We start from the raw sequence: 144,179 nt of genomic DNA on the forward strand, positions 1-144,179 counted from the left end.
TCTTAAAAATTTAACTAAAATCTGAAGCCCTTGGTGCTCATTATAATAATCATTTTCATATTTTGTATTTGCATTTGTTTATCGAATGATTGGTTGGTTAATTTTGATTTTAAGGATTTAAATAATGAAAAGTTTGGACTAGAGTTGTTGGGGGTAATTTCCCTGTGTACAATTGCACAAAAGCAATTGGTGGAAGGAAATGTATCTGGTTTAGAACTCCACCATAGGGAGTCTGGAAATGACCAAAGAGTGACCGAGGGGATCCGGTAACCACTATCCCACAGGTGGTCAACACTCTTAACCTCAAGCCTGGGCTTTGTTTCTAGTGCCCCGTGGAATAACCAGTCTTTTGTTCATAAGCAGGAAGATGGGTGAGTGTCTTGTTTGTAGGACTAAGTCTTAGTTGACTGACTTCATGAAACCTAGTCTGGCTTTTTAAAAAATTTGCAAGAATTCACAAGCTGAAGAGGTGTGCCCATTTTGGGGTGTCTCAGGCTAGCCAAGCACATCTTCTCCTGGTTCCTTGTTGGCAGGTAGCATGTAGGGTATGGTGTTGGAGGGAGAACAGAGGGGGCAAAGAAAGATGGTAGTCTCCTTGAGGTCAGGGATATTGTCTCCATCTTTGTATGTCAAACACCTTGTATAGTACATGTGTTGAATGAGTGATGGCTGGTTGGGTCAGGGGCATTTTGTTTCCCATTATCTTATCACACATAATGTGCTATTGACAGCCAGGTTTTTATTGAGACACTCACTCATCTCCCTCTTTCCTCCTGTTGCTTCCTACCTATTGTTGATGCAACTCATGTAAGTCTATTCAAAGTACATGGATTATTTACTTTGATGCCCAACATGATGCTGGATAAAGAGAGCATAGATGTCAAAGCTACTAAGCTGTACCTTCACAGACTGAGACAGTCAGGGGATTGGTTGTTTTGAAGATGAAAACTTTATTTACCCTTCTGTCTGCATCCTGATGCTATATTATACAGTCTTAGCTCCTCATTTAAAATCCACAGTTTATTCTTACATGCATGTAGGATATAAAATAGTACATGTTTGAGAGTCCATATCCTCTGCGGTTCCAATTTGTACCAATGCAGAGCATATAAATACCCACACTGCATACACATATGTAGGTTTCTCTCTGTACTCTGTACAATAGGTTTGTGAACACTTGTGCTTATCTATATGAGGGTGTGTCTGCATCAGTTTGGGCCATCATGCTGTATTTTTTATTCTTGAGATCCTTAGCTCCTACAAAAGATATGATGTGCCTGGCACATAGTACAAACCCAATGAAATAATCAATGAGTTAATGAATAAATATGTATGTTCAGAGAATGGTAATGGGTTCTACTTGGAATCTTCTACTCAAGATTTAATTGGAGAAGCTATGTCTATATGCATGAAATGAAGTCTATTACAAAGTAACATACAAATAAAGCTTATAGATGAAATAAATTAGTAACAGCAATTATAATTAGCATCACAGCTAATGTTAACAGAGGTCTTACTATATTCCAGGTGCTTTCCTATGTACATTACCTCATTCACCATTTTTACAGCTCTGAGGTATTACTGTTATTTTCCTCATTTTGCATGTGAGAAACCCAATGGGCTGAGAGGTTAGGTGACTTGCCTGGAGTCACACAGCTAAAAAGCATAAGATCACATACTTAGCACAAAGTGGAACCGGGTGTAGCCACAAAATCTTTCTGAAAGAGGCTATTTGAGATGAGGGCTGCCTGGTCACCCACAGCCACACTTGTGGCCAGGGGCCATATGCACAGACCTTTCGGCCATCCCTCAGTGAGGGCTGTGGACCGAGGGGCAGGCAGCTCATACGACAATGTATGATCTGGCTGGCAGACAGCTCCGTGGCCTTCCCAGAGTATGCGCCAGATGGATTCTAAAAACCCTTTGCTTTAAGTACTCAGAATGAGACAGACCTAAGTCTTTGAGGGAAAAATCTCCCTCTCTCCCAACAAACTCAACATGGAACTGACCATCTTCATGATACCCAGTACTCACCTGTAACTTTTGAGAATGACCAATGGACTACCTTTGAAAAAAGTAACTGTGTTGTGGTAGATACGAAGCAACTCAGCCATAAGTAACCAAACTAAATGTGTCCACTCAGCGCTGAGTGTGGACTCTGTACCAAGAATCGTCCTTGGGGAGGACTCAGCAGTGAGCAAGGCAGACAGAAATCCCAGCCCTCGTGGAGCTAACATTCTAATGGAGGAGATGGGTCATAAACGAGTCCATAAGTAAGAGGTCACATGTGTTAGATGGTGATGAGTGTGATATGAGTAGACATAAAGCAAGAGAGAGAAGGAGCTTGGGGTGGGGGTACTAAAGTATGAATGTATGAGAACCATCAGTTCTGATGATCTTCTCTTTCATTTTCTCACTTCCTCTCAAATTATCTGCCAGGGAATCTTCTAACCCTGGGCCGGGGGGAGTGTGGAACCTGGTGAGTGGGGGTAAGGGAGACTCAGTTCAGGTCCTATGTGGACATACCTGTATTTTTGTGTTTTATTTTATAGTGGTTCCCAGATCATGCATTTTTTTACAAACTGGAGCTTTGTGGCAACCTTGCATCGAACAAGTCTATCGGCAGGCACCATTTTCCAACAGCATTTGCTCACTTGGTGTCTCTGTCACATTTTGGTAATTCTCACAACAGTTCAAACTTTTTCATTATAACTGTATTTGTTATGGTGATCTGTGATCAGTGATATTTGATGTTATTCTTATAATTATAAGACAGCAAACTTGACCAGTAAATGTGTGTGCTCTGACTGCCCCCCCCCCAACCAGATGTTCCCCAATCTCTCTCCCTCTCTTCAGGGCTTCCTGTTCCCTAATATATAACAATACTGAAATTAGGCCAACTAAAAATTCAACAATGGCCTCTACGTGTTCAAGTAACAGGAAGAGCCATGGGTCTCTTACTTTAAATCAAAATCTAGAAATGAGTAAGCTTAGGAGGAAAGTATTTCAAAAGCCAGCATTGGGCCTGGGATGCCCAATAATTAGCCAAGCTGTGAATGCAAAGGGAAAGTTCTTGAAGGAAATGAAAAGTGCTCCTCCATTGAACACAAAAATGATAAGGAAGTGAAACAACCTTGCTGATACAGAGAAACTTTTAGTGGTCTGGATAGAAGATCAAACCAGCCACACATTCCCTGAATCCAAAGCCTAATCCAGAGCTAGGCCCTCATTCTCTCCAATTCTGTGAAGGCTCAGAGAGAGGAGAAAGCTGTGGATAGAAAGTTTGATGCTTGCCGAAGTTGGTTCATGAGGTTTAAGGAAGAAAGCTGTCTCCATAACATAAAAGTGCAAGGTGAAACAGCAAGTGCTGATGTAGAAGCTTCCACAAGTTCTCCAGGAGATCTAGCTGAGATGATGAAGGTGAATACACCTAACAACAGAATTTCAGTGTAGATGAACCAGCCTGCTCTTGGAAGAAGATGCCATTCAAGATTTTCAGAGCTAGAGAGAAGTCACTGCCTGGCTTCAAAGCTTCAAAAAACAGGCCAACTCTTTTTAGGGGCTAATGCAGCTGGTGACTTTAACTTGAAGTCAGTGCTCACTTGCTATTTTGAAAATCCTAGGACCCTTAAGAATGAAGCTGAATCTACTCATCCTGCCCTCAATAAAGGGAACAACAAAGCCTGGATGACAGCACATCTGTTTACAACATGATTTACTGACTATTTTTAAGCCTACTGTTGACATTAGTGGCTTAGTAAAAAGATTCCTTTCAAAATATGACTGCTTACTGACAATGCACCTGGTTACCCAAGAGCTCTGATGGAGGTGTACAGTGAGATTAATGTTGTTTTCCTGCCTGTTAACACAACATCCATTCTGCAGCCAATGGATCAAAGGGTCATTTCAAGTTGCAAGTCTTGTTGTGTAAGAACTACATTTCATAAGGCTACAGCTGCCATAGATGGTGATTCCTCTACTGGATCTGGGCAAAGTCAACTGCAAACCTTCCAGAAAGGATTCATCTTTCCACATGCCTTCTAGAACATTTGTGATTCATGGAAAGAGGTCAACATATCAACATGAACAAGAGTTTGGAACAAGTTGATTCCAGCCCTCGTTGGTGACTTCGAGGGTTCAAGACCTCAGAGGGGTAAAGGACTGAGGATGTGGTGGAAACAGCAAGAGAAGTAGATTAGAAGTGGAATCTGAAGATGGGACTGAATTGCTGCTATCTCCTTTTTTTTTTAAGTTTATTTATTTTGAGAGAAAGAGATAGCGAGTGGGGGAAGGGTAAGGAGAGAGAGAGAGAGAGAGAGAGAGAGACAGAATCCCAAGCAGCCTCTGCACTGTCAGCACAGAACCTGATGCAGGGCTTGAATCCATGAACCGTGAGATCATGCCCTGAGCTGAAACCAAGAGTCAGACAATTCACTGACTGAGCTGCCCAGGAGCCCCTGCCATCTTGTGACCAAACATAAATGGATGAAGAGTTGCTTCTTAAGGATAAGCAAAGAAAGTGCTTTTTTTGAGATGGAATCTACTCCTGGTGAGGATGCTGTGAAGATTTTTGAAATGACAACAAAGGTTTTCAAATATTACATCAACTTAGTTAGTCAAGCGACGGCAGGGTTTGAGAGGATTGACTCCAATTTTGAAAGAAGTTCTACTGTGAGTAAAATGCTATCAAACAGCATCGCAAGCTACAGAGAAAATTTCATGAAAAGAAGTGTCAATTGATGCAACAAACTTCACTGTCGTCTCATTTTAAGAAATTGCCCCCAGCCACCCTGTCCTTTAGCCACCTCCACCCTGATCAGCCAGCAGCCATCAACATCGAGGCAAGACCCTAAAAGATTAGGACTGGTTGAAAGCTCAGGTGATACTATATTTTTAGCAAGAAAGCATTGGAATTAAGACATATACATTTTTTAGATATAATGCTATCATACATTTACTAAACTACAGTATAGTGTAAAGGTAACTTTTATATGCACTGGGAAGCCAAAAAATTTCCTCGACTAGTTTTATTGAGATGTTCACTTTATTGCAGTGGTCAGGAAGCCAAACTTGCAATATTTCTGAGGTGTGTCTGTAATCCATAGTCCATTGTGGGGATTTAGGCACATTATCCAGGGAACTTTTTACGTCAAGAAGACAAGTGTTCAAATTGAGTTGGTGTAGGTATTGCTCTAGGCATTTGTGAAGATATCGTCTTGTTCCATAGGAGTTTTCCCATGAACCTATTTAAAGAATACAGTTTGGTAGCATTTTGACTTAACACATCTGTCTATCAGAAAAAAAAACCTTTGCATTTGGAAAGTCTGTGAAAATGATAAGATGAAACATTACAAGGAAATAGTGTTTCTGTTCCTAAAAGCCCAGAAAATTGGACTGGTTAGGTTAAGACCAGTATGGCCCAAACTGTACTCCTTAAGTTTCTTGGAAGCGTTTCTCTCCTTCGAGGTAAAAGCAGGTCACTTCTATCAAACTTCCATTTCCTTCTCTAGAAAATTGGGCTCAGAACTGGTTTGCAATGTGACATGCAATTTAAATATCAGAAGTTGCCCCACATCCCTTTCATCTATGTCTATATCCCGTGCACCCTCTGCTCCTGGCTAGCAGAGATTTGGACACAATTTCTAGTTCTGTGCTTTCCTGCTGCGGCCCAGAGCCCATTTTCCTGTGTCCTGCTTAATGCTATGTTTTTCTTGCAAGTTCCTATGTGGCCCTTCAGAATCCTGACTGGGTTTACCTGGGGTCTTCATGGCTCTTATCTTATCCCCCTCTCCTATTTTGCTCTTTGAAATATACCCTATTTTGCTCTTTGAAATATACCCAGTAGGTGTTTTACACACGTACTTGCTTCAGTACCGATGAGTAACAAGCTTGCTCTGCGTGTAAAAAACCCATCCATTTTGGAATGCAGCCCCTGGCTGCTCCCCATGAAACCTTGCCCACTAATACCAGGCTTAACTGACCACGTTTAATTGTCAGAGGTGTGAGATTCACTTTTAAAAAGTGAATCATTAAGATTTAATAAACAACATCTGTTTATGAGGATTTTGAAATGTACAACAGATTTAATGTTTTAACTGGCTTCTCAACTTTTCTCATAAAATGAGACAGTTAAGTGTTACCCGGGGAAGTGACTCCCACACACGCCTCTTGCTCCATCATGCTTCTTGGGGTTCTCTCTCTTCTGTTAGCAGCGAACTGATGCATTTATCATGAGGCCCAAGGGAGGAAGGGAAAAGGAAAGGCATTACCTCAGGAGTCTTTGAAAGAACCATACTTGTATTTATTTGTCTTCCTCAGAGGAGTCATGCAAAGACACACTAGGCTTATGTATACGTACACGGCTCCTCCCAAGTCACAACTCACAAACATCAGAATCCCCCACTTCAGTCCCTCTGGAGGCAACCCGTTGCATAGATTGTGCAAAGGGCTAGATTTTACCTTTGTTCCTGAAGGAAGAAGGGACTACACCTTGACAGCGATTCAGTACAGCGTATGATAATGGGATTCTTTGGATTATGGAGGAGATAGTGAGCTACAGCACTTGCAACCAGGAACCAGGCTGTCACCCATGCTAAGAAAGCTTCTAGGGAGAAGGTAGCTGGTAGAACAGAAGGGAAGAGAGGCAGGATAAAGAAAGTTAAATTAGGAACATGAGCTTAGTGGCAGTTGGAGAATGATGGACTAGAAAGGGACAGTAGTCTGAGGTCAGGAAGAACTGGCAATTCTACCGAGTCACCTAGCAAGACGTGACCAGGATCTGAACCACAACCTGCTGCACTTAGTGACCACTCTGCTGGGAGCTCAGCCCCCCTGCCAGGTGAGCTTTAAAATTCCTGAATCCTGTAATAACCCAAAGAAAGTCTGGGAAGAGGGGCGCCTGGGTGACTCAGTTGGTTGAGTGTTTGACTTCAGCTCAGGTCATGATCTCACAGTTTGTGGTTCGAGCCCCACTTCAGGCTCTGTGTTGACAGCTCAGAGCCTGGAGCCTGCTTCAGGTTCTGTGTCTCCCTCTCTCTCTGCCCCTCCCCCATTTGTGCGTGTTCTCTCTCTCTCTCTAAAAGAAATAAACATCAAAAATTTTTTCTTAGAAAAGTCTGGGAAGAGAAAAACAGGGCAGGAAGAATTCACTGAATGAGGGTCCAGTGAAAGGGCCTTTACCAATCCTCCATCTCTGAACTGAATTTCATTACTGAAACTCGAGAAACTGTGGAGTCTAAAACTGGCCTTTCCCCTTCTCTGTCTCTAGTTAATTTTTAATTTGCTGTCATTGATTAGTTGACAGGAGAGGAAAGGTGTCTCTCAGCAGCTGAAGTCAGCCAATGGGAAGGACCTTGAATCAGGCCCTCAGAGTAGGCGGCGTTCCCCACACCACCCAGGAGGTGAGGTTTGGCTAGAAGGGGGTACAAGTACCAACTTGTGGAGCTTCCTTACTCGTCATAGCACCTTTAAATAATCCACGCCCAGAATTGTTTCATCTTCAGGCAAGAGAAAGTGAAAACGGCCCCAAAAGGTCTAACATCTCAAATAAACACCGTACATGTAGGCACACTTGACTTTGAAATTGGAGCGCCTCAAGCAGACAGACAGCCTTTGTATCCTGCTACTAACAGGTTTGTCTTTCATTATTTCATTTTATTCATTTACACGAATAAAAACAAAGTGAATTACCTCTGACTTTCTGAAAGGAAGGGTGGCCAGACTTTTATTTTTTGGTTATTACGTGGTTCTAAAAAAGTGATATTTTCCCCCGAGTTGCGAGGAAACAGGCAGAGAAGTAGTTGCCTTTCTGTGGATGGATGGCATGCTGGTGGTGGTTGTGGTGGAGATTTAGTTAGCCCAAAGCTCCCAGACTTCTAGAAAGTGATATAGCTGCTGTCAGACGCACTTGGGGAATAGTGTAGGGTTGTCAACACTGTTTCAGCCTTCTCTCGGTCACATAAACCCCTTCCTTTTCACGCAAACAGCAAGACCATCTCGTTCAGTAGTTGGCCAATGACAGTGAGCACCAAAACCAACAACAATGAGGCAATCCTGCATTTGTCATCCCATGTCTGACTGAGTTCCAGTCCTCTCCTCTCCCAAGTGGTGAAACAGGAAGCATCCTCCCGTCAGGAAGAAGCTGAAGGTGCCATCCAGTAGCTCTGTCTCACGTCACTGATCGCCCTCAGTCAGAAATCTTGACTTGCAACTTTAGAGGGTGGGTCCCTGAAAGAATTTCAGAGCTTACACAGAGATGGGGTGTGTTGCTCTCTGATGAGAACGAAGCTGACTGGAACGCTGGAAATCTGCCTCTGTTCCTCACCGGCAAGGGGCAGCTTTTGTGGGCCGAGGTTTCAGAAAAGGTAGGCACCATTTTGCTGATGCTGTAGCCATTTGAGAACTTTCAAACCGCGTTGGCCTTGACTGTGTGTGTGTGTGTGTGTGAGAGAGAGAGACAGAGAGAGAGAGGGAGAGAGGGAGAGAGAGAGAGATGATCAAAATGCTCATTTTTGGCCCGGCGATTTGAAGCCCATTGCTTGATCAGTTTTACTTCAGAAATATTCAGTAATGGAGAGCAAATGTTGAGTCCAGACTCCTCCTCATGACCTGTATCACTTGCTCTCTGGCAAGTGTAAACAGATTCATTGTAAGGATAGGAAGAATCATTCAGGGAGTGGAATCACATGAGGCTGAGCCCTCAGTCAGCACAGCTTGGGGTACTCGGAAGGAGAAATGGAAAGGGTGACCACGGACCTCCAGGTGACATGGCCAAAGCCATCTCAGACCATTTTGGCATGTTGTAAGTTGAACAAGGCAGGATTTGCTCACCTCACAGCAGCAAACTTCTCTAAGCTAATGCTGTCTTGGACAAGACAGACTCCATGCCGTGTGTGCCCAGAGGGCATTAGCTGATCAGTTCCAAAACTGCCAGCCTTGGTTAGAGAAACATAATAAAATTTTCCTTTTTTCTAACTCAAGTACATGTTTAGTGAGGATATTCTTTTTTTTCTTTTAGAATTCTGTGAAATTTTTCCTTAACGTTTATTTATTTTTGAGACAAAGAGAGACAGAGCATGAGCTGGGGAGGGTCAGAGAGACAGGGAGACACAGAATCTGAAACAGGCTCTGAGCTGTCAGCACAGAGCCCGACACGGGGCTCGAACCCACAACCGTGAGATCACGACCTGAGCCGAAGTCAGCTGCTTAACCGACTGAGTCACCCAGGCACCCCATAGTGAGGATATTCTTTTAAACATTTTTGTTTCCTGAAAAGCCTTACACAGAGCATGGGAAAGAAACCTTTGGGACTCACCAGATGGTGAATATTAATTTATGTGTTAATCTGCAATATTCAAGTGCCTTCTCAATCACAAGTGAGGGTTCTGACTTTAAACAGCACCTTTTCATGCCTTTTCCCCTATATGCTTTTTTTTCTTAAGGGGTTGCCACTTAAAAATTTCATCAGATTTTGCTGGTCAAAGGGGCAAATTCTTTAAGGGGGGAAAATAGACAATAGTTACATAATCTTCCCTTTAAAAATACTTCTGCTTATTCCAAAAGCAATCAAATTAATTGACGTACTTTGGAGATAATTCTGGGTCAGTAAACCTACTTAATTCTGGGTTAGTAAGAGTGCCTGTGTGGCTCAGTCAGTTGAGCAGCTGACTTCGACTCAGGTCATGATCTCAGTCCGTGGGTTCAAACCCCGCATCGTGCTCTGTGCTGACAGCTCAGAGCCTGGAGCCTGCTTCAGAGCCTGTGTCTCCCTCTCTCTCTGTTCCTCCCCCGCTCATGCTGTCTTTCTCAAAAATGAATAAACTTTAAAAAAAAATTCTGGGTTAGTAATAAACTACATTTATTGAATCCTTGCTGTGCATAAATGTATTGCTCATTTAATTCAGTGAGATAGAACTCATGTTCTGCAGTTTTCCAATGAGGACATTTCAGCTTAGTGAGAGGTATAGTAGCAGAGCAGGGAAGTGAGAAAGCCCAAACTCTGTTGCTTACAGAAATATGTGGTTGGAGCCTTCTCTATTCCTATCCTGTTCCGTCAGCCCATGGAGGGGTTACTGAAGCCATGATAATATGTAAATGTGCTAACCTGGTTATCTGATAGCAAAAGACCTATACTTTGTTTCTGCTGGGAAAAAGAACATGGGCTAGAAAGGCAGACAGATCTAGATTTGAATCCCTGCTTTATGCTTACTATGGATGTGACCTAGGCAAGCCTGTGAAATCCTTCAAACCTCAGTTTCCTTATTTATATGATAATTATTATAATGTCCATTCCACAAGGTTATTTGTTATAAGAGGTAGAAAGATGAGGTATGCAAAGTGCCTTTTACGCGACTGACAATGATAGGCCTTCAATAAATAGTATTCCTTTCTGCAGTTATTTGCTGATGTTTACAGCATGCTGGATCTTGCTCTGGGCTCAGGGGTATTGGCAGTGACCAACAGAGACAAGACTCTGCCCTCACGGAGCTGACTGGTGGTGTTTACATTGTGTCACTGACTTTCTTTGAAAATTGGATGGTGGTTATGGAGATCTTCCACGATGGAGTTGGTCTGGCTTTGACACAGCCTATGAGGCATAATAGTAAACATCCTGTGCTAAGAGTCCCCCGCAGCATAGTAAAATCAGGCAAAAAGCAAAAGCATCTGATACCTCTTTTGCAAGTTTGGGTTTGTTGTGCTAATCATTGCAGAGTTAAAGGAAAAATATATTTTTATGCACACCTTCACACACACACACACACACGCACACGCACACGCACACAATTCATCTAAGTTTTCTTAGGCCCCCAAGACATTGCCCACAGGCTGTGCATGGGAGGAGGGTCTGGCTCCAAGGTCTCATAAAACACAGAGTGTAGTGTGGAACCATTCATTTCCCTTGGGCTCCAGTCCATCCGTACAATAGCGTTGGGCTTTCTAAGGCCTCCCCAATGTGAATTTAGGGATGTAGTCCAAAGACTAAACTGGAGATAATATACCTTTATAAAGATGAATTTGAACAAGAGTGTTTGACTTATTTACTGGCTAAATGCCTATAGTCACGTTCACCAAATGGGCTAGTTGGCATCAAGAGTAATGTTTTGGCAATCTCTCCCTACAGAGAGATAGAGGAACACGGGGGAGCTCCCTTTGGAGTCAAATGCAGGTCTCCCTTCTCTTAGAAACACCTGCACAACAGGGGCGCCTGGGTGGCTTAGTCGGTTGAGCGTCCGACTTTCGCTTAGGTCATGATCTCGCGGTTCGTGGGTTCGGGCCCTGCGTCGGGCTCTGTGCTGACTGCCAGCTCAGAGCCTGGAGCCTGTTTCAGTCTGTGACTCCCTCTCTCTCTGACCCTCCCCTGCTCATGCTGTCTCTCTCTCTCTCTCTGTCTCCTAGAAATAAAAAAAAAAAAAAAAAAGAGTCCTCAAAAAAAAAAAAAAAAGAAACACCTGCACAACAAATACACTAACTTGATTGGTCCTACACAGCCCAAGTTTGTTGTTTTGTTTATTTGGTAGATGCAGAATGATTGAAGAAATGTTTTGTGACAGACCTAGACAGTCCAGACCATTGTCACTATGAAAGAAGACATTCTAAAGTAGTAAGACTTATTTTTATTTTCCTAAGTCCTATGCAGCCATCCATCTCTTCATTTTATGGGTCATATTATATACATTGCCTTAAGATGGCATCTTACAGTGGGTTTTTTTTAATGATGAAAACAGAAACCAAGCTAAAAACCTAATTAAAATAAATTAAGACTTAGGTAAAAGCCCTAAAATGGCAAGTAAATGGAGATATTAAGAATTTTTGACCTTGTACAACACTGTGACAGCCAAAATTCTTCACAGGATTTTCTGTTGATGGAAGACAGATGTTTGCTTATAAGTAGACATTAGTAATCACTGTGTTTTAAAGACAGTTATTTTCAAATTTCATTATTATTATACCTTAAAGTCTGAGAAAGCCCACCAACAAATAGATGGTGGCTCTAAAGAGAAGGGGATTTAACTTAGGTGACCTTGACACAAACTTCACCTTTCCTAAGTATGAGAATTTAAAAGTTCCTAAGCTGTGAGTGTCTATATTCCTCTCAATTGTAAATAAATGTAAAGTCAAAGGGGTTTGATTCATTTTAATAACCATTTATTTTCATTTTTTTCTCTTTTTTTATTTTCTTTTTGCCATCCTGGTCACTAAATTTTGTGAAGAGGGTTCATACTGCATTCTTAAGGAGAGTAAACTGAAATGACCAGAGGCCTAACATATAGCTGGTATTTGGTTTATGGAGGTTTCAATTCAGTGGAAAACATCCTTTTTATTTATCTTTAGGAAATAGCAAGAAATGGAGATATTTAATGAAAATCTCCAAATCTCTCTGTTTAAGATTGGCACACACGTGCGCACGCACACACACACATACACACACACACACACACACCACAGTTTCTCTCTTGCACACATACGTTCACATGCAGGTGCATAATATAAAAATAAAACCAAAAGATACATACATATTGTGTGTTTGTGCAACCATGGATTACTTCCCCTCCTGTCATAGATGGTTCTCCCATCTCTGTAGCTGGGCCTTCTGAAACATGTGACATGTGGTCACTATGACTGGAGAAGTGAGAAATGAAAACAGGTCTCCAGCTTCTTAATTTTCTTGAGGTCTAATTGATATAGAACACGGTAGTAGTTTCAGGCATATGGCATAATAATTCAACATTTGTATCTCTTGTGAAATGACCACCAAATATATCCTTCCTTTCTCTTTTAATGGGAAACTTGTGAAATTCACAGCTAAGGCATGTATTTAGGTTATATGAAGAGATAAAATATTACATTAAGGGGCTTGAAAAGATTTTTATTTACTATATCCATATTCTAAAATGAAGTATTTAGGGAAAATCATATGCCACAATCTGTTTGTTCTCTACAGAGTACTTGTATGCAAGAACAAAGCCTTTTTCTCTTATTTTGATTCCTTTGCCAGACATATTTTAGTGGATGGTCAATAAATAGTTCTTGATTAGATTGATCCTGACACAAGCTGAACAATAAAATAATCCTTTCAAGATTCAAGCAAAAATTCTATGAGCATTTTCTTCAATAACAAAGGTTTCTTAACATCATTTAATAGCTAAATTGGCTTCAATTTTTTCCCCTCAAATTTTGTTTTCTTGTTTGACATCCAATTAAAACTTGAAAACCATAAAATATGCTAATGCTGAACAAATCTCAAATTGTGCAGATTAGCAATTTTCATTTGTAATGTTCACATCACGGACTCATTATCTTATTCCACTTTGGGTCAAAGTTGCAGGGTTTTATAATGAGCTCCTCCCTTTCTCTGATTTGTTTCTAATGGAAATCTGCTTTGTGTAGAATTCTGGTCTATAACCAATGGTATAAGAGTAAAACTTCAGAGCATTTCTACATGATGACTACAAGATAACATGCAAGCTGGATTTTCCCAAGTTATTGCTTCACAGATTACATTATTGTAGTGGATTTCAAACCTTTTTTTTTTTTTTTTGGACCATCACTGATGGTAAGAAATGCTTTTAGATCTCAATTTAAACACACACACACACACACACACACACACACACACTAACTGAAATAAAAATTTCACAAAACAATACTTGGTACATATTGATGTTTTCTCTTCTATTCCATTCCATTCCACTCTATGAAATTTCTGGTCATAGCTGCTAATAAATTTTGTGACCTACTTATAGTGATTCGCAAAACTGTGGAATATAAGAATCAACTAGGGAACTTAAAAAAATGAAAAAAACTAAAGCCAAAGGCACAGTAGACTGATGAAATCTACTAGAGATTCTAGAAGTAAGCCTCCATTCTTTGGACCCTTGATTTATGATAATGTTGATACTATGCAGAAGAGATAGTTGTTTGAATATACAGATAGGGGAAAAAACCTAGAATCCTGATTCTAGCCTCAAAATTTATACACATCTGAGTGTTAATTTAGATGTGGCAGGTAAAACTATAATTTCTAGATCTGTGTTATTCTGGTATGATAGCTGCTAGCCACTTATTGCTGTTGAGTCCCTGAAACATGGCTCATCCAATAGAGATAGGTTCTAAGTGCAAAATGCACATCAGATTTCAAAAATTTACTGTAGATAAAAAATTTATGATGTCTTATTAATAATTTTTATATTGTTTATATGTTGAAATGATAGTATTTGGGATATATTGGGTTAAATAAAATACAATATTACAATTAATTTCACTTTTTTTCTTATTTTCTTAAATGTGACTAGGAGAAAACTTTAAATTACATATTTGGCTCCCACTATTTTTCTATTGGACAGCATCATTCTCGATGACAAAATAGAATATATTAATGACCTCGGGATAGGCAGTAATTTTTTTAAACAAGACACAAAAAGTACTAGCACAACAAAAAAAGATCTATAAATTGGACTCTCCTAAAACTAATAACTTCTTTCTATCAAAGCTTACCATTAAAAGAGTAGAAGACAAGCTGCACAGGGGAAGGAGATGTTTGCCATACATATAAACAATACAGAGTCAAGTTCAGAATCAATAAACAAGTCCATTAAAAAAGGTAAACTAAAACAATAGAAAATAGGGCAAGAGGTAGTTTTAATGTTTATTTTTGAGAGAGACAGAGAGAGTGAGAGAGAGGGCAGGAGAGGGATAGAGAGAGAGACAAAGATAGAATCCCAAACAGGCTCTGCGCAGTCAGCGCAGAGCCCAACGTGGGGCTCAGACTCACGAACCATGAGATCATGACCTGAGCCAAAATCAGGAGTCAGATGTTTAACCAACTGAGCCAACCAGGGGTACCTGAGCAAGAGATTTGAACAGGTACTTTACAAAAGAGCATATCCAAATGGCCAAGAAACATGAAACATGCTTAAAAGTACAGAAAAGGGTACTTCACCTTATTAACCATTAGGGGAATGCAAATTAAAACCACAGTAAAGTACCACTACACACCCACCAGAGAGGCTCAAATTTAAAAGACAGACAACAGAGGTGTTGGTGAGAATGTGGGGCAGCTAGAACTCTCATACACACATGTGGGAGTATAAATTGGCACAACAGCTTTCAAAAACTATGTAATGATATGCCCTACAGAAATGCATATATGTTTACCAAAGGTATGTTTGAGAATGTTCACAAATAGTAGCATTATTCATTACAGCCCCTGAAACAACCCACATTTCCTTCAACAGGAGAATAAAAAAAAATAGATTGTGATATAGTCATATCATGGAATACTAAACACCAGTGAAAATGAGTCAATCACTGTTACATGCATCAGCCTGGATGTATCTTGGTCATAAATGTTGAGGGAGACTCTAGATGCAGAAGAATGCATTCAGTGGGATTCTGTTCATGTAAGTTCAAGAATAGGCAACATTAATCCATGCTATTAGAAGTTAGGCTAGGATAGTTGGGGAGAGTGGGGTCGTGACTGGGAAGGGACACAAATGAGGGGTCTGGGATGCTGGTAACATCCTGTTTCTTGGTCTGGCTGCTGGTTCTAACACAGGTGTGTTTACTTTTGTGATTTGTTACTTTACCACCAGTACACTGTGGTTTAATAAATCTGTTTGTTGAGCAACAATAACAATAATCCGGATGACATGATGGCACCTTCAGAGATCCTGATTTATGTGCTCTGACTAAGGGGAGTGCATGACTTAAAAATATGTTCCAGATAATTCCCATAGAGAGCCATAGTTGAGAGCCAGTATGCTAATGGGTCAAAACTGGCTCTTTCAAAAACCATGCGCTGATACAACTATAATCATTAAACAAGGCTGTGCTAGGCCATATTATCTTTACTTAGCCTGCACTGACATTGAAGACATAATTCACATTGATAAATCTTAGAGACGTAAGGAATCACAAAGTTAAATGCCTTAGAAAGCCAGGCAGGTAACTGAAATAAGCAGTGGGCCTGGTGATTAAGCTTGTGCCTCCCTTAAGGCCTGCAGCTCCTGTGATTATTTCCAGATCTTCTGGTCTTTTCAAATGAAGCTGGAGATCTGGAGTTTTATGTGAAAATTCCTAAATTTGAAACGTTGGCTCAAATTGTTTTAAAGCACTATGGAGGTCAAACAAAACTGATTGGGAGGTCCAATTCGGCCTATACCAATATCTGCCACTGGTTTGTAATTCTGACTTAAAGTGTTAGAGCTAGAAGCAAACTTATGGGTATAATTGTATAGACTGTTAATTATATTTCCCTTTTCTGCTTCTGCAGGGATGCTGTGAAAGTGAAGGTGAAGCTTTTATATATATATACAAACACACGCATACACACATAGGACGTGAATTCCTTCGCAGAAAGCTCTCATATATACTCAAGGTAATTACTGTTCATTTTATTTTTACATTTGATGTTTAATTTATTTTCCGTCTTGTTTTATTTTATCTCTGCTGTGTTTTCTTAGCTGTGATCTTGAAAAACTACATCTGTGACCCAAAGCTTTATTATTATATGATATTGCTTTATGTGTTCTGGGAAGGAGAGATGTCTGGGCAAGGCAAGTGCCATGTTCTTCTCTATGAAATACTGTAGATCCATATTCTGTTCTCTTTGAGAGGAGAGAGGTGGAAAGTTTCCTTTGACAGTACCAGGCAGTGAAGGGCTCCACAAGCTTAGAAGGATGTGCCGTCTGTGCTCTGCTCTGGCCCCCACCCTCTCCTTCCCATTTCCCCAAGCCCCCCTTCTAATCGGAAGGAAGGGTTAGCTCTGTCTTTCCTGCACTTTCCAGCTTCCAGTCTCTCCCCTGTGAGAGAAGGACTTTCAAAAGCACATTTCTTCAAAGTCATCTCAAGTGACAATCAGAACTGATGATTCGTATGGGGAAGAGTTATTCACAGGGCAGGTTCCCAGATATTGACTGGAAGAAAGGTAAAGCCAAGAGAAATAGTCTTTTCACCCTCTGAGTTTAACTCTGACTCTGGGTCACACTGAGCAAGTCACTTTATCCCCGTAACCTTCACTTTGCATCTGTAAATTGAGGGCATTAGTAACTGTTGTTTTCTGTGGATACAACAAGTGGAATGCTGAGGTTCAAGGAACTTTTGCAAATTGTGATGTGTGTTATGGTCGTTATAATTGTGATTATCTCACTGACCTTTTTTTTTTAATGTTTATTCATTTTTGAGAGAGAGAAAGAAAGGAGGGGCAGAGAGAGAGAAGGGAACAGAGGATCCCAAGCAGTCTCTGAGCTGACAGCATGGAGCTTGATGCAAGGCTCGATCTCAAGTGGCAAGATCATGACCTGAGCTGAAGTTGGACCCTCAGCCAACTGAGCCCTCCAGGTGCCCCTCATTGAACTTCTGTAACGGTCCATGAAAAGATAATGGTGCTATTCCCAGTTTATAGGTGCAAAAGCAGATATCAGAGCCACTGGGCATCTAAATCATATCTCTCACCCTGTCGCCTGAGCCCACAGACCTCAGCTGCAGGGACCTTCACCCCACATCCCACCTAACCAATTCCCAGTAGGTCAGTAGAGAATGCAGAAGGGATTCATGACTGAGACACACCCCCACCCCTGCCTTTTAGCCTATACTTTTCTACACCTTCTTACCAAAAGTTTTACTAAACACAGACCCCATTGATCACGAATGTGTTTCCCCTGCCTCCCTTCTAGTGTGGGGACAGTCAATAGTGAAGTGGTAACTTGCTGGTGGGGAAGCCAGGGATGCATGGGGAAGCTGGGGTGAATAAACTACTTTCTGTTTTCTCTGGGGAGGAGTGGTTCAGCTGACAGAAATTACATGAGGATTTCTGTCTCCTCTGGTGACCACACAGTCTGGGTAGATCTTTGGTTTCCAGAATTCCTGGGACTTTCTAGAGTTGCAGACCTATCCTGAGGCCCTGTGGACAGGCCCACCCCTAACATTGGAGGGGCCCACGGCAAGAGTGCGTGTGGAATTAGGTGGCCCTCAGCCTGGTCCTATACACCTTCCCATCCCCAGGTCCTGCTGGGCTAGAAGCCCAGGACACATAAGTGTAGATGCCCCAGTATTATGCATCCAAGTGTGAGCTCCTTGTCTCCTCCCCAAGTCTCCTTCTGGCCATCCCTAGGCCTAGGGGTATAGTGTGCTGTCACTTTTTTGAAGGATACGCCTGGAGAAGGGTCCATGAAGGCCTTTGAAGTGGACTTAGAAGTGTTTAGACATGGAATTCTAGGGTCCTAGGCAGCCCTAGCAAGTCTAGAAAGGGGCTATGGTGTGCAGGTGGGCATGTAGCCTTCAGTTTCTGGACTCCTCACCCAGTGGAAGAGAGGTATGGCCAGAGGAATGCCAGAATGGGGCCTTTAAAATAAGGCTAGGGTGTAAGGGAGGGGCTGCTCCTGGGCATGAAGCTTACGGCCCTTGGTACACAGTTGGTGCTTAATGATGTCACTGATTGATGCATGACAGTGTGACAAAGGCTGAGCAATTTCAGAATTACCATGGACTATGTAAATGTGACTCCTACCACCACACCCTGTAAACATCAACCTAACAGCATGGCAAAGGTTGAAATTGCTTCATAAGGTGGCGGCTGAGTAACATTCCTCATAAACCAGCAGGAAGAAAAATTTCCTGAGAAACAGCCTTACTGGATGCTGAGAAGCATCCAGGGCTCTCCTGCACTTGAACGGAAGGATTTCACTGAGGCTCCAATAGGGATCTCTTGGTATATTTTAAGAGACTCCACACAAGTTTAGTGTCTCTCTCTCTCTTTTTTTTATGTTTATATATTTTTGAAAGAGAGAGGGAGAGAGAGAGAGAAAGAGAGAGAGAGGACAAGCAGGGAAGGGGCAGAGAGGGGGTGGGGGGGGACAGAGGATCTGAAGCAGGTTCTGTGCTGACAGCAGACAGCCCAGTTTGGGGCTGGAACTTGTGAACCACAAGATCATGACCTGAGCCAGAGTTGAACGTTTAACCAACTAAGCCACCTAGGCACCCCTAGTGTAGTGTCTCTTTTTACTTATATTTCATATACTACTTGCACTTGGGATATTTGCTGTTGAATTTCATGCGATCCTCTCATTCACCCTCCTTCAGAGCACTGCTGTCTTTCACATTGACCTTAAGGACATCGTATTTAAATTTCACTACCGTGAATGACCCAGAGAACTCTGAACCCCTCTGTCCAGCACATGGAGCTGGCAACCTGCCCTGTGGGTCATGTCTATCCCAATTCCACCCTGTCTCTTCCCCTAGGTTCACATGTTGCCCTACTTCACGAAATTCAGATTAGTCACCCCCAGTGGCAATTTGGCAAACTATATTTCTTGGCAGAAAAAAAGCTTAGCCTAAAGGAAACGATCTTTAAAAAGGAAGGCTTATGGGGCGCCTGGGTGGCTTAGTCGGTTAAGTGACTGACTTTCGCTTGGGTCATGATCTCGCGGTTCGTGGGTTCGAGCCCCGCGTCGGGCTCTGTGCTGACTGCCAGCTCAGAGCCTGGAGCCTGTTTCAGAGTCTGCGTCTCCCTCTCTCTCTGACCCTCCCCTGCTCACGCTGTCTCTCTCTCTCTCTCCTAGAAATAAATAAAAATATTTTTAAAAAAATTTAAAAAGGAAGGCTTAGGAACCCATAAACCCCAAATCAGGATCAATAGAGGAGTAGCCACAAATCACATTGGCACATGTTCGACCTATGTCCTCCAGGGAAAAGGGAATTGACTGGGTGCAAGATGTGGCCTTGAGGTAGGGAGTTCTATGTATGTCAGCACAGTGTTTTCTTTTGTTTGTAGCATAGATTTGCTTTAATAGAAATCAGAGATTGACATGAAAATTATATAAAAGTGTTTTGGAGAGAAAGTTGAGGGATATCCTTTCAGAAAGAATGTATGTTGGAAAAGTCTAGGGTGCCTGGGTGGCTCAGTCGGTTCAGCGTCCGACTATTGATTTCAGCTTGGTCATGACCTCGGGGTCATGGGATCGAGCCCCGTATTGGGCTTTGTGCTGGGCATGGAGCTTGCTTGGGATTCTCTCTCTTTCCCTCTGCCCCTCTCCCCTGCTCACGCTCTCAGTCTGTCTCTAAAAAATAAAAAGAAAATTTTAAAAATTTAGAAGTCTGGAAACCTATGGAAATTTTTATTTTTAAATAATATGTTACATTTTCATACAATATATGCAGGATGTTTTTCCTTCCAGACACTTTTGCAGGCAAAATTGACCTAATTGAAGCCACAGATTTAATCATTAATCAAAAGCTGTGCAATGAATAAATGGAATATTTTTCCCCATGTTCTAGACTTGGCACATGTCCTGCCTAAGTCTCTGTCTCTGTCTCTCTTGATCTCTGTTGTCTCCCTGTCTCTGTCTCTCCCCCTCTCTGCTTAAAATGGAGTGTTTTACATACCTTTTCTTCAAGGGGGCTTCTCGCAGTAGGTAAGAGGCTGGACAGGAATGACTAGTTCTATTCAGTTTTGAGATCTTATGTATTACTTGCTTCAGGTTAATAAACAGCAACGGCTGGTGGCCATTGACGGAGGAAGCAGCTTCCTGGCCAAGGAAGGGAGATGATCCTATTTACTCAAGGGAGAGAACAATAACTATTCCAGAAGGTGCCAATCTCCCAGCCCCATGCCAGCCAGCAGTTCTTGCCATAGGGAAATCTTGCCTTTTATTGTGCTATTTTTTTACATTTATTTATTTATTTTGAGAGAAAGAGAGAACATGGGGGGAGGGCCTCAGAGAGAGAGAGAGAGAGAAAGAGAGGATCCCAAGTAGGCTCCATGCTGATATAGTGCAGAGCCCAACTGAGGACTCGAACTCACAAACTGTGAGATCATGACCCAAGCCGAAATCAAGAGTTGGATGCTTAACCAACCGAGCCAGCCTGGTGCCCTTTATTGTTCTAACATTTTTTTGTGTGTGTGATTTTGGAGTCAAAGAAGAAGGCAGTTGAGAATATGCAGTTGAGATTTTGTTCCTGCACTCCTTCACTACCTCCCGGCCCTATACTGTAAGCTTCTGTGCCCACCACACCTCACCCTCCTCTGAAGGTTTCTAGAACCTTTGTCATCTTGTTCTTTTCCAAAGAGTGCTTCATTCTGCGGGGGTGGCAGGCTGTGCGACAGGAAACCCTGCCTTTTATTACGTAAGCATATATTTTAAAACCATTAAAATTTGGGCTTGCTTCATCAGTGTGCCTTAGTAACCCCATGTCCTTCCCTAAAAGTAACTAGGCATCCTCCTCATCTGTGAGAGGAATGTTCCAGATTCTTTGTTGATCAAGATGAGGCCCCACACCCTCCTTTACGTTTTACTCTCTTTCGTAAAATGATTCCTTTGGTGACCCTGCCCAAGACAGGTTCCAGGGAGGTAAGAAGTCCCTCTGTCACTGAGGAAATGAATTACCACATCAAGTGACACTCATCCCTCAGGAAAGCTGCTTCCTTGCCAACGCTTGGTCCAGGCAGCATTAACACTGACGAGGGTATTGCAGGAAATCAGTGAATGATGGCTGACTATTGGGCCACCTGGGTCTGTGGCACCATTGATGAGGAAATGTAAATAGTGACATTCCTGACACCTACAGCTTATTGGGCACTTCCTGGAAGCCCCAAATTATACAAAGTGATGTAGACACATGACCTTATTTGATCCAGACCTAGACCGTAGAGAAGTAAAAAATATTGTGCCTCTTTTGCAGATGAGAAATTCAAGGCTTAGAAGTCATGCACTCTCCTAGCTGAGGTATCGGGAAAGGGTGAAGATGGGCATTCAGAGTCCCAAACCCCTATTCCAATAGGCCTCAGGTTCCCACATGTCCCATCCCAGAAATTCTACCACAGTATGTTGTTGGGGGAGTGGTCTGGGTACCACCCTATGGGAGTCTGATAATCGGAAATGTCTGAACTAAATGTCACTGTGTAGTACCGCCTCTCCAGGACTGTCCCCAGGTTTTCTGTTTGGCGAAGTTCATGTCCATTATGCAGCCTTCCCTCACTGAAAGTGAGAAATGGACCCAGTTATCTTTTCCCAGCAGTGAGCAATGTGGAGGTTATAGGAAGGACATAGTTGTCAAGGGGCAGGGGTGTCCCGTTACTCTCCCATTACTCTTTTTAAACTTAGCATTTAATCCTACTGTTTAAACCAGCCTGACATTGGAATCTTGGCCAGACCTAGTAAGAGTTAAGATAATAAGATAATAAGACTCCGTAACACAGATCTAACATTTTGCTGCGTTCAGGCATTTCTACATCCCGAATCACTCTTCATCTACACTAGGTCTTTGTGGAAGGCAGAACTGGCACCATTGAGCAGATGCGCAAACAAAGATTCAGAGAGACTGAGTTGTTCAAGTTCACTCAGTTTTAGGAGGCAGGGCTGGTGCTTGAACCCGGGCTTTCCGATGCTGAAGCCATAGTTCTTTCTCAAATTTTTCGACTGTTTGAAAGCCAACGAGCTACTTGAGCTGATGTGTGAAGCACTGCCTTCTTTCATTTGTTTGTTTTTCATTTTTGATTATATTCATCAGTTCGGGCCTGCAGTTTGTAGGGCAGTCTTGCGGACTCCTCTGACTACATAGCAGGGAAGCTCTTGCAGCACCCTTCTGCGCCACCCAGGAGGGCTTTGCAGACACGAGCCCAATCCTCTGGTTTCTCAAATGGGAGAACTGGACAGAATCAGGGCCTCCTGTCAGGCTCTTCTGTGAGTCACCATCAGTGAACTTCCCAGCCATCTTTCTCTTGCCTACATCACTCACTTGTGCCTACGACTAATAACAGGGTAATTTGTGTAACAAGACGGGTGACTCACCAGGCCAGGGAAGAGAGCTTGCAAGGAAGGACTTGGTGGAGAGGAGCAAAATATTTCATAGCAATTGGAAAGGAAATAGTGATGTGATGCTAATTGGGTTACAATTTCTTTACATTGCAACAGCATTGCCTAGTTACCCATTTACCCAAATGTAAATTACCTATTAATTTACATTTTAGACTTCTAAAGTTAACTTAAAAAAATGGGGGGAGGGAGGAATTCTACCTTTGAAGACAGAATTATGAACAATCCATACTATGTAACTTTCTCATAGATTCCATCCCAATCATCTCTGGGCCCATTTTCTTTGAACCCTAGGATTTACATTCTTCTAAGACTTATCTATTCTGTAACTTGGCTTCACATCCTTCTGATTTCAGTCATACCTGCTTTTCTGCAAGTTCCTAGCCATGTTACTGGTCTCAGTAAACATCTTTGATCAGGGCCTCTTTCTTGGCCTTGAGCTGGACTTTGGCAATCTCTGTCAATTAATGACCGGAACAGAGATAAAGCAGAAATGTGATAAAGGTGAAGAGGCATCTGGAAGAATTACATTTTGGTGAATACTGCCTCCTTAAACTGTATTTTCTGTCTTATCTTTATTACCTTTGGCATCTCAAGTCAGTTTATACAGATAGATCTTTCCACTGACTCTGGAAGCACTCTTTATTTTCTCTGAAATTGTTAGAGTCCAAAAGATATTCTCATAGTTAGCTTTTGCATGTATAAGAAGGCTGTGAGAAGTTTTATGTAGGTAATAAACTTACCTTACTTCAAATCAGCTATTAGCATTTGTATGTGAAACATTTACATGAAAAAAATGATTGTCTTAAAATGTTAATGTGAAATAAATCACCTTAATAACACCTTTTAGTAATGGGAAACTTTGTGTGTATTGGGAAAAACTGACTTTCCTGGGTTTACTTGGACAGTGCAACTGTATTTCCCTGGGACTCAGTTTCTTCATATGTATAGGGCTGGACTGGATCATACTATGATTTTTAGGACAAAATTTACCTTTGTTGGTTTGAGTCATTAATCAGAAATTGGTTACAAATTGTCCTAATATTGGATCAACGTTAACAAATTGTCAACAGTAACAATAATTTACCATTTTCAACACCAAGAATTTCACCATTTTTTCATGTTTCCTTCTAGTTTGCCTTTACACACACACACACACACACACACTGAGATGTATATATATATAAAGTAGTATAATAATGAGATGGTATACTATCATACAATTATAGTATAGATAAAATTTTGAATTTGGGTTTTTTTTTTACAAGTCTAAACACTTCTCATGTTGGTAAATATCACAATTTTTAGTCTTAGCTGAATGTTATTGCATAGAGCTAACATTTCAAAATGTACTTAAACCTCCAGATTTTAAAAAATCATTATTATGAACACTGAAGCAGTATTTATTAACTATAGCCTAAACATATTTTTTGTCCAGGCTTGGACTTTTTTAGTGACTCCTAAAACTTATTAGTCTAAAGGGTGGTATCATTCATTGTTTTTTTAATGTAATAGTTTTAACTGTATCACAGAACTGTATATTATTTTTAAATAATTTAAGAGGTGTCAGTTAAAGAATTTGAGGATCTGAAAGTTCATTTTAGCTCCTTCTCTTTAGAAGGGCAATTGATATTGAACAGCTTGAGTCCAATTTATTCTTTAACAAGCATGTGATAATGTGATTTACAAACATCTCCTCACTCATGGAGTACAGTTACCACCTCTGTTTTGTAGATGGAGAAACTGACATTAAGTTAGCTGTCTGAAGGCACATAGTTAGACAAGTGTCAGAACCAGGTCTTAAACCCAGGCAGTCTGACTCCAAAATCCACATGCTTGACCCCTGTGCTGTATACTGACTCCCCTAATATCTATTGAGCACTTACTGTTTGTATACTTACCATATGCCGACTTAGGGGATGCTGTTGTGAGCAAAACAGGTGTCCTGCCTACCCTCGTGCATCTTGAAGTCTGAAGAGGGGGCCAGAATCCAATCAACGTACAAACATGTAATTACAAATTTAATACAGGTTGTGAAGGAAAAGAAGAGGGGGCGATGGCAATGTTTAGTTTAGATTTGGAGCATTGGGAGGGGACAGGGGTCATGGAAATCCTTGCTGGAAATCTTAGGGAGGCTTAAGTTGAGGCTTGAGGGATTAAGAGGAGAGAGTTGGGTGAAGATGGGTGAAAGAAGTCCTGGCAGAAGGAATAGTCAATGCACATTCTGGAAGGCAGGAAAGAACTTTGATTTTTTTCTCAAGAGTCCGAAAACAGACCTGACTTGCAGGACGTCAAAGTGAGAAGCAAGGGAGGCACAAGTCAGCTTGGAAAAGCAGACAGGGGCCCAGTGGCCCAGGGTCATCTCCAGGAGACTGTGCAGAGGTGGGGCGGGCCGTGAGGAGCTGCCTTCAAACAAAGGCCGCTAGGACCCTAAGCTCCTGGCAGAGCCAACCCCAAGTGGGGGTTTTCTACACACAACAGCAAATAGTAACTTGTGATTTTCTAGGAACTAAGCTTTGTTGGCTCAATATTTAAGTTTGGAAGGGGATATTTAAGTTAGGAACCTAGATCAAGGCGTATTGTGAAATTTTATTACAGAGCCAAGAGAAACATGGCCTGAAGAGAATAGCACCAGGGAATAGCCCTGGCTTCAAAGAGAGCTTGACCCCATACAGATGCCAAGTGCCTACTTGGCATTTTAGGAGTTTATGAGTTTTGCTGGGAAAATATCTCAATTATGTTTACTAACAGAGAGAAATTATTTCCCAAGCGGAAAGTGATGACTGCTCATGGGGACGTTAACCCAAGCTTTAGAATGGAGAAAGGAGCAGAGCAGGGACACATCTTTCTGTAATTTCCAGGTATCATTTCATCTCTAACAAACTCTACACATGGTGTTAGAAGGGAAAAATGAGAAGGCTCTCCCTTCTACTTAGAACTTCAGAAGCTTTTTTGACTTTCTGATTTCTTTGTTTAGAATAACTTTACTGCCTGTTCATTCATATTGGATTAAACACATAAAGTTGGACTTTTCCATCAAGGCAGTCTGGGCCCAATTGAGATTGGAGAAAATGAAGGATTGGCCACAGTAGGAAGAACTCGATAGAATGCAGGGATCACTGCTGTAGGAAACCCTCATGACCCCTGGGACTGAGCTAGAGCATGCAAGGAAATGCAGCCCTGTACCGCCCAAGGGGCAGACCTGTCGGGGAGGGCACAGAGGAGTTATCCATGGTACCAGCAGAATAGGCTGGAAAGCAGCCCCCTGGAACTTGCCAGGAACTTGCCCTCTGGAATGCTGGAGAGAGCTAGTCACTGGAAAGTGTCTCACTACCAGTGCTTGGGTACAAAACTCTCCAGGGAGGTGCCAGTAGAATTTGCTGGCTGTTGGGGGCTTCTGGAGCCTTTCGCTGGGAGTGCACTAGAGTCAGGAAGTAAAACCCTTTCATCATGCAACATCCCTCCACTATCCTCTACTGATAGAGCTCCAGGGCCAGCTGGCAAAGGGAAAATAGGAAAGGAAGCAGACCACTTCACAGAATAAGCAAAAATGGTGGATTTGCAACTGAGAGGCAATAAATTGATAATTGGCATCAGCTCCATAAAGATGTCCTGAAGGCAGAGCAAATCCTGAGGATACCCCCCCCAGTAGGCAGAATGCTAATGGAAATACATGTCCTCAGCTGACTTATTAATGAAGACATGTTCCAGATTTTTAAAATTATTGAATTGCAGGAACTCTTTTTATATCCTAGATACAATGCTTTCCTATTGCAAATATCGCAAATATTTTCTCCCAGTCTATAGGCTTCCTTTTTATTCTCTAAGTGATATTTTGTTGTTGTTGAGCAGATGTCTCCAGATTTTATAATCTACCTGGAAACAATGTAACACAATATGGCAATGTAGTTCTTATTTACTTCTCCTTCATATTTTTCTACATATATTCGAGTTATGGTCTGGGCTGTTAAGACAAAAAGGACTCAAAATTCCATGACTTCTAGATGACAGGAGTTTCTTTATCTTGAATGTAATTGTCCAGACACACGGCAGGTCAGGACATTGGGCTAATTGGCCTCAAAGATTGCCTCTATCCTGTCATCCTTATTTTCAGTTATTAGGAAGGAACAAAGAAAAAAACAAAGACACACATGCAGCCTGGTATCTAGGGAGATTACTCAGATCAATTCCACTGCTGTGTCATTCACCTGGACACAGTCACGCATGGCCACTTTGTGCCACAGGGGAGGTTGGGTAGTGTCTCACCTGGCAAGGCAGCTACATGCCCAGGGAAAACCTGGAGACATGGGTGTATGGGGACTGTAACCAAAACAAACAGTGATTGAATACTCAGGATATCCTGCCCCTCAATGACATCTTTGAGGTGATACCCTGGTTGTGTTTGCAAATACTCTGTATTTTTCTTTTTTTAATCTATAGGTTTGTCTTGAATTTCTTCAAGGCTTTAAAATATACAATGATGAAATTAAAATGAGAGATTTATTTATCTTCTTGTTAACTACTTCTCTACACAAAGTATAGGATTTGTTTATTTATTTGTTTGTTTTTCTCTTCAGCTTTCTCACTATAAGCCCAAGCATTTAAAGGCTTTTAGTGCACTAATTTAATCACAATAAATATTCCTCGGAGTTAAGTTAGTCTATCATTTGCATTGTCTTATTCATTTGAAATGGCACAGTTTAAAATGTTTTTATTTTATTTATTTATTCATTTTTAAGTTTTTATTTATTTATTTTGAGAGAGAATGCACACACGAGAGAGAGAGTGGGAGAGGGGCAGAGAAAGAATCCCAAGCAGGTTCGGCACTGTTAGTGCAGAACCCTACACGGGCTCTATCTCATGAACTGTGAAATTATGACCTGAGCTGAAATCAAGAGTCAGGTGCTTATAACTGAGCCACGCAGGCACCCCTTAAAATGCTTTTAGAATTGGAATTTACAGTTGGCTCAGTCCTTAGACTATTAAAAGGAAGCAAGTAGCTGCTAATGTTTTCCTTTGTGTTTTATCTTGAAGGCTTAACCAGTTTTTTTGGCTGAGTTAGTAGAAATCATTCCAAAGAAAACACAAACAGATGAAATGTAGATAAACATGTTTACCTGATCCCTTGCACCAAATTTTAAAAATTATTTTGCAACTAGTAAAAATGTGATCGTTTGTAGATAATTAAATTAGATATCATTTTTGGCTCTGGCGTCACTCCTTGATTGTTCAAAAGTCCATTCCAGCCTCAGTAAGCTCTCTGTCCATTCATTCAACAAGTGCTTACTTAGCATTTACTGTATGGCAAGCCTCGGGTGTACTGTAGTGAACAATCCAGGCAAGGTTTTGGTCTTTTGGAGCTATCTTTCTTGTTATCAGAGGACCCTGGGTTCCCCTGTAATCTAGTCAGTCACCCAGTCTCCAAAGCTCTCACCAACTGTCACATCCTCCAACACTAATAATACTCTGAGAGAGTGAACGTTGATTCAAACATGTCTTTCCTTCATTTTATTGCTCAGAAATACACCATAAGTTCAATTAGAGTTGTCTGCCTTGTTTCCCATTCTTTGTCACTGGCCCCGAAAGACATGTTCTGTTCTGTAGAGACCCTCTCTTGTCACTCCCCTCTGTCCAAGACATATGTTCTGTAGTGTTAGCTTCTAAGGTGATGCGCTTATTCACAGTAGGTACTGCATGGATAATTGGCAGTAGGGATAATGACCAGAATTTGATAATTTGCCCAAAACTTCAGCCTCACTTGGGAGTTCTCACCTCAGCAAGGGTTCGAGTGCCACATTTTTCAGTACTTTGCAAAAATGTTGCTTCAAATAGTGATAAAGTTGTGGTCCAGATGGTTTTATTTCTTCAGTCCTAAGGTCAAATTTAATGGTGTCCCTCTGAGAAAGTGGCTCAACAGGCTTCTTTCACCCTGTTGGGGTTCTGTATCCATTAGGTCAGAAAATCATGAGTCATAAAAACCTACATTAGTTAGATTGTCTTCCTGCAAACTAGGCAGCTGGAGCTGAAAATAGAGTTTGAAACTTGCACAGTATTGGCAGGTGGGAAAACACAGCTGTATCGTGATGTTACCTCCAATACCGATACTTCCTCAAAGTAACCGGAAATAACTGCAGGTGTTTTCCTTGCAAATATTTCTTACTTTAAAAAAGAGCTTCAGATATTTTTAATGTAAATACTACAGTTCCTTCAGATAGTTTTATATAAATAGGAGTTGTAGTACTCAGAGAATGGACAGTGGATGGGAAAGGGGGACTTTTGAGTAGCTGATGAGAGATAAAAAGGCACTAGGAGTTGTCAACAAGTAGAATACATTTGCTTGAAGAGTTGCCAGCAGAGCTGACAATATTTCAGGTGCCAGAAAGGCTCAGAGTTGAGCTAAATGAATGAAGATGAGAGGTGGGCTGCAAGTTTTCCATGGGAGTCAGGGGGCTTCCCAGACTGTCCACAAAGTGAAGAGGCCACCAGCATAGACAACTGCGACAAGGACAGATTCACTGTTGCAAATACTAAGGATTGTGCTTATAGCAGTCACCTGTGGGCTTTTAAAAATGCAGGTGTTTCCCGGGGAGCCCGAGTGATTCAATTGGTTGAGCGTCTGGACTCTTGATTTCGGCTCAGGTCATGATCCCAAGTCATGATCCCAAGGTCGTGCCTCATTGGGCTCTGTGCTGAGTGTGGAGGCTGCTTAAGCCTCTCTCTCTCTCTGTCCCTCTGCCCCTCTTCAAATGTGAGCTCTCTCTCTCTCAAGTTAAAAAAAAATGTAAGTATTTCCCCATGTCAGTATTTTCTAATTTTCTTTCTACCTGGTTATTATTGAAATATTGCCATACTTAGACAGCATAAAGGTATCACTCCACTCGCTGTACAGGTAATATATCTTGTCATCCACCGCACATCATTTTATGGCTGTGTGAGAGGCCAGGAGCCTCTTTTATACTGAACCAAAAAAATACCTTACATGGTGACAATTAACAATGCCAGTGCCAGATTTGAAACTCAGGCAGTGCAAGAGCCAAAATGGAGGAGGGAGAGAGGAAAGGGGGTGAATGAGTGCCCGTTGTCAGCAAGATGAGATCAGAGTGAGGAACTGACAAATGCTACAGGCTGCCTGCCCCTTGGTTCCCTGTAAGCCCTCTGGATAGAGGCAACACAATCCACCTCTCTTTTACTATCTTAAACAAAGGACTTCATTGGAAGCAGCCCACAGCCCTGAAGGAAGGCTGGTGGACCAGACTTGGATGACAGTGGAAACCAAAAAACAGGGGCGATCAGGAAGGCCAAAAAGCTGAGAGATGACAACTATCTTTTCAACAACAGTGGCCTAGGCAGAATGCCATCTGCTGCCGCTGGACATTGCTATCTGCTCCAGACTCAAAGTCCTGAGAAAAGCATCCAACTGGCCAAGCCGAGGCCTTCCCAGCCAACTGTCAGCAGATGGAGAACGGTCCACGCCGGCTCTCTCACTGGGAAGGGCAGTGCACTATCCCCCCACGGTGGTGATTTCCCTGCTGCTCAGAGAGCCGGATGCTGGGCTACCTCCCAAATGGCATGTCCGGTGCACTAAGGTCAGGGACAGGGGGCGATAAAGGAGGCCAGAGGTACTGGCACAGGCTGTGGCCTTAGGAGCCGAGGGACCGTGACCTGTTTCAGAGGATTGGAGACTGCTGGCCCCAGTTTTCTTCAGCTCGTTTCTCTGTGTTTAGCTTCTGATCTCATCAGGATAGTAGAGAGGCTAGCTGGAGGCATCGCCTGAGTTTTTAAATCCCACTGCTAGAGCTCAAATGTGGGTTTGTGGATGTCTACCCAACACCCTTACACCCAGGGGGCAATCACCTAGGACAGTCACTTCTCCTTCAGGGCAGTTAGTCTGTTTGTTTTTTAACGCATGCTATTTCTTTCCCCTAGAAAATCATGAGCTTTAAATTATGCTGAAATCTGAACCTGGATATAGTCTTTCCTTCATTTAATCACTTTTCTTGGTTCATGGACACAAGCTTGACACAAGTGAATTTGGGAGGTAGAACTTAAGCCCCATAAATGAAATAATGGGAAGGTTTAGCATGAACCTCAGGATGAACTCTGGGTTAAAAGGATTGAAGCAGAGGCAGCTTCTTTTTTTCAGTTTATTTATTTTGAGAGAGAGACAGAGAGAGTGAGCAGGGGAGGGGCAGGGAGAGAATCCCAAGTAGGCTCCACACTGTTAGCAAGGAGCCCAGTTCTGGGCTCTAACTCACAAACTGTGACCTAACCCTAAACCAAGAGTCAGACGCTTAACTGACAGAGCCACCCGGTCGCCCTGTGGAGGAGGCTTCTTTAATGTTTGTTTCTTTTTTCCTTTTTGTGATATAATTCACATACCACACAATCCACCCATCTAACATGTGCAGTTTAATGTTTTTTAGTATGTTTACAGTTGTGCAGCCAACACCACATTCAATCTTTGAACATTTTCATCATATCCCCAAAAAAACCCCTGTACTCATTATCAGTATTATTCATACACCCTAAAGAACTAGTAACCCACATTCTGTCCCTATGGATTTACCTCTTCTGGACATTTCATGTAAATGGAATTGCACATTACATGGCCTTTTGTGTCTGGCTCCTTTTACTTAGCATGTTTTCAGGAGCCATCCATGTTGTAGCATAAAGCCTTTCAATTCTCTTGAACACTCTTTTGAATGCCTACATGTAAAATTGCTGGGTCATATGGTAACTCCATGTTTAACATTTCAAGGAACTGCCAGACTGCCTTCCACAGCACCTGTACCATTTCACTTCCCACCAGCCATGTCCTCCGTGTCCTTGCCAATACCTGTTATCTTTAAGATGATAACCATCCTACTGGGTGTGAACAGTACCCCCCAAGGTGGTTTCCATTTGCATTTGCTTCATGGGTAATGAGGTTGGGCATTTTTTTTCCATGAGCTTAGTGGCCATTTGTGTATCTTCTTTGGTGAAATATTCAGGTTCGGATTCTTTGCCCATTTTTAAGTTGAATTATTTGTCCTTTTATTATTGAGTTGCAAGAGTTCTTTATATATTCTAAATACAAATCCCTGTTCAGACATGTGATTTTCAGGTATTTTCTCCCATCCTGTGGCTTGTCTTTTTTACTTCCTGATGGTGTTCCTTGGTGCACAAAAGGTTTTAATTTTGATAAAGTCCAATTTATCAGTTTTTAAAATTTTGGCATTTGTGCTTTTGATATGATATGTATGGAGGCTTTGCCTAACCCAAGGTTATGACTGTATAGTCCTCTCTAGTCTTCTAAGAGTGTTATAATTCTAGCTCTTACAGGGCTAAAATTAAGGTTTGTGCTTCATGTTGAGTTAAACTTTATGTATGGTGTGAATACGAGATACTTAACTGTTTGAGGCAGCAATAATTAATGTTTGGTGGCAGTGCATAAAAAAGAATGAATAAAATAATTAGATTTATTTTTTTCACAGTATGAGCCACATTTTCCAGGGGGCCACCCTCAACTTTTGTATTCTTTCTATTTCCCTTTAAATGTTTTAATCTGTGGGATATTAGCATTACTATGAATTTCAACATCTTGGTTCACTGCTTGCGTATGATATACAAGGGCATTATTTAGAGTGGCAACTCCTAAATAGCCATTGTAAACTATTTATTTAATTGTATTTCACTCTGGGCAAAATAATCTGTGCTGCCTGGAGTTGCATTCTAGGAGGGAACAAATTATTTTGTGTTACAATTACTGTAACAATAGCAAAAGAAAAACTAACTCATCACCATTGCTGTTAGTTCCCTGAGCCCTAGACTATTAAATTTAAAAACAATTTTTTTAACATTTATTTTTATTTTTTGAGAGACAGAGACAGAGTGTGAGTGGGGGAGGGGCAGAGAGAGAGAGGGAGACACAGAATCCGAAGCAAGCTCCAGGTTTTGAGCTACCTGCACAGAGCCCGACGTGGGGCTCGAACCCACCAACCATGAGATTGTGACTTGAGCCAAAGTCCGAAGCTTAACTGGCTGCGCCACCCAGGCACCTCTAGACTATTAAATTTAGAACCAACCAAGTGTTGAACATACTGAGGCAAACTTTTAGGGAAAAAAGTATCTCTGCCCTTGCAGGTGTAACTCATCTGATGTGGTGAAGGTCAAGCCCTGGCACAAGATTTGCTCATTACACACAGCCTCCCATGGCCAGAGTTAGTTTCTGAGATCTGTAGGATGTTTGAATTTCAGCTGCAGTTTGACTCAAGTCTTGCGCCTGTTCTTTTACTGAGCTGTATCTGGCTGTGCATTCAAAACAGATCACCGTTCTTCATGCCTTCTTTTGGTCAGTTTTGTCAGATGGCCCGGGCAACCGAGCTTCAATCCCCAGTTTCCTTCCCAAAGTGTTTGACTTCCCCTTCCTGACTACTCTTTCCCCAGTTCTCACTGCCACCCTCTGAGTCCAGATCCTGCTCAGTTATATGCTCCCTGAGTCCAGGATTATCCCCTTCCTTTCTGTAGCCCCACAGCCTGATAGGGAGGAAATATCAACAAGTCTTTTTTTATTATCTTCATTCCATATTTGCACAGTTGGAGCTGTATTCATGGGACTCATCCTCCCCCAGAGTAGAAATTAGAGCGAAATGATTAACACATGAAAAAGAAGGCAGTGCTTCTGTCTCCGCACACAAGCCTTGCAGCTGTGGGTGTGACAAGTTAGCACTACTTCCCATGAGCACATCTCTTAACATCAGATGAGAGACTAAATGAAGCACAGAATTATCTCATCAGGCTTCAGCTGTTGCTTGGGGTGTGGATTTTTCTGAAGGATGTCAGGGTCCACACTCTGGAATTCTTCCTCACCTGAAGTTGGAAATCTGTAACATCAGGACTCCACCCTCTGATCCTCACCTCTGATTGAAACTTCCTGCTCTCTGGGGTGCTTAGTCCCTCCCATCATACTTGAGCTTTGACCTCTTCTATTTCCCCCTTCAACCTCACTTCTCTCTTAATTATTTATTCTCTGCCTAGTCTGGATCTCATGCATAGTCTCATGTACGATGTTATTATCAGCATATTCAGTGCCTGATGCCACCACTGTGGTGTAAACCTTCCCATCTCTGACTGTATCCAGCACTGGAAACTCCTAATTGCTCTCCAGTCTTCCTGTCTCCTCAAATGGACTTCATACCACTGCCAACCAACCAGCCACGTGTGTGCTTGGCCAGGGGGCTCGCAGAGCTTGAAATCCAGCTCTCAGCCCACTGAGTAGAAGGGCTGCATCTGCCCAGAGGGATCGCCATCCTCTTGTTGGCACAAAGAGACCATATGGGCTCACAGAGGACCTGGCTGCCAAAATGGCCTTTGGAAAATATCTGACCTACTTGACTCACCAGCCTTTAGATGACAGTGACCATATGGCCAAACTGGAGCACTTCTGAAAGTAAAGGGGAACTATTAAGAAGCATGCCAGGACAATAAACTTAGACTCTGGGTACAGTGTTAGCCATCCCACACCTTGGATTCTTACACTGTAGTCGTATCAAACTGCTGGTCATGGTCAATGGGCACTGTGATATTTACAAATCAAGACGTTTTGATAGTTATTTTGACCACCTTGTTACTAATCTGAAGACATTTTGATTCCTTTCTCTGATCAACTATTAAAGGATGAAATCAAAACATCCTCAAGGTCAAAATGTCAAGACTAAAAAGTGTTCATAGCTTAAACAATGATATTAGGATATATCTAATTCTGTTTTCTTCTATGTTTCTGGTTATTTGATCATAGCACTTTTCCTCCTTAAAACTTCTATCTCCCCCTCCCCATTTCCTTCCTTTCCTGGTTTATCTCCTACTTATTGTTCAGGACATCTCAAGGATCATCTGTTCCAGTGATCTTTCTCTGACACTTCCTGGCTGGGCTCAGTGCCCATCATCTTGTTCCCACAACACCCTGTGACCTTTTTTTTTGTACCTAAAAAAGATACGTCAAAGTCATCTAAATATTCAGGCCTGCCTTGCCCATAAGACTGTAAGGTCCTCAAGGCAAGAATGTTATCTTTTTAATTTTTATATTTTCAGTGGCTAGCACAGTGGTTGACAAATAATAGAATCTCAATAAATATTTGTTGACATGAACAAATTTGAGCTCCTTACTGTACTATGAAGTTAAATATGCTTGTTCTTTATTTCCTAAAGAAGTTCTCGGGATACTAATATAGATTTATACATACTTGGAGCTTTCATGAGATTGACCTTGAGCATGTTGAAGTTGTAGAGACAGATTACTGTTAAATAATTTTTCAAACCATAGACTCATAGAAGAGGAAGAAACATACCCATAATATTAATATATGCCATGCCAAAAGTATGAACAGCGGTATATTAAACTTGCCGTGTAAGTTTGCCATGTCACAGCCAAAATTGTTCTGAGAGTATCAGCAGAGTAATTCTTGTTTAATGCAATGTACGATCATGAAGCACATTGAATAATAGGATTCCATTTTGCCTTGTTTTCAAAACTCTCTGGTGTAGGTATTTTGAGTAGTGGTGTTCAATATTATTTCAATTTTAAGCATTTGTTTTACAATTCTTAACATATTCTTTTTCCATCTTTCTAGAATGTTTCAGACATTTAAAGAATGGTTTTGGAAGGAACGGTTCTGGCTTCCACCAACAATAAAGTGGTCAGATCTTGAAGATCATGATGGACTCGTCTTTGTAAAACCCTCTCATTTGTACATGACAATTCCATATGCTTTTGGCTTGCTGATTATCAGACATTTCTTTGAAAAGTAAGTAGTATTTGTGTGTCTTTCCTTCCCATTCCTCTTCTTTGCCCCAACTCTGGAATACAGAAATCTTTGTAAGAACTTTAAATAATCTGTTGTTCAGAGGTGGCCATTAATGGGCTATAGATTCCTGAGAGAGTTCATCAAATCGTATGTGCACCAAACATTATCTAGAAGCTGAACAATTAAAATTTGGAACACAATCTCCTCAAGTGTGTTAGTTTCACAGTGAAGAAAACTGAGATCAAGAAAGGTTAAGGATCATAGGACTTATGAATGTTAGTGACAGTGTGGGGACCCACTTCATCTTCCACCTCCTATGCTGTCTGACAAAGGATATGGGTTCCCAGAAAGGCAGTGTTAGAAGAGTCTGTGTCACTTTAGAATAAAAGAGCTAAAACGGCTCATTAAAGACTAAACTTAATATTTGCTTTAGAGCATAATTTTAAAGGTTTATTGAAAATTTTAATAGCAGCCCTTCATTCCAAAGTATAAGGAAATCAAAGAAAAAATATCAATTTGCTTTCTCAAAAAAAGTAAACTTTTCTTTTTCTTAATTTAATTTAAATAGATACTACTTCCAACCGTTTTATTAAAACTGTACTCGTGTTATGATAACAGGAGATAAATGTTCATCTAAAATCTCTGTGGTTGTCTCTATTTCAAAAAACTGTTATTAGCACATTAACTTTTTTGGAACAAAAAGAATATTTGAATGTCAAAGTTGGAAAAACTTAAGACAAAACTTGATAAAGATCATTTAGTCCAAGACTAACTGTAATGCAGCTCATATGTTTATAACCATTTGCAGGGTCCTTATCTCAAGAGTTGGTTTGACCAACTCTGTTTCATAGACTCTCCAAAAGGTTTTTGTGCAAATAACCACTTAACTTGAGCCAACAATATGCTATTGCTATTGAGAGGGAGAGGAAGCCCCTGGGTACCACTTAAACTCGAGCTGGGAACATTCGCAAATGTTCTTCCTTTTTGACCATTAATTCCACTTTTTACTCACATGCTTGGGTTTGTCAAAGAATGCATAAATAAAGTAGAATTTGCCGCTGCCTGTCCAATTTAGCAAATTACTTTTCTACTGTCCTGAAATCCTTGCTTCTCTTGCAGAGTATGTGGTGATCTTTGAATTTGGCATCCAGGTCTTCTCCTTATTTGCACCACAGATTTCTCACTTCTCTGTGGACAGCTCCATTTTTTTTTTTTTTTACGTTTTGATCAGGACGGTGAACTAGAAAACTCTTTTGGTTGCCAAAGCAGCACAGCTGTGGAGGACCAAGTTGTTCTGTCTTAGCCTAGGCTGCTCCAACAACAATCAGGAAGGAATCCAATCCTCTTCTAATTCCTCGGGCCATTCTTGCTTCTTCTCGAGGGATTAAGTATAGTCTATGTCATTTTTCCAATCTCCTCATCTAGTTTAACTCCCAATAACTCACCCTTAGCTTTTTTCATTCACTACGAAAATGATGTGTTGGTCCACTAGCCTCACACCTCTGTTTGAATGCAATAGAAGTAAGGAAAATTTAACTTAGAGGTGAGATTATGCCTTTTGAAGCATGCATTTGTATCTTTTTCAAGGTTACCATATCATTTACATTAAACCACATATGTCATAAATAAAATATTACTTACCCCTTGCATATGAGTAGAAACTTATAGTTTAACAAGTACATAAAATCACCAGGGATATGATCTCCATCAAGAAAATAAGAAGTAAGTAACCTGGCCAGGATCACACAGTGTTCAAGGGGTAGATTTGGGACTTGAACTGACATGTTATGACACCAAGTTCAGGACTGTTGGGTATTTATTTTCCCATTATACTAGTACTTCTTGGACTTCCACAGTGAAATAGTCCTGATGGCAGACAAGAGTTAGTTAATATCTCTTGAAATTACAGAAAACATTAGCTAGCAAACGTGAAATTTTCTGAACTATCTTAAAAATTCATGTAAATTTGATACTGTGTTTCAGCATCTCCTATAATGTATTTATCACACAAAAGCTGTCTTCTTTTGTCCTAGGCTGTATTTATATTACACCTACTCATTCCATGAAGTGACCAGTAGCTGTGATTTGGCTGGTTCATTTTAATCCCTTAGTGCTAGCCAGGATGCATTTAAGATCAGGAGGTGATGTCCCTTCCTAGAAAATCAAGAATGGAGAGATAGAATTGATAAAGAACAAAGAAGTAGATCATTTGAAAGGGATTGACATTTGCTTTGTATTTAGGACTCCTTTTCCTTATAAGTTTTAGCTTGTGGCATATCTGTATGTGCATGTTGTTGTTTCTGGGTGGGGAGTGGGGAGTCTAGCACAGCACTTTCTAACCAGTTTATCCAGACTCTTCTAAGCATTCCTTTATGTGTCTGAAATGTGATTTAAAGGGGGATCTGAGCCACTAAAACTTAAATACTTGTAGAATAAACACATTATACCAGAGTTAATTGTGGTCTCAGAAGGGTCAAGGCAAGGATGGAAGTGGTAAAGTCAAAAGGGTATCTTTTTCCTTTCATTTAATTGTGCAATGAATACACTCCCCATTCCTACCATTTCTACCAAGCAACATAAGCTCATGTTGGGATAATATGTCCTCATTCTTCAAAGAAGGAAAGGTGGAATGACCCATCTGTAGCAATTTCCAAGAGTTGAAAAAGGATTGTTATTAACTGTCCTAAATTCAAATAGTCTCAAAATATGCACATTAGACTCAAATGCTATCAGAGACTTACAGTGCTCCAGATAGTTTGTTCTCTCATATAAACCCCCCGGCTTAAACTCTGTTCAAAGAGCCTTTGAATTCTTAGGAACTGGGAATCAATCTTATGCCAGTGAGCTATTGTTTCTGTTTAGGACAAGTATTTAAAAAATTTTTATTTTGGTGGGGGAGAGAGAGAAAGAGAGAGAGGAGGGGCAGAGAGAGACAGAGACACAGAATCTGAAGCAGGCTCCCCGTTCTGAGCGGTCAGCGGTCAGCACAGAGCCCTATGTGGGGCTCAAACTCACAAACTGTGAAATCATGACCTGAGCTGTAGTTGGACGCTTACTGAGCCACCCAGGCGCCCTGCTGTTAAGGAACAGTATTTAAACTTCACGTGCTTAATATCTGCCTAGGGCTGCCTTCCTTTTATTCTATAAAAGAATATTGAAAGCAGGGGAGGAGGATCTCGAATTGCTAGGCTTTTGGCTCACAGGCAACTGATGAAGTGCTAGATGAAGAGGGGGCTGTCTGGGTGTCTGAATGGGGCCATCTGAAGGCTCAATTCTGCAAGAGTAGCAAACCTGAGAGACTCATTCCTTGGCAATTAACCTAACTTTGAACCATTTATATGGGAGCAGAAGTTTGCCTTCTTTTTTCTTCCTCTTGGACTTTTTTTTTATATTCCATATCCATAAAATGAAAGTTCAGGCAAGTTAATCCCTAAAGTATTTCTCGAGTTAAGACCTGTCTCCCTTCTCTTTTTAGTTCAGTTTATCAAATATTTTTTATACTCCATTTTTTTCTCTTTTTTCAAAACAGAGTTTTAAATGAAGTTCCTCTTCATAATTATTTACACTTACATCAGATGAAGTGATTGATTTTTCCAGATTTATTTGAAAAGGAAAGATAATGCTAAAATAGAAAACTATATTTATCTATTTCCTGTGTCTCATCAAAAATGTTGTTTCTGTCCTTGAAGCCCGGGCATCTTATAAAAACAAGACCATTATTTCTCTTTTTTGGTTAAATTAATAATTTTAATATAGGCGTATTCCTCAGATCAGCAAGTATGTTATGGATGTGTATATTTATCCATTGTATATATTCATCCATATACTAATCTCCCACATGACCCTCTAGAGGGGAATGTTATACTTTATTTGGCTTTGAGGTTGGTTGTATTCCTTTACTGCATAAAAACTTTTTTGGCTCAATTCTGCTTTGCTTTTAAAATTTTTCCTAATTTCTTTGTTTCTAACATTTGAGAGAGCATTGAGTGACTCTGACTGAGAACATTACCATATTTAAAATATTGTATATTTGTGTTATTCTATTAGTAAAAACAATGAATGTTTACCTCCCAATAAAAATTTTCAACCAGTACAGGGTGCCAGGGTGGCTTAGTCGGTTAAGCGTCCGACTTTCGCTTAGGTCATGATCTCGCGGTTCGTGGGTTCGAGCCCCACGTCAGGTTCTGTGCTGACTGCCAGCTCAGAGCCTGGAGCCTGTTTCAGTCTGTGACTCCCTCTCTCTCTGACCCTCCCCTGCTCACGCTGTCTCTCTCTCTCTCTCTCCTAGAAATAAATAAAAAACATTAAAAAAATTTTTTTTCAACCAGTAAGTTAGACAAATGAAACAATCCCATTATTTATCCAAAACCTTGTCAAATATTTATTTTGAAACTTTGTTAGTTTCAAGGACTCTTAGTTTTTGTTTGATTTGGACATTTTATGCGAAAGGAAAATTAATTAATCATAGTCCTCAAATCATAGCATGCTCTCTTTGGTCTGTGTAAGACCTCTTTTGACTGATTGATTTGAATTACTTTTTTCATTAATTACCTTTCATCCTTGTTTCCTAGTCCCATTCCTGCCTTCTGGGTTCTAATGTATTTGATGTCTTTTTGTTTGTATGACCCAGTAAAACATGTGCATAAACATAAAGTGCATGTTATCGTTAGTTGACGTAAATGCTATGATGATAAGACCTCATTTTGTTTCTTCTTTGTTAAAATGCAGCCCTCTGTTTTATGATCTATCCACACTGCTCTATGTACATCTGGTGCATACTTAGTTTGTTTTCATATGTCGCTGAAATGTATGGGCCATTTCCAGGAGAACTCGGTCCATGTGGAAGTTGGATTGGCTTATATATTTTATCAAATTATTTTAGAAAAAAATTTATTCAACTCCCATGCTCATAAAAAAGTAAATTGAAGAGCTCAATGATCATTCGTAACCAAAATTTCTGGCATTTAATTAAACACAGAAACCTCTAAATAAGTACTAAAATAGACTGACCTGGCAGAAGATAGAGCCTTTGTTAGAACTGAAGAAAGAATAGGGACATATCGTTATTTCTTAAAATCAGCTTTGTTGAGATATGATTTCCATATAATAAAGTTCATCCAAAATGTGATGCATTTTGACAACTCTACAGTCATGTAATCATCATTACAATTATGATAAGAAGATTTCCATCATTAGATGGACTTTCTTGTACCCTGTCTGGTTTATCTTCCCTCTTTCTACGAGCTCCTGGCCATCACTGATATGTTTTCTGTCAGCATAATTTGCCTTTTCTATTACTATAAATGTAACCATGCAGATCATAGTCTTTTGTGTCTGGCTTCTTTCATTTAACATAATGCACCGGAGATTGTTTTCGTGTTGTGTGTATCAGTGATTCCTTGTCACTGCTGGGTAGTCTTTCAACATACTGATACACTCAATTTATTTATCCTTTAACTAGTTGTTGGAAATTTGGAGTGTTTACAGTTTTTAGCTATTACAAATAAAGGTGTTGTGTATATTTGAATACAAGAATTTATAAGGGCACATGTTTTTATTTCCCTTGGTAAACTGCTAAAGTGTTTGCTTTTTGAAAAGACATTGTTAATATATGTATATACATACATGCAATGGATTATTATTCATTAATAAAAAGAAATCAACTCCAAATATATTCCAAAATGTGAATGGACCTCAAAAACATTAAACTCAGTGAAAGGAGCCGATACAAGTAACCACATAATATTTTACAATTCCATGACCTTAAATATCCAAAAAAGACAGAAAATACATTAGTGATTGCCTGGGACAGGGGTGAGAAGGAACAGGATTAACAGTAAATATGCATAAGGGATTAGACTGAGATGATGAAAATCTTCTAAAACTGGTTTGTGGTGATGATTCTACAACTTGGTAAATTTACTTAAACACTGAATAGTATATTTGAGAAAGGTGAATTATCTGATATGCAGAAATGCCTTAGTGGTTATTATTTTTTTAATGTTTATTTATTTTTGAGAGAGAGACAGAGTGTGAGTGGGGAAGGGGCAGAGAGAGAAGGAGACACAGAATCTGAAGCAGTATCCAGGCTCTGAGCTGTCAGCACAGAGCCTGAAGCGGGGCTCAAACTCATGAACCATGAGATCATGACCTGAGCCGAAGTTGGCTGCTCAACCGATTGAGCCACCCAGGCACCCCACCTTTGTAACTATTTTTAAAAATGTAAATAAAATGAAAAGACAAGCCACAGACTGGGAGAAAATATATGCGAAACATATATCTAATGAGGGACTTAAATTCAGAATATATAAAGAACTCTTATAAGTAAATAATTAAAAAAATTACTTGATTTTTAAAATGGCAGAAGGCTTGAATAGATAATTCACCAAAAATATACAAATGGCAAGTAAACACATGAAGAGGTGTCCAATATCATTAGGAAAATGCAAATTAAAACCACTATACCCTGGAAATTAACAAAATTTCAGAATAAGTTCCTCTAAAAATTCTGTCTTCCCTAAAAGCAATCAGAAAACTAGCAAAAATTGTCAAAATAAACTTTTCAGAATTCAGAATTAACCAAAAGCTAGCAGCAATCCAGGATTGTTATTTAAGAAAAACAGCTGGCTCTTGGAAAGAATAGCAAGCTTTGTGGCTGGCATATTAACTTCCTTATTCCTATCCTGCCTTTCCGCTTTTGTGATAGCCTTGAAAAACCAACAACCTATAATTTCAGTGGAAACCGGCAACCTGGCAGCCATTGAAGGGAGCAGAACAGAGTTAGAGCTCCTTCAAAGCATCATTACCAGAGAATTATCCTTACCTGACCTGTCTTGTGGTTCCCTGGAATATAGTACTTATAAGGCTGTTCTACTGGATCTGACTCAGAAAAATCTTTTCCTTGAGGGTGCTTGTCTAAAACAAGTAGAGGCAATTGTTTAACTTTGGAACTGCCTGAGGTGGTAGATAACAATTGGGACAAACAATAGACTAACCAAAAAACTTAAAAAGAAAAATTGGAAAGGTTCTTGGGTGGCTCAGTTAAGCATCCAACTCTTGATTAGGCTCAGGTCAAGATATCCCAGTTGTGAGACTGAACCCTGCATCAGGGCTCCCACTGGATATGGATGTACTTAAGATTCTTTCTCTCCCTCTCCCATTGCTCCTCCCCTGCTCTCTCTCTCTCTGTCTAAAATAAAATAAAATAAAACAAAATAATATGGAAAATGAGATATCCGTAGAGGGCTTTGAGAAGCTCTGTCAGAAGCCCACTTGAAGTTGTAGAGCTTTGCATATGCCCATGGCTATCCACATGCCCAGGAAAGATCTGAGAAGGCCCTTACCTCTCACCTCTGGATGATCTTGAGGCTCTGTGCAAAGAGAAAGTGAAGGCTAAGGCAAAGTTGGAAGCCGCCTAGCTGAGTGTTGAAGGTGTGTTCCAAAATGTACACAGAGCTCCTTGGCGAAGACTAAGAGATTTATTGGTTCCAGGCATTTAAAGAAATCTATGTCTAATCATGAAATGATACCTAAGCTAATCTAATAGAGACTCCACTGCCCAAACATGACAAAGAATACAGACTTCACAGATCAGTTCAAAAAAGGAACTAAATAAACAAATGGACAATGATAACAAATAGCAAAACAAACTCTGAGGAGAGGGACAATTTGGTTTCCAGAGTTGCCACATTATATTATTTACATGTGTGATTTTCAGCAAAACTTATAAGACATGTAAAGAAACAAGAAAGAATGGTTCATACACAGGAAAAAAATAGTAATCAATAGAAAATGTCCCTTCCTTACAAAGCCTAGATGTTGGACTTACTAGACAAAAACTGTAAGTCAGTTATTTTAAACATGTTCAAAGGAGGAGAGAAAACCAAGCTTGAGAACTAAAGGAGAGAATGAGAACAATGTCTCACCAAATCAAGAATATCAATAAAAAGATTATAATTAGAAATTATAAAAGAAACCAAATAGAAATTTTGGAATTGAAAAGTACAAACTCATGAAAAACTCACTAGAGGAGTCCAACAGCATATATGACCAGGTAGAAGAGTCATCAGTCTAAGAAGAGAAAGGAAATAAAAGAATGAAAGAAAACAAAGAACCTCAGAGAGATGTGGGATACCAGGAAGCATAACAACATATGCATAATGGGAGTTCCAGAAGAAGGGGAGAAAAGGAATAGGATAGAAAATTTTTGAAGAAATGCATAGCCCCAAATTTCCACAAATTTGACAACAAACATTAATATACATATCCAAGAAGCTCAACAAATTCCAAGTAGGGTAAACTTAAAGAGATCCACAGCTAGACACTGAAAGAAAAAAAAAAAACCTGTCATCTGAACAAAACTAACTTTCAAAATGAAAGAGAAATTAAGACATTCTCTGATGAAAGAAACTGGAAGAATTTGTTGCTTCTAAAGCCATCCTACAAGATATATTATAGGAAATCCTTCAGACTGAAATTAGAGGACAGAAGACAGTAACTTGAGTCCATATGAAGAAATAAAAAGCACTTCCAGTAAATTCACCTACATAAGAAATAAAAATGGGGCCCCTGGGTGGCCCGATTGGTTAAATGTCCAATTCTTGATTTCAGTTTGGGTCGTGATCTCACTGTTCTGTGAGTTTGAGCCCCTCATTGGGCTCTGTGCTGACAGTGCAAACTGTGCTTGGGATTCTCTCTCTCCTCTCCCTCTGCCCCTCCTTGCCCTCAACATAAGTAAACTTAAAAAAAAAAAAAAGAAATAGAAAGTGTACACATGGTTTTTATTTATAACACATTTTCCTCCTATCTGATTTAAAAGACAACTGCATAAAACAATAATCATAACTCTGTGTTAATTAGAATACAATTTATAAATGTATGGTTTATATGATAATAACAGCACAGAGAGGGGAAGTAATGAAGCTTTTGTTAGATTTCTGAAATTATTTTGGTATTAGTCTGAACTATGATGTTATAAATGAAGTGTTAATTGTAATCCCTAGGTTAACCACTAGGAAAAATTGTTTAAAAGAAGAATATTTTAAGGGAGAGAGAGAATTAAAAAGGTACACTTAAATATCTAACACAAAAGGAGATAGCTTATGGGAGAATAGAGAAATAACAGACATAAGATATATAGAAAACAAGTAACAAAATAACAGACTTAAATCCTGTTTTATCAGTAATTAAATGTATTTTGCATTAATGTAAGTACTTAATTTAATTAAGTACTACAACTAAAAAGCATAGATAGGAGAGATGGATAGAAATACATGATCCAGCTATATGCTTTCTAGAAGAAACACACTTGAGGTTCAAGGACATACATAGGTTGAAAGTAAAACTAGAAAAAGATACACCATGCAAACAGTAACTAAAAGAGAGCAGAGGTGGCTATACTAATATCAGACAATTTAGACTTTCATAGACTTTTAAATTGTTATTGGAGACAAGGAAATTTTATAATATAAAAGGGTAAATCTATCAAGTGACATAATAATTATAAACATATATGCACCTAACAACAAAGCTTCAAAATACATGAAGCAAAAACTGACAGAATTGAAGGGAGAAATAGACAGCTCAACAAATAGCTGTAGATATAACTGTAGCTATATCTCACTTTTTTAAGGTTTTTGTTTATTTATTTGTTTTGAGAGAGACAGGGAGTGGAAGTGGGGGAGGGGCAGAAAGAGAGGGTGACAGAGGATCTAAAGGGGGTTCCACACTGACATCAGAGAGCTCAGTGTGGGACTTGAACCCACAAACTGTGAAATCACGACCTGAGCAGAAGTCCAACCCTTAACCAACTAAGCCACTCAGGCACCACTATATCTCACTTTTAATAATGCATTAGAATTAGGAGAGAGATTAAAAAGGAAATAGAAGTATGACCAGCACTATAAACCAAGTACACTTAAAAGACATCTGTAGGGGTGCCTGGGTGGCTTAGTCGGTTAAGCGTCTGACTTTCGCTTAGGTCATGATCTCGCAGTTTGTGGGTTCGAGCCCCGTGTTGGGCTCTGTGCTGCCTGCCAGCTCAGAGCCTGGAGCCTGTTTCAGAGTCTGTGTCTCCCTCTCTCTCTGGCCCTCCCCTGCTCACGCTGTCTCTCTCTCTCTCCTAGAAATAAATAAAAATATTAAAAAAAAAAAAGACATCTGTAGAACATAGCACCAATAACAATAGAAGACACATTCCTCTCATGTGCACAAGGAACATTCTCTAGGATAGACCATGTGTTAGGCCATAAAACAAGTGTCGATAATGTAAAAAAATGGAAATCATACCAAGTATGTTTTCCAATCACAAAGAAATGAAATTAGAAGTCAGTAATGGAAAGAAGTTGGGAAATTAGGAAATATGTGTCAATTGACCAGCATACTCTAAATAACCAATGGGTTATAGGAGGAATCATGCTAAATTAGAAAATACTTCGAGATGAATGACAAACAATATAAATTCAAGACTTATGAGATGCAGCAAAAAGTGATCAGAAGGAAATTTATAGCTGTAAACACCTATATTAAAAAATAAGAAAGATCTCTTGGGGCGCCTGGGTGGCTTAGTAGGTTAAGCGTCCGACTTTTCGCTTAGGTCATGATCTCGCGGTTCGTGGGTTCGAGCCCCGCGTCGGGCTCTGTGCTGACTGCCAGCTCAGAGCCTGGAACCTGTTTCAGTCTGTGACTCCCTCTCTCTCTGACCCTCCCCTGCTCACACTGTCTCTCTGTCTCTCTCCTAGAAATAAATAAATAAAAAAAAAAGAAAGAAAGATCTCAAATCAGAAATCTAACATTCTACCTTAATAAACTAGAAAAGAGGCCCCTGGGTGGCTCAAGTCATGACCTCACAGATCATGAGATTGAGCCTCACATCAGGCTTCTTGTTGTTTTGGGGATATATATATATATATATATTGGGTTTACATAAAGTAGATTTAAGAACCATGCAAGTATTTTATTTTTTTAAGTTATTGCTTGTACAAGGGGTCTCAAAATTTGCTCTCCTTGAACTTCTTTGCCAGGCAGGGGTTCGTTGTAGATACCCTGAGAACAACATGGCCTGATGGCTGATCCTTCATTTGGAACCTAAAGTTACAGCTTGAGTTTTCTGGTGTCATTGTGGGTTCATTCTCAGATTTTGGACTGACTTTCTTTCATATTTTGTAGGTTTATTGCTATGCCTCTAGCAAAAGCATTTGGCATTAAAGAGGAAGTTAGAAAGAAGATTACACCCAACACCGTCTTAGAGAATTTTTTCAAATGTTCCACAAGGCAACCATCTCAAGTAAGTACAAATTCTTTGTTTTGGGATTTTTTAAAAAATCCACTTTCTTAATGTTTCAGTCACCTGTGGTTTACCTCAAATGTACAAAATATCTGTTCCAGTTGACCATCAAATGATTTATTCATTTGGATTTTTCCCCTCTATTGACTGGCTATATGCTTGGAATGCATTCCAAACATAATATAAAATGACAAATAAATATTATAAAATAACCAATGTGCATAGCTGAACTATTGTGTGTCAACTACAGTGTTTAATAATCAATGCCATAATTTGGGTACAAAGTCCAAAATTAAATTTTGGAGGGTAGATATGCCAAGTATACTAATATACACACAAAGCAGAAAGCATACTTATACAAAAGTATACTAATCACTAAAGACCATTGTTAAGGCAGAGTAGCTCCTGTCTGCCACTTCTGATGATTATGACCCATTGATACACATTATACACATTGTGAAAGTCTTCACTGGGGTGGCTTTTGTGAGCAGGAGGGCGCTTTTTTTTATCCAAGGCCTCAACACATTGAGAAATGTGCTGTGCTCTTGGCCATGCCCCAGATATAGAATTTTTAGGAAAGTCAGAATTCTCTTCACAATACAAGATGCACTTAATGAAATGTTGTAGTGCACTGCTTGTGTGCATCACATTAAAAAAAAAAAAGGTTTTGATGTAATGGTTGTAAAAAAGATAGTGTTTAGGCAAGTCTAGCTTCATTTTCCCACCGTAGTTAAAATGAGAGTTGAAATAAAACTGTTTCAAAAGTGGCACACCCTCTATGTTGAATACAGATAGCAATCACTGGTAATTTTAAAAGTCAAGAGTGTATGCTAACACAGTTTAGGATAGATAGTTTTTTTTAAGTTTATTTATTTTGCGAGAGAGAGAGCAAGCAGATGAGGGGCAGACAGAGAATCCCAAGCCGGCTCTGTAGTACAGAGCCTGATGCAGGGCTTGAACCCACGGACCATGAGATGAAGTCAAGAGTTGGTCGCTTAACCAAGTGAGCCACCCAGGCACCCCTAGGATAGATAGATTTTTAAAGGTGCTGAATTTATTTGGTGAATTCAGTTGCTTCATGACAATTATTTCTATCACTGGTTTGGTGGGCTCCCTACCCAAAGAAGGCGTGTGGAAGTCTGACCACATAGTATGAGGCATCATGTCCAGAATTGTTCACAGCCAACCAGCACTGTCTGTAACAGTGCCCTCAGATTCTGCCCTCAGATTCTGTCCTGGACTTCTTTTTTTGTTTGTTTGTTTCTAAAATGAGGAGAGTCTGACAAGCCATTTCCACATGTTCTTTATTTCCACCTGCTCAAAGTGACTGCTGTCGGTTCATTTCAGTACTATTGTTACACTGGTGATAATTAGGCCCACAGATCATTTCACATTTCTCAAAAGGGAAATTATTTATCTGTATTTATGAAAAATTAGGACTCTTTCAGAGAGTCCTTATTATTTTTCTCTCTTTCAGTTTGAGAAAAACTAATGTGGGTAATACCTTATATAACACATAAGGAGCAATGCTATGCTACCCATCACTTGCTATGTTTGCCATAGCAAAACCTTCAAGTCAGCTTTTAGGAAATTTAGAATTATGTAGAAAGTTTGATCTTTATGAAGACTCCCTGCTGTAGAGAGAAAAGAGCCATGTGACAGTTAAAGAAATACCAACATAACATCTTGCACAATTTTCTATGCACTTTAGGTACTGAGCTGAATTCGGCTCAGGTCGTGATCTCACAGCTCGTGAGTTTGAGCCCCACGTTGGGGCTCTGTGCTGACAGCTCAGAGCCTGCAGCCTGCTTTGAATTCTGTCTCTCTCTCTGTCTCTGTCTCTCTCCCTCTCTCTCAAGAATAAATAAACATTAAAAACATTTTAAAACAAAATACGTCCATAGACTTTTGTTTGCAAGAGGATTCTATCCCAATAATATTCAAGTGTACGAAGCCAGTGTTGTCTAGACTGGCATTCAACCAGATTCATCTGTGCTCTAAAACAGAAAATAAATTGCTTCAAATCATGTCCAAGCACTATTTCTAGATGCAGTTTATTAAGCAGATATCTGTAGAAATGATGAGATAATAAAACTGAGTTGTTCCCAGATCTGAGAAGATTCCAGTGTGAGGGCTGGGACTTTCTTTTGCTCACTGCCAAATCTCCAGCATCTAGAATGGTGCCTGGCACTTGTAAATAGGGGCCTGCTAGATATTTTCAAATGACTGGATATATAAAACTTTTATAACAGCCAAACTAGACCCAGAACTCTCAGTCTACGAGCAAATAGAATATAGTACTGCAGCATAGCAGTGCATGTCCTACTGTGGACCAACCCACAGCCTTTGAAGCATGGCCTCTGCTTCGAGGGATCTATTCTTGCAAAGTATTTCAGAGGTAAAGGAATGCTTTTTCTTAAATGATCTTCAGCCCATGGTCTCCTTTCTGGGTTCCCCCATAATCTCTGGCACTGATGTAGCCCATGACAGTTGGCATAGCACATTTTCCCTCAGGAGCTCCCAGAGCCTGTAACCATCCCTGTGATGGAGGAAGCAAGCACACTCGCTGTTAGCACCCCATTTTCCACAGGGGGTCAGAGGACAGTGCGTCGGGCCACCCAGTGATGAAGTAGCAGAACTGGGTCTTCTGCTTTCAGTTCCCTGCCATATTCTGCTGTGGATATACTGTGTTCTTGCTTCCTGTGAGGGAGAGTGATGCGCATGAGGCTTGTGGGGTAGGGAGTCCAGACCTCCAGAGTTGTCCAGCACAAGGTCCTCACCGTGAGAGCAAAGGCCTTGGATGAAAAGGGCAAAGTGAACAAGGTGTCCATCTCCAGTGTGTTCCTGCTCCTCCATTCTGTACGCACGGCAAGAGGGGGACTTAACAGTGCAAATGTTGGGTCACCCCCAAGATAAATCCCCAACAAAGCCCCCCCTTGATGTAAGCCTAGCCCCATTTCCCCTCCCTTCCTCTTCCTATGTGTCTCTCCTGCCAGACTTCTTTCTGTTCCTCAGGTGTCCCCTGCTCATCCACGCTCTCATCTCTAGATGACCTCACATGCTGGACCCTCTGCTGGGGCCCCTCCCTTCTTTATCCTCTCCTTCTCATGGCATTTTTCAGGCTCCAGCATATGTGTAACTTGTAGGAACTGCCTACACAGAGTTGGGTCGCATCATATCCTAATCTTCCCCTATCTTAGCACTCATGGTATTTGACTAGAATTCTTTTGCTTTATTTTCTTAATGTCCTCACCAGACAATCTGTACCCTGTGAAAGGGAGGCCCACATCAGTGTTATTCATGTAGACCTCCAATGACTAGCACAAAGCCTGCAAGAAGTAGACACCCATCAATGTTTTGCCAACTCAGTCTCCTTGAGAACACAAAGACAAAACAACAACAAAAAACAGCAGGTGAACCCTTGGCCTATAAAAAGAATAGGTATTTGGGTGCCTGGGTAGCTCAGTCAGTTAAGTGTTCAACTTCAGCTCAAGTCATGATCTTCTGGTTCATGGGTTCAGGCCTTGTGTCGGGCTGCTGACGGCTAGCTCAGAGCCTGGAGACTGTCTTTGGATTCTGTGTCTCCCCCTCTCTCTGACCCTCCCCCAATCACACTGTCTCTATCTCTCTCTCAAAAATAAATAAAACATTGAAAAAAAAAGAATAGGTATTAGAGTTTACCAGAGTATAATATGGGCTGTATCTTGTGTTTGTTTTGTCTTGCTTTCCTTCTTGCAGATTAAATCATAGGTAGCAATTTAGTAGGGATGTAGAAGTTACAATTAGTCTTCTGCCAGTCTTTAGCATGAGAGCTTCTTTACGAATTTTGTCTACTATTACCCCGTGCGCCTGAACAATTATGTGAATTATACACAACAACATAGCAGAAATTGTATGACTGGCCACCGACTGTTGGGTGACCTGCCATTGGGGAGGCTTTGTTCGGCCCTTGCAATAATGATCCACAATTGTTTTCTTTTTTTCTTTTGTTTTATTTTTAAATTTTATTCCATTTTTTGAGAGACAGAGCATGAGTGGGGGAGGAACAGAGAAAAGAGGGAGATACAGGCTCAAGGCTCTGAGCTATCAGCCCAGAGCCCAACGCAGGGCTCAAACCCACAAACGCCAAGATCATGACCTGAACTGAAGTTGGATACTTAACCAACTGAGCCACGCAGACACCCCCACAATTGGCTTTAAATTTACTTTAGGGGCACCTGGTGGCTCAGTCGGTTAAGCATCTGACTCTTGGTTTGGGCTCAGGTCATGATCTCACGGTTCGTGAATTCAAGCCCCACATAAGACTCTGCACTGACAGTACAGAGTCTGCTTGGGATTCTCTCTCCCTTTCTCTCTCTGCCCCTCCCCTGCTCTCTCTCTCTCTCTCTCCCTCCCTCTCTCGCTCTGTCAAAATAAATATACAAATATAAATAATAAATTTACTTTGAGGTATTAGTCAGCCAACATTAAAAAACCCTGGTGATTTCACATAAAAGTTATGGGTGTGCCCTTTGACTCTGGGAGCCACAGCCTGAGCTTGCTCATGGCCACATTCTTGGGGGAAGGCATGTGCTTCTGTGTTGGCCACATCTGTAGCTCCTGTTTATTTCCTTGACACTAAAACTGAGGGCCAGTTTTATGAAATTTTATTTTTTATAGTGAAGAGCAAATGGAAATATTTCTTATACTTGTGTTGGAAAATGAAAGATCAAGAGAGCAGGTGTTTCAGAAAATTACAGAGCTAATTTCTTTGTGCTAGCTGAAAGCACCATAGGTTTAGTGTATAAAACCTGCCTGCATGAAAAGAATACAACTTCCAATCCCACCATGAAACAGACATGGTTCATTCAATCATGTTTGTTTCTTGTCTGGCCCAAGGAGAACTTCGAGTTTATAACCTCTGGGATGATCGATCATCCATATTATTTCCAGATTTAAATAGAAAGTTCTGCTTCCCAGAAGAGAAGCCATCATCACTACTATATTCTGCAGTCTTTTTTTTTTTTAATGATTGGTATTATTTTGGATTCATTTGAAATAGACTCTACATCTGATTAAATGTGAAAGTGACGGCCAACACCTGTTTGTGTTTCTCCTGTATTATCTTTTGGAGCCATCAATCGTGTGAAAGAACAAAGTGTATTAGCCTAAGTTCTTGTCCTTGCTTTACTATTAATTTTAGGTCTTGGAAAACTTACTAGAACCCTTGGTGTTCCAGCCTCTCATAGGAAAAGTAAGGAGGTTGGATCTGATCAACATCTAAGCTATACTACTCTACCTGGTACCTGGGAAGCCCTCAATAAAACTTAACTGATTGAGTGAGCTCACATCTGCAGCTTGAATATATGGGTTGCTGCCAGCTTACAGAGAATTCATCGTTCTTAGTAACTCAGAGTGCTGGGATACTAACAGACCGCTTTTTTGCTGTGTATGTGTGTGCGTGATTCCATAAGCAAAAGAGGTAAATTCACTGGCCCTAGATCTAACACAGAATCTTCTCCTCTCCAGGACACAAGCTCTTGTAACCCAACTGCACTGTCTCTTGACTGCCTGCCAATCTGACTGCTCTTTATCACTCATTCATTCATTTTATCGCCTTTCAGGCTGATATTTATGGACTGGCGAAGAAGTGTAACTTGACAGAGCGCCAGGTTGAAAGATGGTTTAGGAGTCGGCGGAATCAAGAGAGGCCTTGCAAGATGAAGAAATTCCAGGAAGCGTGGTAAGTAGGACAGTTCAAGCTTTTGAAATGTCACGATTTTATATGGAGCAGGATGATCATTTCAGAAAGAACACTGAAGGGTTTGAACCCGGCTCTGTCACTGACCATTTGGGTGTTTTAGGCTAATCACCCACTGACCTCTGCTCCAGTTTCCTTCTCTGTGAAATGGGGCAAGCTATGAGCTCTCTTAAATGAATAGGACGTATTATGTACTTACCTTGAGGTCCAGAAAAATAATACAAACATCTAAACTGGTGTTTACTTTCTCTAGGGTAGAGGTTGGCCCTACTTCACAAGACTTTATCACCTGTTTCCAAGCGCATTCCAATTACTATATTACGTTATAAGAGCAGAGAATGAGAAGGTGTCTGTTCTTCTGTCTCACTGGGCTCACTGCCCCCAACCCCTCCACCCCTTGCCTGTGGACTGGACGGCCAATTCCTCTGAGTTTCCCAGTTGGTTTTAGTGGGGGGTCAGGGTGGGCTGGGATACCAAGTAAAATTTTTGCCAGAGCTGGCTACATTGAATATGCTCTGCAGACAATGAGGCTGCATTGTGCTTATTTTTTGTTTCATTTGGGCTCTGTGGGGTTTTTTCTTTCCTATAGAATTTTATTGTACTTTGGATCACTTCCTTGGTGGCAGAAATTGACACATGTGAAAAAAGGAAGACTAGGTCATCGCTCTTACTTTTTTCCTGCTCTTTTTTGATCTTTTTTCTCTTTTTTTCCTTGAGAGAGAGAGAGAGAGTTCATGAGTGGGGGAGAGGGGCAGGGAGGAGAGAAAGAGAGAGAGAGAGAGAGAGAGAGAATTTCAAGCAGGCCCCATGACCAGCCCAAGGCCCAATGCAGGGGCCTGATCCCACAACCCTGGGATTATGACCTGAGCAGATATCAAGAGTCAGATGCTTGGGGCACCTGTGTGGCCCAGTCGGTTAAGCGTCCAACTCTTGGTTTCAGCTCAGGTCATGATCTCATGGCTCATGAGTTCTAGCCTGACAGTGCAGAGACTGCTTGGGATTCTTTCTCCCTCTCTCTTCTCTTCCCCCACTCACTCTGTCTCTGTCTCTCTCAAAATAAATAAATTAATTAAAAAAATAGTCAGATGCTCAACTGACTGAGCCATGTAGGCACCCCTTTTTCCTCTTCTTTATATCCAGACAATTGCCCATTTATTGGGTTGTGTTTGATTCTACATTGTATACACCAGTAGCATCCCTTCCTTGTGCCTCTTTCTTACAGTTCTTATTGCCTGGTGATCTTCACCAGATAAATATATATATATATATTGTTTTAATGGTGAAGTGAATAGAGAGCTGATGTAAGAGTCTCAAATAAATAGAGTCTGAGGCTTCCTTCAGTTTACCCGGATATTCCTGAGTAATATGATCTGGCTGTGATGCTGGCGATATTTAGGGGTACAGACCAAGTCTTCAGGGTGTCTCAAAACAATGATTTCTCATCACTGGCTTCCAATGGAAGCTCAACATGCATGACCTGGTTTGTTTTCTAACTAGCTCTTTGATTTTTAACTCTTGAGAGATTGATTAATATTGTTGCCACTGATGTCAGCTTGCATGACACAATCTTTTTAAACCATTCTGCAAAACACTAAAAAGTAACACTGGTCTCATATTACATCTTCCTGTTATACTGTCATTCATTTATTTTTTTCTAGCAAATTATTCTTATCTTAAATAAAGTCCCCAAGCAGGAACTAATTGTCTACTCCTGAGCTGGATCATGCTCCCATGAAAGTCTCTGGTTGTTTCTTATACATTGCAGTGCCTTACAGTTTATAAATAATGTTTGATCCTCCTCCCACCAATGGTGTGAAGCAATCAGGGAAGGTGGAGCTAGCCCTGTGTAAGAAATGAAAATATTTTCAACTTACACAGTGCTCTATGTCAATGAAATCTCAATAAAAATGGAGGGGGGGGCAAAAAAGAAATGAGAAACTACAGGTCTATCTCCTCAAAGGAACTTGCTTGAGATCAGCTAGCTGTTGGCGGGGCTATTGCACTCGTATCTTCTGACTCCTTTTCTGATGCTCTTTCTGCTCCATGGGCCTGCCCCTTGACGCCTAATGCTTACCTCTCTGCAAGCAGAAACCCACTATATCAACTAACTGTTTGGGTCAACAAGGCCTAACATTTGGGGATCTGGCTGTCAATGAGCCTGCTGAAAGTCAGCCTTAGAATTCAGACCACAGAAGGGAATTTCCAGTTGTCAACTATTCATCAGTCAGGCAAAGGAGAGGGTTATGTTGACTGTCTTCTGCATATGTGGCACTATCCCACATTGGGTGGAGTTCTAGATTCTAGGAGGGAAATAAAAGTGGAAGGCCTGGTCACTAGCCTTACACATCTAATCAGGGAGACAAGACTATCACTTAGGAAACCACAACATCTATCCAGTCATTCCATCCCAATGGTGCATAAGCCTGTATCCCTGTAGTCCATGGTCACGTTTAGATGCATTGTGGGCATTCCCAGGAGATGGTGTCAGTAGGCCTGAATATGTTAGAGAAAGGGAGGTCAGACCTAGAAGAATGAGTTAGGATTTCCATGAGAAAAGAAATCAGGATTTGAAAGTAACATGTTTCACGTAAGGCAAAGACACAAAGCAGGGAATTATACAATGTATTCAGGAAGGAGAAGAGGGCCAACAAATAAAATTTAAGCTTTACCTTCTTCTTTAGAAATGTCACAGATTTCCTCTAAGTAAGAACACGGCTATTATAGACTAAATAAATAGACTAAAGCAAAATGCCAAGGTATTTAATTGCACTTTATTGGACCAGCTAGGGATGTGCTATGGGAATCATAGAAGAAATACTTAGCCCCAGGCATTTTGGAAATCTTAGGAAACTTATTTCCTAACACCAAGCTTTTACAAATTACTCTCCAACAGGCAGAAACTCCTCTATAATATCAGGATGAACACCTTAAGTTTACTATATTGTTTCCTTGGTTACTTTCTTTTTTTTAATTGAATTACAGTTGACATACAATATTAGATTAGTTTCAGCTGTACAACATGGCGATTTGACATTTATATACATTCCAAAGTGATCACTACAATAAATCTCGCAACCATCTGCCACCATATAAAGTTGTTACAGTATTATTAACTACATTCCCTATGCTGTACATTGCACCCCCAAGTTTTATACACATAATAACTGGTAGTTTGTACCTTTTAATCTCCTTCCTTCATTTCACCCATTCCCCTATACCTTCCCCTCTGGCAGCCACCAGATTGTTGTCTGTATCTGTGAGTCTGTTTCTGTTTTGTTTTATTTGTTCATTTGCTGTGGGTTTTTTTGATCCTACATCTAAGTGAAATCATATGGTATTTGTCTTTCTCTGACTTATTTCACTTAGCATAAAACCTTCTAGGTCCATCTACTTTGTCACAAATGGCAAGATTTCATTTTCATACATATTTCACTCTGTGTGTGTGTGTGTGTGTGTATTCCATATGTTTATGGACACATTCCATTCATTGTGTCCATATATATATATATATATATACACATATACATATACATATATATATACGTATATACGTATATATGCGTATATATCACATCTTCTGTATCCAGTCATCTTTTGATGGTCACTAGGTTGCTTCCATATCTTGGCTATTGTACTTGGTTACATTTTAAAATGATGACCCCCCCAGGGGCGCCTGGGTGGCTTAGGAGGTTAAGCGTCTGACTTTCTCTTGGGTCATGATCTCGCGGTTCATGGGTTCAAGCCCCACGTCGGGCTCTGTGCTGACTGCCAGCTCAGAGCCTGGAGCCTGTTTCAGAGTCTGTGACTCCCTCTCTCTCTGACCCTCCCCTGCTCACGCTGTCTCTCTCTCTCTCCTAGAAATAAATAAAACATTAAAAAAATTTTTTTAAATGATGACCCCTAAGTCCTATTCCTCAGAATTCAGGATTTTAATCTACAATACTTCCTTTATTTTTAAAGCAAATTCCATACTAGGTGATCACTTTTTTAAATAAGCATTTCCATCTAGCAGTGGGAAGTTCATTATAAAAATACCAGGTAATTTCCAGTACCTGATGTAGATAGGCAGGGAGCTCCCCCAGCCCCGGAGCATTCCTCTGACTGGGTGGGCTGCCATCTTGCCTTAGCTGATCCCAGGCCAGTCCCTTCCTGCTCCACTAGGCCTGGCCTATTCCTGAGTCCTGTTGCTGGCCTTGCCAGCTTCTGTTGCCATTGCTCAAGTTTGCTCTGTCTAATTCCCCTGACTGTACTTACTGTCTGGGCCTGACAAATCAGTTTCCAGATTTTTCCCCCCAAGAGATTTTTTCCTCTTACATTTGTATTTGTGTCTGCCTTTCCTGGAAAAAAAAAAAAAGAAGTCTTACCAACTTTTCATCTGAAAGAAGTAAAACAACATTGACCAGTACCTTATTATTTGTCTTATAATTAGCAAAGGGCAGCAGGTCTCAAATGTCTTGGTTTGAAACTATAAAAGACCACAAAGAGCGTTAGCTTGTGTGTGTTATGCCTGCTGATATTTACTGTATCGGAAATGAAAGCTGAGACATTTATAGAACATGAGAGTACACAAGCACACAGTGTATCAGCTCACAGAGCAAATATGACGCCCCACGTAACGTAGCCTCCAGAAATCACTGTATGCCTGTGAGGGGATGAACGGAGATGGCAATAACATGGTGGTCATGTTATGAAAATATTTTAATGCCAGAAATCCCCCCCCCCCCCCCCCCACACACACACCTTGAAATCCCTGGGATGGTGTAATGAAACCTGACAAGATTGGTCCAGGAAAATGTTGACACTTGGGTTTTGCGCTTGCATCTGATGGTCACTCCACAGCCTCGAGGGAGCTATGTGATCTCTCCCAACCTCTGTGTCCTTTAGTGGTAGCCACCTTATCTGCCCTTTATCCATAATGAGGGGCTAATTACAGTTCCTAGTCCACAAACACCAAGATATAAATGTGATAACACACATGTGCTTATCACAGTGCTTGGCGCAAAATCAAGAGATCGGTAGATGTTGGTATAATGAACTATGTGTACTATGTACCCATCACAGACTTTAATTATTACCAACCGAAGGCAATCCTATACCATCTATGTCCCCTGCCTACTTTTCTATCCTTGCAAAAATTGTTTTTTGTGAGTAAATTTTTTTCTTCCAGTTTTATTGAGATATTGTTGACATACATACATCACTGTATAAGTTTAAAGCATACAGTATGATGGTGTGACTTTCATATATTTTGAAATGATTACCACAGTAAGTTTAATTAATGTCTGTCATCTCATCTAGGTACAAAAAACAAAAAAGAAAAAAAGAAAGTTTTTTTCCTTGTGATGAGGGCACACATCTACTCACTTAGCATCTTTTCAGTATGCCATACAGTAGCATCAACTATTGTCATCATGTATATCACATCCCCAGTATTTATTTATCTTAGAACTGAAAGTTTGTTCCTTTTGACAACTTTCATCTGATTATTATTGAAGATTACTTTTTAAAAACTTTTGTTAATGTTTATTTATTTTTGAGAGAGAGAGAGAGATAGACAGAGTGTGAGTGGGGAAAGGGCAGAGAGAGGGAGATAGAATCTGAAACAACTCCCGGCTCCAAGCTGTCAGCACAGAACCCGACGCAGGGCTCAAACCCATGGACTTTGAGATCATGACCTGAGCTGAACCTCAAATGCTTCACTGACTGAGCCACACAGGTGCCCCTTAAAGATTATTTTTGACACAAATATCAGACATTGTATGACTTCACTGTAAATATTTCAGTAGTATCTCTAAGAGATAAGGATTCTATTTTTTTAAACAAAATTGCAATACCAGTATCATACATCACAAAAACTTTAATGTCAATCAGATCTCCTTGATTGACTCATAATTTTCTTTACAGTCTGTTTGTTTGAATTGGGGTCTTAATAAAACTCACACAATACGGTTGATTGATATGTGTTTTTAAGCCTGTGTTCATACACGAGAAAAAGATTTTCTTTCAAAATCTGTTTTTCAGAAACAAGACAAAAATCTGGCCACATGAAAACCTTTTCACTAGGGACTAAAAAGGGTACAAATAAGCGATTAGATTAATACTAATGTTAACCCATTGTCTACTGTGTGTCAGGAACTGGGTCTGTTGTGTCAGGCATGATACTAACAGTAATAATAGTAGCTATTTGTTACTGCTTACTTCATACCAGGTGCTTACTTTTCATAAATTAGCTCTAATTCTTTTTATAGTCTGAGGTAAGTTTTGTCATTCCCATTTTATAGGGGAAGAAATTAAAGTTTGCCTACAGTTACAGCCATCTAACAAATGGCAGTCAGGATGTCACATTAGATTTGTCCATGCATTCTTTCCAAACTGTCATACCAAGTGCGTTTCTCCTCAGATGTCAATCACCTTCACAAGATTTTTTCTTTCTTTTGGCAGCTGGCGATTTACATATTACTTAATAATGACTGTTGCTGGAATTATATTTCTTTATGATGTAAGTTGTCTCTTTGATATTCTTTGACTGGAATTTGTCTTTAAAAAATCTTGCCTGTGAATTCCTTGGGAAATAATATTCTCAGTAATATAACCAACTTTTATGCCTTTAAACTCATAGTAAGGTCTAGAGAAGTCATAAACCCTCAGTCTGTCTTTCAGAGCCTTTGTTAAGCTTTGAGTTTGCAAACATATTTTTTTTTTTGCAAATGTAAGTCTTAAACCAAATTTCCCCCTACTTCCACTCACACAACCCATGTGCCAGCTACCCTTGAGCTACTAGCAGTCCACTGAATGCACCTGGTATATCCTCATTTTTGGATTTTAGCACATTTTATCCCCTCTGCTAGAAACGTCTTGCCCTTCCCACCTCTATCTCTACCTGCCAGATCCCATCCTTGCCATATCAAATCCCATTTGTTCTATCAAGACTTGGTACTCACTCATCAGAAATCTTCCCTTACCGGATGGGCATGGAGGAGGACACTTGTGGGGATGAGCACTGAGTGTTATGTGGAAACTAATTTGACAATAAACTATTTGTAAAAAAAATAATAATAATAAATAAATAAATAAATAAGTAAACTGGGGTCTGACTCCTAAAAAAAAAAAAGAAAGAAATCTTCCCTTACCATATTACCTTTGTGTTGTCTGCTTAAATAGTTATTAAATGATTACCTTGTTAAGTGATGGACAGTCCACAGAAAAAAAAGATAACCAGCCTGTAGAGATTTATCTCAAGATATTTTTATTGCTGCAGAAAGAGCAGTCTGGTCCAGAAGTAATATTAGAGCTTTCACTTGTTTGAATAATTCCCTGCATGAGACAGCACGGTGTGTGGTCCCAGATTCACTAGAAGTCGTGAAAATCACAGGAATGTTGGATGGGAAGCTGTATAAATACCTACAGAGGGAGAGAGAGAGAGACAGGTTCAATAGGAGCAACAGTTACCGTGCTTGTATGCCCCCATCAATGATACCAGGAAGAGCTTATGTTTTCTGCTGAAATATGCATTTTACTCCAAAGACTTATTTTCTCTCTCTTGGTTCCTTGGTTTTTTTTTTTTTTTTTCCAGAAACCTTGGGTATATGACCTGTGGGAGGTGTGGAATGGCTATCCCAGGCAGGTAAGTCCCCTGTGATACAATCCTTTCCTTATGTCAGCTTTGGGCCATGAGTTAAATTGTCCGTGAGTTAAGTCTGAGCTCCCTTCCTACTCTCTGTCTATGTCTATGCAATTCTTTGGCTCCTTCCCTACCAGAGTTTACTCCTCCTTATTCCTTACGTACCTGTCACATATGTCTGTTTATGGTTAATGCAATTACATATTTGAGTTTAAATCTACTATCTTACTATTTATTTTCTATTTGTACCAGCTAGTACATTTCTTTTTATTGTACTCTTTTCTTACTTTTTTATGGCTCAGTCAAGATTTCTTTAAAAATTATTATTCCACATTTTTCTTTGTAGTAGCTTTTCAGTTATGCATCTTTTATTCTTTTGCTAGTTATCCTAGAGATCACCATGTGCATTTTTAAATTATTGGAGTATAATAAAAATTAGTGCTCTTATCTCTTTCCTGTCACTGAATAATCATTAGAATGCTTCCTATGTATCCTCCTCCTAGTTCCTCCTTCAAAAATTAAAAACTGACAAGCCATTGCTATTATTATTTTGTAAATCAATTAAATCACCCCCTCAATGCTATGCCTTATATCCTGCTTTTTCATGCTTCTATATGGGATGATTATCCTTCTGGCTGAAGAAGTCCTTCTGGTTTGCTTTTCTGAAATGTTATCACTTTGCCTGCATTTTTTAAAGGATATTTTTGCTGGGTATAGAAATCTAGGTTAGCAATTATTTTCCTTTAGTGCTTTGCCTTCTGGATCCCATCTTTTTTTTTTTTTTTTAAGAATTTGGCTGTCAGTTTTCATTTTTGCTTCTTTGAACAGAATGTCTTTTTTTCTCTGAGTTCTATATTTGATCTTTGTCTTTCAAGTTTTATTTTGATATGCGTAAATGTGGTTTTCTTTGAATTTATCCTCTTTAATGTCCATAGTACTTCCTGAATCCGTGGTGTGATATCTTCAGTCAGTTTTAGAAAATTCTCAGCCTTACCAGCAGCTGAAATAGCTCACTTGGGAGAGCATTAGATTGAAGAAAATTCTCCGCCTTTGGGGGCACCTGAGTGGCTCAGTTAAGCATCTAACTTTGGCTTAGGTCATGATCTCAAACTTTATGAGTTTGAGCCCCACATTGGGCTCTCTGCTGTCAGGATGGAGCCTGTTTTGGATTCTTTGTCTCCCTTTCTTTGCCCTTCCCCTTCCTTCTCTCTCTCTCTCTTTCTCAAAAATAAATGAAACATTCTTAAAAAAAAAAAAAAAAAGAAAATTCTTAGCCATTGATTTAGTTCCTTTCTCTCATTTCTCTTTCTGGAATTCCAGTTATGGGTGTACTAATATGCTAGGCCTTTACACTAAGTCCCAGATGTCTCTTTTGCTTTTTCCAGTATTGTCCATCCTCTTGCTTCTCTGAGCTTTAGTCTGTTGGAAGTTAATCCTCCACAGATTTCTTGCATTTCTGCATGTCAAATGAAGCAAAGCACTTGCCTGCTTTTTGTTCTGTACTAACTTTTCAATGATGTTTATATAACAGACATTCTGGGGAAATAGAAATGTCTCCTTCTGGAGCAAAGGGTAGGCATGTTACCATCTATTATAAAAGATTCAGGTTTCTGAACTCAGTGTTCCTCTCTTGTAACACAACCCATTGCATGTGCAGACATCATCCGACCCTTTTTGTTTAGCCCTATATGAATTAAGATGGGAGAACTGGCCCAAATATTGATTCTCTCACAACTACTATTATTGCAAATAACACACTATCCTTCATCTCTGACCCAGGAGTTTTATATCTTCAATCATTATCCATGAAACTGTGGCAACTATCCTGCAAGTAGGGTAAAATCTCAGACCCTTCACAGATCTGGATATATTCTATTTTGTGTCCTCTAGTTTCTTAGTGCCTTTGCCAGCAGTGTCTAACTGCTGTTAAATATATCTTTTGAGTTCTAAATTATAGTTACTGTGTTTTTCGGTTCTCAAATTTTCACTTAATTCTTTTTTTAATGGATCCCAGTTCTCTACTGAAATTTTCCACATTTTAACCAAGTTTTCAAAGTTCTTATAAAGTCCTGGTCTGATGAATCCAATGTCTTCATCACCTATGGGTCTGTTCTTTTTTCTTATTCTTGTCTCCTTGTGCTTGATAGCTTTTTATTGAATAATAGGTATTGCATATGAAAAAGCATAGATGCTCATCTTTCTCTTCTTGCTTGGCTGGTCCTGAGTACCAACTTGCATCCTAGCACTATGAGATTGCCAAAAGTCCTGTTTAACTTCTTCTACTTCTTAGTCTCTGGACTCCATACTGCTTATAAATTGACAAATACTCACTAATTTTATACACAGGTATAGTTTTTTTTTTTTTAATTTATCCTGCTTAGAGTTTGTGGTACTTGAATTAAGGATTCATTTGGAATAAAGGATTCACCTTTAATGCATTTTTCTCTTTGAAGTCTTACCCTCACAGGATAGGGATGCATGGTTGCTGTTTGATGCCTTCACTCAGATATTGTTATGCATTCTACCCAGATTTTTTAAAGTTATTTTCACTAGGATACTTAGTCTCATACGTGCTTGTCTGACATAGAAGAAAGCAGAAGCTATCTCATTCTTTTATGGCCTTATTGAGGATGATTAGCTGACCAGAAAGTTATTCCTTTTAATATGCTAGCTTCAGTATTAAAGAATTAAAGGTTAGACCATAAGGTACTTAGGCATTATGTAGGCCAAACTCCAGTCTTTTTCTCCTACTTCTAACTTACTCTGAACTTCTCAGATATATCAGTTATAAACCATCCTCGATATATTGTTTTAAGATACAACAACCATTTATTTGCTCATGATTTGGGTTAACAATTTGATCTGGGCTCAACTGAGCATTTTTATCTGTTCCACATTGTGTTAAATGAGTTCATGCATGCATTTCAATCAGTTGGTAGGCTGATTAGGGGATGGTTCATGTCCCTGGTGTCCTCATTCATATTTTTGGCAGTGGACACCTTGATTCTCTACTTTGTTATTATCAGCAGGATAGCTCAGATTTCTTACCTGGTGCTTGTGAAGTCTCTGCTTGCATCATATTTGCTTATGATCCCTTGACCAAAGCTCAAGATCAAGTTCATTGTCATGTAGGTGAAGACTATACCAGTGTATGGATATCAGAAGGTGAAATTCACTGGAGGCATTAATGTAACAATCCATCACACCAAGTAATATATCAACTTACCTAAAACAAGCACCCCCACAGATACACACACTATAACATTATTAAGGAAAATTCTAGATGTAGAAATTTTTTTTTTTCAGAAGACATTTTTTGGGATATTTAAATAATTGTATATATTTTATTACTGCCCTTTTTGAGAATAGGCCAGTTCTGATTACTTGCCTGTCATTAGTAGCAAGGTTTGGACATCAAAGTTTGAATAGTACTCAGGAAACATAAAACAAGGTAAACTATGGAAATAGCAAAAACAGACTTGCCAATATTTTTACGTAAAGATTTTTTAATTTTTTTCCAAATTTAATTTTCAATCAACTAAAATAAGGCAATCACACCTGTTGTAGTTTTAACTTTCTTTATTTTTTAAAAAATGTTTATTTACTTTGAGAGAGTAAGAGAGAGCGAGAGCATGTACGTACATGTGTCAGTGGGAGAGGGACAGAGAGAGAAGGAGAGAGAGAATCCCAAGCAGGCTCCAAGCTGTCAGCACAGAGCCCAACTCAGGGCCCAATCCTGTGGTTTGTGAGATCATGACCTGAGCCAAAATCAAGAGTTGAGTGCTTCACCGACTGAGCCACCCAGGAACTCCATAGTTTTATTAACTTCTAAACAAAACATTTAACTTGATTTTGGAATTCTTGTCTACCCTTTCATAAATAAAATGTCTTGAAATATTATCTTTGATTCCTTCTCAGAAGTTGAAATCTTAAAGAATCATAATTTTGTGGAACTAAATAGATATAAACAATAGTTTAATGCCTTACAATGAGTTACTGATGATACTAAAGTGGTAAATACTCTCATTTTTCTCAGCCCTTGCTGCCATCCCAGTACTGGTACTACATTTTGGAGATGAGTTTTTATTGGTCTCTGATATTTAGCTTTGGCTCTGATGCCAAGAGGAAGGTAAGTATCTTATTTACAAAGCTACTTATTCTACTTCTTCAAAAATATTTAACCTTCCCCAGCCCAAATCCTAATCTATAAATTGTATTCTTCCATGTGTTTAGTTTCAGCTTATAGCTTTTTTTGCATTTTATATAGCACACAGAATGATGCAAATCTTGCTTATGCTCTGGTGCCTTGGCAGGTATTTGTAATGAAATGTTAGAGAAACTAACATGGAAGCCCCCCACTTGTGTTCAGTGAGAAGAGAACACTCCATTATATGATCTGTTTCTTTCTTTTGGTTTGGGAATTTGATGTTATTTAGGTCCTAGTAGTTTTAATTCTGCAGCCACAGCCTTCAGTTATTATAACCCACCTTATGTAATTCTTTGATGTACTCGAAGGTTTTAAAAACATGCTGTCCTTAATTCATCCAAGATCTTTATGAGGAAACTTTGCTGCAGGCATGAATAGCTTTGTGTTATGTGTAGGGAAATGGAGTTACAGGCATGCTAAATGTATCCTCTCATGTAACAAAGTGAGACGTTTTGGGACCTGTTTAGGAACTATTTGCTAGTACAGAAAACCATGTTAGAATCTCAATGCAATCACAAGATTTCATTATCTATGTTAGCGACACATATCAAATGATAAATGATATACTGTTTGTATATACCCCAGTATACTCTGCTTAGAAAGTCAGTTTGTAACAAAATTTGTGTAATAAATAAAGTTAAGTTGAACTCAATTTTAAGAAGATAAGACCAATTGGCTTGAATGATTTTTGGATGTGTGGTGGTGTACACGATCCATCACTAAAGGGTTTAATCAACTTCAGTTAACTGGAGATCTAAAAGAAAACTTCTGGAATTTATGTATAAGAACATATTATGAAAAAATCTGATAGAAACAATCTCATTCTCAATACACTCAATAATAGCTCTGGATTAACTGTCATTAACTTTAGTGTGGACTAACAATATGTCAAGATGAAATGGTGTGAGTCATTTTCTCAAGGGAGAGAATTGAAAATAATCACTTTTTACGTCTTCACAGATATACTAAGGTGGGTTGATCCTATAATGATCCTGTATTTCTCCCACCTTTGATTTTTCAGTAGTTGAATTTTCTTTATTACATACAAGTGTATTGGGTACCTTTTCAAAAATTAAATGTAAATATATGTCGTATATTTTGTAAACACATATCTTCAGAGATGTAAAAGACATACAACTATCAGTAGGGGGGTAAAGCACAGACTCTGGAACCAGAATGCCTGGGTTTGAATCCGTGGCTTTACCACTCACTAACATCTCAAGCTAGCTGGCTACACCCCCTAATCTTCATTTCCTCATCTGTAAAATGGAGTTAAAAATAGTTCCTGTTTCCTCTGGTTGTTATGAGGATTAAGCAGATTCACCCATACAAAGCACTTCTTGGTATATAGTAAGTGCTCAGTAAGTTAGGCTATTATTAGTAGTATCATATTTACTACTTTACTTTGGCTATAAGGAAACTGAAAGCTTTAAGATTTTTAAAACATCTTTATTGAGGTATCTGCACACTGTACAATCCATTCATCTAAGGAATGTAGTTCGGTGGATTTGAGTATGTCCACAGAGCTGTTTAATCATCACCACAGTCAATACTACAACATTTTTTGTCACTCCCCAAAAGAAATCTTGTACCTTTTTGCAGTCACTCCCTATTTCTCCTAACTTCTCTAGCCCTAGGCAACCGTCTCTATGGATTTTCCTCTTCTGTATATTTTATACAAGTTGAATTGTATAATAAATCATTTTTTATGTCTGGCACTTTCACTTTACATAATGTTTTCAAGGTTCATTCATGTTGAAGCATGTATCCATACTTCATTCCTTTTTATTGCTAAATAATAGTCCATTATATAGATAATACTGCATTTTCTTTATCTGTTTATCATTTGATGGCTATTGGGATGTTTTCTTTTTTTGGCTATTAGGAATAATGCTGCTATGAACATTCATATACCAGTTTTTTGCATGGACATATTTTTATTTCTCTTGGGTATATACCTAAGAGTGGAATTGCTGGGTTATATGATAATTTTATATTTAATCTTCTGAGTAGCTGCCAAAGTAGCCATACCATTTTACCTTCCTACGTATATAAGCGTACATAAACATATAAGCATGCCAATTTTTCCACCTCCTTGCCAACACTTACTATTTTTCATCATTTTTATTATAGCCATCCTAGTGGGGATGAAGTGGGGGGTTTTTTGTTTTAATTTTTTTTAATGTTTATTTATTTTTGAGAGAGAGAGACAGCCTGAGCAGGAGAGGGTCAGAGAGAGAGGGAGACACAGAATCTGAAGACAGCCTCCAGACTCTGAGCTAGCTGTCAACACAGAGCCTGATGTAGGGCTCGAACCTACAAACTGTGAGATCATAACCTGAGCTGAAGTAGGACGCTCAACCAACTGAGCCACCCAGGCACCCCTGAAGTAGTTTTGACTTAAGTTCTCCTGACAGCCCATGAAGTTGAGTAACTTCGTGTACTTGTTGGCCATTTGTATATTTTGTTTACAGAAAGCTTTTTAAGTTTTTATGTTCAATTGTAGTAGTGTTCTTTAGCCTAGATTTGCTAATGTATTTATTACACTTTCATTTGTTACTTGTTTCCTATGCAGTAACTCTTATTTTAGTGGTTATTTAGTTTTACTGTATTGTGTATCTATCTTTTTCCGTTGTTGGAATCAGACAGAGAAGAAATGATAAATGTAAATATATGCAGGAATATACTCATGTGTGTATGTATATGGGAAGTGGTGTGTATGTATATCCAGTGTGGGGCAGTGGAAAGATGTTAGGAGATGTTAGGATTTAGATGACAACTCTTCAATGCTGCCTCAGAGTTCAGTGACTTCAATGATGAGGATATTATGTGCTAGTTCTCTTGCAAGGATCGTGTTTAAGAATTAAACTGAAAGCATTTTACAAATTTCAAAATTTTCAGATGTAAGTTACTTTAAAAAAATACTACTATTGTTGTTGTTGTTGTTGTTATTAGCTCTTCCACTATATACTTTTAGGTATATAGTGATTAGGAAATAACTGCATTTGCTTAATAGCCACTATTTTCCTCTTGTTATATAGGATTTTCTAGCTCATGTCATCCACCACCTGGCTGCTATTAGTTTGATGAGCTTCTCTTGGTGTGCTAATTATATCCGCGGTGGGACCCTCGTGATGATCGTGCATGACGTGGCTGACATTTGGCTGGAGGTAAACTTTTGCCATTAAAAAAAATAAAAACCATACCACGTCCCAAGTTTCTGTGCCTCGTCTCAGGAAGAATTGCCTGTGAGTTATATAGCAGGGCTCTTTGTCCTGAAAACATCCAAAGTCTGAGGTTGTCTCTGGGTCCTCAGACCCTTCAGGCTTAAAGAAAGGAAACCTTTCAGTTTTTAGATTCCATCCTTCTCTATGGTACTTGAGAGAGGTTAACTCATGGGATCCCACTTGGGAAAGTTGCACGCAGATACCTGCTCAGGAAGTATGTTGATATCTCTGAAGAAGGAATGAACTCTAATCTTTGGAAAGGAAACCTTGGATTTGTGGCATTATGGATTCTTAATATTGGATGAAACCATATATTTCCTTAAGCCAAAGCTGAATACCCTTTGGATGCTTGCACTTCCCCACATGATCCTCCTCCAGCTTTGAAGAATGAGAGCTGATGTTTATTTAAATGACATTTCTTTTCTAAGGAAAGAATGTTTTGGAGCAGGGGACATTAAAACAAGAGTCTTCCTAATCCCAAACAACACAAGATATGAGAAACAAAACAAAATTAGGATTGTTTTCTCTACATGTTTCTGTTATGTATTGGTTCCTGTTTGTCCCGAGGCAGTGATCCAACAGTCCTCTTCCAGCCAACTCTCCTGCTCTACTTAGGGTCACATTTCCCAGAACCGCTTAGTGTGTCCTTTAAATACCTTCACGTATAATAAAGCTGAGGAAAATGATGTTAACCCATTTCATGTTCAGGATCGCCTGAATATAGGTTGATATGGAAGAAATTAAATTTGATAGGATCTTGTTCTTCTAGATCAGCGTTCACCAAACTTCTTGGTGAAGGGCCAGATAGTAAATCTAGCTATGTGGGCAACATAGGATCTCTTGCCAATATTCTTTTTTGTTTGTTTTTTTATTTTCTCATACCCCTTTAAAAAGTGAAACCCATCCTTAAGGGGTGACAAGCTTCATAGCTCATTGGCTGGACTGTAGTTTGCTAAACCCCTTTCTAGATGTAACCAGAAGTCATTTGAAGCCATATCAAAGCAGTTAAAATATCAGATGTGTACAGAATTTTGTTACTTCAATACAATTGCAGTTAGACATATAAATCCCATTCTAAAGGTCAAGATTATTCAGAGCAGCAAATGGCTTAGCAAAAGAAGGATTATGCCAGTTTTCCCATGCGTCGCTGTCTGAATGTAGCCATCTCTGTTATAATTACCTCCTTCTCTGATCATATCTCAGTAACCCTTCCTGTAAATTAAAACCATATTGGCCATGACTTAAGAATTTTATGCTACACTGTTGCTTCTAAACCCTCTAGCCTTTGGTGTATGTCCACTGCAAAACAGCCTCACTATGTTGTTAAAAGAGAGTTTGCTGTTGGGAATAAACACTGGGTTGTCCCTGTCCACCCTCCCCCACCTTGCCACTGACACAATAGAACTCCCTGGGTGGTTTGGGCAAATCACTTAACGCTTTGTTTTCTGTCCTCAGCTGTAATGTGAGAAGTCATATCTACCCCTTAGGGTATATTGTGAAGTTTAGCTCATTACTGTTTGAAAATGTTCTGGGGTTCTTAGATGAAAAAAAAAAAGAAGAAGAAAAATGAAATGTCAAACTCAGAGGTCCCTTTGTGAATAAACTATGAGAACAGCTTCATGTTGTTAGTGATCGTGAATCATTTCTGATTCACAAGCCATGACCTAACTTGAGGTTCAATGAGCAAGGCCAGTACCTTCCACCAGCTGGGAAGAGGCAGCATGAAGTAGTGGAATGGGGCCCATTTTTTATCTTCCCCAGGGGTGTCTATTCCACAGCTTCCTTGAGTTGTTGGTTTTAGTGTTTGTCTTCTTGGGCAAATCCTAATTGAACCCAGATGTGGTACAACTTTTGCCCCTGTTTAGACCCCCCCTAAAGATGGTGCCTATTAATCTTTTCGTATTCCTCAAGACAGTTGGTGAGTCATTTTTTTAGCTTTTTCTTTGCAAGGGAAAACAGCCCCAATATCTATGATCACCCTTACTCAGAAAGTGCCTTCATCTTCTTCATGCATCTTCCTGACCTCTAGTTTCCCACAGGTTCAAGTTTGGATCCAGGACCCCACACTTTAACAGTATCTGGACTGATGCTTAGCAAAGGAGTGGGATGACTATCTGATATCCATCCCTACAGAGTCCAAAATATGCTCTGTGTGTATTTACCCAAAGGAATGCTACTTTGCTCTCACAAGTACACTCTTTTCATGTCTACACACACCTAGCCTGGTTTCTGACTCTTCAAATAACTGGCACTCTATTCCAGGCACGCTGAACCTGTGGCCTGTCTCCCCATATCCATTTTGTACCACTTGGAAGACTAGCCTTCTGTCTCAGCATTTGAAGCTGCTCCCTTCTAGACCCCTGCCACTCCACAATATGATTCTATCCTTATTCCATGGTAAATATGGCGAAGTATGGAAAATGCAATGTAAACCCTTCCTGAAGTGTAATTATGCTGCCTCTCTTGTTTTAGAGTGGCCTTAAGCTTGCCCTAGAAAGAGCAATTTCAGTTCTGAAACCACCCAGGCTTGAGCCATGCTTCTAGAGGGATGGGTACACTCAGCAGCTCCTATCCAACTGCCACCCAAGTCCAGACACTTTCCCCTTCACCTTGGGCTCTACTGATGATGCACGAGGGAATCTTCATCAATTAAGCTTCTAATACCACCCTACACAACACTTGCTGTAATTCCTTTTATTCAACACAGTTAATGCGAGAAGTCTAGGTTAGCATAGAGTAAATGGGGAAAATCAAGTGCTTGAAACTTTTTTCAGCCTGGACAGAGATCTGAGAGTGGCCTCCTAACTCTCCCCCTTCCACACATCTGCCTTAAAGCAGCTGTCTCTATTGCAACATGCCCAGCCCAGCCCAGGACTTCACTCGGATCTCAGCCTTGTTTCAGTCTAGCTCTCCAATCAGCTCAGTGGAGAAATTAGATAAATGCCTGAATAAAATGCATGCTAAAATTAATTGTCCTACCTTGTCTGCTTGTAAAAGACAGAAGTAATGTTACAGTTGTTGTAACATGTCTTTTTTCAAACATTCTATTATGGAAAATCTCAAACATAAGATGAAGAGAAGAGCATAATAGACTCAATGGACCCACTACCCATCCAGCTTTAAGAGTTTTCAGTATGGCCAGTCTTGTTTCATCTATTTCCCTACCCATCCCTATCCTGCACCTCACACGCAAAGCCCAGACATCATATCATTTCAGTTGTGAATATTTAATTTAATAATTTTATACTAACTCACTTTATCTGAATGCAATTGCTTTCTTTGTTTTTAGTCTGCCAAGATGTTTTCTTATGCTGGATGGAAGCAAACCTGTAATATCCTGTTTTTCATCTTCTCTGCCATATTTTTCATCAGCCGGCTCATTGTCTTTCCCTTCTGGTGAGTAGACGAGGCGCTGTGCCATGCCTTCAGTCATGGTGCTGCGGTCGCCTTGGCACTTCGCTGAAGTCAGAGCGTTGCCTTCTCTTTCTTACACTGATGCCCAGTTGTTTGTGCCAAGTTCAGTTGGAGAAAATAGTGTGACAAAGCCATTTTTATAAATAATTAAAACAACACCTTTCAATGCAGAAAAGGCTTATTACACAGGGAGGTGGGAAATGTGTAACCCAATGGGTAAGCAGCAGGGCTTACTCTATGTCTTGTTTTGTGAATATGGATATTTGTGATTAACAGCTTCTCCAGTTATTCAGTGGAAAGTCATTGACCAGTCCTCAGCTCTTTGAAAGAGAGACATGTTCTATGTTAAAAATAACAGCAATTATGGTCACCATTAATTGAATGCCAGATACTGGATTAGGCCCTTTGTATAATTTGGCTCTAGTCTATACAACAAATCATAAAGACAGGTATTACAAGTCCTACTTCACAGATGAGGAAAGTGATACTGATTTCATTCTCCATGATCACTGGTCCTAACAATGGTCTGGATATCTTTTTAATATTGATCGGCTCTTGATCAGCCTGTAGATTTTATTTAGTCAAGGTCAGGGATTGAAGAACGTATACTGTGTCTCCCCTGGCACTCATCCCTTTGACAAGCATAATTTTCCATGTGTCAATTGACAGGAACCAGAGGAGAAATGTGAGGAAGTCTTTGATGATTTGGAAGAAAGAACTTATAACCAACCATAGTTTGGGGCTGGTCTAGGAGTTTCAGATCCTCTCAGCAGCAAAGTAGTGTCATCGAAGATCCTGGGTTTCAGGGGAAAGAGATGGAGACCCTGGTTCCTAGTGGGGGGACAGCATCCTTGACTAGACCCCAGAGAAGTCTGGTCAGTGAGGTCAAGGGATGGAAGCAGCTACATCTTTAAACCTGGACCAATATCTTACTTAGACATTTTCTGGAGAGGAGCAGCAGAGTGTGGTGGTTAAGTTCATGAATGCAAGTCAGGCATGGATTCAAATTCTGGCTCCACACTTACTACCTGTGTAATCTTGGACATGTTAGATATATCCCTGTGCCTTAGTTTTCTCATCTGTAAAATATAAGTGCTGTCACAAGGCTTAAATGAAATAATACATATAAAATAGTTCAGAATAATGTCTGAAGCATAGTAAGTACTCAGCAAATGCCAGCTGTGCTTGCCAAAGTTATTAATAAGACTCCAAGAATTTGAAGTTTCATCTAGAATCAAATGTGAGATACATCTTTAAAATACTCTCCTTGGTTGAAGAATCACATTATCCTCACTTTTGCTTTGGTCAAGCAAGTATGTTTGTGAAATTATCATATTGTATGATAGCAATTATTGATAGGACACGTATTGAATTTCAGGTAACTGTTGACTTATGGCTTTTCAGTGTGACTTTTATGATGCTATAAATCCAGCATTAGTCCATCGATTCCTCTTATTATATTCCAAAGATACCATGCATTCCAGTTATCTGTTGCTACATAATAAACCATCTGAAAAATGTTGTGGCTAAGACAGTGTTGCACAAGCGTTTTTTGTAAAAGGCCATAGAATAACTATTTTAGGCTTTAAGGGCTACATATGGCCTCTGTCACATATTATTCTTTGCTTTGTGTTGTTTCTTTTACACCCCTTTAGAAATGTACCAAACCCAGATGAGCTCACAGGCTGTAGAAAAACGGGTTGCAGGCCAGATTTCACCACCAGGTCTCAGTTTGCAGACCTCTCTCTTAAAACAACAACTCTTATTGATTATTATTATGATTTATGGTTTTGGGAGCTGACCCACCTCAGCTAGGTGGTTTTCATTTAGAGTTTCTTCATGTGGTTACAGTCATATGTGGCCAGATTTGGACTTTTCTAGAAGACTTCCTTGCTTCATGTGGTTGAAGTAACACACGTAAGATCAACTGGTTGATGCTGATTGTAGGTGGGACCTCAGCTGGGCCTGTCAGCTGGAGTACCCTCCGCTGGCCCCGTAGCATGGCAGCTGGATTTCAAGGGTGAGCAGCTCATAAGAGAGCGAGGCAGACATTGTGTCTCCTTCAATAACCCACCTGTGGCAGTCACATCACACCATGTCTGACCTCTTGTCCTTCATGGGATCCAGGTGACTAAGCCCAGCTCATATTTGAGGGAAGGAAAATTAGACTCCATTTATCCACAGGAGGAGTCTCAAAGAATTTGTGGGCATATTTTAAAAGCATACACCATGGAAGCTCTCAGTCCAGGGAACTCTCTGAGAAGCTTCTAAGTATTGCTGCTGTGGTTGGCTTTTGATTTATTTTGATTTAGCAATGAAGGACATTAACCTCAGACATTTCCATGATGTCTTAAATCAACAAGCAAGCTTACTCTTGCCCAGAAAACAACCAAACGTAGTGTTGGGGTTGAGGGATTGTGGAGGTGGTGTGTTACTTTCCCACATACCCTCATCTTTAAAAATCCTAGATTTAAGAAGTCATTCTCTTGCCAGCATTTCTGCATTTCAAGGAGAATTAGTTGCAAGCATTTGGCATTTTCTTGACCTTGATACTTCGCTGACTTCACCAGCCCACTGCAGAGGGCAGCCAATATCCCGGTTTGCTGTCTTCAGGGAGTTGGATTGCAAATAAACCAGTATTAACAGACTTGACTGTAAAAACCGTTTTGCTGGTAAAAATTTTTCTGCACTGACGTTGACCAGTCCTCACAGGAAGGTTGAGGAAAACTTCACCAAGCTATGGGAAGCTTGGGAGATTAGTTCTTGATGGGTTTTGAAAGAATCAGTTGCAGTGTTACTCTAACTTAAACAGTGTTCCCATCAGCTTGAACATGTTACACAATCATCCTGTGGTGCCAAAGAGGAAAAGTCAGTTCCTTCTTGTTAATCTGACTCCAACCATCTGTCTCAAATGTGTAACTGTAGATTCATTTTTGAAGGATATTTTATTAGTTCAGTTTTTTGGGGGGAATTTACTACGGACCAAACAATGTGCAGATGATAGACCTATTTCAAGATTCAGACGTTTTGGTGGTGCCATGGGAGGCAGCTGGCCATCCGGTTGCTCTGTGCCTCCCAACTGCTTTCAGTGCACCGTTCGTGGTAAGATGAAGGGCAGAGTGGGGAGAAAGCTGACCCCTCTGAAATTTATCTGGAAACTTTGAGGTAAAGAACTAGAGCTTATACGTTCCTCATGCCTTTCCCTTTCTCTTACTTTCCCTTCATTTCCCCTAGCCTCAAGCATATTTGCTGTTGTCTGTTGACTTTCTCTTTGTATTAGTACAGCTGTGCCTTCTCTTCTCCTGTTTTCAGGAATCTTATTTACCCAATTTTCACTCAATCAGCATCCGCAAGTGGTAATTACATTGTTTTGTTTTTTTTTAAATACTGTTCCTCTCAACATTAGGCAGGAATTCCAATTGGCCTTGGTCAAATTACTTTAACCTAACTGCCTACTTCCCTCATTTGTTTGCATTTTTATTCAGAGGCATTTAAATCTCAGGCTTATGTTTTTTGCACTTATTCCCAACTGTTGTTTTGAAATAATGACTTCTAAACTTTTGAATTATTGGATGCGTCTATCTATTTGAACAGTATACAGACACTTCCAGGGAATCATTAGGCTAGAAAGACCTTCCTAAGTTCAGGTAAACAACTCCCCTGACTCTTGACAATTTCCTCCATAAACAACAAGAACAGGTAACAATTTAGTCCAGGCTGGTCCAGCTGAAGGAAAGGAACGCTCTGTCTCAATGGAAGTTTACAGGTGGTGGTGCTGGCTCACTGCACTTCTCCAGTTTTGGAACTCATCACAGCTAGACATTGTGAGGAACACATGGATGAGTGAGACATAGTTCCTACTGCACAGGAGGAGGTCACAATGACAGTAGAAGAGATTTTTGTGTCATCCACCTCATCTCTATATGTGAAGACTATTATATTATGCGACCTGTCTTTTGGATGTTCAAAAAAATTTTTCCAACTGTGAATAACATTCAAATAAGTAGCATCCTGGCCTCCAAGGGTCCACACACCGTGGTAACTTTATATTCCCCACCATTGGCTCACTGGACTTCACCCTTCAGCTTTGGGTGATCTGGCCCCCACTAGCATAGAAAAATGGTACCCTGGGAAACCTCATGTGGAAAGGAATTCTGTGGATGATGTGACCGTATAAATACTTGGAACGGTTATCAGAAAGAGGACAGTTTTAAGAGAGACAAGACAAAGCTGAAAGCATACAGCAGTGCTCTTAGCAGACACGCATCAGAGGGAAACACGAATAAGGACACAAGTCAAGGGGAGGGAATGGGTCCAATTGTGCTATGGCGCCATGCCCTCGTGAGATGGTGCAGTGCCCTTCGCCCGACCAACAGAGGAAAGGAGGGGCTTGTGCAATGTGAGAGTGGCTCCACTGAAGCTGGGACCACTCCCTTGAGCCACCACTGCAGATGAGTATCTCAGAACTAGACTTTCTAGTTACACACCTTGTGAAGGAGACAATGAAGTTCACCTCCTGTTTGTTCAGCGTCTCGTTCAATAGCGTGCCCTCACGGGAGCTCCTTGCCTCACACCCACATGCTCAGCACTTCTGTTGTTCATAAGTTTATAAAGGAAACTACAGCAATCACCCTTCTTCAAATCATAATATTTCCAGAAAAGGGACCTTATATAGAATTTGGTCATTTATGTATTTGGAAATAATTCCAGGCTTGTAGGATAATTCCAAGTATATTACAAAGAACGTCACTGTATTCCCTTTACTCAGATTTACTAGTTAGTATTGTGTCCTGTTTGCTTTCTCATTCCTTCTCTCATCCCCCTGCACCGTCACTCCCAGTGCACACACACACGACCGTGCACCGTGCACATACATGTATTTTTTCTAAATCATTCGAAAGTTGCAAGCATCATGTCCTTTTAGTCTTCAGTTCTTCAGTGCGTATTTCCTAAGAACAAGGAGACTCTTTTAAAGAATCACAGGAATAGTTGTCAATTTCAGGAAATGTAGTCAATCTACCATCTGTGTTTCAGTTTTGTCCATTGATCCAATAATGTCTTTATTGCTTTGTTCCCTCCTCTTGGGCCTGGCCCAGGATCACATTTTGCCTTCAGTTGTCATTCCCCGGGACAGTTTCTCACCCTTCCTGTGTCTCATGTCATCAACATTATTGAAGCATGTAGACCCCCGATTTATTTTCCAGGTGAAGAGTTAAGATATTTCTGGGTTCACACAGCTAGTTATGAAAGAACCAAGACAAGAAACAGGACACTTGAAACCGAGAACAGATACATTTCAAACTAAATGACTAAACCGGACAGCTAAAAGCAGGCATAATTTGCCTTCCCTAAGTATTTATTAAGTTTTCTTCAACTACACAGTCACTTTGAAATACAAGACATCCCTGAAATATAAGGTAGACAATTACCCACCAGTAGAACCAGTATTTGTTATCCTGAAAAGGCTTGGTGCTCACCCCTGCAATTAGCAAGAGAAGACCTTTAGTGTGGATTAGGAAAATACAACTTGTGGTGGCTGCCTTATCTTGCCCAGCAAAACCAACTACTATTTATACCAGCAATGTGATTTTTTTCAAGCCACCAAGGCTGCACTGATTGCTATAGGGTGAAGAGGGGAAACAGAACCAAATCAGGGAAAAGCCGAGGTTCACAATCCCAGGGCACAGTATTCGTGCATCCATTTGGACAGATTGAAGGCCAGTGGACAGAACAGAGTGGCTCCAGGAATCCAGGAGCACAGCAGCCTCTGGGCATCCCCTGTGAAAAGAAAAATCCCATGTAGCCTGGAAGGTAAATGGGTGTTTGCACGCTCACTCATGTGCCTGCACACGCCTTTGGGGCAAAATTGAGAACAGAGGTGTTTATTTTTCCCTTCTTCCCATTCTTCTCTAAGTAAAGGAGGAGAAGAAATTGGAATTGAGAGGCTGGACCATCCTTTAGTGAGGACACTTGAGACCAAAAGAAAGAGGTCCTGAAAATGTAACCGCAGCCCCCAAACCTGCTGTCCCAGGGGCCACAACAGCCACCCTTTGGAGTTCCTTTCTACTCCTGTCCCCTCTGTCCTTCCGCGCAGAATGTTCTGGCAGCACAGGGTCCCCAGTCCTTGGGAGCTCCTCTCCCTCTCCTGAGTGGCTTCATCCTCCTCTCCCTAAGCAGAAGCTCCAGCCTGATCAGCTGCACTTTCCCCCGGGTATAAGCTGCCTGCGGTAGGAAGGAGTAGTTGGAAGAGCTGTCCTCATCACAGCCACAGCAACAGGAAGCATCACAGCTACCACTTTCGAGTGCTTCCTGTATGCTAAGCTCTTCCCATTTGTCAACTCCTCTAACCCTCATGACAGTCTAAAGAGGGGAGTGGTGTTGTTCTGATTTTACAGACGAAGCCATGCCCACAGTAGCTCTGTAACTTGCTGAAGACCGCAAGGAAGACATGATCCTAATCTAGCAGGTCCAGAGCCCACACCTTTTCTCTCTCCTCTCTGCAGCTCTCTCCAAAGGCATGTTAATAGTAGTCTCTTCCATTTCTGGGACTCCACAGTTTGCAAAGCTGGCTGTGTGTCCCCTTGGACCTTTCCTGGCACAGGGGTCGGGGATGACTTCCACCCTATCCCAGGACCAGGAAGCTCAGGGACATGTGTGCAGGTTACAAGGCAAGAAAACAGTGGCCTCAGCCCTGGAATCCTGCTCTGATGAGTATAGTCCTAGTGGATCACTCCCGTTTCTAAATCCAGCAAAGCTTCCTGATGCCATGACAGGCCAGGCCAACACGAGATGGCTCCGTGCACCTCTCCCCCTGCATCTCACACCACCCCTCTCTGCCAGTCCTCTCCCTTAAGCTGCATTGGTCTTGTTTTAGCCTTTGATTTTTCCATGATGCCTCCCACCCAAGGGCCCTGGTTCCTTCCACCTGGAGCCCTCTTTTCTGTGTCTTCCCTTTAAAAATAGAGAAATAGGGAAATCGTAGGTCAGTCAGAACCTTTTTTCTTTCCTTTGCATGGATCACAATGAATAATGAGATTATTCACATTCCCTGGTAGAATATGTAGAGTAGATGCTTTTGAGTAGTTTCTTTTACTAATTTTGACATTGACCAATCCCTAATAGGGGACCTAGTGAGGAGCAAGACCCTGGAACAGGTGAAGGGAGGGCACAGAGATGAAGACATACAAGCAGCCATTAGTACAAGGCAGGTTGAATCAGGCCAAATGCTTTAAAGGAGTAGGTAGTGGGGGAGCCTAGAGGAATCCTATACATTCAGAGATGATCAGAATAGCATGAAGACTTTTGTTATAGAGGCTCACATGCTTTGATGGGTGAAAAGAGTTTCAGTTGAAAACAGGAAGGACAGAGTGCCTGGGTGGTTCAGTCAGTTAAGCGTCTGACTTCGGCTCAGGTCATGATCTCACGGTTCAAGCCCCACATCAAGCTCTGTGCTGACAGCTCAGGGCCTGGAGCCCGCTTCAGATTTTGTGTGTGTGTGTCTCTCTCTCTGCCCCTCTCCCACTCTCTCTCCCTCAAAAATAAATGAAACATTTAAAAACATTAAAAAATAAAAAAGGAACAGGTGAGGACATTCTAGGCTGAGAGAGTACAGAAAAAGGCACACAATGCCTGAAGATTCAGCAAATCAGAATGACAAAGAGGCTTTCTGTACATTCTTTCCTGGAATCGCTGTGAACTCAGGCCCCTAAATGTGAGCCTTACCACTTCAGGGATTGGGGTCTGTTTTATTCACTGCTGCATTCCTGGCTCCTATAAAAAGTGCCAGGTAGCACTTTGGTAGGTGCTCAATAAATATTTGTTGAATGAATTAGGTAGATAATCATTGCTTCCATTTTACAACTGAGGAAATGCACAGAGAAGTGGATCAAGGTTACATAGAACCAAGATTTTAAGTGCTAGAACCAATATGCTAAGAACATATGGGAAAATATAGTTTATAATGGTGGAGGTGAGAAAGACCTTTTAAAATATAACATGGAAGCTACCTATAAAGGGGAAAATTGATACATTTGGTTACACAAATATTTTCAAAGTTGATTTGCACCCTCCCAAAACATAAACAAGGTTGAAAGAATCAGACTATGTGATGATGTTTAATATAATTTGAAAATAATGTGCTTGATATGTAAAGAGCACTTATGAGTCAATAGGAAAAGTAAACACCCCAACATAAAAATGGACAGATGCCATGAAGAAGCAGTTCACGAATGCATAAATCAAAATAACCAAATCAAATATAAATATATACACATATATTCACTTCACAAGAAATACAAATGTAACTATAAACAATTACATGTTCTTTTATATAGAGGCTAACAGAGTACAATGTTGCTCAAGGTCTAAGGAAGGAGGGGCTCTCATACATTGGATGCAAGACTATAAACTGGTATGGCCTTGCTGGAAAGCAGTCCTATAATACATTCCAAAATGTAAAATGAGTATACTTTCTGACTAAGGATTTTAGCCATTCTAAGAAAATAATCAAATGGTTCTATCAAAATGTCTTTACAAGTAATTCTTATAGTATTCTCTATAATGTAAGGAAACTTTGGAAACAAATAGCCATCAATAAGGGATTAGATAAATAAATTATGATATCTATAAATAGATTTCGTGGCAGCTGTCGTATAGTATGGCATACAGTAGGGTTTGGCAAACTCTGGCTTACAGGCCAAAGCCAGCCCACTGACTGTTTTTTTGTTAATAAAGTTTTATTGGCACACAGCCACACCCAGTAGTTGATGTACCTCTGTGTCTGCTTTCACAGTACAGTGGCCAGAGTTGAGTAGTTGCAACAGAAACCAGAGGCCTAAATTATTTATTATCCATCCCTTTACAAAAATGCTTGCTGATCCCTGATATATAGATATAGTCGTTGACATGGAACTCTCCCTGTGTCATATTACTGGGTCATAAAAGCAAGATACAAAATCACGTGCATAGTGTGTTTCTGTTATATAAAATCATGTGATGATGAGGAAAGGGAAAAAAGGGAAAGAACCTTAAAGACTTAAAGAATGTATTTTTAGGAACAGTTACTTCAGTTACATTTACCAAAATGTACTGGGTTACCTGTGAGTTGTGAGATTTTAGATGATTTTTACTTAGCCTCCTTATATTTTTCTATAATTCCTAAGTGTCTAAAAATGATTGGCATACATAAAATGGATAAATGAGTATTATCTTTGTTATATAGAATTTAGAGTTCCTTTAATTACTTTTTTAAATTGGTTGTTTTTTTTTTTTAATTTTTGAGAAAGAGAGAGAGACAGAGGACAAGCAGGGGAGGGGCAGAGAGAGAGGGAGACACAGAATCGGAAGCAGGCTCTAAACTCTGAGCTGTCAGCCCAGAGCCCAATGCAAGGCTCAAACTCACAAACCACGAGATCATGACCTGAGCTGAAATCAAGAGTTGGATACCTAACCGACTCAGCCAACCAGATACCCTGTGAATAGATTTTTTAAAAATTTATTTATTTGTTTTGAGAGACAGAGAGAATGAGTGGGAGAGGGGCAGAGAGAGAGGGGGACAGAGGATCTGAAGCTGGCTCTGTGCTGTCAGCAGAGAGCTTGAACTCACAAACCATGAGATCATGACCTGAACTGAAGTCAGACGCTTAACCAACTGAGCCATCCAGGTGCCCCTAGATTATTTTTATAATTAGAATACTATACTTACAAGCCAGCTTATACAGGAACTCTAAGATCATGGTAGTGTATGAAGTTTGGGAAGGGAGCAGGGAGCCCTTCACACTATAGTAGTATCTGAAGGCACTATGCATTCTGGGTCATCAAGGGCATTGCCACTGATGTCCAGGAGTCTGTATCAACAAAGTATGCAGTTCATTTCAGAAAGTGGAAGTAATAGAATTGTTGCTTCTTTAAAAGCCTCTTTTATTGGAAAACTTACTTTCACAAAATTCCCCATTCACCTTTGCTGTCAAATAAATGAGATTGTGTCATAAGGCAATTATAACCCCATGTAAACCTGCATTATCCTATTTTTCTACAAATCCCTGGAAGCTAATAGGGTTCTGTATGCTCTCCTGGTTGTAAAGAGGAAACTCAGGTACAGAAACTTTGGAGTGGAGGCCGTGTGACAATAAAAATTCCATTTGCTTTAACATTTCTCCCAAGAGGCAGGCTGTATTTTCGTATGTGTGGCTCGCCAATGATATAAAAGGTAATATTATCGTATTGTTTTCTCTTGAGAATTTCCTGGACATAGTTAGAAATGAATTAAATGCTGTATGCCTTGGGGGGGAAAGTATTTGTTTTCTCACTGAAATCACATGGGTTTTTGTAATGAAATCCTCTCCTCTGGTTTTTTTTTAAGGATTTTATATTGCACGCTGATCATTCCCCTGCACTTCCTTGAGCCTTTCTTTTCATACATCTTCCTCAACCTCCAGCTCATGGTCCTGCAAGCCCTTCACCTCTACTGGTGTTACTACATCCTGAAGATGCTCAAGAGGTGTATATTCATGAAGGTAAGGGCTGGCTGAGTCTAACTGTTCTTAACAAGTAGAGTTCATTGCCAGATTGAAGGTGAGGCCCAGGGGGTGGAACATTCAAGTTAACTTATAGTTAACCAAAATTCTTTATATGTCCTTGATTTGATCGGTATTGATTAAAATGCATCTAAAAGGAAACTATATTTTTCATTAAGTAGGTCTCTGAGGTGCTTTTAAAAATTGCTTTTATTAGAGGACAGTAATTTTTATAAAACTTTCATCCAAATATTGATTGTTGCTTCTTAATTTTTTTAATTTTTATTTATTTGAGAGAGCACAAGCATGAACAGGAGAGAGGGAAGAGGGAGAGAGAGGGAGAAAGAATCCCAAGTAGGGTCCACACTTGATGAAAATCTCGATGCAAGGCTCGATCCCACAACCCTGGGACTATGACCTGAGCAGAAATCAAGAAGACCATGGGGGAGAAGAAGGGAAAAATAGGGGTGCCTGGGTGGCTCAGTCTGCTAAGCATTAGATGTCGGCTCAGGTCATGATCTCATGGTTTGTGGGTTCGAGCCCCGTGTCAGGCTCTGTGCTGACAGCCAGCTCAAAGCCTGGAACCTGTTTCAGATTCTGTGTCTCCCTCTAACTCTTCACTGCTCATGCTCTCTCTCTCTCTCTCTCTCTCTCTCAGAAGTAAATAAACATTAAAAAAATTAAAAAAAGGAGAAGGGGAAAATAGTGGGGGAGAGGGAGGATGGCAAACTATGAGAGACTCTTGAATGCTGAGAACAAACTGAGGGCTGATGGGGGTGGCGAAGAGGGGAAGGGGGTTGATGGGAATGGAAGAGGGCACTTGTGGGGATGAGCACTGGGTGTTATATGGAAACCAACTTGACAATAAACTATTTTTTAAAAAAACACAAAAGAAATCAAGAGTAGGACTCTCAACTGACTGAGCCACCCAGGTGCCCCTTTATTGTTGCTTTTTTTTTTAATGTATGCAAATTGTTTTATTGCCATGAAAGTTAAAAAAAAAAACTAAAAAAACTAAGAGTTTTCAAATTCTGGAGGGATCACATAGGAAGAAAAGATAAATATTTTTATTCTGTTTATAAAAGAATAATTTACTAAATTGCTGTTTTATTTATTTTTTAGTTTTTTTCCTTTTGTAGTTTATTGTCAAGTTGGTTTCCATATAACACCCAGTGCTCATCCCATCAAGTGCCCACCTCCATGCCCATCACCCCCCTTCCCCTCTCCCCCACCCGCATCAGCCCTCAGTTTGTTCTCAGTATTCAAGAGTCTATCGTGGTTTGCCTTCCTCCCTCTCCCCAACTATTTTTTCCCCTTCCCCTCCCCCATGGTCCTCTGTTGTTTCTCTTGTTCCACTTATGAATGAAAACGTATAGTATCTCTCCTTCTCTGCCTGACTTATTTCACTCAGCATAACACCCTCGAGTTCCATCCACATTGCTATAAATGGCCAGATTTCCTTCTTTCTCATTGCCGTGTAGTATTCCATTGTATATATAAACCACATCTTCTTGATCCATTCATTAGTTGATGGACATTTAGGCTCTTTTCATGATTTGGCTATTGTTGAAAGTGCTGCTATGATCATTGGGGTACATGTGCTTTTTAAAGAATGTCCTAATGAGTCTAAATTTGCTCTAGTTTAGGGTAAGCTTTATTGTGGAAGTTGAATAATATTTCAGAACTGTATGGTTACCTTCACTGAGCACCTAATTTGCACATAATGCTCTCCCTCTGAGCTTTCTTCTCCTGTCTGAAATATTGTCCCTCATATGGCTATGTTTTGTCTCTGAAAACAGCTTCTCTATATCATCACAAATTAATAATACATTTTAGACAATAGAAGTTTGTGTTTGTTTTGAGTTCAGTTCTAGGATTTAATCCTAGAACAGGGGTGGGGAAGTCTTTAAAAATGAGTAAAACATGATTACAGCAGCATTTACCTACAAGTGATTACTTATATTGTGGAAGACAGAAACTAGTTGATTCAAGGCAGGGACCAGGGAAAGTTTTATCGAACATACAGAATTTGACTTGAGCCTTTAAGACAAGTAAAACATAAAATAAAATAAAATCATAATTCCTTCATTGTCTGGAAATCATACTTCTTTTTTCTTTAATGTTTGTTTATTTATTTTGAGGAAGGGAGAGTGCACGAGCAGGGGAGGGACAGAGAGAAAATTTCAAGCAGGCTCCGTGCTGTCTGTGCAGAGCTGGATATGGGGCTTGATCTCACAAACCATGAGATCATGACCTGAACCAAAATCAAGAGTCAGATTGAGAAACCCAAGAGTCCCTGGAAATCATACTTCTAAGGGAGTTTTAATTAAGGATCTTTCAAGGTGGAAAGTTACAGTGGGGCAATTTTCAGATGTCACCATCTATGTGTAACATGACAGCATATCATCAGAGTGAATGACTTGTATATAAGGGTACCCTGGCAATTTATCTGATAAGCTCATGTTTTGATTAACTGTTCAATACATTTATTTTCCTATTTTAGTAAATGTGCCTCAAAGGTTATTGAAGAGTTGACAAATGAAATGGACATGGCGATAATCGACCTCTGAGTTGTCTACCATCTCTTAGCTTCTAGATCTAGACAGATGTATAAGAAATTGGGCTGCATCTGGATTAATCTCAAACCAGATTCTGAAAGTAGTTTTTGTTTGCTTTACTAAATTACTGACTTGAACTTGGTTTCTTGAGAGTGGACTCTTTCCCTTAAGTAGGAATGCCAAGAAAAAAAAAAAAAAGCCTTCATCCAAAGAGTCTAGTTTATTAATATCCTAAATAGTTTTCTCCTGACCTCTGCAAAACTTATTTTACCTCTGAGTGACTGATAAAGGTAAAGGGGCTGAGATAAGGTTAAGAAGTTGAGCAGTTAGACAATTTGCACACCCAGGGGCTGGAAGGAAGGCAGGGCCACTGAACTGAGCTGGTCCCACCACTGAGTCAAGCCTTCCTGGAGTGCCTGTCCCTAGGCAGAAACGGTTCCCTTAATCGCTGGTGAGTGACAATAATTACAGTCCTGGAAGGGATCCAGATGGAACAAAACTTGGAGACCAGAAGATACTCTTGTTTGGTTTCAGCATAATTTTTCATATTTCTGATCTCTAATGCGTTGTACCAGGCCTGATTAAAAACCCCGTGGGTTGGGGAGCCGCGGACAGGAATTCCCGATTTCTCATGCTGTACTTTGGAAAAGCTGTTTCCAATTGCAGTTTGACAGCAGTACTGGAGGCCCCGCAGCCCTAATCCCTGAAGTTCTTATGACTTCAGCTGGCTTGCGTGCGCTCTCTGTTTTCCATAGCAGTGGCAAAACTGGCCGTGAAATCAGCTTATTCCTCCAAAGCCATAAAGTGCCTTTTAAAGAATGCTATTTGAAGGCACAGTTGCATTGCAAAGGGGGAGGAGACAGATAAGGCGGGAGTCGATATTCTTAGAGGAACAGCTAGCAAGTCAGTCTTCAACTCTATTTAATATGTAGTTAGCATCTAATGTACGCTCCAGTTGTCACTAAGGTGACTAATTCTTGGATAGTTAAAGAAAGGAATTGCAGAAGTTCTTAGGCCTATTAAAATGTCTTTTAAACCTTATAACGGAGATTGGAAAATTGCCTTTTTAAGCTCCTTATGCCTGGGAGGCCCTTAATGAGTAGTTTTCAATATGCAAATGAATACAGCATTCAAGGGAACAAACCACATGGGCGTGGAAAGTTATAAAATTGTTTATTAATCTTTTTATGGCCTCCGTGGGTTTGCCTGGTAGGCTGGGGAGACAAAAGTGATTATACATCCTAAAAATAGCAATTTCGGACAGATCCAACCTACATTAGGAGGACCTCGGCACGTATATGAATGAAAACCTTCTACCACTTGCTCCTGTTGTTGAATACCTTAAAATAACAGCGTCCATATAATTTCAGGACTCTAATGCATCAGACCATGGTTAGTGGACATCTTGCTCCTGGAGAACAAGACCGGCACTGAAACCGAACTGGTTCCTCGAAAATAGGGGGATTTGTGAGGAACTCCTAGTGCACACATCACGTCAGGAAGTGTGATGGGCTGATACACCCATCTGGTCATTCTCTTTGCAAACATGAGAAGTGCTTTCAGAGGAAACCGGAAGGAGGGTGGCATGCTTTCGTTTAATACTACTTCAGAGCATTCGATCATCCCTATGCTTTGACTTTCTTCTTTCTAAATGTCGCCCTGGGTGCTGGCCAACTCGGGCGTGCCTCCCTGGCATCTGAGGCTGGGCCACAGCCAACATGCAAGGGAAGACGACTGCCCGCAGCCATCTCGGCCAGGACAGAGCCACTAGCCCCTGGCAACCTGCCCCCACCATCTGCTCTGACAGGCAGCGTCTCTTCAGATCACAGATGACACTTGACGCACGCTGAACTCTTTTAGCTAAAGAAAGGAACGCTCTCAGAAACAGGGTAAACTGAGGCCCCAACCAAAGTCACACACTAAGTTGATGGCAAAGCTGAGACTAAAACATAAGTCTCTTCACTTCACTTGTAGTACTTTGCCTTTTCTTTTCTTTTTTTTTTTGTTTTTTTGTTTTTTTTTTTTGTTTTTACAAATAGTTTATTGTCAAGTTGGTTTCCATATAACACCCGGTGCTCATCTCCACAAGTGCCCTCCTCCATGCCCATCTCCCCCCTCCCCCCCACATCCATCAGCCCTCAGTTTGTTTCTCAGCATTCAAGAGTCTCTCATGGTTTGCCTCTCTCCCTTTCCCCCACCATTTCCCCCCTTCTTCTCCCCCTTGTTCCTCAGTTAAGTTCCTCCTAATCCTCCTATACGTGCAAACATGTGATATTTGTCCTTCTCTGCCTGACTTATTTCACTCAGCATAACACCCTGAAGGTCCATCCATGTTGCTACACATGGCCAGATTTCATTGTTTCTCACTGCCATGTAGTATTCCATGGTATAGATAAACCACATCTTCTTGATCCATTCGTCCGTTGATGGACACTTAGGCTCTTTCCATGTTTTAGCTGTTGTGGAGAGTGCTGCTATTAACATTGGGGTACATGTGCTCCTATGCATCAGCATTTCTGTATCCCTTGGGTAAATTCCTAGCAGTGCTATTGCTGGGTCATAGGGGGGTTCTATTGTTAGTTTCCTGAGGAACCTCCATACTGTTTTCCAGAGCACTTAGCCCTTTTCTAAGTATCGTTGCTTTGAAATAACCAGAAAATGGATTTAAAATACTTGTAGGGGGTAAAAAAATTACATTTTTTTTCAAAAACAACTTGAGTCATCAAGATAATAGAATAAAACCCAGCACGAATCCTTTAACTTATGCTTGAACTTTCTGAAAACATAAGAACATGTTTTGTATTTATTTTTTCAGTTTCAGATCGCTTCCTAGTAAAGTAGGCTTTGTGTAGATTCAAATCTCTGCTTTCCTTTTTGCTGGCTGCGTGATCTTAGGGATATTACTTACATCGATTGCCTCAGTTTCTCTGCCTGCAAAATGGGTGTGGTGATATTAATACCTGCCTTGTGGGATAGAGCCCTTAGAACAGCATCTGGGACATAGCAAGGGCATGATAATGTCAGCTACCATGATCATTACCATTACTACTATTAATCCAGCTTCATTGTGCCTGTGACTTCCAGATAGCCTGGCACTTGGCTGTCAGTCAACCCCTCCCTCCCTTCTGCTTAGATAATGCGGCAGCTGAGCCAGTATCAGTCCAAGGGCTCCCTTGGCAGTTTGCTAAGCCATCTTCTGCCAGGTGACTTTGATGATCCTTTTTGACACACTGAAATATCAGCATGTTGGGAAAGAAATACAGAATCTGTAACATCTAGGAAACCTCTAGGTCTCTTTTGCAGTAGTTAGTGGTGGATGTAAAAAGTGCCCTTTGCTGAATAAGAAGTAAAAATATCACAAAGGCTGGCAGTTAAAATAGCATATTATAAAAATGCTATCAGTGTACATTTCCATGTTTTCAAATATTTATCTAGGTTAACTACTTTAGCAATCTACTGGGGGTGCCTGGGTGGTTCTGTTGGTTAAGTGTCCGACTTTAGCTCAGGGCGTGATCTCACAGTTCTCGAGTTCAAGCCCCACATCAGGCTCTGCACTGACAGCATGAAGCCTGCTTGGGATTCTCTCTTTCCTTCTCTCTCTGCCCCTCCCCCACACTCTCTCTCTCTCTCTCATAAAACAAACATTTAAAAAAAATGTAAAAACCTCACAACAATCTATTGAAAAAGCAACAGTAGAATTTATAAACTTATAGGGGCGCCTGGGTGGCTTAGTCGGTTAAGCGTCCGACTTTCCCTTAGGTCATAATCTCGCGGTTTGTGGGTTCGAGCCCCGCGTCGGGCTCTGTGCTGACTGCCACCTCAGAGCCTGGAGCCTATTTCGGAGTCTGTGTCTCCCTCTCTCTCGGACCCTCTCCTGCTCACGCTGTCTCTTCTCTCTCTCCTAGAAATAAATAAAAATATTTTTAAAAAATTTATAAACTTATAAAAAGTAACTGTGCAAAGTTGCTTGGCTTAAGGAATTTCAAATTTGAATCTTGTTTCACATACTACATTCAGCTGGGCGGGGAAATAGATCTGCAGATCTGGGAGAGACCGCTGCACGGCCACCAGGACACCATGACCTCCTCAGGCCCTTCCCACTGTGCTGTAGTGTACTGCTCCCTGCACGTTAAACTATGCTCTGTGTTTCCTAGGGGAAGAGACAGGGGTGAGTGAAGAAGTTACATGACTTACCCAAGGCCAACACGGGAGTGGGGTTCATGCCCGCAAATCTTGAGGCTTCACAGCCCATGCTGCTCATATGCTGTGCTCTCTCTCCTGCCTCACAAGCTCTGTGCTTGTGAATGTAAGTCCTCCCTACACGAGTGATACGCATTTAATGTGTGTGTTTATATGTGTTTCTTTGCATGTGCGTTCAGTGTAATGTATGTTCAGTCCTCAAAAATTTCGTCATCTTTTTGTTTACCGTCCAATGAGTTTTACTAAATGTATAGACCATGCAGCCAATACTCTTTTAAGATGTAGAATATTTCCTTGACCCTATAAAGTTTTTAGTGCCTACTTCTGGTCCTTGCCTATTCCCACATTGGTGGACACTGTTTTGAGAGAGAGAGGGAGGGAGAGAGGGAGAGGGGGACAGGGAGAGAGAGAGGGAGGAAGAATCCCAAGCAGGCTCTGTGCTTAGCTTGGAGCCGGACACAGAGCTCGATCCCAGGACTCTGGGATCATGACCCGAGCCAAAATCAAGAGCCGGCCGCTCAACTGACTGAGCCCCCCAGGTTCCCCAGAAGCCAGTGTTCTTATTTCTGTCCCCATATATTCGTTTTAACTTTCTTAAACCTTTTATAATTGTAGTTACAGCATGCTCTTCTCTACGTTCTTTTACTACAAACTTCATAATCTTATCATGACTTTGCTCACTTACCTTATCATTGTCACCTTGCCAGTAATCCATGAATCCCTGCTCTTCCTAGAGGGTGCTCTTTAGAAAATGTCCCTCAAGCTATCCCCATGAAGGGATTCTGTGGTTTGAAACAACCATAAATCTGAGTTTTTAGAAACATGAAAGTATGGAGTTGTTTAAAGAAGCCAGAGTAGATAATTAGGATAATCACAGAAGGAAAACGTATCTTGAGAGGCCCATCAGCAAACCTGCCTCTTACCGACTCCTTTCCTCCAGCAGAATTCCCATGGCTGTGCCCTGGGCTAGGAGGCCTCATAACAGATCCCAGGGCACAGCGCCTAGATAAATGCGCGGGAAAACACCCCCACCTCACACTCACAACTTGAGAATGGGAAAGAGGGGCTCACCTGCCAAATGGGGAAGTGGAGGCTCAGTGGGACAGAGGGGCTTTCTCAGGCTCTTGTGAATCAGGACTAGAACCCCCACAGTGAACTTTTCAGTGAATATCTGTTTTTCTACAGCAGGATAACATTGTCTAGAAATTTTTTTTAATATACATACTGGGTTGTTTGATAGCTTTTCCCAAGCTGTTTGGAAATTCTTCTATTACTTTATTCCAAATTGTCCCTTCTTTCTGTTGGGATATAGTCATGTGGTCGCACACTCAGGTGCCATGACCCCTTTTTCTGTTGCTGACGAAAACAGCATGTCTTTTCAGCTCTTACTTCCAGGCAAATATACCTCTGATGGAAAAAGATGATATTAGTACTTATAAATAAGTAAAACAAGATTTTATTTTGTTTTTTCTCTCAATCCATCCTCCGTTCCTTTGGAAACAGGCATGGGAAGTGGCTGGATGCCAGTGGCCGCATGAGAACTGTGATCTCGAGATTTCAGCTGCTAGGCGTCTGTTCAAAAATGGCAAATCTCACTTTCCCACAACTGCCCGTGAATTGTTAATTATACAAACGATTTTGCGTACTTACTTTATTACATCTTAGCTCCCTTTGTGTGTGCTCCTAAATTTCTTGTCTTATGCATTTCTTAACCATGGTTTTGAAGATACTAGTTCTTTGGAGGTACCAGACTAGTCGGTCATTTGATGGGCAGGAAGTCAGCTGAAGCTATGGTAAAATGAAGGCACTTTTTCAAACAAGAGCTGTCTGGCGAAAGCATCTTTGAGGATGGCAGTGGGCAATCAAATCCTGCCTTTCTTTCCCTGTTCTAAACGTGGACCTGGATGTTTCCTTGAGCCACTGGTCATATCTTGCTGATGTTGAAAAGGAGGTGAGGGATGGGGGAAGACCCAAGTATAAAGAGATAAAGAAACTCTGACAGCTCTTGTACTTGATTTAAAAAACCATTTTACAAAAATGGAATTGAATTTTATATATCCCTGAAAGGAACAGCAAAGGCCCCAGCCAACCCTAGAGAAAACCCTAGACCTGGGGGGCGCTCCAGGGATGTCCAGTTGTGGCAGAGGCTGGACCTCCGTCCCCTGACATTAACCTGTCACTGATGTGGACTGCCCTATGAGGAGGGAGCTTAACTCCAAGCAAGGCAGCTCTCTTCAACCCAGGATAATACCAGAAAAGGACATTCCTGGAGCCCCCAGGGCTGGGGGATTAGAGCCACGGTCCTGAGGGCCTCCCACCTCTGCCTGGCCCATCCCGAACCTAATTCCAATCCCCACGAAGAGGACTGCATGTACCTCTGTAGGCAGACTAGGCATCTGAGAGCATGGGCTCCAAGCACTTAGAAGTGAGGCCTTGGAAAAGTCATTTATTTATTATTTTACCCTCTGTTTTCTCATTGGGGGTGATAACCACACAACCTTCTTTACAGGATAAAATGTTGACGTGAATGAGATGGCTCTCTAAACTTCAAGGGGCCTCGAAATCTTGGATTATAACCATTGCACTAAACATTCCGTGGTTTCCTAGTCAGTCAATTCCAGTTATTTCCTGTCCCCACCCCACCCCCCAACTCGCAAGACACTTGTTTCTCTTGCGTGAAAGTCCTTTCTGAACTGTGGAAAATAGTCACCGAGCATTAGGCCACCCAGGAGGCACTGAAACAGTTTGCTGAGGTGTCTGGTGAGAAAGCTGCACTCCCAGGTTTCTGGAGATGGAAGGTGGGGAGGCTGCAGGAGCCTGAGCCCCTGGACACTGCGCCGTGCGTTTTGGCATCAGGCCGGACCTTTCCAAGAACTTTCAGAAAGGTGCCAGGCATCAGGCACTGGAGATGGCAGATCTGGTGGCTATGAGTGTCCCATCCACTTGCACTCAGTCACCTGTGGAGAAGGCGGCCCTCTCGGCTCCCACTTTCTACAGGCAGTCCTGGCACTCACACTTGCCTTCCTCCCCAGGAGTGATATGTGTTCTGGAAGCATCTCTGCAATCGACAGGCCTGCATCAGTCTCGGGTTTCTCCACAGTAGCACTTGTGATCCCTGGATCTGGATGATTCTTTGTCGTGGGGGCCATCCTGGGCACTGTAGGGTGGTTAGCAGCGTCCCTGGCCACTCCCTGCCAGACGCTGGTAGCAATCCCATCCCGGGCTGTGACAACCCACAGTGTCTCCAGATGTGGCCAGATGTTCCCCGGGGAGAAAAATCATCCTGTTTGAGAACCACCACCTATTGGTATATATGTCCATTTCACTCTCTGTGGAGGTGACTTGTGTTTTCTTCCCCAGCATACAGTATCATTTATAGAAGTTTCAAGGCTTCATTTTATTGCATTATTTATTTACTCCTGTCCTTTGTGCTGTTGTCGTCATGCATTTTAATAATATATAATTGGGGCGCCTGGGTGGCTTAGTCGGTTAAGCGTCCGACTTTCGTTTAGGTCATGATCTCGCGGCTCGTGCGTTCGAGCCCCGCGTCGGGCTCTGTGCTGACTGCCAGCTCAGAGCCTGGAGCCTGTTTCCGTCTGTGACTCCCTCTCTATCGGACCCTCCCCTGTTCACGCTGTCTCTCTCTCTCTCTCTCCTAGAAATAAATAAAAAAAATATTTAAAAAAAATAATATATAATAAATATCATACATTTATATATATGAAAATACATATCTGCATATAAATATGAATCACACATTATTACAAATGCCATATTATATTGCCATTTTTTTGTTTTGAACATTTAATTATTTTCTAAAGTGATAAAAATTTTAACTTATTTTATATTTCCCTTTATTCTTACCATTTTACCATTCTTACCACTTACTATTCCTACCATTCTCTTCATTCCTTAGGGTAAATTCATCAGATATCATTTTTTTTCTGTTTTCTTTTTTTGGTGCTTGTGTTGGCTCCATGAAGATACTCATTTCTTTTAGTGAAGATATGCTAACAATTGATTCTCTCAGTTTTTAAAAAATTTTTGCCTGAAAAAGACTTTTCTTCACTTAAAAAAATATTTTTACTGGGGGGGGCGCCTGGGTGGCCCAGTCGGTTAAGCGTCCGACTTTAGCTCAGGTCATGATCTCACCATTTGTGGGTTCAAGCCCCACATCGGGCCCTGTGCTGACGGCTCAGAGCCTGTTTCAGATTCTGTGTCTCCCTCTCTCTCTGCCCCTTCCCTACTCATTCTCTGTCTCTCAAAACTGAATAAATGTTAAAAAAAAAATTTTTTTAATAATTTTACTGGGTTTAAGATACAAGGTTTGTTTTTCTTTTTCTTTTTTTCTTTTCTTTCTTTTACTACTTTAAAGAAGCTATTATCTTCTGCCTTGCATGCTTTCTGATGAGATATCTGTTTTATCTTTGTTCTTCTAAATAAATATGCTCTTTGGGTGGGGGTGGGGGGCTGCTTTAAAATTGTTCTCATTAGCACTAGTTTGTAGTAATTTGATCGTGATGTATCTTGATAAGATTTTTTTTTTAATGTTTATTCTGCTTGGAGTTAATTGAACTTCTTGAACTTGTGGGTTTCCAGATCTCATCAAACTTGGATTTCAACAAATGTTTCAGAATATCTTCTGTTATCTCCTCTCTGTCCTATTCTTGTGGCACTTCTGTGACCACTTCATTGGTCCAGAAATAAATGATATTTTATTCATTTTCTGTCTTTTTATTTCCCTTCTATGCTTCGTTTTGATTACTATTGCTATGTCTTCACAATCTTTGAGTTTTTCTTTTGTAGTGTCTGATCAACAGTTAATCCCATCTAGTGTGTTTTTTAATTTCAGATATCGTATTTTTCATCTCTATAAATTATTTTTTGTTCTTTTTTTGAATCTTCCCTTTTTCTTACTATGTTTGTGTTTTTCTCTACTTCCTTGAATATATGGAGCATATTTATAATAGCTATTTTAACATCTTTATTTGCAAATTCCATCATCTCTGATATTCTTGGATCTGTTTCTATTCATTTAATTTTGTCCTGGTTATGTACCAATTTTCCAAATTCTTTACAAGCCTGGTAATTTTTCATTAGATGCTAGGCAGTGCTCACTTCAGCAGCATAGATACTAATGTTAGATGCGAGAGATTTTGAATTTTACATTGTTGGATGCTGGATTTTGTTGTATGCCTTTAAATAGTGTTTTTGTATGTAGTACAACTAGTGTATTTTGGTTTTGTATGCAGTCAAGGTGTTGTAATAAGTTTCCTTCTTTCAAGGCTTGTTTTAAAGATTTGTTAGTGTGAGACCAGAATAACCATTGGTTGATGGCTATTAGTTAGTCCTTCTCAGTATTCTCCTTAATGTCCATATACTAAGAGTTCTTTTCAGTCTTTTAGTCTCAACTGACTGGGTGGCTCAGTCAATTAAGCATCCAACTCTTGATTTTGGCTCAGGTCATGATCCCAGGGTCATGGAATCAATCCCCTCATCAGGTTCTACACTGAGCATGGAACCAGCTAGGGATTGTCTCTTGTTCTCTCCCTCCCCCTCTGCTGCTCTTCCCTACTCACACTCCCTCTCTGTCTTTCTTTCTAAAAAAAATTAATTAAAAATTTTAAAAAATTAAGGGGCACCTAGAGGCTCAGCCGGTTGAGCATCCAGCTTAGGCTTAGGTCAGGATCTTGATGTTTGTGGGTTTGAGCCCCACATTGGGCTCTGTGGGCCCCACATAGGGCCTGGAGCCTGCTCTGGATTCTGTGTCTCCTTCTCTCTCTGCCCTTCCCCTGCTTGTGCTCTGTCTCTGTCTCTGTTTCTCTCTGAAAAATAAATACTCAAAAAAGAAATTAAAAAAAATTTTTTCAAAAGAGTTCTTGGGATGCCTGGGTGGCTCAGTTGGTTAAGTGTCTGACATTGGCTCAGATCATGACCTCATAGTTCATGAGTTTGAGCCTCGAGTCAGGCTCTGAGCTAACAACTCAGAGCCTGCAGCCTCCTTCAGATTTTGTGTCTCCCTCTCTTTCTGTTCCTCCCTCACTCATGTTCCATCTCTGTCTCTCAAAAATAAATGTTAAAAAATTTTTTTAAAAGAGTTCTTTTCACTCTGGCTGGTAAGAAGATAATAAATGGTGTGAGATCCATAGGTTATTTTGCCAACTTTTTTCTGGTGATTCTCTGCCTGGCCTTTGGTAGTTTCTTGACACACATGATTCAGTCAGTACTCAGTCAAAGACTGAAGGGGATTCCACTGAAGATCTCTGGAGTTTTCTCTCTGTGTATCTCCCTTCTCTCCAGCATTCTATCTCACAAATACCAACCTGGCTTTGGTGAACTCCAGTTTCTGTTTCCTCAACTCATTGGCACCACAGGTCTTTGGTTTCTTCACTGTGCTTCAGGTTAGAAACGGTAAGATGGTATGCTGGGACAGGTGAACAGCTCCCCTCCTCCATTTTCCTTTTTCTCAGGAATCACAGTCCTGAGATACTTCTTGAACAGTGTCTAAAAGCTATTGTTTTTAATATTTTATCCAGCTTTCTAACTGTTTAACATGCTAGGATAATCTAATCCCTCTTTTACCATCCTGGCCAGAAGTATTGTCACAGTATTTTATTTTCTAAATAACAATAGTTTATACACTTCCTGAGATAGCCTGTTTCATTTTCAAATGAGCATAACTGTCAGGTAATTCCTTCTTTTTTTCCTGATCTTTCCCTGTAGGCCAATGCTGTTCAGTAAAAATGTAATGTGAGCCACATATATAATTTTTAAGTTATCAGGTAGTAGTGTCATTTAAAAACGCATAAGAAACAGGTGAAATTAATTTTAGCAATATATTTAACACAACATAAACAAAATATTATTTCAATTTTTCCTGTGGTATATTTTGCCTGTTATGTATTTTAATCAGGGGACGATTATAATCATATTTATGGCTAATAGTGTGATTCAGCAGCCAATACAAAAAATTATTAATGAGATCTTTTTCATTCTATTTTTCATGTTAAGTCTTTGAAATCCAGTGTGGATTTTATACTTACAGCATGTCTCAATTTGGACTGACCACAAGTCAATTGCTCAAAAGCCATATATGGTGAATGGCTACCACAATGGATGTTGTAGCTCTCAGCTCTAGAATAGAAGTTGTACTTCTCTTCCCCTACATCTGAGACAGATGGTGGGATATGTTCTAATGTGTGATCTGTTCTCATGGGGCCCCTGGTGTTACGCTTAATTATGACATGCTGGCTGTACCCACTATCCTTCCTTTTCCACTCAAGAAAAGTTTTCAGTTTGTGAGCAATGGAGGATAAAAGCCAACCTATTGTCTTTTTTAAAATAATTTTTTAAATATTTATTTATTTTTGAGAGAGAGAGAGAGGGAGGGAGAGAGAATGAGCTGGGGAGGGGTATATAGAGAGAAGGACCAGGGATATGAAGTGATGCAGGGCTCAAATTCACACACCATGAGATGATAACCTGAGCCAAAGTAGGACACTTAATTGACTGAGTTACCCAGGTGCCCCCCAACCTATTGCCTTACTTCTCTTTCTCTTCTGCAAGATCTTTAGTTTTTGTTTTTCCCCTCATTGCTTGTCTCCAAGTATCACATATTCTTTACATACCTGATTCTCCCCAAAAAACTTTGCTTCTCTGAGAATGACACTTCCTGTCTGGTATACTTTGGGGCTGCTTCTCTTTCATAAGGGCTATAAATTACCAAGTGCCTGTGCATTTATGCTTTCCCTTTCTCTTTCTGGAGGTTATTTTGTCTGCACTTCTTCTAGGTCAATACACCCACCCTGTTCATTCTTCCACCCTTCCCTGCTCCACTTCCTCAGCCACAAGCTAGAGGGCTAGGGGAGCTCTTTTGAATTTGCATATATTTTTTCTTCTTCTTATAGATAATCTGAACAGTGTTCTCTCTTCCCCAGGAAAATTGAAGGCATTTGATTCTGTATTTGCTTTCAGAAAGTGAGGGAGAAATGTGGAATCAGACTACCAGTGTTCTTTAAGCCCAGAAGTCCTCAAATAAATCATTTGCACACTTAGATGCTTAAAATGGTTTTAATAATAGACTTCTCACAAGTAATCTTGATGATGTCTCAGTATGGAAGCTGCATTTGGCAGAACAGGACTGCATGGTAACCCTTAGATACCAACCATGTGCCCTACCACAACCCGTATGGCTCTGCTTCTGTGGATTAAACATCTCCAATTCTTTTAGGGTGCCTGGGTGGCTTGGTCAGTTAAGTGTCCAACTCTTGATTTTGGCTTAGGTCATGATCTTGCAGTTCTTGAGATCAAGCCCTGTGTCAGGCTCTGTGCTGACAGCATGGAGCCAGCTTGGGATTCTCTCTCTCTTCTCTCTCTGCCCCTTCTCCACTCTCTCTCCCTCTTTCACTCTCACTCTCTCAAAATAAATAAATAAACTTAAAAAAATTTTTAAACATCTCAAATCCTTTCAACCACACCTTATCCTAAGGTATGCTAGTGAGCCTTTTCACCTACCTCTCTCATTTCATTTTATCCAGATTCTCCTTTAAATGAACATAAGTTTCTAGAAGTGATATGACTAATACAAAAGCAGGTCTGATGTCTAGTTTTGTGAAAACTCTACTTCCATTGATGCAGCCTAATTTTGAGTTGCTGGTAATCACATTACTTTGCTAATTCATACTGAGCTTGAAATTGATTAAAACCTCTAAGTCTTTTTCACATGGGACAAGACACATTTCCTCCATTTGGGGACTGTCCTGTGGTGGTGATGATTTGTGATGGAAGTTATAATCCTTCTTATTAAACTTCACTTTGTTTAATCACCTTATCATTTGAGCATTTTGATTAAGAATGGGAAAACATGACATTTGCTGATGGGTACTTAATTGTTCCTGAGGACCTTTTGTCTAAGATGCCTGTTACAGGAATTCAGGAGTATTCTACTTAAGCCAGCTCAGGAAAAAAGTCATTATTTTGCCTGATATATATTTTCATCAGGTGAGGAATGCAATCACCTTTAGGGCAAATATAGAATGAGGTATACTGCTCACATCGACAAGGTCTCCTAGCAGTCCCACTTTTTATTTTAGATCAAGTTGTTACACATTGGCCATGTTGACTACACCTGACAAGACTGGCCTGTGGAGCCTTTAAAGAAAGACACTCATGGCCAGGTCCTAACTCAGACCATTTAAATCAGATTGTATGGAGACAGGGCCCAGACATTGGAGTTTTTAAATAATTTTTTTAATGTTTATTTACTTATTTTAGAAAGAGAGAGAGAACAAGTGGGTGAGGGGCAGAGAGAGAAGGAGATGGAGAATCCCAAGCAGGTTTCATGCTGTTGGCACAGAGCCCAATGTGGGGCTTGAGCTCACCAACTGTGATATCATGACCTGAGCTGAAACCAAGAGTCAGACACTTAACCAACTGAGCTACCCAGGCGACCCTGGACACGGGAATTTTTGACAAACTTCTTCCCCTAATGTAAGTGATTTTGATCTGCCTCTTAGGCTGAGAGCCACTAGAAAATAGAGAAGACCACATGAGTGTGAACCTGTGTGTCTTCTTCACTTCTGGACAAGCATCTATGGATGACTCTCCATGTATTGTGTCTGCTTTCTATAAAGCAAAGATAGCTGCATCTCTCCCCACATGGGTGGAGTTTATGGACCTCAACCAGTACTCCCATCTTGCAAATTTTAACAAGAGCAGCAGACTTTCATGTCACATAGGTGTTCAATGCTAAAAAAATCCTTACAAAAGAAAAGTCAGACTGTTGAAACAAACACTTGGAGATTATTTCCTTTGTGGAAACCCAGAATTCTTTAAGTAGTACATTTCTCTACAGAATTAAAGGCGTGACTCATTTTATAATATGATTGGCTAATTATTTTTTTGTCTACAAAGTCACATTTTATTTATTTATTTTTTAATAGTTTATTGTCAAGTTGGTTTCCATATAACACCCAGTGCTCATCCCCATGAGTGCCCTCCTCCATGTGGCTAATTATTTTTAAACAGCCATCCATTATAGGAAGTGAGACATACTGGTAATTTTATATTGCCTTTCTTGATTAGAAAGACTCATGATGGGGTGCCTGGATGGCTCAGTCGGTTAAGTGTCCAACTCTCAGTTTTGGTTCAGTTTATGATCTCATGGTTTTATGAGTTCAAGCCCCATGTCAGGCTCTGTGCTGACAGTGCAGAGCCTGCTTGGGATTCTCTCTTGCTTCCTTTATCTCTGCCCCTTCCCTACTCATGGTTTCTCTGTCTCTCTCAAAATAACTAAACTTTAAAAAAAAGACTCATGATATATAGATACTAAAGAAGAAAGATTATTTGAAATCACATTTCAAACTGGAAAGATCCTTAGGTGAGTCTCCACACCAACTTCTTTTTACAAAGAGCATCAATCTAGAGATTGTTCTGTGGCCTAAGAAACAGCCTAACTGCAGTGGTGTCTCTCTGGCTGGGTGTCACCTAGAGCTGGTTAGAAACACAGCATTTCAAGGGGCACCTGGGTGGCTCAGCTGGTTAAGTATATGACCCTGGATTTTGGCTCAGGTCATCATCTCACAGTTAGTGGGATCAAGCCCCACGTTGGGCTCTGTGCTGACATCATGGAGTCTGCTTGGGATTCTCTCTTACCCCCTCCCCTTCCCTTCCTCCCTCAAAATTAAAAAGTAAAAACTTAAAAAAATAAACCCTCAGAAATGCAGTATCTCAGGTCCTACTTATGAATGAGAGCCTGTATTTCATCAAGAGCTCTAGGTGATTTATATGCCTATTAAAGTTTGTGAAGTACTGGTCTAAAAATTTCAGATCCAGATAACTAACAGTAAATGTCCCTGTGTAGCTAGATTTGATAGAATCCAATTTAAATTTAATGCAGCTTCTTTGAGGGAAAAAAAAAAGGAAAAACCCAATTGTTTTTTTCTGTGACCTTGTCGTTTTGGATCATAAGAACTATTATAACAAAACGGAATGGATTTGGGTAGTAGTTCAGAAAATTGAAATCTTTGAATGCACCTCTTTTCTTTTCATACAGTTAAACCAAAAAGTTTGCTTTCAAAACAGCATAAAATGCTTATTATATTGTCCTTTGTTTCATTGCCAACTGTGGATTTAGATGTGGAGCCATTCAAAAAGCAGTGGGACATTATGAGTCATTCATGACCTCCTGGGCTTTTGACATTAATGTAGAACCACAGATTCCCAAGCACAGAGTTTCCTTAAGGCATTTCAAAAACACAGCTCTACAATTTTATTGAAACCATAGCTGCAGATGTCTTTCCCAGAGGTGTACGGAAGTGCTATGGCAAAGATCATTCATTTACTTGAAATGAGCATTTTATCTTATTAGCATTAGTATATTTTTTCCTCACTGTCCGTGTTTATTTTGCTTGGTAATCCTTGCAATCAGTTTTTAGGAAGACAGACCAGGGCCAGATGTTACCTTCATTAACAGGCAAATTGTGATTAATTGATAAAGATCTTATATTCTAGAATCTTAAAATATAAGAAAAAGTTATACGAAACAGTAAAGCCAGAAGTGTAGTTATTGAGGTTTGATTTAAATTTATTGTATGCCCCACACCCCACTTTTTTTTGGTGGAGATGAAAGTGGTAAGTCGTGTATGACTTGAGTGGTGCTGGTTGTGTTACACACAATGCAGATTGATGACTACGGATAGGAGTATATTCTCTAGGATACACAGAGTGGGGAGGAGTTCTGATGTTATGTCATATGAGGACCAGTGGGAGGAAATGGGAGTATTTAGCTTTAAGAGGATTAACTGTCTTTAAGTGTTTGAAAAACTGACCAATGTTTGAATAAAGTAACCAGACTCCTCCTGGACAATTACCGTAATTACTGGAGATGTACAGACAGGAATATGTATGTCTTTCACTTGGGTTATTAAAAAGGGCATATCAGCATCAGTAGAAACTGCATTAGATGAGCCTAAATGTCTCATCCAAAACTGGAGGCCTTGGGCACTGCTCTTTCTTATGTAATGCTGTTATATAGCAACCAGCTCCCCCATTAGAGCAGGGGTTTTCTGAGTACAGACTCCTTGTCTGCTTTGGTCACTGCTATCTCAAATGGTGCTGCACAGTGGCTTCTGGTTGGACTTAGAAGTAAAATAGACCTTCTGACCATGACTTAATCTGGTTCACACTCACTCCCTGACTTCATCTTAGGATATGCCGCTTCTTTCTCAGTATGCTTCAGCTGCATTGGCCTTTCTGATCCCTCAGCATGCCAAGATTTTACCCCAATTCAGGCCCTTTGCACATACTGTTTCTTCTTGAAATGTCCTTTACCCCACTCTTTCCCAACCACTCCTACTTAAACTTCAGGTTACAATCTTTGAGTTCCATTTCCTTAGCATTGCTTCCTGATGTCACCCCCTTTAAGTGAGATCCCTAATTTATACATGGTGGTATTCTCTACTTCATAACACTGACAAATGTGTGGTTATATATTTGTTATGTATTTGAGCTCTTAGGGTTTGGCTTTTCCAGTAGACTGTAAGTTAATGAAAACAGATACTATTATGTCCTGATGCCTTGCACGATGTGCAGGGGAACAAGAAATATTTTTTGAACCAGTTGTTCTCAGTGGGGATTTTGCCCAGGGAAATTTGGCAATCTCTGAAGACATTTCTGATTGTCACAGCTGTATCTAGTGGACAGAGACCAAAAGTATTTACTGCTAACCATCCTAAATGAGTAGAACAGTCCCCACACAAGAATTGCCTGGCTCACAATATCAAGGGCACACAGATTGAGGTTCCTGGAATGAATGGATGAACTTCTATCTCTTTTTGTCGATTCCACTTTGTGGTTGGTGGTGTTCCTAAAGTACTCCTTACTTTCCCACCTGCTGGTGTTATTCTATATAGAGGCAAGGCAAGTTATGCCAGAACAGCAAAACTCGCTAGTTCCTGAGAAGCCAAGCTCCATGTAATTAGCTGGGTAACATTTCTTCAGATGTAAATATTGGCAGTTTTTTTTTTTTTTATTTTTATTTATTTCTAGGAGAGAGAGACACCGTGAGCAGGGGAGGGTCAGAGAGAGAGGGAGTCACAGACTGAAACAGGCTCCAGGCTCTGAGCTGGCAGTCGGCACAGAGCCCAACGCGGGGCCCAAACCCACGAACCGCGAGATCATGACCTAAGCGAAAGTCGGACGCTTAACCGACTAAGCCACCCAGGCGCCCCAATATTGGCAGTTTAAAATTACATAGATGATCATTCCAAATGGTTGCCAGCCATTTCCTTTTGAAATCAGGTAACTGCATTTGAGAAGTTCTGATGAATGGAGAGAATGAGAGTGTAACTTATTGTTCAGTTGGAACTGGGAGAAAATGAATGCATGTATAACACTACCAACTTTCCATTCCTTCAGTTGGGAAGGGCATAGTGGGCAAGGTAGGGTTGACCATACCAAACAGTCATTCTTGGTTCCCTTTCATTCACTTAGTGACCATTTCTCTCTTGTCATTTCTTCACCTCTTAAGCTTGTTGAGTGTTAGGTCTAAGCAGCAGAACCGTTCATGTCCTGGAAGCAGCAAATTCTTACTTCCTGCCCTTTGCATATACCTTCCCCTCCCCTGGAATCACAGAATCCAAGTATAAGCTACACAACTCCCCATCTCTAGTTCAAGCAGCCACACTTAGGAGGAAGTCTTCCAAGGTTGCTACTTATTGAAACCTTTCTTTCAGCTCCATATAGTGCTTCCCAACCTTCCTTCCCTCAGGACACTGAGAGACTGACACTTGCACAGCATGCTAGGGAAATTTGATGCTACTGTCCAAAGAATAAGAAGAGTGGGGCTCTGGTAGCTGCTCCAAGAGATAAAGGAATCAATGTCTCAGCATATTAACCTTTCCCGGGCACACCTTTTGGGAAACTCTATAGCCCCACTATGCTCTAGTTGCCCAGCTATGGGCCATGATAATGTTATGTATTCCATTTTGAATGTGGGCTGGTGGATTGGGGTTGTCTAAGAACAAATCATATTTTGTCTACCATTGGAGAAGGACAGTGGTAAGATACTTCATGAATTTTCCTTATTCAGAAATCTCACCAACAATGCCAGCAGGGCTCTTCTGAGCCAAGGAAACAGCCCTGTCCCACAAGAACTCTCTGAAGTAGCTGTCATGAGTCTGCTGAAGAGCACTCTAGGTCAGGAGAGGGCTCTGGGGACCCAAACCTGTGTGGCACAACTCCACTGACTTCTGTGTTCCAGTTCACTGAGCCCATGGGCCACATCGATGCGGAATCTAGATCCTGGCCACAGAGATTTGATGAGGCTTGGAAATTGTTGAAGACAAAAGCAGAGGTCTGTATCAAAGAGCCCCACTGAGTGTAATGGGTCAGGAAACAAGGTCTCCCATACAAGGCAGGACTGAGGATGATCTGGAGGGTTTTGCCTGGAACAACTGAATGAATGGAAGTGCCATTTGCTGAAAGACCAGAGAAAAGGTGGTATATGAGTTGACTAGCATTTGATAAGCCCATTAGGCAGCTGAGAAGACATTGTCTAGCTGTGATCATTTGAGTCTGAAGCCAGGGAGAGAGGTCCACACTAGGTTATAAATTTGGGAGTCAAGGTGAGGTTTTATGTTGTGGTGTTAGATTCATTTATTCATTCACTCACTCATCAAACAGATACCAAGTGCCTACTGTATGCTAGATGAAATCACCTAAGAGAAACTAGGAAGAAAGATGGTACATATCTTAGTATACCCCACCTCACTCCAATCTCCTCTCTACCTCTACAAAGAGAACCACTGAAGTTGTGTCTTTCTGCCTGTGCTTCCATATGTTTGTTAGACTTGGATATTGTCACATATATGGAGTATTGCTTTCTTATTTTTTAACTTCACATCTAGTATATATAAGTGTACAACTTGTTTTCTTCATCCACAACATTTGCATTGATACATGTTACTCTGTAGATCAATTCATTTAACTCCTGTGTAGTACTCCACCAATCAGATACTCCACACACTGTTTAGCTTCCTGTTTACAGTCAAGTCTACCATAAACATCCTTGTATCTGTCTCCTTGGGAATGTATGGGAGTTTCTCTGTAGGAAGATTCCCACATCAAATTTACTGCATGTTGTCAAACTATCTTTCAAACCAAGTGTGTGTGTGAGAGTCTATCTTTCCCCACATCCTCACCAACACTCATTTTTAGCAGACTTCTGTATTTACCAGTTTGATGAACATGAAATTTTTTTAATCTCATTTTAATTTACATCTTCCCGATTACTAAGATAGAGGACTTTGTATAGTTTGTTAGTAATGTTGCCTCTTCTGTGAATTACCTGTCAGATCCTCTGCCTGCTTCTCTGTCACATTGGTTTTTTTTTTCCCCTTCTTAATGAAGTGTAGAAGTTCTGTGTTGGATGCTAATGTTTGAAACAAACTTGAACATTTCAGTTTTGATACACATTGTCTGGGCTCTGTACTTAATCCTCTGCCTTGCTATGGTTATTTCTTAAGCGTTGCTTACCTAAATCCTAGTGATTTTTTTTCAAAATTGTTTTTGCATCTCTGACTTATTAGAGTTGTTGAATTTCCAGGCCATAGAATCTAAAGCTGTTTCAAAAGGATGTAAAATGTGGCAGTTTAGAGAATGCACTAATTTTAATGGTTCTTATCCCCAGACAAGTTACATTTATGAAACCACATCATTTTCCACATCTATCACAATGTGGATGATTACCACATTGGCTGGTACATTTTAAATTAATTTTTAGGTAATACAGAGAATATGAAAAATGAAAAATATGGTTTTTATCAAGAGTCATACAGGGTGACCTGGGCTCTGCTGCGACAAAGCTGTGTCACTCAGCTGGGTGCAATGGAGTCTCGTAGCTCTTATTTCACTTGGAAAATGAGCGTGTTTGACAATAGAATAGAATCCACCTAGCCCCTAACACTGACTTCTTCTCTTAGAAACTCATTTTTAAAGCCCATAAGCCTTAGCAAAATGAATTCATTCCTTAAGGAAATTAGAGATATTGATAGCAGCAAGTGAAATAAAAAAAGCCGTCAGTGGAAAATATAAATATACACTTGACCTTTGTACAACATGGGTTTGAACAGTGCAGTACTGTGAATGTATTTTCTCTTCCTTACGATTTTCTTAATATTTTCTTTCCTTTAGTTCACTTTATTGTAAGTATACAGTATATAATACATGTAGCACACAAAATATGTGTTAGTCAACTATTCATGTTATTGATAGATTTCCAGTTGACCATAGACTATTAGTAGTTGAGTTTTTGGTGAGTCAAAAGTTTTATGTGTATTTTCGACTGTGCAGGGGTCAATGCCCCTAAACCCCGTGTTGTTCAAGGGTTTTACTCTAGTTTACACCGGTAAATTGGGGCAGTTTAAAAAGCAACTTTTGAGTCTGGCTCTGAAACACAAGAGGAAACATTCTGTGTACACAGACAAGCCAATCTCAGGGCATGTTTTCAGGGACTTGGATCCAAACTTCCACAAGACGTAAAAGGCTAGGTACTATTTTGACTTGCACTCAGGATTATAGAGAGCTGGGGCTGTATCTTGATCTCAGTATTCTGTGTCCAAGAGATTTGACACCAATCAAAGGTAATTACCATGTACTATTACAAGGTCAGCCATTTTTTCATGAGCTCTCCAAAAGAGAGAAGACTAGCAGAAGCTGAAAGTGTGTTTATTGCTTTAGGGATCAGATGCTTGAGTCTTTGGACATGAGTCAATTCATCTCTCTGCCCCATTCCTAAAACCCACTCTTCAAAGGGGTATTTTGACTTCAGCATGACTTTAATTGAGGAAGGACATTTTTATCCCAATTTCAGAGCTTTCTTTCTTTCTTTTCTTTTCTTTTTCTTTTTTTTTTTTTTTAACATTTATTGATCTTTGGGGCAGGGAGGGACAGAGAGAGGGAGACACAGAATCCAAAGCAGGCTCCAGGCTCTGAGCTGTCAGCACAGAGCCTGATGTGGAGCTTGAACCCACAAATCATGAGATCATGACCTGAGCTGAAATTGGATGCTTAACTGACTGAGCCACCCAGGTGCCCCCCAATTTCAGAGGTTTCTATTTCTTTTAGTGTATGGGATGCTTCCACTGACTGCTAATCTCCCTTCACAGTGAATGTGATTTCAACCCATCCTCTGAACACATATCTTCTCTGCTCTCTTGGAGTGCCAGGCAGATGACATTTGCCAATATTGATGCCTTTTAGTGAGATGAGGGCTCCAGAGCCCCTGTTACAGCTAGTGACATGGTCTCCCCTACATAAGTAACTTGTCCATCATTCTTTCCACCACCGTTTTGTGCAACCAAAGATTGTTGCCAGATGAGAAGGGGATTCTTAAAAGACTTTGTAAAAATTATACCCATTCACTTCAATCGTGGAATGAATAATATTGTTAATGATGTGTTCTAGAGGGCCCAGGTCATTTCTGGAAAAAGTCCAGTTGCATATAGATATCTTTGCTAATTCAAAAGAATGTTATCTAAAGTGATCAGATAGCAATGTGCTCTCTGGAATGGCAGCTGCTGAGATCTTCCCTAAGGGACAGTTCAGGTGGGCAGATCACAGGGCGTATGTGAGCTGCCATATGCTGGGGCAGAACTGAACCAAGTAACTACCACCCTTTGGCTGCTGAAGCCAAGGTTCAGTTCATTCTTCAAAAAGGTTCTGGGTCCTTCTTTATGCATGCATCTTCTTGGGCTTTTAATGATTTATGGGAGTGTACCGGGCCAACATTTGCACCAGTCAAGTTCTGCTAGCCCAGTGACAACTAAAAGTGTGCAGACAACAGTGTAGGGAAATGCAATGCAGGAAAAGAAATGGGCTGGTTCCAAGAGACAGACTCACTGCTGCTGTGTAAGCAGAGTGTTGGCACTATGTCAAAGCAGACAGGTAGCGTTCCAGAAAACACTGTGGCTTGACCTTTAGCAAGTATTTAATTCCTTGTTCCACTAGAGCAAGCTTGATTTGTTTTTGATTTCTGTTAAGTGTTGTAATTGCTGGGAACGATTTGCAGTTGTGAAAAGGTGCTTTGCAGAACATCCATTATGGTTTGTATTTTAATATTCTCTGATTGTGGCTACTTAGAAAAGCCTCTTTTCTCTGGCATACCCAAAGTCAGCTTTTTTCAAACTGTGGGTGGCAGATCAGTATTTGATTGCAACCATCATTTTTGCAATGAAACAGAACAGAATAAAACATGTCAGTGTTCGTCTCACAGAGTAAAAATAAATACTTAGGGGTGATTTTCATTATTTCCAATTTATGCTGCTCAGTCAGTTCTGCTGGTACCAAGGGCAGAGTCAGAACAAGATGAGGAGGCATGACAAGACAGCTGGTGCTCTGCTCGATAGGAGATGAGAAGGAGCTTTCTTACATAGAGACCTGACTTCAAACAGAACTGAGTGTCTGCCTCCTAGGTGCCTTGTATCAAGTGTGTGTGCAGACGACTCCAGCAGGGGTCTGTAGAGCACTGTGGTTCACAGTTTCTTTTTTTTTTTTTTTTTTTTTTTACAAATAGTTTATTGTCAAATTAGTTTCCACATAACACTCAGTGCTCATCCCCACAAGTGTCCTCCTTCATGCCCATCCCCCCCCCACATCCATCAGTCCTCAGTTTTTGTCAGCATTCAAGAGTCTCTCATGGTTTGCCTCTCTCCCTTTCCCCCACCATTTCCGCCCTTCTTCTCCCCCATTCCTCCGTCAATTTCCTCCTAATCCTCCTATACGTGCAAACATATGATATTTGTCCTTCTCTGCCTGACTTGGAGAAAGCAGGAAACAACCTCCTTGACCTCCACCGCAGCAACTTCTTACTTGACACATCCCCAAAAGCAAGGGAATCAAGAGCAAAAATAAATGTTTGGGACCTCATCAAGATTAAAAGCTTCTGCACAGCCAAGGAAACAACCCAGAAAATTAATAGGCAACCAACAGAATGGGAAAAAATAGTTGCAAATGACATATCAGATAAAGGGTTAATATCCAGAATCTATAAGGAACTCACCAAACTACACGCCCGAAAAACAAACAACCCAGTGAAGAAATGGGCAGAAGATATGAACAGACACTTCTCCAGAGAGGACATCCAGATGGCCAACAGACCCATGAAACGATGCTCAGCATCCCTCCTCATCAGGGAAATACAAATCAAAACCACACTGAGATACCACCTCACACCAGTCAGAGTGGCTAAAATGAGCAAATCAGAGGACTCTAGATGCTGGCGAGGATGTGGAGAAACGGGCACCCTCCTACACTGTTGGTGGGAATGTAAACTGGTACAGCCCCTCTGGAAAACAGTGTGGAGGTTCCTCAGGAAACTAACAATAGAACTCCCCTAGGACCCAGCAATAGCACTGCTAGGAATTTACCCAAAGGATACAGAAATGCTGAGGCATAGGAGCACATGTACCCCAATGTTCATAGCAGCACTCTCCACAATAGCTAAAACATGGAAAGAGCCTAAGTGTCCATCAACAGATGAATGGATCAAGAAGATGTGGTTTATCTATACCATGGAATACTACATGGCAATGAGAAACAATGAAATCTGGCCATGTGTAGCAACATGGATGGACCTTGAGGGTGTTATGCTGTGGTTCACAGTTTCTAAGCTTAGAGTAGGGTTTTCATCCCATCTGCCTTTCTTAGCTGTGTGGCCTTATAAATGTTACTTAATCCCTCTGAGCCTTGGTTTCTTCTCTTCTAAAGTAAAGAGACAGGCCCCTATGTCCTAGGGTTACTGTGAGGAGTGAATGTTATTGTTCATACTAGCTGCTTAGTCCAGCACTCAGCACATGGACATTTAGAGGAGGAGTGTCTATAGCAGCCTCATCTACAATTGGCAAAACTCAGAAGGAACCAAGATGTTCTCCAGTAGGTGAATATATACATAAACTGTGGTACCTCCAGACAATGGGATATTCTTTAGCAACAAGAAGAAAGGAACTATTAAGCCATGAAAAGACATGAAAGAACCTTAATGCACATAACTAAGTGAAAGAAGCCAATCTTAAAAGACAACATACTCTATGATCCCAACAATGTGACCTTCTGGAAAAGACAAAACTATGAGACAGTAGAAAGGTCAGTGGTCACCAGGGATTGGGAAAGAGGGAAGGATGAATAGGTGGAGCACAGAGGACTTTTAGAGCAGAGGAAAACAATCCCTCTGAGGTTATCACTTCTGTTATGGTTTTGTGGTTTTTGTTATGGATGGCATGTACAAGACAAAATTGAATATAACATTAGCTTTTAGCAATACTTTAATACCCATCATTTCCAATTTATATTACTTAAGCTTGCATAATGTGCAACCACCTGGACATCTATCTAACGAACTCTTGCTATCCGAAAATCCTTTCTGACCTTGATGCATCATCTAGGGCCATGGTTCTCAATCCTACTGGACCCATATCCCCTCCAGTAGCCTGAAATTAAATTCCCAGGTTAATGAGGTGCCTGGGTGGCTCAGTTGTTGAGCATCCAACTCTTGATTTCAGCTCAGGTCACTGTCCCTTACATCATTTAATTGAGCCCCGCATCAGGCTCCATGATGAGCATGGATCCTGCTAAAGATTCTCTCTCTTTCCCCCTCTCTCCCTCTCTCCCTCTCTCCCTTTCTCTCTCTCTCTCTCTCTCTCTCTCTCTCTCTCTCCCTCTCTCTCCCAAAATTAAAATACAAACCCAGGTAATATAACTCACCTATAATCATAATTTCAAAAAGTAATATAATGCCACAACTGTAATAGAAAAAAAATAATAACAAAAGGAATTTCTGATAAAATATACATTTCATGGGTAACATACATGCAAGACCACAGTCAAAAGCATCCTGGGGTTGACAGATGCTGTGCTTGCTCACCATGAATGGGGCAGCTGTAAACACAGACTGACACAGGCATGTTTTTCTGGGGACTCAACTGCCACTGGTAGTGTTGTGTCATCTGTGACATGGTTCCCTGAAATTATGAAGCCCTGAACCAAACAAAATATAACCTTCCTTTGAATCAGGTACATAGTTGTGTTCCTGGAGAATGGAGAGTATATTAAAACCATGCAAGAATTACTGTGCTTGAATGTAAAATGGAATTAGGTTCTAAGCTTGGCTGATCACAAACACGCTTTCACTTACACAGAGGTCTGGCAGGACACTAGGATGTCATGCTCATTGTAGGGTATCAGGCATCCCTAGCTACTGCTTACTGAAAGTCAGTAATGCACCCCAACTTTTGTGGCCATTAGATGCCATTAATTTCCAGAAGGCTCCACCTGGTCCAGAACCCTTCCTAGAGGTGAGAGTGCTGGAGATGTGGCTTGGGGCAATGGGATGCATCTTCTAGAACCAGTTCATATCTCAGCTAAAGCAGCCCCTTAAGTCCTGAAGAAATGGGACAGTAGATGCGAGTCTGCTTTTCTGGAGAGAAATTTGTTTCTTTATTCTGATTCAAATTTCCTCTTGTTCCTTACAAAACTCTTTTGAAGAAGGAGACCCAAGGGGCATGGTCCATGAAAGCAATCGTCAGCCAAGCACGACCCTTCCTTGAAGGACCCCATCTGCGGGGGGGCGAAGGGGGGAACAGCACTTCTGATCCCTGCTCCCAGCATATCATAGAAAGGTTGCCTTTCTTCATTGTATCTAACAGACAAAACACCAAGTTTATGCCTCCATGTTAACAGTGAGCCTTGTTTATTTTGAGACCCTTTCTGTGTTGTGGAAAAGAACGGATCGTACCGAGAAGAGCCCATGATGTGACATTTCTGTGATTAAGGCAGTAGAATGTGGGTATGTTGGGTTTTTCAAAAGCCGTGCTTGTAGAAGATTGAACACAGGGGGAGGTATTTGGTTACGTATACCCAGAGGTGGTCAGGTTTAGTCTGGAGGTCACAAAAGGAAAAAGTAGCTCATATGGGTATGGATGGCATCTTGAAAAATGGGGTGTCAGGAACCAGGCTTCATCTTCCATGGTTTTTTTTCTTTTTTTAAATGTCTGTTCATTTTTGATGGGGGGGGGGAGTGGCAGAGAAATAGGGAGACGGAGGATCTGAAGAAGGCTCTGTGCTGACAGCAGAGAGCCTGATCAGGGGTTCGAACTCAAAAGCCAGGAGATCATGACCTGAACCGAAGTCGGATGCTCAACCACTAAGCCACCCAGATGCCCCCATGTTTTTTTCTTTTCTGGTCTAAGTTTAATAGAGATGTTTATGAACTGGTTTAGAGGGATGTGGGGTCATGTCCAACACGGGCCTTGCCCAGAGACTGAGTTCTCAGTACTGTTCTAATAATCCATACCACCTTTGCTCTTTGCAATGAAGCCTGATCTGTAGCAATGTCATTCTTCTGAGTGTCTTCCTCCCAGAATTTCTCTGAGAATGCCTGGGGAGGGGCGGGGGCTATACCCCGTCGTTAAGAACTGCCCTTGAAAGAGACCCTGCATAAAGAAAATAGAACACACCCTAATTCCTGACAGTAAGAGCATCTCAACAACCAAAAGGCCTACATAAGTAATACTTTACTTAGCAAATGCATATTGGGAAAACCATAGTATTTGCTATCTGAAAAGAAATACGTTTAATTTTTAAACATCATCGGGAAAATTGACTTTTTCCCATCTATATAAAATTCTATGAAGTTTAACCCAGGTATAGATTTGTGTAGCCATCACCATAATCAGGATATGGGATCATTCCATCACCCCAGACCACTCGTTCCTGGCATCCATTCTGCATCTGGATAGGTGGTCATTTCAAGAAGAGTATGTAAATATGATCTCGCTGTTCGTGAGTTCGAGCCCTATGTCAGTGTCAGTGTGCACTCGCACTGTCATTGCAGACCCTGCTTGGGATTCTTTCTCTCTCTCCCCTTCCCTTGCTCTTTCTCTCTCAAAATAAATAAATAAACTTTAAGAGAAATGCATCATTTTTTAAAAGAGAATGTAAATAACATTAGTATGTCATATGGTAGGTATTCTTTTGAAACTAATTTATTTTCACTCAGCATAATGCCTCTGAGATTCCCCCAGCTTCTTATAAATGTCAACACTTGGTTCCTTTTCATTGGTAAGTAGTATCTCATTGTACAGACGCACCACCATTTATCCATTTACTGATTGAAGAAAAATTTGGGTTGCTTCCAGTTTTAGCGGGTATGAATAGAGGCATTATAAACGTTTGTTTTTATGTGAACATAATGCTCATTTCTCCGGGGTGAATACTCAGAAATAGGATTGCTGCCATGAATAGTATATGTATTTATAAAGTTATGTAAATACATAAAGTAAATGTATAAAGTTACTTTATAAGTAACTGTCAAGCTATTTTCCAAAGTGCCTGTACCGTTTTGTATTTCCATCAGTAATGTGTAAGAGTTCCTTCCAGTCACTCTGCGTCCTTGTCAGCACTTGGTATTGTCAGTATTTTTAATTTTAGCTATTCTAATGGGTTTTATAGTTGTATCTCATAGTGGTTTCAATTTGCATTTTTCTAATGGTTAATGATGTTGAACATCCTTTCATAGACTTGTTTGACATCCTTTTTAAAGAAATGATTCTTTTTGCATATTTTGCCCATTTTTTAGGTGGTTTGCTTTTTTCTTATTGTTGAGTTTTGAGAATTCTTTATTATGCATACAAGTCAGCTGTGAGGTTGGCAAATAGTATCTCCCAGTTTGCAACTTGTCTTTTTATTCTCTAAATAGTGTCTTGTAGTGCAAAAGTTACATTTTGATGAAGTCCAGATTATCAGGTTTTTTCAATGGATTTTGTTGTTGTTGTTGTTGTTGTTGTTCCACATCTTGGAACCCCTCATCCAACCCAAGGTCATGGGTTTTCTCTAAAAGTTTTATAGTTTTGTATTCTACATTTAGATCTATGATCCGTTTTGGGTTGGCTTTTGTGTAAGACATGACAGGTCAAATTTAGTTTTTTGCCTATGGATTTCTAACTGTTCCAACACTGTTTGTTGGAACTGCTATACCTTCTCCATTGAATTGCTTTTGCACCTGTGTCAGAACTCAATTGGGATTTGTGTGCATCTATTTCTAGATTCTTTATTCTGTTCCATTGATCTCTGTGCTTATCTGTTTGCTAATACCACCCAGCTTTGATTACCATAACTTTATAGTAAGTTTTAAATTTGGGTAGTTTGAGTCCTCCAGTTTTATTATTCTTTTTCAGAATTACTTTAGCTATTCTAGTTTCTTTGCCTTTCCATATAAATTTTAGAATCAGCTTGTCCATATGTACAAGAAATCTTGCTGAGATTTTAATTGGTATTGTATGGGATCTGTAGATCAATTTAGGGATAATTAACATTTTTACTATGTTTAATCTTCTAATCCATGAGTATAGTATCTCGCTCCAATTATTTAGATTTCTCTCATCTGAGTTTTGTAGATTTTACATACAGATCCTATATATGTTTTGTTAGATTTATACCTAAGTATTTTATTTTTTGTAAACTTTTATAAATGTTACAGATTTTTAAATTTCAGTTTTTAGCCAGACATTGCTAGTCATGTAAGTTTCATGTCGCTGCTGTAACAAAATACCACAACTTGATGGCTGAAAACAACAAATTTATTCTCTCACAGTTTCGGAGGCCAGAAATCTATAATCAGTTTTGAGCTGAAATCAAGGTGTGGCAGGGCTGTGTTCCCTCCAGAAGCTGTAGGAGAATCTGTTTTTTGTCTCTTCCAACTTCTGGTGGCTGCCAGTATTCCTTTCTTGTAACCACATCACTCCAGTCTCTACCTCCATCTTCACATTGCCTCTTCTCTGTGTTGAATCCCCTTTGCCTCTCTTATACACTTGGGATGGCCTTAGGGCATACCTGGATTATTCAGGATAACCTTCTCAAAATCCTTAATCAAATGTGCAAAAATTTTACCTTGTTAGGTAACAGTCACAGGTTTTTAGGTTTAGGACCTAATATATTTGAGGACATTTTTCAGCCTACTACATTAGTGTTTAGAAATGAGGGGCACCTGGGTGGCTCAGTCAGTTAAGCGTCCGACTTCAGCTCAGGTCATGGTCTCGCAGTTGTGAGTTTGAGCCCCACATTGGGCTCTGTGCTGACAGCTCAGCACTGCCCCTCCCCTGCTCATGCTTTGCACTCACTCTCTGCCCCTCCCCTGCTCATACTTTGCCTCTCTTTCATATTGATTTTTTTTTAATTTTTTTTATTTATTTCTAGGAGAGAGGGAGAGAGAGAGAGAGACAGCGTGATCAGGGGAGGGTCAGAGAGAGAGGGAGTCACAGACTGAAACAGGCTCCAGGCTCTGAGCTGGCAGTCAGCACAGAGCCCGACGCGGGGCTCGAACCCACGAACCGCGAGATCATGACCTAAGCGAAAGTCAGACGCTTAACCAACTAAGCCACCCAGGCGCCCCATTTTGCCTCTCTTTCAAACAATAAAATAAACATTAAAAAGTATATAGAAATCAGTGTGTGTGTGTCTGTGTGTGTGTGTGAGTGAGTGATTTTGTGTGTTAACCTGTATCCTGCAATGAATTTTAGGAGCTTTCAGTAGATTCTTTGGGATTTTCTAATGATGACATAGATAATCATGTCATCTTCAAATAGGGACACTTTTACTTCTTTCTTTCCAATCTGTTTGATTTTTGTTTCTTTTTCTTACCTTATTACATTGACTAGGACTTCCAATACAATGTTGTATAGGAGTGGTGAAAGTAGATATTCCTGCCTTGTTCGTAATCTTAGGAGGAAAGCATTCAGTCATTCTTCATTAAGTATGATGTTAGCTTCTATTCCTTATTTGCTGATTTTGTGTGTGTGTGTGATCATGAGAATTTTGTCATATGACTTTTCTCCATCAACCGATATGATTATATATTTCTTCTTTCTTTAGATTATTGATAGGTTGGATTACATTCATTGATTTCTTTTTTTTTCCTTTACATTCATTGATTTTTAAATATTGAAAGAGCCTTGCATTACTAGGACTAGTCCCACTTCATTGTGATGTATTATTATTTTCACACATTGCTGGTTTTGATTTGGACTATTGCGTTGAGGTATTTTATGTGTGTACTCATTAGAGATATTGGTCTGAAGTTGTTGTTTTTTTTTTTAATACTGTCTTTTTCTGGCCATGGGTACTTACAGCCTCATAAAATAAATTAGGAAGTATTCCCTTTCCTATTTAATGGAAGAGATTGTGGAACTTTGCTGTTATTTCTTCTTGATATATTTCATAGAATTTGCCAGTGAAAACTTCTGGGCCTGATGATATTCTTTTCCAGAAGATCTGTAACTGACTTAATTTGTTTTATAGTTATATGACTTTTAGTTTACCTCTGCCATCTTGGGTGAATTTTGGTAGCTTGTGGCTTTTGAGGAATTAGTCCATTTCATCTAAGTTGTCAAATATATATACATAATATTACTTATTGTATTCTGTTATTTTCATGATATCTGTAGTATCCATAGTTGAATCCTCTTTTTATTTTCTGACAAATTGTGCCTTCCCTCTCTTTTTCTTTGTCAATTTTGCTAGTGGTTTATCAATTTTATGGATCTTGTCAAAGAACCAGCTTTTGGTTTATTGCTTTTATCTATTGTTTTTTCTGTTTTCAGTTTCATTGATTTCTTTATTATTTCCTTTCTTTTGCTTGCATTGGCTTATTCTGTCTTCTTTTTTCTCATTTCTTAAAGTAGAAGTGCAAATTATTTGAGGCTTGTCTTCTTTTCTAATATAAACATTTAATTATATAAATTTCCTGATAAGTACTATTTTAGCTACAGTTGACAAATTTTGAAATGCCATAGTTTCATTTTAATACTAAATATTTTCTTTTTTTTTTTTTTTTTTAATATAGTTTATTGTCAAGTTGGTTTCCATATAACACCCAGTGCTCATCCCAACAAGTGCCCTTCCCCATGCCAACAGCCCCCTTCCCCTCCCCCCCATCAGTCCTCAGTTTGTTCTCAGTATTCAAAAGTCTCTCATAGTTTGCCTCCCTCCCTCTCCCCCAACTGTTTTTCCCCCTTCCCCTCCCCTATGGTCCTGTTAAGTTTCTCCAGTTCCACATGAGTGAAAACATGGTATCTTTCTCTGCCTGACATATTTCACTTAGGATAATACCCTTGAGTTCCATCCATGTTGCTACAAATGGCAGATTTCATTCTTTTTCATTGCCATGTAGTATTCCATTGTATATATAAACTGCATTTTCTTGATCCATTCATCAGTTGGACACTTAAGCTCTTTCCATATTTGGCTATTAGCACATTCTTATCGATGTTTGTGATTGTCTTATGTATTTGGGTGTTTCTGAATTCAGTGCATAGACATTTATACTTGTTAGCTCTTCCTGATGGATAGACCCTGAAATTATTATATAATGCCCTTCTTTGCCTTTAAAATAAAAAATAAAGTCCAGTTTGTCTGATATAAATATGGCTACTCCAGCTTTCTTTTTGATGTCCAGTAGCATGATAGATGTTTTCCCATCTCCTCACTTTCAATCTGAATGTGTCCTCAGGTCTAAAATGGGTCTCTTGTAAACAGCAAATAGATGGATCTAATCTTTTTAATCCATTCTGCTACTCTGTCTTTTGATTGGAGCATTTAGTCCATTTACATTCAGTGTTATTATTGAAAAATACAGGTTTAGAGTTATTGTGTTCTCTGTTAGATTCATGCTTGTAGTGGTGTCTCTGGGACTTTGTGTTCCTTGCAACATTTCCCTCATAGGATCTCTTGTAGGGCTGGTTTAGTGATGATGAATTCCTCCATTTTTTGTTGGGATAAACCTTGATCTCTCCTTCAATTCGGAATGATAGGCTTGCTGGATAAAGGCTTCTTGGCTGTATATTTTTCCTGTTCATCACACTGAAGATTTCCTGCCATTCCTTTCTGGCCTTCCAAGTGTCAGTAGATAGGTCTGCTACTACCCTGATATGTCTCCCTTTGTATGTTGGGGCCCTTTTATCCCTAACTGCTTTCAGAATTCTCTCTTTGTTCTTGTATTTTGCCAGTTTCACTGTATGTCGTGCAGATCGATTCAGTTTACGTCTGTGGGGAGTTCTCTGTGCCTCTTGGATTTCAATATCTGTTTCCTTTCCCAGGTTGGGGAAGTTCTCAGGTATTATTTGTTCAAGTACACCTTCTGCTCCTTTCTCTATCTCTCCTTCTGGAATTCCTATGATATGGATATTCTTCCGTTTGATTGTATCACTCAGCTTTCGAACTCTCCTTTCATGTTCCTGGACCAATTTCTATCTCTTTTTCTCGGCTTCCTCTTTCTCTATAATTGTATCTTCTAATTCACGTATTTTTTCTGCCTTTTCAATCCGTGCAGTAGCCAATGCCTCCATTTTATTTTGTGTTGCATTTTTTAGTTCATCAGTATTTGCAACAATAATGGCTCGGATGTCATCCAAGCCCTTTTGAAGCCCAATGAGTAATTTTATGAGTATTATTCTAAATTCTTGTTCAGTTATGTTGCTTAGATCGGTTTTGAGCAGTTCTCTAGCTGTTATTTCTCCCTCGAATTTCTTTAGAGGAGAGTTCTTCTGTTTTGTCATTTTGGCTAGCTTTCTTTCTCGTTAGTTTTAAAAGCTTGTGATGTGTTCTGCCCGTGTGAGTGCTGCTATATTAATATTAAAGGAGGCTCATACACTGTCCAGGGCCTGGCCGTTCAGGAAGTCTTCTTTGAAGGGTGTCCCTTGGTCTCTCTTGTGACTTTGGTTTTATTTCTCTACTCGTAGTGATGTTTTGAATTCTCCACGATGTGCACTTTAGGTTTGTTCCTTGAAGTAGCCTGTGCCACAGGCGCAGAGGAGGCGGGCCGTCTCCCGTGCCTCACGCCCTCACTCCGTGCGTTCTTAATGATGCCACCCAACTTGCAATCCCACAAGCCAAGGCACTTCAGGGCAGGGAACTGGTTCCTCCTGATGCCGACCGCGTCCCTGGGGTACCACCTAACCTGGAGGGAACTTCCACTGTCCAGTGCCAGACCGAGGCCACCAGTCCAAGGAAAGCCCCACAGTTAGAGGTGGGATATCTCTCCGAAAGCCCTGCTTCTCCGCGAGCGCAGACGGGAAAAGCAATACTAAATATTTTCTAATATCTATTGTAACTTACTCTTTGATCCATTGTCAAGTGTGTATTGTTTAAATTTCAACTGTTTTGAGATTTTCCTATTTTTTGTATTGATTTCTAGATTAATTCCATTATAGACTGAAATATACTTACATAATTTCAATTCTTCAAGTTTTTTGAGATTTATTTTGTGACCCATGATATGTTCTACCTTGAACTTTTGGTTTTTGAACTTTGCATTTTTTTTCTGGATTTGGGATTTGGGTTTTCTTATTCAGTCAAGTCTCTTTCTTGAAGGTTGTCACCCACATCCCATTCCTTTCTTTCTCTAGGACACCAAGGATGTGCGGAGTGATAATGAGGATGGGTATGAAGAGGACGAGGAAGAGGAGGAGGAGGAAGAAGCCACCAAAGACAAAGAGAGAGACTGTTTGAAGAATGGCCTTGGGGCCAACAGGCACCTCATTCCCAACGGTCAACATGGCCGTTAGCTTGAGGCCCACACAGCTCCTGGGGCATGATGTCCTATGAGGGCTGTTGGAAGCCAAAGTTGCTTCCTCCTCCACAGCTCTGACCTACAGGAAGGAGCCACAAGGACCCCAAATTCTGCCCTTCCCTCCTTTCAAACACTACCTTCCTCTCCCCCAAGATGTATTTAACAAAATGTTAACTTCTGTTAAAATGCTAAATATAGAATCCCTATGGATTTTACTGCAGTTAGGACTCAGACTGGTCAAAGATTTCAAGCATTTCTCCAGAGAACTGTTTCAGTTAAGTTGTGTTCATTCATATATGTGAGACATGTGGTTTTCCCAGGAGCTCACTTACTTCCCATAGGACTTTCCACCTTGCCACCTTGCTCACTCTCAGGATGACCTGAGAGGTGCTAGGGAAGCCCATTTTTTCAGGTGTGTGCAGCCACAGACAGCAGCTCATCCCCTACCCCCACCCCCAAATGATCTAGAGGACACAATGCAGTAGTGGCAGAAGGGCCAAACAAGGCAACCAGGCTTCCAGGGCTCACTGGCCACTTTCTGCTGTGGGCAGTTTTTTAAACCTTCCAAGCCTTGGTGTCCAATGGGAATTAAAATATTTGCCTCGCCTGCCTCACAGAGTTGGGAGTAAGGATCAAATGAGATAACAACAGAAGTGAAAATGTCTGTCAACTGCGATGTGACTATTCCCTGACCCTGTTTTCCAGTATGATTCCAACTCTGTTTGGGAGACAGAAACCTGGCTAAACTTCGCACTGAGTGGACCCGAACAAAAGGCACAATCTTAAAAAATTTAGTTTAAATGTGTCTGGAGATACCCAGAAATGCAAAAATCCAGAATGCTGTTTCCATGATATTGGGTAACTGTTAGCTACCCAGGGGTGATTCTCAAATTCCCCCAAATTCTCTACCCCTAGATCCTCTGGCTAAGGGGAGGGAGCCTGGGCCCAAAATTCCTTCTTGTCTTTCACCAGCCTTTCACTCTGCTATGAGCCCCTCCTTCAGGCTGTCGGAGCTGCCCAGCCAGCAGTAAGATCCCTCTGAGGGCTTGTCCTAGGGAGTAAGACCCAGCCCCCAGGGCAGGCTGCTCATGGAGCCATTATTTCTCAGAAAACCTGAGCCTTTGGGGCACGACATGCCTGTGAGGGGTTGACCTAACTGAAAGCTTAGAAACAGAAAAAGGATGTCATACTCTCATCTCTGCTACCCAACCCAATCAGACTGCACAAAAGACAGAACGAAACAAAAGGCTGGAAAATACCCCCTGAGAAATGTCCAAGGACAAATGTTAGAGTCAATGGCAGCTCCTGGGGCTACAGACCACTCGGGGAATACAGATACCAATAAGGGGCTGGCAGGTCAGGAGCCTGCTGGCGGCCCCCTTAGGGGCACATCTGAGCCCTGAGCACAGAGCCTTGTAGAGGAAGAGACTGAGCAGAACACGGAAACACCCCTCCACACACACACACGCACCAATCTCTCATATTTTGGGGGCCACATTTTGCACTTTTATCCTGTTTGCTTAGGGCCTGTATTACAAAGCCAAGTGGGAGCTACGGCTGTGGGGGCTGGTAAAGCATCCACCCGGGCCCCCCTCATGTGGGCTGCTGCTGCTGGAGCGGAAGGGGCGCGGCCCAGCAGGGGGTCCACGTTGTTTGTTTTTTAATAAAAAGATGTTTTAAAAACCTTCAGGTTAAACAAAAACAAAACCCCAAAACCCACCAGAATTCTTTCCCCGTCAAGATGTCTTCTTGAGAAATCAGTAGGACAACGGAAAAACCTATGTCAAGTTTTCTCTGCCTGTTATTTGCTTTTATGAGTACAATGACATAGGCGTCGCATGTACAATGTTATATTATAAATCTCAAATGCCTCCACTCATTTTAGGATGTAACTGTTCATTATTATTAATATATTATTATTATTGTTATTATTATTGGTGGAAGAAAAATCCTATTGAGATATTGAGACATCATGTTTTACGTTTCTGGTTAACAGACTTGTTTTTTTCCCTTGAATTATTTTAGTCTTGTCTCTGTACCACATTATCTTCTTGCTTAAGGTAAAAACATGTTTATTGGCTGCTCTAGCCTCCCGTTCTTTTTTTTCTTATTTAAATATGGAAGGTAAACTTGATATCCCAACTTCAGTGATCTCTGATACCGCTGGAAGCCCTAAGCTACCTTCGAAAAGGGAGATGCGCATTTCTGTAATATCCTCTATGGTTTTTGTGGTCAATTTTAAAGGTCACCTCTCTTCCTACCAGAAACAAAGGCTCACACACTGCCAGATGACTTTATAAAAATGCAGTCCACTGTGCCACCAATGTTATCGTAACAGTGATGACTTACAGGAGGGAAATGCCCTTCCGGGAATCAGAAGGAACTGGGAGAAGGGTAGAGCCAAGTTACGACATTAGGGCTGCTGGTTTTGGGGTATCAGATGTCAGACAAGAGGAAACGGGTCAGGCCTGATGGGGGTGAGCCTCTTGGCTGTACACAGTGTGAACAGACAGACGGCTGTGGGCTGGAGTCAAACCTGAGTCGTGGCATCTGGGTCCTGTGGCACAAGGCAATGTTGAAGTGTTAAGAAAGGGGACTGATCCTAAAAGAACTTTCTTGACTACATTTTTGCTGTGACTGTAGAGCAAGTTAGACATTCAACAGACAGGAGACTGTTATGAGCAACTTTATGTCAATACATTTGAAAGAATGAGATTGGCCAAGACAACAGTTAAAAGAACAAAGCAAGAGAACTCATTTTACTAAATACCAGGTCTTATTACAAAAAGGTAGTAAGAGAGCGTGAAATTGGTATGAAGATAGAGAAATAGAATAATAAAATTCTAAAGGTCAGGAACAAACTCATGCATATATGCACAGTTGGCTGTCTTTAAGGATAAAAATTTAAACTTAATCCTTACCTAACACCATGTACAAAATAAATACTAGGTGTTTTTGTAGGTCTTAATGTGAAAAAACTTCCATAGAGAAACATAAGAGAACATTCATCTTTATGACCTTAAGATAAGCAAAGGGTTCTTAAAACATAAAGCATTATGGGGCTCCTGGGTGGCACAGTTGGTTAAGGCATCTGACTTTGACTCAGGTCATGATCTCATGGTTTGTGAGTTCAAGCCCCACATCAGGCTCTGTGCTGACACTGCAGACACTACTTGGTATCAGTCTCTCCCTCTCTCTCCACACTTCCCCCACTTGCACTCTCTCTCTATCTCAAAATAAATAAAACTTTAAAAAAATAAAGCATTATGCCTAAAGGAAAACATTAAATTATCAGAGTAAATAATAATAAAGAAGTTCTATTTCTCAATAAACACCATGAAGAGAGCAAAAAAGGCAAGCCATAGAGCAGAAGAAAATATCTGCAATACCTGAAACTGACAACGGGCTAATATCCAACACATATAAAGAACTCCTGCAAATAAAATCTGACAACCCAATTTAAAAAAAATTAGCAAGGCACTTAACCAGATGCTTTACAGAATACCATAGCAGTTCAAAAAGCGTATGAAAAGGTGCTCAACTTCATTAATCATTAGGAAGGCTGCTAGTACTAAGCAGCGATCACGCAGGACAATCAGAACTCACACACTCCTGAAGAGTATCATTACAGCCACATTGAAAATGTTTGTCATCATTTCCTAAAATTGGATATATACACATATTACAATCCAGCAGCTTTACTCCTAGGTGTGTATCTAAAAGGCACGTGAACCTCAAAAGAATGCACATGCATGTTCTTATCAGCAATGTTCATGATAGCCTAAGCAAGTCATTTGCAAGTACCTGTCAAGAGTAGAATAGATAAGTAAACAGTGGTATACAGTAAAACCTTGGTTTATGAGCATAATTTGTTTCAAAAACATGCTTGCAATCGAAAGCAATTGTATATCAAAAAGAATTTCCTCATAAAAAATAATGAAAACTCAGATGTTTCATTCCACAACCCAAAAATATTCATATACAAAGTATTACAATACCGTAACATAATACAAAATACTAAAGAAGATACAAAATATAAAGAAAAATAAATTAACCTGTGCTTCCTTTTGAAAACCTTCACTGGTGTGAGGGAGACAAGAGAGAGGAGGGTTATTATGACTTTCACTATTACTAATGGAATCACTAATATCTATTGGCTCATTGAAATCTTTTCCTTTTTGTGCAACTTTAACAAGGAACCTAGCCAATGATACTTGCTTTTGCCTCCTTTTGAGGATTTCACAAAAATGTGACACTGTATTGTCGCCAAACAGATTCATTGCTCACACTGCTACAGCCTTATTTGGTGATGCTTTTCTACAAAATTTTGCACTGTTGTCCACACTACACATCTCCCAATTCTCATTTGAAGTGAGGAATTCCTCCGCCTTTTTCTCCTCCTCCTCTGCAGACAAGATACAGATGTAGACTTCCTATAAAATCTTGCGATTTTGGCCAGTTGCATACCTCGTTCATACTCCTTGATGATTTCTTCTTAACTTCCACTGTAATCATCTCCTTCTTCTTACTGCCTTTCTTTTCAACCTTTTCCTGCCTGGGGGCCATTGTATATGCTTGCATGGATGTTGACTACAGTACAGTATTAATAAACTCTTGTCATATGCTGTATTTAATGTAACTGGCAATAAAGCAGCAGAGGAAATGGTCCATATCTGCAGGCAGGCTGACCTAGAATGAAGCAAAGCATTCCTAAGCTTACTCTTGTATGGAAAAGCAAAGGACTGTCTACAGGTGCTTCAGTGTCAAAAAATACACTAGTGCCAGTTGTGGGCACTTTCCAAAGTTCTAAAAAATCACTGAGTTCTGCCAAACACCTCAGCCTGAGACCAAGCATCAGAGCATAGGACATGATCACTCACAATCTCAAAGAGAGAGAGAGAAAGAAGAGAGAGAGAGGAACCATTGGCTCAGTTGTGATCATGTGGTATTCAGCATCAATACTACTTGTATTGCAAGACATCACTCATTTATCAAGTTAAATTTTATTAGAAATGTTTAGTAGTCCTGTGGAACACTCACAGAACATGTTATTGGCAATCCAAGGTTTTCCTGTATTTATATTATGGGATGTGATATAGCAATGGAAATCAACTGGGATTTACAACAATGTAGCTTCATCTTCCTATCTCTTTTTCAAAAGAATCTAATGGAAAATGAATATATAATTTATGTTTCCATTTATTCACAAAGTTCAAAAACAGACAAAACAAATCTTTAATGGAAAAGTCAGGGGGCACCTGGGTGGCTCAGTTGGTTAAAAGTCCAACTCTTGGTTTCAGCTCAAGTCATGATCTCGTGGTTTGGTGAGTTCAGCCCCGCATTGGGTTCTGTGCTGGCAGCGCAGAGTCTCCTTGGGATTCTCTCTTTCCCTCTAGCTCTGCCCCTCCCTCCCTCATGCTTAAAAAAAGAAAATGTCAGGATGGTGGTTACCTTTGGGGAGAAGAGAGAATCTGTGCCTGGATTGAGTCAGAGTGGGCTTTAGGTGCCAAGGACTTTCTGCTTCTTGACCTGGATAGGGCTTGCAGGAGTGTGTTCAGTTTGTGATAAATCATCAAACTGTATACTTATGATTAGTACGCTTTTCTGTAGGTATACTTTAATATTTTTAATAGTTGTTAAAATGAGGGGGTCCTGGGTGGCTCAGTCGATTAAGCTTCTGACTTAGTTTTGACTCCAGCCATGATCTCATGGTTTCCTGAGTCCCACCCCAGCCAAGGGCTCTGTGCTGGCAGCGTGGAGCCTGCTTGGGATTCTCTCTCCCTCTCTCTCTTCCCCTTATCCACTCATGTTATCTCTGTCTCTATCAAATAAATAAAATTTAAAAAATAATAATGAGGTAAAATAATAAATGTACATGATGCACATAATGTTCTTGTACATGCCTTGGACTCTTTCTCTCCTTCTCTCTGTTCCTCCTCTGCTTTTTGTCTCTCTCAAAATAAATAAATAAACTTTAAAAAATTAGTTTAAAAAAAGTTGAACAGAGAAGGGATCTGTTATATTCCCTCATACTGTTACTCATTCTATTGTGTTCTCTTCCTTTCTGGTATTCTAAGTTTCCTCCTTTTATCATGTCTTTCTGTCTTGAAAATTCTCTTTAGACATTTTTTTAGAATAGGTGCTGTTAATTTCTTGCTTCCTTTAGCTAAGGATGTTCTGATTTTCCCTTCATTTCTGAAGGATATTTTTGCTGGGTATAGAATTATAGAATAAATAACTACATAATTATAGTTATTTTCTGTCAGCATTTGAAAAATGTTGTCACTTCCTTCTGGCTTTTATGGTCTCTGATGAGAAATCGCTGAAAATTGAAATGTTTATCCCCTATTGATAGATGCCATGTGTCTCTTATTGCCTTAAGTTTTGTCTTTAGTTTTTAAAAGTTTGATTATGACACATGTTGATATGAATTTGTTTGGGTCTATCCTATATTGTGTTTGCTCAGCTTCTTAAATCTATAGGCTTATGTCTTTAACTGAATGAAAAAAATTTTTAGTCATTATTTGAAGAGTTTTCCAGCCCCTCTCTTTTTTCCCCCCCTTTCTCATCTGGGAGTCCAATGACACACATATTAGCTCTTTCATTACACTTCCACAGGTCCCTGAGGCTACTTTCATGTTTTTGTTTGTTTGTTTTTACTGTTTATTTTGTTTTTGATGGGTTTTTTTTTTTTTTTTTTTTGAGAGAGAGATAGGGGAGGGGAGGGTCAGAGAGAGAGGGAGTCACAGAATCTGAAGACAAGCTCCAAGCTCTGAGCTAGCTGTTAGCACAGAGACTGACACAGGGCTCAAACTCATGAACCATGAGATGATGACTCGAGCCAAAGTCGGCTGCTCAACCGACTGAGCCACTCAGGTGTCCCATGTTTTTGTTTGTTTGTTTGCTCTTTTTTCTCAGGCTCCCTACCAGACATAGGCTGATACACTGATACCACCCTGGCAGGTAGGGATGCATCATTGCTTCCCCACCTGGCTTTCACTGACACTGCAGAACAAGGTGGGTTCTCCTTATTGATGGAGGGTAGTGAAAGTCCCAGCTCACTCTGGCTTCTCTGACACCAGCCCAGTGTGTGTGTGTGGTGTGTGTGTGTGTGGGGGGGGGGGTAGTATGCCTTGTTAAAGCTGCTGAAAGTCTAGACTTCTCCACTGATCTTTTCTGAAAGAAGTAGGGGTAAAGCATAGTTTTCCCCATAGTGTTAGGGTAGAGAAGTTATTGTCACTGTTCAATGTTGCTAAGCCCCCTTTCCTAGTCTCTTGGCCGGAGGGAATGGGGTTTGGGGAGGGCTGTCTGTCCCCCATCGACATTTATGATTATTTATGATTTGCTAGCTTCTCCAGCACTCAGTCCTGGATTTATGAGATAGAAGGAAAACCCAAGGAAGTCACCACTGTGTTTTCCCTGAAGTCTCTAGCCAGTTTGCCTTCTTTTCTCCACCTTTCAGTGTCTTCTAATGCTTGCTTGGTGTTTACTATCCAGGGCTTTTAACTATACTTAGTGGGCAGAATAGGAAGAAGAGCATTTACTCCATCTTGTCTAGAAGGCTTCTTTTATAATAAGTAAGTTTATTCCATTTGTATTTATCGGTATAACACTTATATTTGTTCGAAATTCTCTCTTATTTTCAGATTTTAATTGTTTCCTCTTTTTATCTTTTCTTTAGGGATTATTTTGCAGTGCATGTGGGTATTTGTTTCCCTTCTGCTAATCTGGAAGCTTTACAGTCATGTTAAGATTTCTGAATGGTTAACTTTATACATATTATGTGTGAGGTTATAATTTCAGATATTAACTAGAGTTTCCTAGCTTCCAGTCTTATTAGAGCTCTGGCTCACACCAGGAAACTGGGGAGAGTCTTTCTGCTCGGGTGACCCAGACCAAGGGCTACAGGATAGCATTTGGCACTGGCATGTCCGTGAAGAAGGTTAGTTCCTCCTTTTCCATGTGAAATGTCTTGAAGGGAAGTGAAATCTGGTTCAAGTTACTAAGATGGAACCCTTGATGTCTACCTAATTGTGGAGGTACTCCTTTAAATATATATGTAAAATATATATTTTAAATAGTATAACATGGATATTTTTCTTACATTTTACTCAACGCACAACTACTTAGGAATACGTTGTGCAACAAGGTTTAATTTTCTACTGGAAACCCCCATACATTCTGGAATTGTAGAAGGGGGAAACCAAATCCCTGAGGAGGTCTGGGGATTCCCACCAACTCTCTGGGGAGCTGGTTCCACCCACTGCCTGCTGACCTTGGGGAAGGCGACACTTTGTCTTCGATCTTCCACCAGTCCCATCAGTAAAATGATTTTATGGAGCTTTACTTTCTACCCCAGTGGTTAAAAAACAACAACAGGCCATTACTGGGGATCCCTGGATGGGTCAATTTTCATTTTTATTTATTTTTTAAGTGTTTATTTATTTTTGAGATAGAGAGCATGAGTGAAGGAGGTGTAGAGAGAAAGGGAGACAGGATCCGAAGAGGGCTCTAAGCTGACAGCAGTAAACTCAATGTGGGGCTTGAATTCAAGAACTGTGAGATCATAACTTGAGCTAAAGTTGGCCAATCAACCAACTGAGCCACCCAGGCACTGCATGGATGGGTCATTTTTTAAATGAGAAAACTTAAGTCCACCTAGGAGAAGGGACTTTCCCAGTGTGACTAAGTCATACTTGGTCCCATCTGGGCAGCTTTTGGTAAAGGACTCAGGCCCCTTGTGATAGCCGCAGAGGCCTCGCAGAACACTGGATCCATTCAAAGTGGCTGAAGCTTTCCCACTTGAAATCTGAAGAGGAAACCCCACACCTTTCCCTCAAGACTTGGCTCCAAACCTGTACACTGCAAGCAGCCTGTTTACTCTGGCAGTTTTCTTGGCTCTTTACCCCTACCGCTCCAGTGATAGCCATATATCTCCAGAGACTTACCAGCTAATGTCCCTGAGTCCCTGCAAACAGCCACCATTCAGCCCCAGTGCCTGTGAGCAAGTAAGTATCTCAGCCTGTTTTATGCAGGCTGCAGCAGAGAATGTTAAGCAGTTGCTAAGTGTACCTGTCTTACATCCCAGTGAAGCCTAGACTTCCCTAGACCCGGGGAGGGGGAGGGGGAAGGGGGTAGAGTTGCCATCTGGCTGCTTCCCCACACACAATCAGTTGCTTTATTTTTTAAAAATGTTTATTCATTTACTTTTGAGAGAGCGAGCATGTCAGCATGTGGAAGGGCAGAGACTGAGAGAGAGAGAGAGAGAGAGTCAGTCCCAAGCAGGCTTATGCTGTCAGCACAGAACCCAACATGGGGATCGATCTTATAAACCATGAGATCATGACCTGAGCCCAAGTCAAGAGACAGACGCTTAACTGACTGAGCCAGCCAAGGCACCCCACAACATGTTGTCACTGTCCTTTTTCCTTGTAAATAAAACCTTCCACCAGGTGGCCCTTAAGCTCCTGTTAATGAGAAGGGCAAAGGTGGGTAGAGACAACATCCACAGGCTTTTCAAGAGAGAGGGTAGGCCACAAAAAGAAAGGGATAAATGAGGGAGAGCCTCAACCAGGGCTGCTCTGGGAAGACATCTGTCCCTGGGCTGGTGCCGTGGGTGCCCAAGCAGTTTGTCTGGGATCTGGGACAATAGTGCTTGAGATCCTTGGCCAGCCATTCTTCCACGCTAGGCATCACCTCACATGTGCTATTCCCACTGGTCTCTGTAGGTGGTAGAAAAAAAAAATCCCCTGGTACTCACTGCCATACCATGTGAAAGAACTGGCCTTCCATGGGCACCCTTCCTTTTTTATAACAATGACATCAGTGAACAAACCCAGTGATAGACAGGAGCCCCTTGGCCACATCCCTGGGCTTCTTCTGCACCAGCCACATGGGTTGAAGCAGACGTGGTAGAAACCTCGCAGAGCAGACTGCATGCACACCCTGCCCATGACTGAGGGTTGGGGCTCAAAGTCTCTTCGCCCCAGGCTTTCAGATGCTGCTGCTCTGAAGGAGGTGAAGGGGTAAGGGAAGATCTTTGTAACATTTACTTTGAGATCCTAGGATATGAACATGATCTTAGAAGACAGAACTCAGTGTTTCTCACTGAAGACTGTAAATACCACTGAAGAGTCTGGACGCTGTTGGGCTTTACATCCAACACACTCTAGAGTAGGAGCCCTTAACCTGGACCTGACTGAGTCATCCTCTGCAGAAACAGAAGAATCTGTCCCCTTAGGCATCCAAAGACAGCCCCATTGGGGTCAGGTTGGAGATAAGAGGACAACAAGTTAGATGGCACATCAGGTGGGATAACTCAACAGAATAGGCACAGTGGCCAACAAGGGAAGGCCCCCAAGTAGGGCTTGCTTGGGATTTACTATTAAACTTAAAGTATGAAGCCACAGGTTATTTATTGTAAAAATGAAAAAAAAATGGGACACCTGTGTGGCTCAGTCGGTTAAGTGTCCAACTTCAATCCAGATCATGATCTCACGGCTTGTGGGTTCAATCCCCATGTCTAGCTCTCTGCTGACAGCTCAGAACCTGGAGCTTGCTTCAGATTCAGTGTCTCCCTCTCTCTACCCCTACCCTGCTCATGCTCTGTCTTTCAAAATAAATAAACATTAAAAATTTTTTAAAGAAAAAAGTGGACTTAAAATTATTTATATACTTTCGCCTGTGATATTTCATATAATTTCACCCAAATGGTGAAATCTAGGTCATCGATGTGCAGATGAGGAGACAAGGGCTTGTAGGGAGCTACGTAAGGCTGAACTCCATACAACAGAGGATGGTTTCTGGAGTCTGGTGGCTCCATATTGGAGTCACAACACAACTTCTTATGAAATATACAGCTTGAGAAAGCTTCTTCATCTCTGTGAGCCACTATTTTCTTGGTTCTAAGTATAATGCCTTCCCCTGAGGTATGTTGTAAGGATTAAATGAGATCTACTTTGAAACACTTGGCACAAAAATAGTACTAGCTTTGTTTCCAAAATATAGGTGAAGTCACCCATCTTAGATTTAAATCTGCACTTTTGAGGGCAAGATGGCGGAGAAGTAGGGAGCTCCGTAAATTTCACTCGCCCCCATACCTCGCACGGAGAAGGCCTGAAGCCATAGGAACCCTTACAGAATCCAGGAGTTTGGGAGGAAAAGGAGACAGAGTCCGCTGAGAAAACCTTATAGCGTGAGTGCGAACTGGGGAAGATAAAAACCGGCTGGGACAGGAGACCCAGAGGGAGGGGGGGATCCCCCTCTGTGGGGAACCGCAGTGAGACTAGGGGGCAAAAAGAGTGGCCAAAACTGCTAAAGACACTGTCCCCGTCGCTGGAGAAGAGGAAAACCTGCTCGGGACACAGACGGATCCAGTTTCCTGCTCTCCAGCTGACCCTAGGTGGGACGCACTAATCCCAGTCGACCCCCAGAGAAACTGCTCCCTGCTCACCAGCTTGACCTGGAGGGGACAAGCGGCGGCCGCGCCTTTGTGCTTCCAGCTCAGCTGGATCCCTAGGGGAGGGGCAAAAGGCTTAAAACTTCTGAGACATTTGCCTGCGAGTTTATATTTTGGGCAATGGGACACAAAGGGACCCAGTTTCCTGCTGTCCAGCTGACCCTAGGCAGGATGCACTGGTCCCAGGCGACGCCTGGTGAAACTGCTCCTCGCTCACCAGCCCCACCTGGTGGGGACAGGAGCAGCGGCTTCCTGCTCGATCCCCAGGGGGAAGGCGAGAGGCTTGAAACTGCTCTGAGGGGCTCACCTATGAGTTTATATTTCGGGCAATTTCAATGGGGTACGGGGACTGATATCTGGAAACTAGGCCTGGCCTGGGATATAGAGCAGGGCCCACCTTGGCTACCTCCTCCCCACACCGGCACAGGGAGATCACACCCAAAAGAGTGAGTTGCAGCGCTTGGTTCAAGAAGGGACTGGGGCGCCGCCACTCCTCTCCCCACAGCCGCCAAGGCAGGACTCCCGCGGGATGCACTGGACCAAACCACACCCATCCCTGCTAGAGAGCTGCCCTCCTCCTTTTTTTTTTTTTTTTTTTTTTTTTTACCAGGGCCTGGGCAAGACCAACATGGATGCACTGCCCTGATTAATTCTGGTCACTGGCTCGCTTAAACAGTCACATTGAATCCATTCTCTAGATGTAAATTCTACACCTACCTATCTTTTCATCTCTTTCTCTCTGGAGTAATCAGACTATATAGCTTCTCTGGATAGAATCATCGTCATTTCTTTCGCCTCCTTTCCAACCATATTCCATTCTTTTGCTCTTTGAAAATAGCCTCTTATTCCTTCTGCCTGCTCATTTCACTTCCAATTTCGCTTCCTCCCCGCCCTGTCATTTCTTTCTTTCTCTATGCTCTTCCACCAGCACTTTATACACCCAGCTATTTACTTGTAGCTGGAAATCTGGTTACATGCTTTAAACTGTTCTTTGTCTATTAGGTTTCTTCTTTTTTCCTTTTCTTTTCTCCTTTTTTTTCTTTTTTATGTATTTTTATTTCTTATAACTTGCCTTCCCTACTTCCTCTTTTCTCTTTTCTTTTTCGTTTTCCCTTTCAGTTTGCGTATTTGTTGGATTTGTCTTTGTGTTTGTGTGCCTTTGTTCCCTGTGTGTTTGTCTGTCTGTTTTCTTTTCCAGGGCTACCTCAAGAAACGAGCCAAAGTACATATGGTGGAGAGTCCCAAATACCACTACGAGTAGGAAAATAAAATAACCAAGGTCTCAACAAGAGAGACCAAGAGATACCATTCAAAGAACACTTTCTGAATGGAAAGGGACAGGACAGCCAAAGAGCCTTCTTTGGTTCAGCAGCACTCACGGGTGCAGAGTGCATAATAAGCTTTTAAAACTAACAAGAGATAGAAAGCTAACCAAAATGATGAAACGAAAGAGCTCTCCTCCAAAGAAATTCCAGGAAGAATTGACAGCTAAAGAACTGCTCAAAACAGATATAAGCAAAATAACTGAACAAAAATTTAGAACAATAATCATAAAATTAATCTCTGGGCTTGAAAAAAGCATGGAGGACATCAGAGAAACTATGGCTACAAACACTACAGAGCTTAAAAATAGTTATGATGAATTAAAAAATACGATAAATGAGATACATAATAAACTGGAGGCGTCCAATGCACGGACTGAAGACGCAGAAAGGAGAATAAGTGATTTAGAAGACACAATTATAGAAAGAGAAGAAACTGAGAAAAAGAGAGATAAACTGATCCAGGAACATGAAAAGAGTTCTAGAGCTCAGTGATACAATCAAACAGAACAATATCTGTATCATAGTAATCCCAGAAGAGGAAGAGAGAGGGAAAGGTGCTGAAGGAGTCCTGGAACAAATTGTAGCAGAGAACTTCCTCAATCTGGGGAGGGAAGTAGATGTTGAAATTCAAGAGGCACAGAGAACCCCCCCTCAGAGGTAATTTGAATCAATCTTCTGCATGACATACCATCGTGAAACGCAAAATATAAGGACAAAGAGAGAATTTTGAAAGCAGCTAGGGAGAAAAGGGCCCTAACATACAAAGAGAAACCTATCAGAGTGGTGACAGACCTATCTACTGAAACTTGGCAGGCCAGAAAAGAATGGCAGGAGATCTTCAATGTGATGAACTGAAAAAATATGCAGCCAAGAATCCTCTATCCAGCAAGCCTGTCATTCAGAATAGAAGGAGAGATAAAAGTCTTTCCAAATAAACAAAATTTGAAAGAATTTGTCACCACTAAAGCAGCCCTACAAGAAATCCTGAGGGCGGCTCTCTGAGGGAAATGTTGCAAGGAACGCAAGATGCTAGAGACACCACCACAAGCATGAATCCCACAAAACAACACAATGACTCTAAACTCACATTTTTCAATAATAACACGGAATGTAAATGGACTAAATGCTCCAATCAAAAGACATAGGGTAGCAGAATGGATAAAAAAAAACAAAATCCATCTATTTGCTGTCTACAAGACACTCATTTTAGACTGGAGGACACCTTCAGATTGAAAGTAAGGGGGTGGAGAAATATCTATCATGCTACTAGAAGTAAAAAAAAGCTGGAGTAGCTATACTTATATCAGACAAACTGGACTTTAACGTAAAGCAGTAACAAGGGATGAAGAAGGGAATTATATAATAATTACAGGCTCTATCCATCAGGAAGAGCTAACAATTATAAATGTCTATGCACCAAATATGGGAGCACCTAAATACATAAAACAATCAATCACAAACAGAAACACTCTTATCGATAAGAACGTGCTAATAGCTGGGGACTTTAATATTCCACTTACAGCAATGGACAGATCAACCAGACAGAAAATCAAAAAAGACACAATAGACTTAAATGACACATTGGACCAGATGTATTTGAGAGATATAGTTAGAACTCTACAACCCGAGGCTATGGAATTCACTTTCTTCTCAAGCGCACATGGCACATTCTCCAAGATAGATCACATACTGGGACATAAAGCAGCCCTCAATAAATAGAAAAGAATTGAGATCATACCATGCACACTTTCAGATCACAATGCTATGAAACTCGAAATCAATCAAAGGAAGAAGTCTGGAAAACCCCCAAAACCATGGAGGTTAAAGAACACCATACTAAAGAACGAATGGGCCAATCAGGCAATTAGAGAAGAATTTAAAAATATATGGAAACAAATGAAAATGAGAATACAACAATCCAAACTCTATGGGATGCGGCGAAAGCAGTCCTAAGAGGAAAGTACATTGCATTCTAGGCCTATTTCAAGAAATTAGAAAAAGTGCAAGTGCAAAATCTAACAGCGTACCTAAAGCAACTAGAGGGAGAGCAACAAGAGTGCCCCAAACCCAGTAGAAGAAGAGAAATAATAAAAATCAGGGCAGAAATTAGCAGTATAGAAACCAAAGAAACAGTTGAACAGATCAATGAAACCAAGAGTTGGTTTTTTGAAAAAATAAACAAAATTGACAAACCTCTAGCCAGGCTTCTCAAAAAGAAAAGAGAGAGCACTCAACTAGACAAAATCATGAATGAAAATGGACTGATTATAACCAACCCCTCAGAAATACAAGCAATTATCATGGAATACAATGAAAAACTATATGCCAGCAAACTGGACAACTTAGAAGAAATGGAGAAATTCCTAAACACACACTCACTACCAAAATTCACACGGGAAGAGATAGAAAACCTGAACAGACCCAAACAAGTGAGGAAATCAAATCAGTTATCACAAATCTCCCAACAAATAAGAGCTCTGGGCCAGATGGGGAATTCCCTGGGCAATTCTACCAGACATTTAAAAACAGAATTAATACCCATTCTTCTCAAACTATTCAAAAAAATAGAAATCGAAGGAAAACTTCCAGAGTCATTTTATGAAGCCAGCGTCACTTTGATTCCCAAGCCAGACAGAGACCCAGCAAAAAAGGAGAACTACAGGCCAATATCCTTGATGAATACAGATGCAAAAATCCTCAACAAGATACTTGCAAATCCAACTCAAAAACACAGAAAAAGAATTATCCACCAAGATCAAGTGGGATTCATTCCTGGGTTACAGGGCTGGTTCAATATTCGCAAATCAATCAATGTGATACATCACATCAATAAAAGAAAAGATAAAAATCATATGATCCTGTCAATAGATGCAAAAAAAGCATTTGACAAAATACAGCATCCCTTCTTAATGAAGACCCTCGAGAAAGTCGGGATAGAAGGAACTTATTTAAACATCATAAAAGCCATCTATGAGAAACCCACAGCTAACATTATCCTCAACAGGGAAAAACTGAGAGCTTTCCCCCTGAGATCAGGAACATGACAGGGATGTCCTAGCATCAGCCATCAGACAACAAAAGGAAATAAAAGGCATCAGAATTGGCAAAAAAGAAGTCAAACTTTCACTTTTTGCAGACAACATAGTACTCTACATAGAAAACCCAGCAGACTCCACCAGAAGCCTACTAGAACTGATCCAAGAATTCAGCAAAGTTGCAGGGTGCAAAATCATCATACAGAGATCGGTTGCATTTTTATACACCAACAATGAAGCAACAGAAAGAGAAATCAAGAAACTGATCCCATTCACAATTGCACAAAAAAACCCATAAAATTCCTAGAAATAAACCTAAGCAAGGATATAAGAGATCTGTATGATGAAAACTATAGAAAAGTATGAAGGAAATTGAAGAAGACACAAAGAAATGGAAAAACATTGCATGCTCATAGATTGGAAGAATAAGTATAGTTAAAATGTCATTACTACCCAAAGCAATCTACACATTCAATGCAATCCCAATCAAAACTGCACCAGCATTCTTCTCAAAGCTAGAACAAACTATCCTAAAATTTGTATGGAACCACAAAAGACCCCGATAGCCAAAGTAATATTGAAGAAGAAAACCGAAACGGGAGGCATCACCATCCCAGACTTTAGCCTCTACTACAAAGCTGTCATCATCAAGACAGTATGGTATTGGCACAAAAATAGACACATAGACCAATGGAATAGAATAGAGATCTCAGAATTGGGCCAAAAGTGAACAGCCAACTAATCTTTGACAAAGGAGGAAAGAGTATCCAATGGAAAAAAGACAGCCTCTTTAACAGATGGTGCTGGGAGAACTGGACAGCAACATGCAGAAGAATAAAACTAGATCATTTTCTCACACCATACACAAAAACAAACTCAAAATGGATAAAGGACCTGAACATGAGACAGGAAACCATCAAAACCCTAGACGGGAAAGCAGGAAACAACCTCCTTGACTTCATCCGCAGCAATTTCTTACTTGACACATCCCCAAAAGCAAGGGAATCAAGAGCAAAAATAAACTACTGGGACCTCATCAAGATTAAAAGCTTCTGCAAGGCAAAGGAAACAATCCATAAAACTAATAGGCAACCGACAAAATGGGAAGATAGTTGCAAATGACATATCAGATAAAAGGTTAGTATCCAAAATCTATAAGGAACTCACCAAACCCCACACCCGAAAAACAAACAATCCAGTGAAGAAATGGGCAGAAGATATGAACACTTTTCCAAAGAGGACATCCAGATGGCCAACAGTCACATGAAACGATGCTCAGCATCCCTCCTCATCAGGGAAATACAAATCAAAACCACACTAAGATACCACCTCACACCAGTCAGAGTGGCTAAAATGAGCAAATCAGAGGACTCTAGATGCTGGAGAGGATGTGGAGAAACGGGCACCCTCCTACACTGTTGGTGGGAATGTAAACTGGTGCGGTCCCTCTGGAAAACAGTGTGGAGGTTCCTCAAAAAGTTAACAACAGAACTCCCCTATGATCCAGTAATAGCACTGCTAGGAATTTACCCAAGGGATACAGAAGTGCTGATGCATAGGGGCACATGTACCCTAATGTTCATAGCAGCACTCTCAACAATAGTTAACACATGGAAAGAGCCTAAGTGTCCAACAACTGATGAATGGATCAAGAAGATGTGGTGTATCTATACAATGGAATACTACATGGCAATGAGAAAGAATGAAATCTGGCCATGTGTAGCAACCTGGATGGACCTTGAGGGTGTGGTGCCGAGCGAAATAAGTCAGGCAGAGAAGGGCAGATACCATATGTTTACACGTATAGGAGAATTAGGAGGAACTTAACAGAGGACTGTGGGGGAGAGAAGGGGGAGAAGAGGGGGAATAGGGGTTGAGAGGGAGGGAGGCAAACCATGAGAGACTCTTGAATGTTGAGAACAAACTGAGGACTCATGGGTGTGGGAGGGGAGGGGGGATAATGGGCATGAAGGAGGGCACTTGTGGGGATGAGCACTGGGTGTTATATGGATACCAGCTTGACAATAAACTATTAAAAAAATTAAAATAAATCTGCACTTTTGACTGATCTCTAAGAATGATACACTTTGCACTGATTAAAACATATTTATCGAGGCCTACTATGTGTCATTCCAAGACACATAGTATCACAAAACACACCCCAACCTTGCCCCTGCTGAATATAGTGGGTAAGGGACACAGGAAACATGTATAGTGGTCAGAGGAGTGCTGAAATACTCAAGATATTTCCAACAGAAGAGATTTAATGCAGGGAATTGACTCTAAAGGGGCTGAAGACTGAGAAAGACCAAAAGGGACACCAAGTTACCAAGAGACAGTAAGTGCATAAACTGGAGATGAAGGCTTTTCCAGAATGTAAGTGCCTAGAGTAGAGGCCCCCTGGGACTAATGCATAAATTCCTGAGAATTGGCTCCATACTCTGGCCCCCACAATCTGGGTAGGTGACAAGGCCTGGCAGCTGCTGCTTGTACCACTAAGAAGGGGAGGCCCTGTGGCTGGTTCTTGGACCTCTGAGAAGGCGACACAGTGCTAAGACCTCCAAAGAAGAAGCCAGGTTGGCAGCTGAAAGAGGCAGATGGCTGCAGCATCTGGAGGGCTCGATGGGTCAAGCATCTGACTCTTGATTTCAGTTCAGGTCATGATCTCACAGTTCATGAGTTCGAGGCCCACTCTGGGCTCTGTCCTGGCAGTACAGAGGGGATTCTGCTTGGGATTCTCCTTCTTTCTCTCTGCCCCTCCCCCACTCCCTCCCTCTAAATACATACATACATACATACATACATACATACATACATACATAAAAACTTTTTAAAAAGAAAGAGGCAGAGGGCTGGCACTCTCTTTCTCAAAGGGGTACCACCTGGCTCTTGCTGACTTTTATGAGGGGCTCAGTTGAAACTCGTTCTGAGCACTAGGGCCAGGCTGTCAGCCGCTGCCAATAGAAGCTGGAAAATAAGGCGGGGGGGGGGGGGGGCACTTTGGTGGCTTAGTCGTCTGACTCTTGATTTCAGCTCAGATAATGATCTCTTGGTTCATGGGTCGAGCCCCCCATGGTGGGGCGGGGGGGGGGGTCTCTGTCTCCCTTTCTAGCTCTAGTTGGGATATCTCTACTTGGAATTCTTGTTTCCCTTTCTATCTCTGCCTTTGTTTTCTCTCTCTCAAATAAAAAAATAAACAGTAAAAGAAAGAAACTGAAAATTAGTAAGGAGCTCCCTTCTCACCTCCTCCTACATTCCAGTTAACTAATTAGTTAACTAGTTCCAGTTAGTGCCTTCCTAATTATTCCTATCAGCAAATCTAACAAGAAGCCAACTGGCAAGGGTCTGGGACGTGGAGTTTGGAGAGAACTGGCCTCAGCATGACAGAGCAGAGTTTAAGAGGGGCATTTGGGGGCGCCTGGGTGGCTTAGTCGGTTGAGCATCCGACTTTCGCTTAGGTCATGATCTTGAGGTTCGTGGGTTTGAGCCCCGCGTCGGGCTCTGTGCTGACTGCCAGCTCGGAGCCTGGAGCCTGTTTCAGTCTGTGACTCCCTCTCACTCTGACCCTCCCCTGCTCACGCTGTCTCTCTCTCTCTCTCCTAGAAATAAATAAAACATTAAAAAAAAATAAAAAAAAAAAAGAGGGGCATTTGGAGCTGAAAGGTAATAGGTAAATAATTAGCACAGCTTATCTGTCTGACAGCTCAGCACCCACACAGGCTCTTTTACACAATTTGGAATTCCATACAACAATGATAATGGCATGCATCTGCCTAACAAGATGAAATTGGAAAAGAAGAGATAAAAATTAGTACAAATACACACAAAGACATATACACAGTGCTATAATCCTCATTACACTCACGGGACCAGGACTCATAATTTGTAAATTTCCTTAACAGGCTAGGATATTATCGATCTTTCTGTTCCAGAAGAATGTGTAGCAGATTGGCTTTCGACCTACCTTTCTTTCTTTTTTCTTTTTGAGAGAGAGAGAAAGAGTGCACAAGCCCAGGAGAGGGGCAGAAGGAGAGGGAAAGAGAGAATCTTAAGCAGGCTCCACACCCAGAAGAGAGCCTGATTTGGCGCTTCATCTCATGATGGTGAGGTTGTGACCTGAGCCAAAATCAAGAGTCACTTAACTGACTGAGCCACCCATGCCCCCCATATTTTCTACCTTTTTGATATGAGTATTTATAGATTTTTCAGCCCTTCTGTGTTACTATAAAGGCTATAAAGTCTCCCTTTATGGATGGTTTTAGTTAAATCAGATAAATTTTAATACATAGTTGTTTCATTTTGACCCATAGGTTATTCAGAAGTATATCTCTTAATTTTTAAACACATATACATTTCCTAGTGATATTTTTATTGTCATTTTCTAGCTGAATTGCACTGATCAGGGATTATGCTCTATGAGTCTGGGCTGGGATTGGGAGTCTGTGTGAAATAATCCTATGACTGTGTAAACATTAAATTCAACCATCCCATAAAGAACATGATAGTTCCAATGTTTCATTGGTGAATTCTACCAAATATTTAAACAATAATAATGCCAGTACTTTTACAGAGAATAGGAAAAAAAGGAATCACTTCCCAGTTTCCTTTATGAGACTATAATAATCTTGATTATCTAACAAAAACATTGTGAGACAGGAAAATTGCAAGCTAAGCTCACAAATGAACAGGAGTTTAAAAATCTGAAACAAATGATGAACAAAAGGAATTCGAGAATTTAGACTTATTTTAAAATACATCATACCAAGTTAAATTTATTTTAGAAAAGCAAGAGTGGTTTAACTTAAAAAAATTAGTGTCCAACAAAGGATGATGAGGCAATTGGTGAGGCACATGCAAAAAACAAGCACAATAAGAACTTGGCTCCATGTTTCTTACCAAATACAAAAATTAACTCAGAATGATCATAAATCTAAATGTAAAATCTAAAACATAAATTTCTAGAAGAACGCATAAGAGATTATCTTTGTGATATTGGAAGAAACAAATATTTTTTTGGTACAATCCCAAAAGCCGGGTCCATACAAGAAAAGAACTGATCAGCTGGGTTTCATTACAATTAAGAATGTTTACTTTTCAAAAGACATTGCTTCGAAAACAAAAAGACAAACTACAGAGTGGGAGAAAAAATATTTTCAGATCACATATTTAATAAAGGGCTTGTATCCAGAATGCATAAAGAACTTGCAAGCCTAAATATTAAGAAAACAAATGACTAAATTTATAAACGGGCAAAAGATTTGAGCAGATCCTCAACTAAATAAGACACATGAATGGCAAATAAACACATCAAGAAAATACTCAACATTATCAGTCAGCAAACTAAAATCATACCACAACACATGTTAGAATTATTCAAAATGAAAAGACTGACCATTGAAAGTGTTGGCAAGGATGTGAAGCAAGTGGAAATCTCATCTGCTGATAGGATTGTAAAATGGTACAATCGCTTTGGGAAATCATTTGGTATTTCTTTTTTTTTTTAATGTTTATTTATTTTTGAAGAAGAGAGAGACAGAGTGTGAGTGGGGGAGGGGCAGGAGAGAGGGAGACACAGAATCTGAAGCAGGCTCGAGGCTCTTAGCTGTCTGCACAGAGCCTGACGCCAGGCTCTAACTCAGGCACCGTAAGATCATGACTTGAGCCGAAGTTGACACTTAACCGATTGAGCCACCTATGTGTCCTTTGGCATTTCTTTAAAAAGCTAAAGACTCATCTACCGTATGGGCCAGTCATTCTACCCCTAGGTACTTACCTCAAAGAAATAAAAACATATGTCTGTATAAATATTTTTATAGGAATGTTCATAGAGGCATTAATTGTAAAGGAATAAAAACTAGACACAACCCAATGTCAACAAGCAAATGAATGGTTAAATAAACTTGGATTATCCATACCTAATGAAATACTACTCAGCAACAGAAAAGAATAAACTATTGATACATAACAATGGAAGAATGAACCTTGAACAAAAAGAGCCAGACAAGAAAGAGCACAAACTCTATGATATTCCATTTATAGAAAACCCTAGAAAATTCAAACTAATCCATAGTGATAGAGAGCAGATTAATGGTTGTCTGAGGCTAGGGGAGACTTGAAGGGGGCTTGGATGAGACATTTGTCAACACAGGGGTCTGAAGAAACTTTTGTGGGTGATGAATGTATTTATTATCTTGATTATGGTTTGTTTTCAGGTGTATATATATATATATATATACATACAGATACATACATTTATATATGTACACAGATATATACACACATATACATATATTTATTCATTTATAAAATTGTACACACCTTAATATGTGAAGTTTGTTATGTGTCAATGTTACCTCAATAAAGTTTTAAAATTTTATGAACACTGCAAGTAAAAAAAATCAATATAGTTCTCCCTCCACCTTTAGGTAGGATAGAGTAGGCCTCAGTCAGCTAATGTTTCTGCTGAGAACCAACTAGAACAGGTGAACTCACTTTTAAAACAATTTTTTTAAGTTGATTTATTTTGAGAGAGAGAGACAGAGTGTGAGCAAGGGAGGGGCAGAGAAAGCTGGAGAGAGAATCTCAAGCAGGCTCCACACTGCCAATGAAGAGCCTGACGTGGGGCTCAAACCCATGAACCATGAGATCATGACCTGGGCCAAAATCAAGAGTTGGACATTTAACCGACTAAGCCACCCAGGCGCCCCAAGGTGAACACATTTTTAAGTCCTGCGTGCAAAGGCACTGGAAAGCTAGGAAAACGATGAGGGCTGAAGAGAGTAGAAGTTTGGGGGCAGATAGAACCTCAGCAGAGACAATGCTTTGCCTTGCTCTGGGGGACATTTGCTGGTATTTGCTGGTGTGGTGCCTGGGCTGCTGCCTGGGGCCAGAGAAGCCAACCTAGCTTTGGGCAGCAGCCGGGATCGATGACATATACAGCTGAGGGCCTCAAGCCCCTGGCTGGTGTTTCCTGGAGATATTTGCTAAATTCCGAAGGCACGCGGGCAAGAAGCTGAAGAGTGAAGCCAAAACTTTAGAAAAGCGGAGGAATGTACCAATGCTTGGGAGAGAAAAGACCCAGTAGGCAGAGAGGCCCTGGGAGACGGTAAGAACAGAATGTCCTCAAGGGAAGAGTGAGTTGACGCTGGCTTGCTGAGATTAATCTTTCCCTGGAGACACTTCTCAATTTGGGGTGATGAGTGAGAGTCCCAGAATCCAGGGGTAATTGCCAGAAGAGGGCTGTTTCTGTGGGATGAAGAATCAGCACAAACAACTTTTTAGTTAGTTGGGGCTGGAGTAATAATATTGGGGACTTGAAAGTTGCAGACAGACTCCCAGATGGACCCTTGAGACATTTGTCAACTTCTGAAACTCCACAGCAGAAGAAAATGCTAAGGACATTCCTGTAGTACCAAGTGTTGAGGAGAAAATCGTCCTTCAAATCTCAAAGGAGAGGCTGGGTGGGGGCCAGGGGGCCAAATATATACTATTTCTTACCAGCCACAAGCTGTTTACAGCTATACACTTTATTTTTTTAAAGTTTATTCATTTATTTTGAGAGAGAGAGAGAGAAAAAGAGAGAGAAAGTGTGTGTGTGTGTGTGTGTGTGTGTGTGTACAAATGTGGGAGGGGCAGAGAGAGGGAAAGATAGAATCCCAAGCAGATTCTGAGCTGTCAGGACAGAGCTCAATGTAGGGCTTGATCTCATGAATTGTGAGATCATGACCTGAGCTGAAATCAAAAGTCAAATGCCTAAATGAACTCAGCCACCCAGTCACCCCTATAGAGATACACTTTAAATACAAAGATGTAGAAAGATGGTACTAAAAGCATGGAAAGTCATCTTATAGTTGACCTTTGAACAATGCAGGGGTTTGGAGTGCTGACCCCTCTGTAGCCAAAAGTCCACATATAACTTTGCCTCCCCCAAAACTGATCTACTATTAGCTTGCTGTTGACCAGAGGCCTTACAGGTAACATAAACCACTGATTAACACGTATTTTGCACATTATATGTACTATATTCTGTATTCATACAACAAGGCAAGCTAGAGAAAAGAAAATGTTATTAAGAAAGTCACAAGGAAAAGAAATACATTTGCAATACTATACTGTAGTCATAAAAACAATCCACAGATAAGTGGACTGGCGCCATTCAAACCCATGTTGTTTAAAGGTCAACTGGACTGTAAAACAAAAGCATCCAAAAGCAATAAAACAGGTACTTACAGAACTAAAATGACAACAGACAAATTTACTAAAGTGGAAGACTCTAACTCACCTCTGTAAATAAGAGAAGCAGAACATCAAAAAAGAGAAAATTAAAATGATAGAGATATAGAAGATCTGACTAAGACAATCTACAAACTTGACCTCATTAATGTACAGGGAACACTTTACAGACAGAAATTCGCAGTTTGTCAAATGACAATAGAGCACATATTAAAATGGACTATATGTGGGCCAGAAAGAAAGCCTCAATACATCTCTTTTCAACAGGACAGAATATGTTCCTGTCTGCAGTGTAGTAGGCCAGAAAACAGAAACAGAACCATGGGATAGTCAGAAAATTCTCAACTGTCTGGAAATTAAAGACTCTTCTTATAAATAGTACATGTGTCACAAGATCCAAACAAAAATTTGAAAATATTTTAGAATGAATGTTAAGGAAGAGATCAAAACACGTGGGCAGTAGCTGTAAGCGTGCCAGGAGGGAATTTTGACTTCACATGCATATACATGAAAGGCCAAAAGGCAGAAAACAAAAACAAAAACAAAAGTCTGGTGATATTAGATGCCATCAAAGAACTGTAAGCGAACAATACAAACTTAAGTGAGAGAAAGGAAAGGAATAATAAAGACAAGCCAAGTATTAATGAGGCAGCAAATAGATGGCCTTAGAAAAATCAACAAAGCCACAAGTGGGTCCTTTGAAAAAAATAATAAAACTAAAACCCTCCTCACAAACGAATTTGTTACTGTAAACTTTTCTACAAAGAAAATTCCAAGCCCAGATGGCTTTCTTGATGACTTTTCCTAAATATTTAAAAAATAACACCAATGGCACCTAAATGCTTCCAGATAACACAAAAAGAGGAAACCTTGTAGCACTTTCATGAGATCAGCATGATCTTGGTCTCAAACCCTGACATGGATGTTCTGAGGAAGGAGAAATACAGCCCATCTCTTTAATGAACATAGATGAAAAATCCTTACTAAAATAGTAGCAAATTGAATCCAATTATATATAAAGAAGATAATAACATCATGACTAAGTGGGGCTTATTACAGGAATGCAATCATGGTTTAACACTCAAAATTAAATTAATGCAACTTATCACATTGACAGGAAAAAATGAGAAACAAATAATATGATGATATTACTATATGCATTCTGAATAGAGATAGTATTACTCCAAAAGAGATGTAAATTGGTTTGCGCATTGACAGATACACACTATATCTGTAGTATGTAGCAATGGAGTGCTGAAGATGTACTCTCTGAGATCCAGGGTGAGACAAAAATGCCCTCTGTCATTATTCCTATTCAGCATTGTCCTGAAGGTCCTAGCTAACGAACAAGTTACAATGAAGAATGGAAAGACAGAAGAAATGGGAAGAAATTTCAAATGACATTATTATATACATAGAACCTTCCAAGGGTCTACTTACAAACGATTAGAATTAGTCACTGAATTTACTAAGCTTTCTAAATGTAAAGTCAATCTAGAGAAGTCAATTGTACAGATCTTCCTCAACTCGCATTGGGGTTACATCCCAATAAATGCATCAAGTTGAAAGTGTACTTAATACACGTAACCTACTGAACATTATAGGTTAACCTGGTTCATCTTGAAGGTACTCAGAACACTTACAGTAGCCTACAGCTGTACAAAATCATCTAGCACAAGACTATTTTATAATAGAGTGTCAAAAGCTCATGGAATTGATTGAATACTGTCCTGAAAGTGGAAAATAGAATGGCTGTATGGTGGTAAGTATGTGGACTGTTTACCCTCGTGATGGCATGGCTGGCTGGGAGCTGGGGTTCGCTGCCACTACCCAGCATCAAAAGAGAGTATTGCACCACATTATCACTGGCTCAGGAGGAGATCAAAATTCAAAATCTGAAGTACTGTTTCTACTGAACATGTACAAAATGTTAAGTTGAACCACTGTAAGTTGAAGGCTGGATTTTATATGCCAGTAACAAATAGATAGGAAATCAAAATCTAAAGATTTAAACCTTTTACTATGACATAAAAATGCAAGTATTTGAGAATAAAAATCTAATAAAAAATTCTGAGACCTCAGTACTGAAACCCTCATAAAATTATTGTAGTTATTGGCTCAAGGTCAGACGAAGACACATGAAACAGAATAGAGTCCAGC

At 40.5% G+C, this 144,179-nt stretch overlaps 1 protein-coding gene across 1 annotated transcript; it reads left to right on the forward strand.

The window, feature by feature from the left end:
- Positions 1-8,246: 8,246 nt before the first annotated feature.
- CERS3 (ceramide synthase 3) lies at positions 8,247-120,020 on the forward strand. Its single transcript, XM_039235039.1, has 12 exons — positions 8,247-8,363; positions 16,271-16,375; positions 35,417-35,590; positions 46,757-46,874; positions 52,478-52,596; positions 59,056-59,113; positions 60,188-60,238; positions 64,272-64,364; positions 67,484-67,612; positions 70,959-71,065; positions 81,444-81,597; positions 117,806-120,020. The coding sequence occupies exons 3-12, from the start codon at positions 35,418-35,420 to the stop codon at positions 117,962-117,964; spliced, it is 1,161 nt and encodes a 386-aa protein (XP_039090970.1). The 5' UTR covers positions 8,247-8,363; positions 16,271-16,375; position 35,417; the 3' UTR covers positions 117,965-120,020.
- The last annotated feature ends 24,159 nt before the right edge of the window (positions 120,021-144,179 follow it).

Source organism: Hyaena hyaena, unplaced genomic scaffold, assembly GCF_003009895.1.
Source record: "Hyaena hyaena isolate Hyena2069 unplaced genomic scaffold, ASM300989v1 scaffold_95, whole genome shotgun sequence".
Classification (NCBI taxonomy): domain Eukaryota; kingdom Metazoa; phylum Chordata; class Mammalia; order Carnivora; family Hyaenidae; genus Hyaena; species Hyaena hyaena.

What these genes read in the sequence shown, in the direction of transcription:
- CERS3 (XM_039235039.1), top strand. Translation starts at nt 35,418, where the DNA reads ATGTTTCAGACATTTAAAGAATGGTTTTGGAAGGAACGGTTCTGGCTT. An exon ending in GAATTATATTTCTTTATGAT is followed by an intron (nt 59,114 to 60,187) that starts GTAAGTTGTCTC and finishes TTTTTTTTCCAG; the next exon opens with AAACCTTGGGTATATGACCT. An exon ending in GCTCTGATGCCAAGAGGAAG is followed by an intron (nt 64,365 to 67,483) that starts GTAAGTATCTTA and finishes CTTGTTATATAG; the next exon opens with GATTTTCTAGCTCATGTCAT.